At 35.5% G+C, this 137,971-nt stretch overlaps 6 protein-coding genes across 10 annotated transcripts; 3 read left to right on the top strand and 3 right to left on the bottom strand.

The window, feature by feature from the left end:
- Nucleotides 1-7,082: 7,082 nt before the first annotated feature.
- On the bottom strand, nucleotides 7,083-8,678 carry LOC140060985 (uncharacterized). Its single transcript, XM_072107362.1, has one exon. It carries the CDS (start codon nucleotides 8,676-8,678, stop codon nucleotides 7,083-7,085), a length of 1,596 nt encoding a protein of 531 aa, XP_071963463.1.
- Nucleotides 8,679-9,548: 870 nt separating this feature from the next.
- On the bottom strand, nucleotides 9,549-10,976 carry LOC140060984 (uncharacterized). The gene has a single exon (XM_072107361.1). It carries the CDS (start codon nucleotides 10,974-10,976, stop codon nucleotides 9,549-9,551), a length of 1,428 nt encoding a protein of 475 aa, XP_071963462.1.
- Nucleotides 10,977-28,350: 17,374 nt separating this feature from the next.
- Nucleotides 28,351-38,389, top strand: LOC140059773 (serine/arginine-rich splicing factor 6-like). Of its 2 annotated transcripts, none has more exons than XM_072105671.1 (8): nucleotides 28,351-28,492; nucleotides 33,982-34,115; nucleotides 34,285-34,355; nucleotides 34,464-34,613; nucleotides 34,710-34,779; nucleotides 36,353-36,426; nucleotides 36,858-36,974; nucleotides 37,747-38,388. In XM_072105671.1, exons 2-8 carry the CDS (start codon nucleotides 33,993-33,995, stop codon nucleotides 37,976-37,978), a joined length of 837 nt encoding a protein of 278 aa, XP_071961772.1. In that variant the 5' UTR covers nucleotides 28,351-28,492; nucleotides 33,982-33,992; the 3' UTR covers nucleotides 37,979-38,388. The 2 variants fall into 2 exon arrangements, with proteins under 2 accessions (XP_071961772.1, XP_071961773.1); XM_072105672.1 differs by having other exon boundaries at nucleotides 28,369-28,492; nucleotides 33,985-34,115; nucleotides 37,747-38,389.
- Nucleotides 38,390-45,739: 7,350 nt separating this feature from the next.
- Nucleotides 45,740-69,435, top strand: LOC140059975 (uncharacterized). 4 transcript variants are annotated; one of them, XM_072105985.1, is made up of 8 exons: nucleotides 45,740-45,879; nucleotides 46,007-46,929; nucleotides 49,126-49,250; nucleotides 61,364-63,998; nucleotides 64,552-64,815; nucleotides 65,455-65,545; nucleotides 65,933-66,051; nucleotides 66,785-69,435. In XM_072105985.1, exons 2-8 carry the CDS (start codon nucleotides 46,201-46,203, stop codon nucleotides 68,063-68,065), a joined length of 5,244 nt encoding a protein of 1,747 aa, XP_071962086.1. In that variant the 5' UTR covers nucleotides 45,740-45,879; nucleotides 46,007-46,200; the 3' UTR covers nucleotides 68,066-69,435. The 4 variants fall into 4 exon arrangements, with proteins under 4 accessions (XP_071962086.1, XP_071962087.1, XP_071962085.1 ...); XM_072105986.1 differs by having other exon boundaries at nucleotides 45,740-45,895; XM_072105984.1 differs by having other exon boundaries at nucleotides 45,740-45,900.
- A 1,927-nt stretch (nucleotides 69,436-71,362) lies between these two features.
- Nucleotides 71,363-75,143, bottom strand: LOC140060983 (uncharacterized). Its single transcript, XM_072107360.1, has 2 exons — nucleotides 74,577-75,143; nucleotides 71,363-71,419 (listed from the first exon to the last, which is right to left on the bottom strand). Exons 1-2 carry the CDS (start codon nucleotides 75,141-75,143, stop codon nucleotides 71,363-71,365), a joined length of 624 nt encoding a protein of 207 aa, XP_071963461.1.
- A 10,519-nt stretch (nucleotides 75,144-85,662) lies between these two features.
- LOC140060359 (sprouty-related, EVH1 domain-containing protein 2-like) lies at nucleotides 85,663-135,302 on the top strand. Its single transcript, XM_072106532.1, has 5 exons — nucleotides 85,663-85,874; nucleotides 106,264-106,435; nucleotides 117,238-117,403; nucleotides 129,253-129,320; nucleotides 130,269-135,302. The coding sequence occupies exons 1-5, from the start codon at nucleotides 85,852-85,854 to the stop codon at nucleotides 131,052-131,054; spliced, it is 1,215 nt and encodes a 404-aa protein (XP_071962633.1). The 5' UTR covers nucleotides 85,663-85,851; the 3' UTR covers nucleotides 131,055-135,302.
- Nucleotides 135,303-137,971: the final 2,669 nt, after the last annotated feature.

Here is a 137,971-nt window from a genome sequence, read left to right as displayed (position 1 = left end):
ACACATATCAACAAAAATACGTAATATATTAGGGAACATTTTTTCCTGGTCGCTTATCGTATGACGTTAAGGGAAAATCTCGGGCTGCGCTCAATTTTTACATTCCAAAAAAAAAGAAATCAAATAAAATAAATTCAAGAATCAACTGATATGGGAGCGTCATTACCGGAGGTGCCATTTATCATGAATTTTACGTGAGAGCAAAGTACCCATTTCCGGCCATCTAGGAGTGTCATTGAAGTAAATTCGCTACAGGCCCCACCATGGTTCCAATACTTTTTATCATTTTATCCGAGTTAAAGAGCCCGCTGATGTCTGTCAGGCATTACAAATCTATTTAAGTCTTAGTAGGCCTACTTCTAGCTGTTATATGGCCACCGCAAAACAAAGTTTAATAAATACTGTAATAGACTATTGAATTAATTTCGAGTGGAGGATTTGGTGTAAACTATAAAATAAAAATACCCCTTTGACGGTTTAGCTTTTTTTCGGCTTCTCAATTTGAAATGGACATGTCATAGCGGGAAACTTGACCTTTGCTCCCCGAAACCAACTCCACCCACCCTTATTTCAAAATCCTGGATCCGCCCCTAATTTTGGTGTACTCGTCAGATCCTGACAACCCAACCAAGGCTCACTTGTAATGATAATAATTTATTTGGAATTTACACTTTTACAACAGTGGCACTCTACTATACACACAAAAATTATAATATAGTAAACAACAATTATAATAAAAAAAATCAATGTAGGTCAACATGTCAAAACAATTCGACTACAGCATGGAGGAAATTTCCCCAATGAATACAGTAACTACAATATTGATAATTATCACTAAATCTGTAGGAAACCCACTGACACCTAAAAATACAAAACAACAAGAAATAAACATATAGGAAAAGTTAGGAACTGTACAATATAAAATTGGGCAACAACAATGTAGACCTAACCCTATAATGAGATAGATATATCAATCATTTGGTTTAATTGATATGAACATTACTTGCTCAGAACAACACATCTGTGTACCCATGCTCTTTTAACATAGTGCCTACAGTAACGATCAAAGACATTTGTGGAATCGACGTCAGTCATATAGTATATTTATCAGTTCCACCTAATACAAGATTTAATTTGGTGTTCAGGTCACCAGAGATAAAATCTTCCCATACACATCTAAATGATTGACATCGATTAACATATTCTAATTTGGTATATTCTTCAATCCTTATGCCATTGAGTTGGTTACATGTGAATAGAAAATGTTGAATGTCTTCTAAACCATTCTTACACATTTTACAGATACCATCATAATCAGGAAGCCACTTACAACTCCTGTAAACTAAAGGATGGGTGTTAGGAACGTAGCTTGAATTTGAGGCTAGCACCTAGAAAGTCTGTACAATCCAATAGATATTTTTCAAGGCATGGATTAGACTTAATTTATGTCTAAAGTGACGACTTCCTTAGCATTTCACTTTTCCAAAATGCAATGTTGTGTCATGCATCCCGCATGCATCACCTTTTTAAATCTCTTAGCCCAATGATTATTATGGTAATTCAGGCCCGTATGCAGCATTTATAATGGGGGTGCGAGCGAAGCGAGCAACAATGGCTGGGGGCCAGGGGCCCGCCAAAGGCCCCGTTAGGGTCCCGGCAAAATTTGCGTTATTTGACGTCGCACATTCCCCTAATTCGCCGGTTGTTTGTATTTCCAGCAAACACTTTACCGCGTACCGCGTACATGAAGCGCTAAGCTATTGCTTGTCGTCACATGGTCACAAGTCACAAATCAGTTATTTGATCCAAAAGAAAAAAATAAAAAATAAATAAAAAAATACAAAGCAAAAAATATACAAAAGGACCAGGGAGACTTCAGGCCCGTTTACGAACAGCAAGTATCCGGATAACTTGTCATCTTTTGGGGTCATTAATCATGCCTTAACGACCCTTAATGGCTTTTTTGAGTACTACCACCTGGGTTATCCGGACCAACCTCAGCCCGGCAAATTTGGAGGGTTGGCTTGTCCTCAGGGGAGTTGAAGGCGACCTTGCTGGATTAAACAATGTATTTTATGAGATAATCACGCAAATCAGGCTGAAAATAAGGCCATGAGTAGCCGGATAACTAGAAGTCTGTAAACGGTAGGGAGAATTTTGATTTAGCCTTGTCAGGAGAGACCTCTGGCATATCCAGATACTTTAAATGTTCATAAACACAACCTTCCATTAAGGCCAAAAGCCGCATGCATGGAAGCCACCCGAACATTTTAAATAATATATAATTCTCATGTATATAATATAATTTAAAAATTAACAAATCATAACATTAACAAAATCATATCAGAACAGCTACAACCCATCTCAATTACATATACTAGATGGTACGCTCGCTTCGCTCGCGTACCATCTAGGTCGTGCCCACAGATGGTTCTCGAATACATAATAATTTCAGCGTTAAAAAACTGGCGATTTCAAATATACGTACCGACCGCAGGACAATAATACGTACCGCAGGACAATGATACATGTCGTTTACAGGAACGAATAAATAGACACTGTGATTTATGTACTCAACTAAAATTAGCACCCTGGGAATTACTTCCGAAAAAGAAACTTGTCACAAAATGAGATAAATTGTTTAAGTCAAATTTAAACAAACTTAATTTGTGTTTTGTATGTAAAATTAGGGTTGAGGGATGGGGAAGAGGATGGGTGCAAAGAGGACGGGAAAGAGGAACAATTTTTAAATATATTCTTTATCCATTTAGTAACGAAATATTAATTGAACTTATTCAACCTTATGTTCCTAAGCGGTCTCTGAGATCTAGATCTGAGTCTCTTCTTGCCCATATATTTCATCCTTCCACTAAGTTTTATGGAAATCGTTCATTTTCTTCGGCATCCGTTTCTCTATGGAATGCGTTGCCTATTGAAATCCGTCAGGCTACTTCCACCAGTGTCTTCAAATCTCTCCTCAAAACCCATCTTTTTAATTTGTAATTTTCTAAATTTTTCTGTCTTTGTAAAGCGCATTGAGGCTTTCAGCATAATGCGCTATATCAAGTACCAGTTATTATTATTATTATTGTTTTCATGTTTTACAAATAATATACCACTAAACACAGTAAAACATTGCGATGTAATACTTTGTTGAAACTATCACCGTCCTAGTCGATTGAAATAGTACAGTACATGTAACGATACATCACTACGACGTGTATATGTTTATATAATGTAAAACAATTTGTGAAAACCACCTCTATTCGGGGAAAATCATAAATTCGATTTAATCGTCAATAAATATTAAATTATCCAACTCAACTTAATTAGTTAGGCCTAATGGTTTTCAATTGTTTCTTGAGCCAATTCATTAAGTTGGTTCCTACCGGGGTTCCTACCCTACCCACCAAAGTTGTTCTGCGTTTAGGGCATGTGATGTACCTTAGGCCTATCCTCTACTGGTTTTACAACGCTACTCATGCCAGTGAGGGAAGGGTGATGATGTGGGTGGTTTAACTGCAATAATAACGATTTGTACATAATATACGGCGATTGAAAACGCTAGCTCATTATCCGTTTAAACAAAATTTATATCCAACCTCTGCAGCACAGATTGAAAAAAAAAATGGATCGAATTTCTGTTATGAGAATACAGTACTTGCCTTTACGACGCCTGAGGGAATAGACACTTGTGGAACAGAGATTGGAATGTATCGCAAATCAATACATTTGTATAAACGTATATTAAATCTATCAAAATAGTATTTTTTAAAGAAGATCGGCCTGTCTTCCACATTATGATGCTGTACTCGAGCTGTTCAACCGGTTTTCAGCCATTAAAAACAATTATCGTAAGAGGAGATAGGAAAATGCGAAGCCTCCTCGTATTATCGTCTGCGGGTATTTTTCAAGACGGACATCCATTAGACAGTGTATACCACGATCGAAAAACACCCCTATTTGGGGCAAATCGTTGAACCTAAATTCGTTTTAATCGTCAATAACTAATTATCGAACTAAATTTAATTAGTAAACAGGGTTACATCAGGTGGTTAAAATCAGTACCGAAAGTACGAACCAACTTTATATACCATCGAGTAAACATTCTAGAAATAACGCGCGATTTACCGAATTTTGCCCTTACGTAAATTTATATATTGATAACAATTTTGGATATAACATACATCATTATATTCTGAAATAAAATTATTTTTTAAATATGTAGAAAAACCTTTCAAAGAATGTGTATTTACCTTTTCAGTAATCAAATTTACAGTATTGTTAATTAATAAAGGTAGGCTATACATAATACACTTCTTTGCAAACTCATGATTGACCCTCACAACATGAAAGTTGTCTTTAATACGTGTGTTATACGAATGTAAAGCTGAATTTAGTTCTAAAAAAAACCTTTGAAAATAATCAGGTAACATATTATTTGAATATTTATAGTAACATTTTAATTGGCATAGTTTATGAATATCACATAAATTTAGAAATCTGAATTTTTTTAAAAGAGGTTCTGAATGGGCATTGTATTTACTTTGAGTAATAATAAGTAAAGCTTTTTTCTGCAATATTGTTACTCTTTTACAAACATAACCCCAAAGCAGTATACCATAATTTATGTGTGAAACAACTAAAGAGTTATATAAAATATTCATAACATTTGCTGGGATAAAGCGCTTGAGTTTATTTAAAATGCCAATAGTTTTGGAAATCTTATTTGAAATATAATCACCATGGCTATTCCAATTTAGATGTTCATTAATTATTATACCAAGGAAGTTGAAATTATGAACCCGCTGAATCTTAACATTGTCAATTTCTATATCCAACGTATCAACACGACGTTTACTCATATGAAATATCATATACTTCGACTTCAACACATTTAAAGATAATTTGTTTAATTTAAGCCATTCACTAACTTTATCAAGTTCAATGTTGAGAATGTTGTTAATTGGATTACATGTCCTGAGGGTGCTTATAAGTGTTGTATCGTCTGCATATATTATAGTTTTAAAAATAGTGCTAACGTTTGCGATATCGTTTATGTATATGATAAACAAAAGCGGACCCAGTATTGATCCTTGTGGAACACCGATCGACTGCGCATGTTTCACATCGAGTTTGTAGTCAGTTCAGATTCCGTAATTTAATAAGGTTTATTGCAAATAGCTTCTACAATGCATGATGGGAAGGGTTTGGGAGCAAACGTCACGACGCGTACGTACAAACAACAAATCACGTACGTACGCGTACCCGTACCCTTCCCATCATGCATTGTAGAAGCTATTTGCGATAAACCTTATTACCGGTATTTTTTCATTTTATATTAACATATTTTTGTTTGTATACCATTGATAATGTAAATTTTGTATATATATAATGATATTGTCTTTAGTTAAACAAAACAAGAAAAAATACCAACCGAGGAAATAGTGGACTTTTGGGACTTGGGGGGGGGGGGGGTGCGTCGAATCGATGTCCATATTAATAGACGCACACGTCTAGCAAAAATGGGGATCAGTTTATAGCGTACGTGGTTCTACATTTGTAGTAGAGCATAACAAAATATTAAGCATAAAATTAGGCCAACGGTGTTTATCCGCCGTGTTCATTACGTAATTAATAAATTTGGCTATATATCTTGAATAACTTTTATTGGAACCCACCCTAAATCCCCATACAAGGCCTCTTTAGGTGTATTCTATTAGCTTTTAAGATGTACCGAGCCATTTGTAATTGACATGACTCAAATTTTATAAATATCTTTCCTGCTTTGGCTGACCCACACTGAACAAGCATAATTTATTGTAGGAAGAGCAATTGTTTTCCATAAAATGTCACCATAGAAAATTCTACTAAAATTATCAAATCGGTCTATAATTGACTTAATATAAGCAATGACTCTAGGCCTATTACCTTTATTGATGATTTGGTCGATGTAAAAATGATCTGATATGTTTCTTGATATGTAAGTACCAAGATATTTATAGGTTTCAACAAACGAGCAGCGTTTTTTTGTAAGAATTTCTAGTTTGTTTTCGGTTCGGTTGTTTTCGGTAACTATACAGACCCCCCTCAAATCAAGGCAAATGCATATGCGACGACGTGCTGCAACAGCAAACTGCCTATCGTTTTTTTTAGATAAAATATCGGTGACCTAAATACCGTAATTTATCTTCTAATTGTAACCCTGGGTTATTTTAGGGTGGGTTACTATCAGAAGGGGTTTGTAACTGCTCTTGGGCTCGGAGCAAGTTTGGAATGTAGAGGGCGTCGTTTAGTCAAATCACACAAACGCGAACAAGGCAACACTATGACCATCAGTTAAACAATCTTCAATTTATTATGTTCCAACCGTGTCTGTCTGACTACCTTTTGTTAGTTCGTTCGGTGACTAAATACAAAGTATAAATACAAGTTACCATAAAATAAAACTGAAGTAAAAGGAATCATACAAATCGTCACAAAGCACATGTTATAATCGTCTAACATAAATTCCTTCATTATCGTCGTCATTCAATGCTTACGCTCAATTATTATATTAAATTCCGTATTACTTAACTTCTTCAGTTACCGTACTAATCATAGTAATACATTAAAATATGGCAAACAATGTGAACAGTATCATCACCTGAATTACAGCAAATACAAACAATTAATTAATTAACATGTCAAATCAATAATATGCATAGAACAATCCTTACGTGAATATGACCGCTCCCCGGACCGCTCTAAGCCTCAAATCTTATGTCAATATTCTCCTTTCAAACATTATCTCAATTTAGTAATCATCTGCAACTGAACACAATGTGTAATTTGGCATTTACGCTCGCAAATCTGGCATTTTCTACCATCAATAAACCCACGTAACGTGCATCGCCGACTGATGCTAGTTGCGCTCTTCCGACGCGAAGTCAAAGTTCGTTCTACCTCACAAATACAATTTCAAACGCTGGGGGCGCGCTGCATGGGAAAGATCTAACACTCCCCACGCTGAAATCAAACACACAACACAGGATTTCAGAACTTTATTCCACAAACAATCTTAACTAATTAACAATGTATAATTAACAATGGTTCACATCTTTTGCGATGGATCCTCTGTATATTATGCAAAGCTTTGCGATAGGACGTTTCAAAACTCCACCTGCAATCTTGACATCAACGCTACGTACCTTTCCATCTTTGCCTTTGTAGACGGAGATAACTTTGCCCATAGGCCATCTACCTCTCGGCATGGTTTCATCTACTAAAAGTACAATGTCACATACCTCCACATTCTGTCTAGGCGTCGTCCATTTGTGTCTCTTTTGGAGAAGAGGGAGGTACTCCTTCTTCCAACGGGTCCAAAAAATATTAGCTAAATATTGAACCTGACGCCAACGTCTTTTACCATAGGCTTCATCTTTGTACAGAAAGTCAGGACCTGTCAACCACTTACCCAATTCATAAGTACCCCGTGAACCTTCGTCAGCGGGATTCTCCTTGGTTGGCACGTGTCTCCATTGGTGTTTGCTGGATTCGCTAAGTATCTTAGATACTCTATTAGCTACAAAGGTTTTGTAGCGACGGTTTTCATTTCTGATGTAACTGAGGACAATCATAGAATCGCTCCAGTAGACGGTCTCGTTAATGGAATAAGAAAGCTCTCTTCGAATGGTACTGTCGAGGGTTGCGGCTAGTACTGCGGCCATCAGTTCTAATCTGGGAATAGTTACAAGTTTCAACGGTGTAACTCTAGCTCTACCAATGATGAATTCAACTGTAGGCTTCTTACCGTCTGGTTCGATACGAAAATAGGCCACTGCAGCATACCCCTTTTCGGACGCGTCACAGAAGATATGCATTTGCACAGCAGTAGTTATATCAAGTTTTACCCACCGAGGAACGCTGACCTGTGATAGAATAGATGTACGGTCGAGCCATTGAGTCCATGTCTTCTTCTCGTCTTCAGTTAAAGGTTGATCCCAATCAGCACCTCTCCTACAAACTTCTTGAAGAAGAGACCTTGCTAATAAAACAAATGGGGCAGCTATACCTAAGGGGTCAAATACAGAACTGGTAACTGACAGCAGTCCTCTTCTGGTCATCGGTTTGTCTTTGGGAGTAAGCTGAAAAGTAAAACTGTCGCTTCCGGCATCCCAACAGACACCAAGGGTCCGTTCCGTAGGTAACTCATCGAGAAAGAGCGACACTGATGGAGCTCGTTCAGATTCGTCTATGCTATCGAGCACGTCTCTGTTATTGCTTAACCATTTTGTCAGTCTGAAGCCACCTTCACTAAGAATACCAGAGAGCCTCTGAACCAAGTGCTTCGCAACATCTATACTTTCAACAGAGCTGAGACAATCGTCAACATAAAATCCAGTACGTATGGTCTCTATGGCCATCTTACCAACTTCATTCTGCTTCTCGTTGTCATCTGCTGTCTGCTTCAAGGCTTTACTAGAGCAGCATGGCGATGAGGTTGCACCAAACAAGTGCACGCACATCCGGTACTCTTTAGGCTGAGCATCTAGGTTGCCGTTCTCCCACCACAGGAATCTTAACACATCTCTGTCGGAGTCGATCATCCTTACTTGATGGAACATGGCTTCGATATCGGCAACTATGGCTACTTTCCTCTGTCGGAATCGAATAAGCACGCCTAACAGATCGTTCATAAACCCTGGCCCTTTAAGTAGATGATCATTCAAGGATGTCCCAGCGAACTTGGCAGCGCAGTCATATACGACTCAAACTTTCCTTTTATGAGGATGCACAACCGGATGATGGGGCAGAAACCAGACATTACTGGCATTTCCTTCGTTGAGCACTGGCTCCGCGTATCCCTTCTTGATGTAACCCTCAATAACTTCGGTATATTTAGAGTGCATGGTCTCGTCAGATACTAGTCTTCTCTTTAGCGAGCTAAGTCTTGACAACGCCATCGATTTGTTGTTGGGTAGATTGTGGTCTTCTCTTCTCCAAAGCAGACCCATCTCATAATGATTATCTTCCATCTTCTTTATAGTTGAGCGGATAATTTCATGCGCTCTGATGTCTTCCTTTGAGTCTTGCTCGTCTGACAGTCCACTATTTTTGATGGCCCATGAACGTTGAATCTCATCGAGAAGCCGCTGGTTACTGACGTGGATTCGGTTAAAATAACTCTTCTTGGTACCGTGTCCTCCTGGCCCCATAATCGACCATCCAAGAGGTGTCTTTACGCCATAAGGGTCTTTAGGTCTTCCCTTTCTTTCATCCAACACAGGGAAAAATTTCATTTTAAAATTTTGTTTAGCAATAATGCTAATCAAACTGATTTTGGATTCAAGAAACATAGTTTTGTATTGTATTTTTTGATACACAATTTTAGAAATGTGTAGCAATAAGGTTGTTTTGTATAGCTTTTTGCTATGCTACACTGGCGAAATTATTCCCTGCAACACCCAAAACGCTTGAGGTGAGTCTGCTCCGATTAAGAGGTCGACTTTAGCGGACTTCGGATTCTCCCATGGAAAAGACCTTAAATGTTCCCACTTACCTAGTTCCTAGACAGTAGGGAAACTCTCCATTGGTGCTGGTATTTTAGCTACAGTCAGAAATTCGACATTCATTTCTTGGCATTCAAACTTACCTTTGACTCCTAAATCAAACTTCCAACCTTCGTTCTCCAAGTCTCCATTGATGGTGGATGACGTGTACTTTAGTCTCTCGCCTCTAGCACCTAATGCACATCTGAGGTCTTCAGAACACAGGCTTGTGTCTGATCCGTGATCTAACAAAGCCAAAGTGCTTACCTGATTTCCATTTTTCGCTGTCACGATCACTGGCAGGATTCTCATGAATACCTTGTTTCCACTGGAAACAACTCCAGAATTCACCTTAGCTTCGTCCGTTACCTCAACGACTGGGGGAGAAGGCGGATGCAGCATGTTATGGTGTTTCTCAGATCCGCACTTGCAGGTCCATTTTCTTGTGCATCTAGAACCTATATGACCGGATACTAAACACCTAAAACACAGTCTCTTGGATTTAGCAATTTCCACTCTCTTTTCGTAATTACCTTCAACAAGTTCTTTGCACTTGTAAACCTGGTGATTACCATCACAAACAAAACACCTTACTGGCTTGCTACTTATGTGATTAGACTGAACGTTAACTGACTCGTGACTCCTTCTGTCACTCGCAGAATGTCTGGATTTCGATAGATTCTTACCGAACATCGTTGACGATATTTCTGCGTTCTTTACTAGCAAACTAAGCAAATCTTTAAACCCAGGCTCCCTATTTTCACTAGTTAGGATGTCATGCGCCTTTTTAATCCATGTTGTTTGCAAGTGGTTGGGCAAAAGATCCTGCACCTTTAAGATGTTTGTAGTGCTATTTAGATCATTTGTGTAGCCGAGCTTAGTTAATGTAACAAAGCATTTTTTCATTGAGGCGATAAGATCCCAAAGGGAATCGGCATCATTAGCCCTAACAGGATTTCTGTTGGTAAGCTCATGCATTAGCGCGCCTAGTATCATGTGAGGTTGACCGAACTGGCTCTTTAAAATGCATTTGGCTTCATCATAGCCTCCGTCGCCTAACAAGTCACAGCACTCGATATAGCTACGCGCTTTGCCTTTACACATAGTCTTCAAATGTTGCAGACGAGTAGCATTACAACTTAGTTTTGATTCGATATTAACTTCAAAGTTAGTTATGAAAGAAAAATATTCAATAGGATCGCCAGAAAACTTGAGATATTCTGCCTTAGGCAGTTCTAGTGCTAACTTAATTTCTTTGAAATCACTTAAACGATTTGATGACACACTTATGTTACTAACATTATCACCATCAATATTATCATGGTTACCTGAAGTAGTGGTAGGTACAACTACCGCACTCCCATCACTGGATGGACTAACCTTATCCTTCAGAAAGCTCTCGGTTGCAAGTCTTACTTCCAGGAAAGTACCCTGGACTTCTTCCATCCATTTCTCCTCTTGCGCGTAGGCCTCGTCGTCTTCGATTTCGTCGGACAAGCTTCGATGCGCGGACTCCACACGGCTTCAAATGTAGTTGTCACTTTCTGGAAGAGATCCTCAACGGTTTTGATGTTTACTCCCTCTTTGTCAAGGGCAGACTTCCACAAGTTCACTGCTCGCGTCATCGCGCCTTTACAGTTTCTCCGCTGTCTACTATATTGAGTAGCCATGTTGTGCTCAGATGTTCTTCCAGTCGTTGAAGAACCAGTACTTTTCCACAGTAGCTTTACACGATGTCGTCGACGTCGTCACTCACTGCTAGTTGTCATTCACTCACTGTAACTGCTCTTGGGCTCGGAGCAAGTTTGGAATGTAGAGGGCGTCGTTTAGTCAAATCACACAAACGCGAACAAGGCAACACTATGACCATCAGTTAAACAATCTTCAATTTATTATGTTCCAACCGTGTCTGTCTGACTACCTTTTGTTAGTTCGTTCGGTGACTAAATACAAAGTATAAATACAAGTTACCATAAAATAAAACTGAAGTAAATCAGTCACAATCGTCACAAAGCACATGTTATAATCGTCTAACATAAATTCCTTCATTATCGTCGTCATTCAATGCTTACGCTCAATTATTAAAATTCCGTATTACTTAACTTCTTCAGTTACCGTACTAATCATAGTAATACATTAAAATATGGCAAACAATGTGAACAGTATCATCATCTGAATTACAGCAAATACAAACAATTAATTAACATGTCAAATCAATAATATGCATAGAACAATCCTTACGTGAATATGACCGCTCTAAGCCTCAAATCTTATGTCAATATTCTCCTTTCAAACATTATCTCAATTTAGTAATCATCTGCAACTGAACACAATGTGTAATTTGGCATTTACGCTCGCAAATCTGGCATTTTCTACCATCAATAAACCCACGTGCATCGCCGACTGATGCTAGTTGCGCTCTTCCGACGCGAAGTCAAAGTTCGTTCTACCTCACAAATACAATTTCAAACGCTGGGGGCGCGCTGCATGGGAAAGATCTAACAGGGTTACTACTAGAGTAGTGGGTTACTATTACTCTTAAATTAGGCACGTGAAAATAGTAACCCACCCCAACTTTTCCAGTCAGCAACTCATAGAAAAATAATAAAACAGTACGAATAAAATTTGTTTAAACTCTAACTTTATTTTGTAAACTCACAAAAACACTCAATCCTCCCCCCACTCCCCGAGATCCACATGCATTATCTCCTTATTTTTAAAATACGGTTGTATCATAAACGGACCAGTCTTCATAAATTTTGTCAATAGTTTTTGTGACCCTAAAATAGTAACCCCCATGGGTTACCGTTATTAGTAGTGGGTTGTTATACTGTAAGTGGGTTACTATTAGAAGGGTAGCGGGCCCCGGGTAGCGGGACGATTCGGCCCTGAGACGATTCGGCCCAGGGACTATTCGGCCTGGAGCCTAGCTTGGACCTCTGGTGAATCACGGTCCTAGTTTTTTCATTCGTAAAATGTTTCATTAAAGTAAATATAAATATATACATTTTGAATAGATCAGTGAAAAAATCAACTCTCTCGGACTAGTAGTTTTTTAGATATGGTAATTAACCCTGTAATCAAACATTTGATCTCAAAATATTAAGTTGTAATTGTTTATATTGTTTATTCAATGCAGCTTATTTTTAATTGGTGTATCTCATTATAACTTTGTTTTGTTTTATTTTGACTTAATTTGTGCTACTTAGTTTTGTTATTTTTGTATTTTATAAGTAATGATGGAGTAAGAGCAGTTTTCTGTTTGGGCTTGTAACGCCAAATGAAGTGACATTGCCAAATGAGGTTCGCGTGGCCTGTATCGCACAAGGCTAGGTCACTTAATTTGGCAGCACGTTTCTGGCGAGCTAATCGTGTTATAAATATTGATATTACTTATTTCCAAATAAACACAAACTGAAAATTATTAACCGGAGTATTTCTAACCTAATAACCTTTACTCATTGTATGAAATTAAACCATTATAACTGAAACATACGACGAAAATTTACTATTTTAGTGTAAAAAACGAAAGGCACTGTTCATCGAAAATTCTAGAAAACTCGAAATGCATGATGGGAAGCCTCCGACCCCTTTCTAAGCAGCTGGAAAAGAAGACTACTCGTTTTAGCGCCAAAGGAAAGTGTCTGAAGTCACGTCTGCATGTTATGCGGACATGGTCTGGGACAATTTGCCTTTGGCGCTAAAGCGTTTAGTGTTTGAGTTATGGGACGCTATTGCTGCATTATTTTCTAGTAATATTTTGATTTGACCTTCCTTTCGTCGGTACATTATTCCCGTTATTATTTTGTTCGGTTTTATGAATTTCTATGTTTATGTTTTCAAATTAAAATGATTATTCGTTGAATATGAATGTATCCTGTTATTCTACTGATTATTATTATATACATTTTTTTGTTTAACATTGCTTCTATTTAATCAATTCCGTTTTTTTAAATGTATATGACCAATGTTATTTAGGCCTATGTTTTTTATTTATAAGTTCTTTAAAAATATTAGTTACATGATCACATTTTTGTCACTTATTATACCTACAGTATAACACTATATTTACTTTGATGTCTGAAACATTAAAACATAAATTCGCAATACTATGGCGAACCTAAGTCGCAAATTGTTAGTTGGATATTCGTTATAATTTCATCATCTCATTTATTACACATGTATGTTTGACCTATAATAAATAAATAAGAGATGGTAGGCCTAAAGGTAGTCGAGGGGAAATTCATCAAATTGTTTCATCAAAACAATAACTCATAAGGTCGGAAACATTATAATGGAACCAAATTTTACAATAAAGATGAGATATTGCCTTGTTCTCTTTTGTTATCAATCTTTTCATGTCACGTACCGTAATAGAATGTAACAGTTGAACATGCATATCACAATAAATAAATAATGGTACCTAATTAGTTCAGCATTTTCATAAAGTTTTAACAATATTTGATGTCGGAAACATTCCCAATAATAGAGACTAATTTTGCAATATGTTAGATATTTTATTCAGCTGGTACTTTTTACCTTGATGTCGGAAACATTTGAACATAAATGCGCAATAATGGATCATAATTGTGCAATGAAGTTGTCATCTCATTTGTTCATATCGATGTGAGAAACAGTTTGGATGGGAATGTGGTGAGCGAAATTCTAAGCAAGCTAAATACATGATACAGTTATTTTAAGGTTGGGAACACAACGTAAATTCGCAAATAATTGAACGTAATTTTGCAATAAAGTCGTCATCTCGTTTGTTCATATTACGATGTGGGAAACAAGTTTGGATGGGAATGGGGGTGGTGAGCGAAATTCTAAGTAAGTATTACTTCGAAGTCGGAAACAACCTTAAATTCGCAATAATGCAATGGAACCTAATTTTGCAATGAAGTCGGTCACCTTGTTTGTTCATACGATGTTGAAAACATGTTCGGAGGGGTGGACGAAATTCTAGGAAGCTAAATACAGTTACCGTAGTTATAACACTAATTATTTTGAGGTCGGGAATATTAGAATTTATACTTAAATGGAACCTAATTTTGCAATGGAGATTGCATGCGTTATTTTCATCTCGATTGTTCGTTCCATCAATTCATACGTCGTAAATAAATTAATATGGAACATGCATGCACTTTTATACTTTGTGGGGTGATGAGAGTGGGATGCTACTGTAAGTTAATATACAAATAATGAATGTTTATGAGTGTAATGGTACAAATAATGGCACGAGGTGAATGATGAAAGGTTATATTTCAACGAGGCGATGAGCCGAGTTGAAATATATACCTTTCATCATTCACCAAGTGCCATTATTTGTACCATTACACGAATACAAAACATTCATTATTTGTTTTATATAACATCTAAATAAATTCTAGTTATTTGAATCAAATAAAAGGTAGCCCTAGCCAAAGTTTACTACATTTCATTCACACACATTGATTAAAAACAGTAACATTTCGTTTTAAATAATTTTATATTAAATGTTATATTTATATGGATTTCGTAAACACACCTACTTTTGTGTTAATTATGTCAACAAACGACCAAACAATCCTAGGCCTAGCAAGGCTAAAACGCCTAGGCTAGGCCTAGCCTAATACTAGCATGGCCTAGGCTAGACCTAGTAGCCTAGTACTAGCTTGGCTGAAAGGCAAAACTTCGACAGACAATTGGAACTTATCTAAGCTAATTATGGTTTTTCCAACAATTCCACGTCCTGTAGGGATGTCCCCATTAATTAATCAAAATCCTAAAAACGATCTAAAGCTAATTTAAATGCCTTTTTGAATGAAATTAGTACATAATGTCCAAATCGTACACAAATATCTGCTGCTGTTGCATATCTCGCGGTGGTGTTTACAAATGAAACTCAGACCAGACGACAGGTGGCGCTGTTGTATTTCACAGTACATAGCCATATCATAGGATAATTTGTGTACTAGATTTTTTTTCATCCGCGAGACGTTTTTTTTTTCGTACACAAAAATGTTTCAAAAAGTACTATTTAACGATCGTTGAATAGTGCGTACTATTGCACGCCATGTGACCCACATTCGTTCCAATCAAATGACAGGAATTTATTTAGGTGTTATATAATATTTTTTATTTATTGACATACAGTAATTTAATTAGCTATATCGATGGAATAGTAGATTAGGCCTATATTTACACATTTGCAGCCTTCACTATTTATAGAATAAATCAGCATTAAATAAGCCAGTGGGTAAATCTTTATGGAATTCATTCAAAATAGTCCAGTCCCTAAGGGGAGAAAAAGGGGTGGGATGTTACCAAACTGGATACAAATTTTTCAGTATAGCAGTTTGGTAGAGTATAGTGTGGAGATGCCAAAACAAAGTTACTGGAAATCTGATTTGACCTCTGTGACCTCTGACCTCAATTTTTATATTTTTCTATTATATAACTAAAAATCGCCATATCTTGGAAACGCAGGGACATTTTACATTTATTTATTTTTTTAAATGCTTGGAAGATATATATTTATATTCGCTATAATGAAAATAATTGTACAAAAATGGCCGCAAAGGCTTTATTTTTCAGTTTGACCTTTGACCTTGATTGCCTAATATCTCAATAACACGCAATCTCAGAGATTTGAGAATGGGCTCAAAATGTTAAGAAAATAAATCTAATATTTAGTCTAATAGAAACTTTTTTCAAAAAATTACCATAAATTAAGCTTTTTTGACCCTTGACCTTTAATGTTTGAATATGTCAATATCTCGGTAACTATTTGTCCTAAAAAGTTCAGTTTGGTGTCAAATTTTTTTTTAGAATATACACATTTATATTTGCTCTAACAAAATATTTTGTCAGAATTCAATTGGAAATGTCATTTTGAGCTATGACCCATCGTTTTGCATATATTTAGCAACTAATAATCTAAAAAAAGAGATCGAGAGAGGAGAGGGGGTTGGGGTGGATGGAGAGACACATATTTTTGTTACATGTTACACAAATATTAAACTCTGTCTACACTATAACATTTTTATGCGACAAAAAAATGTGATGTGCCCATATATGGACACGATGAATGACATATCACTACCATATTTGGGCACATCACACCTTTTTTGTTAAACTAGTTTATAGTGTAGACAAACATGTAAAAAATATGTGTCTCTCCATCACCCCAACCACCTCCCCCTCTCTCGCCTTTCCAATGCTACTGCATGCATCTATACATATCAAAATGACCGGAATTGTACTGGAAAGTTTTTAGCTACATTTGAAAATAAGTCCCAGAGGATGGGTGTATTGTAATGTTATCAGAATTATGGCAATTGTTTGTAATGGGAAAGTTTTAAAACTACATTTGAAATATTTGCTAATAATATCACATGCTATTAAAGATATACTTATTTTCCCCCTGACAAAAGTAATTTTGACAAATATTTTTGTTGAATATGCAATTTTAATGTCACACATAATAGTTTCACCAAAAATTGGATTGAAAAAAAAATGATATAGTGCATACCCAAAAAAACTGTAATTTAAAGCAAAAAATAGGCTGGAAGTCAATTGTGATTTTGGTTAAATTAACTGTTTATTTTGTCTTTAAAGTGATATTTACTCTATTTTTTAGATTAGCTCTTTGATTAAACACCTCTTCCAATGCAGTGAAGATCTTAAGTGTCGCCTTGTCTTACTAATCTTCCTTAACTTCTCTTTGAACAATCGTAATCAATATTTGTTGAGGTATAATATTTCCCTCTAATATGGTAATGCCTGTTTTATTGAGTCAAATGCTTTCTGATAATCTCTAAATCAAAGATTTGGTGATATTCATTTCCTTTTTATTTTAGTTGATTGACCAACTGTATAAGATGGTCCTACTGTATAAAGCCTTATATATTGGTTTATTTACTTCTAGTCGGTCTCTGATTTTGTTTTTTGATTACTTTTGTAAATTATTTGTGTACATGTGATAATGTTCGTTTGGTCGGTAATGGTTGATGTCAGTTTTGTCATGTTTTTGTGGATTAAAGTATAATTATCATTGCTTCTCTTAATTTCTTCTGGTTTCAAAGATTTTGTTGTATAGTGTTATGAGCTGGATGTGTTATTGCCTCATCAAGCCAAGATGGTAATTTTGACTGCTCACTGGTTTGTTTTCCTTTTATATTCCACTACAGTATGTTCTTGAAAAGAAATCAGCTTTGTAATTAATTTGTCTTTGATCCTTTTCAGATTTCTAATATTTTAAACATATGTTTTTCTTTTCTTCGCTTTTTCCTCACTGTTTCAAGCATTTTATTTTGTCAGCATACTTCAAGCAATTAATTGATAATTAGGTCATATGTTTTATGAGTATCAAATCGCATTGGTTAATTCTTCTTTTCTTTCTTTAAGATCCTGATTTTCTTTTTTTTTTTTTAATGTTATTTAACTTTTAAGTTTATTTAATTTTTTGTTGATATTAAGTGTTGCTCTTACGGTGTAGGCCTACCATGCGATGGAATTATATATTGAAATTAAATTAAACATTAAGTTTTAAAAAAGTTGTAAAAGGCTAGATAGGATATTGAATGTAGTTCTGGTCCATTAAATCTATATTTTAGGTATATTATTATAAGTATGACACACGCACGCTTAACAGTATATCCTGGTCATACCTCAAACTGGCATTTCCAGTAAAAATATGATAACATCTTCTATTAGGGCTAATATAAATGTTTACATTTTGAACATTTTGACACCAAGTTGAACTTTTTATGACATTTGGTTACAGAGATACAGACATATTTAAACATTAAAGGTCAAAGGTCAGTAAATGACATTTCCTGTGGATTTGGAAGAACATGTTTAATTAGAGTATATATAAATATGTATGCTCTTAACAATTTGAAACAAATTTCAAGAAATTTTGACCAGTAGTTATTGAGATATAGTAAGCCGAGGTCAAAGGTCAAAACATTGAGAAATTACATTTCCGGTCGTTTTTTGGAAAAAAGTTCTATTAGAGCGAATATAAATATGTACCCTCTGATCTATTTGACACCAATATCATTTCAATTGTCAAACCCGTTGCGGAGATATGGCTGTTTAAGATAGAAATATAAAAATTGAGGTCAGAGGTCACAGAGGTCAAATCAGATTTCCAGTAACTTTGTTTTGGTATCTCCATATCATGTTCTATCAACATGCCAAAGGGCACACTTGTATCCACTATGGTAACATCATTTCCCCTTAGGGACTGGACTAAAAGGAAAGCAATATGCTTAACATTGAATGTGAAAGATATAACAATAAAGAAACAAGTATAGAAAAATGGGTAGCTTTAAGAAATACTATTATGTTAATATAAATTCTAATTTGCTCGATTATCAGAAAAGGAATTCACTGTGATACGAGTTACGGGTGGTGCTGATCTGATTTAATTCGTTTTATCTTTATATCTTTTATGGTATATCTGGTAACTTACTTACCTGGTTTCGTAATTATATAACAAACCGAACACAGAAAGTTGTAATTGAAGGTCAGTCTTCAGAGTGGTTCCCAGTATCATCAGGTGTCCCACAGGGATCGATTCTAGGGCCATTAATGTTTATCCTATATATTAATGATCTGCCTGATAATTTAAGTTGTGACACAAATATTGCTCTTTATGCTGATGATGCCAAATGTTACAGAGAAATTCACAGTGTCCAGGATTGCCATTCACTTCAGATTGATATTGATACTCTGAGCACCTGGTCTAAAAAATGGGATTTGAATTTTAATACTTCTAAATGTAAAATTATTTCTATTAATATCTCAATATTTATTTTTAAAATAATTTTGATATTGAAAATATGTGTAGTTGGTCGCTTTCTTGTCGATGCTTTTATTGTAGAACGTAATTTATTTTTCTCTGTTCTGGGTTGACCAACTAGCATAGGTTTTAACACCTGTTTGGTCTTTCCGTGCCTCCTTTTATAATTGTTTTGTCTTTGTTTATTTATTTACCAGATTTCTTAGCGCCCTTTTCATGAAAACTCATGCTCAAAGGTGCTTCACATCATAAAGACAAACATCATAAGCAATAATTACAAATTGTAATTGTTATGTTTATGGCAGAAATTGAATAAATAAAAATAAAATAAATAAATACATTAATCCGGGTTGTAAAATTAAAACAAACAATTGAAAATCTCACAAATTCTTTATGTGTAAAATATTTTAAAACGAAGAACATTAATGAAAATAGGAGCCAATACGGAATTCATAAATGTAAAAATGTTACTGATAAATTGTAACGACATTGGGAATTAACAAATCTGTTAAATAATATGATTTTATGTAATGACATGAGATAATATATGAATGTGGATAAAAGTGGTGTTTGCGCCACAAAAGAGAAAAAAAAAGCTATCGATGGAATGGTGGGTACGAAATCCATGATAATTTAGTTACTTATCTAAAATAAATTCGACGGGAACCTGATTTTACAAGAGGACCTCTTATATGAGTTTGTGAGGACTCCGTTTATAGAGGACATCTTAATATCTGTTCTAAAGACTTACTCCTTAATATCAGTTCTAGAATTAACCTTAATTCAATTCAAATTGATCAGTTCTTTTCTAATGAAGAATCTGGGCAATTTACAATCAAGCAACAACACCACATAATTCTACGTGAATTCTGCTGTACGTGAGCTAGCCTTAATAATCCGCCTGATTACCAGGGCCGTAGCCAGGATCTGTCAAGGGGGGGTTCGCACACTAAGTATTTGGGTCACCCCCACCCCCATACCTACCCCCCTCCACTCCCACCTGGGGTGGGGCCTGAGGCGAAGCAAATTTTGTTAAATGACACCCCTAGATGGCCGGAAAAGACACTCTCATGCAGCATGCTACCCATGAGCAAAACGATCGTACTTGGACTCGTTGACTATTTCAACGATAACATTTGTTGCCGTATGTTAGATGCGCGTGCTCTGTGCGGAACCGCCGATTGTTTGATCATTTACTCGATATTTTGTTTTGCGTTCAAGTTCAATGCGAACGTACGTCTAGGAGAAGCCCCGAAAAAAGCACACTGGGTGAAGGCAAATGCAATTCTTATTATAGCTCTATCTATAATATTTATTTACAGCAATGTGTTGAGGAAATTAAATATGCCAATGTAAATAGGTGATATTGATACATTTGAGTAGGCCTACGTATCGGCTGGTGGTCTAGAAAAAAATAATCGGATGCCATAATGTGAACTACAGTACATGATACCATAGATATTATAGTGTAAAATATTAATATTCACTATAATCCTCTATGATACATTATACTTCATAGCCACACATAAATACTGATGTATGTCGGAAGGCTATATACTTTATGCATGCTGCCTGACTGCCAGTGATCTAAACAATTGGTACGCAGTTGTCTGGCGGTGTCCTTTGTGCGAATCGTACGTCCCCCAGCTCGCTGTGAGACGCGTCAATATCATGTTACATGCAGGAGGGACCAAACATTTATTTTTCAGGTTAAAATCCGCAATTCATTTGCAACTCTTTACAGACTATATCGCTCGAAGTACGCTCATACAGGGAAGAAGGTACTGTATGAGTTATTCCGAACGAGTTTACGAATTTTTTAATTTACGAACAACTTTTTGTACTGTGGGGCACGTATTTGGACGATTTTCGGAGATGAGGGTGAGGTATTGGGCATGTCGGGGATGGGGGTTCGCAGTCGGTTAAGGGGGGTTCGCTGTAAAGAGTGGGGGGGGGGGGGGGGTTCGCCCGAACCATAAAACCCCCCCTGGCTACGGGCCTGATTACGGTATATAGGCCTACAGTATTAGCTTCAGAATAAATGACGACGCATTCTACAGATATTAAAACAAAATGAAAATATTAAATTTGCTTCGTCGAAATGTTGTACCTTGATAGACAGACCCCCAAGCAGACAGCCCACATTACTGTACAGACAATCTGCACTGCCAGGCCCGTAGCCAGAATGCATCAGAGGGGGGTTTTCTTGACACCAAGTATTTTGCGAGCGCAGCGAGCAACTGTAGGCTGGGGGCCAGGGTCGGGGTCCAGGGGGCGAAGGCCCCTGGAAGCTTTGGCTCTCAGAGCAATTTCGGTTGTTTTAATAAGCTTACAGAGACATTTTTTACCTACTAAAATCTGAGTTATGCAGAGAAATTATATAGTACAGTATTATGGAGGTTAGTAGTACTTGTTATGTGCGATTTGAATGATTTGCGCAATTTGAAATTGCGCAAAAAAATCCTTGCGCAATTTGAAATTGCGCAAAGAATTCTTGCGCAATTTGTAAATTGCGCAAGATAGTTCTTGCGCAATATGACACCTTTGCGCAATTTGAAAACGAACTGTAAATTTTCCCATACATGGCTAGGCTAGGCCTAGGCAGAGGAGTTTAAAATTTAGTATTTTATTATATAAATAAGACTATTTCAATGAAGATAATGTTTAATACTCACTTTTTAAGTTTTTAATATTAGTTTAAGCTAGGCCATGTAACCTAGTCAGTATCAGTAGTCCGGACCCTATAGCTAGGCTAGAGTAGTATAGCCGGCCGCCCGCGCCGCGCCCGCCTGGTGGAACACCACCGCTTCGTTTTCCTTCGTCGGTTCTTCGACGGTATGCTAACTTATAACAATATTTGCACTACTAAAATAAGGAAATGCGATATTTATCTTTAATTTTGAATCATTCTTAGAAATTACTATAAAAATATGGGTGTGCATGATTTCACAATCTGTCGGAAAACCTTGCGCAATTTGCAGATTACTTGCGCAATTTAATACGTTGCTTGCGCAATTTGAGACACATATGTTTCAATTCAAATTGCGCAAGGATTTTTTTGGCGCAATTTCAAATTGCGCAAATCGTTCAAATCGCGCATGACAGTACTGATCATGAAATACAGCTTTATTGTTGCAAAAAAGTATATTATATTAGGCCCTTAATAATTTCTTATCCTATAAACATAAAAAACAAATAGTACCGTATATTTCGGTGTACAAGTCGCACCTGTGTATTATAAGACGCACCCATAACGGAACCTGAAATATTAGTATTTTTTATGTAGTCGATGCATAAGACGCACTTATTTCTAGGCCGAAATTTAAACATTTTACAATCAAAATAATGGTATTTTAATAATAAAACAACGATATTTGAGACATATTTATTAGAATCAAATGATATAATTTTGTTTGATTGCCTTTATTACATCGTTCTCTACTTCAACTGAACGTTCAATGAAAAGGGAAATCCCCATATTGTTTCAGTTACGATGCACTGTGTGGGTAGGGCTAGCCTATGTCTATTTAAGTAACTTTACCTTCTTATTGTGTATATGACCATTATAAAATCAATCCAAATGATGTTCAGTTTTTTGGGCTGATAATGAACCAGGAATATCATGGTGGGTAGGCCTATATGAAAATCTTTCCTATTTCCATGCATGCATTACAGCAATATGAGGAGAGGAGAGCACTAACCATGTGCTCCTTGCCTGGTGGCCAGCACTGTTGGCCATATACACTATGAGATTAGGGGAAGCTACTTAACACAATAACAACACACTCTTTTAGATATCGCTTGACATACGAACTATTGCCTACATGATTATAAAATTGTTGACATAGAGATGTAATAAAAATAAACCACCGTGATCAAGGGAAATAGTTATTGTGTAATTAAAATGTGACACCACCGTAATTAATGGACTCTTCCATAAATGTGTTGCGCTGATGATGCTGCATGCTGCTGCTAGAATACACACCCGCGAGTTCAGAGAGAATTACTGGCCTGGGTAGAATATCTAATGCGTACTGTAATATTAATTAATACAGTCGAGGATGACAATTTACCTTAACTAAAAATTCAATAAACTTGTTACCCGCTGTGGTTAGACAGGAGTGAGTAACTAGCTAGGCTTACATTGCAGAGTAGTACACTATTTTTAATTAATTTAAGTATTAGTAGGTAATTAAATTAATTAGGGTAACATTTAGAGGTCAAATTTGCGTGTCAAAAGTGCGTCTTATACACCGAAATATACGGTAGGCCTACGTACACGTACCAATTTAACTCAGCACCATTTTTATTCAAGTTTACACAGTGAAATTTTTTGGTTTAATGAAAAATATTTCCAGGAAAAAAATAAAAATCCCCAACAAGATTGAACTGAACTGAACGTGATCTTGTGCGTTCCGAAAAGCCCGGCCGAAGCACGCGATTGGTCAGACCATTTTTCTGTCATATTTATAACCATCATCTCTCAACAATCTGTCGATCTCACGCTCAGCAGTGACTTTGACATCGGACAATCTGTATATTCGATCGATTTAAACATAGTCAATATAGTCAGGTGGCTTAACAACAAAAAATGAGGAAATCGTTACACAGTGGACAAAAGCGCCAAATTTGGCATGGAGCTTCGTTGGGACCTACCAATTGATTTTTGCCTAGGAGCCACTCTGGTCGTAATTTATTTTTCAAGATGGCGGCCAAAATCCAAAATGGCCGCCAATAAATTGGAAAATCACATTTCATTTGTTGCAGAAGTTGCATATAGGCAAATGAACTATCAAAACATAAGTATTCATGGTCATTGAATCATATTTTAGACATGTTGCATGACATGGGTCATTCGTTGTTAAGATAGTGGCCAAAATCCAACATGGCTGCCAGTAGCCTAAACTGGAATATCATTCTGGTTGCAGAAATCGCATATAGGTATCAAACGAAGTTGGAAAACATGGAGTAGGCCTAATCATGGTCATTGAAACATATTTTAGACATGGTACATAATATAGGTCACTCGTTGCAAAGATGGTGGGAAAAATCCAAAATGGCTGCCAGTAAACTAGGAAATCACATACAATATCTGTGGACGGCAGAAGTAAATGTAAATGAAGTAACTGTAGTAAATGGTAGAGGTGGTATGTAAATTACAAGTAACTGTAAAAAAAATCGATAAAAAAAAGTTATAACCAGTTCAGATTCTGAAACCACATAAAATGTGGTATTTTGGGGAAAATAAAGATTGAGGGCGCTGTTCACATAAGTAAAAGTACACTTTTTTACCTGTAACTAACTAAGTTTTTGTCAGAATAGTTTTTAAATGGTCTTATTTGATAGATTACATTTTCTTTATATTAAAAAAAAAAAATTACATTAAATATCCATAGTTCAGATAAATTTACGTTAAGTGCCTAAAATCAGCAAATATAACACATTTTAATACATAACAAATACTATTGGATATTAAGAAATTACAAATTTAGTTATCATAATTAGGATTCTTTTACATTTTTATAGAAACTGTTTTATTATAAAACATATAAATATATATTTTTCTAACAATTTCTCATAAAAAAACTTTTACGACCACTAGTTTTCGAAATATAGAAATGTGTACTACCAGTACAGGTCAAAGGTCAATAACAAGAATCTGGGTCATTTTCTTGGAAAAGTTTGTATTAGACTGAATAGAAACATACATCTTCTGATTAATTTGAGACCTATTTAAAGTTTGTCCAACTGTTAGTTACCAAGTTATATGACATGTAGGTCAAAGGTCAAAAATACCAAAAATCATACTTCCGGCCATTTTTTGACAAATGTTTCCATTAGGACGAATATTAATATGCATCTTCCAAAGAATTTGACACTAAAATTATTTAATTTAATGCAAGCGTTGCGGAGATATGGTTATTTTGTTTTCAATTGGATTAAAATATTCAAATTGAGGTCAAAGGTCAAGGAAAAACTTTAGAAATTTGATAACATGGGTTTTTATAACTAGCATGGTAAAAAAAATCATAAAATGCAATGCTTGCACTTTCCTTCTGATTTGCAGACTAAATTATATTAGGAAATGGACTATTTGTGACTTTGTATACAATTATATGTATTTCAATTTCAATGGCTACCATTTTTATTTTTGGGCGCCATTTTGGAACTCACTTTATATAATATTTCCTGAATCGGTTTTACTGACCTCAGAAATTCTTTATTCAGTACATTATTTGTCTATTTGTAACTTTTACAGCCAGAGATATATGATATACCAATTTACTGGCAGCCATTTTGGATTTTGGCCGCCATCTTGGAAAATCGGAAGCTAATCGGGTGGCTCCTAGGCAAAAATCAATTAGTACGTCTAAAAGAAGCCTCATGCCAAATTTGGTGCTTTTGTCCACCGTGTAACGTTTTAGTCGCTAAGCCACCTGACTAATAGAAGTAAAATGACCAAAAAATCTGCTATAATTGATAATTAATTGCACGATTTTGGAAGTGGGGCCTTTGTTTTTCAAGGGGGGTTCGCTGGTAAAAGGGGGGTTCGCGCAAAAGGGGGGTTCGAGTTCGAGCTAGAGCAACTGTTTCCATTACATTTAATAACAATGTCACATAATAATGTAAATTTAAATAAATCTTTCCTAAATACTCTAATACGGATCTTTTTCGACGAACTAATAATAAACTTTGATCCGAAAATGCCTCGATAGTGCATGTGTTTAGTGTACGACTGTGCTTTGGTGGTTGATCTGGTTAACCTCAGATATATACCCTATAGCCGGGTGAATAACTCAATGTAATTTAGTACCGTATACAATGATGATTGCCGTAATCGCCGTGTCTATAACACAAATCAATAAAATGCCGTTTTTTCGGCCGTGTACATAGAACAAGACGTTTCATGTTTATGTTATGCCTATGAAATAATAATAAAAGAACATCATGTTTATCGTTTTTTTTTATCGTTTATACTGTATACCATTATATAAAAAACCTTCATACGCGAGAAAAAAGTTCACGATATTACACTCTACTCTGTACAGGGGTGTAAATATACAGGTCCACGCTAACGCTTGCACACGGACCAGGGCGGAAAATGGTGTATTTTTTGGAGAGTGATGACGTCAGCATTCACACGAGGAGCGAGCTAAGAAAACGTGATGCTGGTAGTGGGAGTGCATGTGTTTTGAAAATAACTCAGTTGTGGGTATTTTCCGAAGATTTTAAATTGCGTTTTCTTTTTAGACTCTTGAATTCATAAATAGTTATTTCACTATGTAGGCCTATTTACACAACTATAGCTCTAGCCTACTCTTCTTAAAAAGAGTCAAGTGCGTCGAATCCGCGTCTAGCGACGGTCATGGGTTTGGTGCATCTTTTTTTTCCCTTTAGAATTAAGGGAGGTGGCTAGCCACCCTATTCACCCACCTACCCTAGATCGAGATTTATGCGCGAAAAGAAACGTGACCAGACCCTGTTTTATGGTTCGGGCCAACCAACCGACAGCGGACATATACGCGGTACACCAAGGGTTATTGGTAAATTGAAACAATTCGTAAACTGAACCGTGAGAACATAACTCGTACCTTTATCCCTGTATGAACGTACGTCGATGCGTAGTTGCAAATGAATTTTCGATTTTCGTCTGGAATCTGAAAAATACACATTTTGGTCCCTGGATGTATGTCGACGCGTATACCGCAGTGAGCCATGAAAGATTCGTCGTACAAAGAGACACCGCCAGACAAATGCGTACCACATCATACCGTTTACTTCGCTGTCAGTATATCGTACGTACGTCAAAAATGGAATGCCGCAGTTACTTAAAATATATAGTAGTACACTTAATATGGTTTTATTTTTTACCAGAAAAGAAATGATCATATTTTTCTCCCCGACAAATATGACCAATACTCCCCGACGGGGGGGCCAGCTTTCCCCGACGGGGGGGCCCTGGCGACCCCGGCCCCCCCGCTGGCGCCACCACTGGTTTCGCCCGAACCCCAAAAAACCCCCCTGGCTACGGGCCTGACTGCAGCACAATCTATTGGTTTTAACTGTACACGCGGTGATTCAACTAAAAGCAGTAAAAACATTTTGGCACACAAGGCGTATCATATAATTTGCGGACCATGACCGAAGCACTTCCGCTTCGATCTATTCGACGAAAATCAAAAAAGGATAACTATTTTCTGCTTTATATTTAATTTAATGTAATAGCTTGATCTAATAACAGGCGTAACAACACAGAATACATATTGTAGTTTAATACTGGCTTAAATATGTTTGTTTTATATAAACTGTAATAAAAAAAATTACAATAGAACTTCATTTTGCAATAGTACCTAATTTGGCGCCTTAGACGCCAAATTAAGTGCGGTACCTCATTTGGCAGTGGTACCTCATTTGGCGTGACAGGGCTCATGCCTATTACTTGCTCCTGGCAAGATGAATTGTAAAATGTACTTTATGAACTTTTGCCGAATAAATATTATTATTATTATTATTATTATTATTATTATTATTAATTTCACCCTAATTTGCATATTTAAGCTAATTTGCATATCATCGGGATGAGTGACAGAGGTGTGATGCTAAAATTTTGACCTCCTCATCATATATGACAATTTAAAAAAGAAAAATCTCTGTTTGCAATTTGTTTCACTTTGGGCTGTTTTTTTTTGCTAGATTGACCATGGAGTAATTACTCCATGGATTGACTAGCCTAATAGGCCTACAGTATAAATACTATACAACATACTTTAACAATAGTAAAATATCTATTAGGATAGTGCTAACTTCAATGTTTACAATATTAAAGAACGGTGCTTGGTGAAGATAGTCTACTATATTACTAGAGTGATGGGTTCAAATCCTAATATCCTCTAGGGGTTACTATTAATTATTACTGTTAGTGAATTATAAATTAGAAGATTTACGGTATTGATTTTGAGAAACCCGTCTACAATATTTACGCATGCGTAGAGTACCGATCACCACTTTAAACTCCCGGATGTATGTGTGCTGCGCTTTTGGCTTGGGTTGTTGTGTTGGTGTAGTGTGTCTACGTCTAGTGTCGTGTCTCCGACGGTGGTAACGTACAAAAAGTATCCTAAAAGATCGCATAAATTACGCGTTTAATTCATATTAACAAAATTCAAAGTAGGTAAGTGGAGGTTCAAATGTTTTAAATTATTAATTATTTTATAAGTATTTAATGTTTAACAGTTAGTATTTCAAATACTATTTGGGGTATCTCCTAAGTATTAGTATTTGCAATTTGGCTAGGCCTAGTCTAGGCTAGTAGCCTACTGTATACTATACTAATAGGTGATTCCTAAAAAAAGAAGAACCATGCAAATAATTCATCGGTGTCTAAATAATAAGCTTAGACTAAGTAATACTAATAGTAGGGCGCTACTGCAGTTTCGCACCACACTGTTAAATCTTCGATTTATCGCTTAATTTTTTTCTCACACCCACATCATACAATTTTGGGCCATTATGTAACATGTTTCCATGATTTAGCCACCGTTATATTTACCTTTATCACACTAAAAAATGCCTTTCAAAACAGCTCTATTTCCGCGAATACCTCGATCGAACTGTGGCCATTTTAGAATCAGAAAACTGCCAGAAATCAATGCATGTTTTATTTTCTGTTTTTATTTTTAAACTGCAAAGAGTGGTTTTTATAAAGAACCGGCTAGCTAGCCTAGCTGTACATATCAAAACGGCGACGATATGATATGAGTCTGTACATAAAACATTGATAGGACCTATTAATATGAATAATAATACTAATATTAATAATGAAATATTAATTAAACCTCTCTTTCGCCAGCTGAAAATATTTCTTGCCTTTCAAAACTAAATAGGCCTAGGCCTATATGTGTAATCGGATTTTATTACACTGGCCTCTATAGTTTCTACATTTTTTGGGGAAAATGAAGCATACATTCTGGCAATTAAGTGATAAATATAAGATGGCGAACATTTCGCAGTGTGTTGACATCGAGTTCAGTATTGTTTAAAATGTTTTGAAAAGTATTGTTATTTAAAAAAAATTACTTCGTAAGTGGTCGAATCGTATAAACATGTTACATAATATTATGTTGTGAGTGTGAAAAAGAAAAATTTAGGTGAGAAATCGAAGATATAACGGTGTGGTGCGAAACTGCAGTAGCGCCAATAGTAGTAGTAGCTACAGTACAGAAAGAAATTACTGCTTCGTATCTACGCGTAGGCTTTCGTAGGTAGATCGTAGGTAGAACGTAGGTCATTGTTCTCTACTACGATGTATTGTTTGTAGCCTACGATGTATTGTTCTCTCCTACGATGTATTGTTCGTAGCCTACGATGTATTGTTCTCTCCTACCTACGATGTATTGTTCGTAGCCTACGATGTATTGTTATGAAATCTAGGCTACGCCTCGATCGTAGGGTGGTTCGTAGAAGCATGGACAATGCAAACAAACAATGTATTGTTTGCTAATTAAAATCCTACCTAAAGATAGGTCAATTTTTGTAGCCGCCCTACGCATCGGTTATCCTAATTTGGACGGAAATCCGCCGACGAAACGACATCGGACCCGGCCGGTGGACCTCAGCTCACGTAGAGAGAGTCGAGGCTAGGCCTAGCCGGTTTCGGCGGCCTACACTATAAATTATTTATTCCTACCTTGTTGGGTTAGCGAATTATAAAAACAACGACACCTACGCTAGGACACCAACAAAATATATGCAAAATAAATATATATTCCATATTAAGATTTAACATACATAAATAGGCCTTTTTTAAAATGATTACGATATGTATAAAGAAAAAGGCCCGACCAGAATTTGGAGGGGAAAAAACATGTGAGCTAGCTGAGCAGCACAGTAGAGAGAGTATTATGTTTCATGTCATGTGACACAAAATCCAGGTACACGATCTTAATTACTGTTTTATCGTCATCAGACGGTAGCCACCCTCTCGTCGAGCTCGTACTGAGTAAAAAAAAACATGTGAGAGATTGCGGTAAGCAGAGAGTATCGCGTTTCATGCCATGTGACCAAAAAAAAACTAGGTCTGTATTAATTACGGTCTTCTGTCGGCAGTCTTTTTGAGCGACCGATTGAACGTCCTGATGCTATATTTAGAATGAATTGTTTACGATCTTTTTTTCTCGGCATCGTTTCTGGATGGGACGTTCGCTATATTATGTTTATTATATTAGTTGGCCTGTTCGTTGCGGTTCACCTGTGTTGGATCGTGTCTCTCTCTACGTTATACATCGTGGGAAATTTATATTTATATTCGCCGTTGAGTAGGTAAACATGCACGAAGGAAAATATTACGATTAAAAAATATTTTTTATTTTTTATTAATTTACAACTTTGTCCTCCGCCAATTAAATTTAACACATTAATTTCACACCTTACTTCACTAAGAACATCGTAGGGTTGTTTATTTAGGTTACGAACTCCCTACGAAGTTCAGAAAGTAGCTCATTGAAAGTTGTTTATTGAGGTTACGAAGCCAAACAATGGAACCTACGAAGCCAACAACGTAGCCTACTACGAAGCTACTTCGTAGGTAAAGTTGCAGTATTTTCTTTCTGTACTGTATGTTAAAAACGGTGTGTACTGTTTCCTTTCTTTTACACTAATTTTCGGTAAGTATAATTATTAGAATATTTTAATATACTTTATATTTATAATTTCAATCATAAATACTATTATATATAACTTTTGAATACGTAAAACAAGATTTTAGGCCCGTATGATTATGACACCAAATCTAAGCCGGGCTGCTAAGTAATGCTCTTTTAAGGCAAACGCACAATATGGGTCAAAATAAACTCATTTAAAATAATCAATGTTAATTAAAACAATTAATTGTTTACCTGAATAGTATATATAACATTATAAAAATTGTTTTCTTTTCGTATTATTACGTTATTAAATTGAAATACGGAGCTAAAGTTTAGTCGCTCCCGTTAAAGTATTTCGGTCGCAGTTAATGACTTTCGACCGCCGTATACAGAGTCAAATGTAACGTTGGTAAATTAGCTTAATAATACATTTCTTCGGTACATTTTAACCTAACGCATTTGCATTGTATACTTGCATAATAAATCTTCCGCACATTACATCAATTTTAAGTTGTTAAATTAATGTGTAAAACCAGATATTCTACGACGGAATAGGACATGTCAATCTCCGACATCGCTGCTGTCACACATCTCGCGTCGAGCCGGCCGAAGTCGAGCGAGGAAAACTAAAACAACGTGTTCAAAATATGGAACGTACCATTCGCTGATAGGGTGCATTGATGTATTAAACGGAAAACGTCACAACAAACTAGCGCGTACTTTACAGTACAATATTTTACTCACTACAATATTCACCGGATTATAATGGTTCGAAATTCTGAACGGGATTTACGCCTCATGCACCATTTTAAAATGTAGTTTGCACAATTACCATGCACAATACGTTTGTAATCTATGTTTTATCGATTTCAATGTAGATTTAGCTATAATTTAATACCAAAATCCATAAAAAAAATTTCCATAAACGGTGATTCAAAATTGTTTTTTGGTCACCAAAATTGATCTTTCGTTACGAAAAACCTGTTTATAGAAGACGATTTTCACATCAAATTAAAGCTCATTTAAAGCCTGATAACATACAACAAAAATTAATCCGCTAGCTTCAATGGTAATCGTGTTTTGAAAACTGATGGGGATTTTCCGATGAGCTTTTCAACGCGCGGAAATCGGCTCGACGGGATTTTAGAACCGTTTTAAAATCGCATTTTCTCGGCAACTACTTCATTAATTTTAATTGTAAACACACTTATACATAGATTAAAACAAGTACTTTCAAACAATATAAATTTTTAAAGTATTAATTAAGAGTGAACACGATTTATTTACCATCAAAGTCATACTACTTATTCGAATTTTTTTAATATTTCAAAAGTGATACCCCTCTGTACGCTTTCATTGGGATACCTATTTACATACGCTTAAAATAACCCATAACAAACAAAGCCATGGCTGTGCGAGAGACATGCATTCCCCCTACAGCAGCAGCGACTGTTTTTATTGATAGAAATTACAAGAACATTGATATTTTATTTATAACACTTTATTTAAATGCAAAGACTGTATATACTGTACTTTTCTAGTTAGGCCTCGCATCTTGCTAGCCTGACGTGAATAGTCTAGGCAAGGCCTAGCTAGTGACCACCTGTATGCTGTACAGTAAAGTATGCAAACGTGGTAGCCTTTATAGCTACGATCTCTACGTATTTAGGGTCAATTTAAGGTCAATCCAGATTTTACGAATCCAATGTTTTACGTATGCCTTTCGGTCCTGTACCGTACGATGAAGGTTCTAATTTATCACAGTTTTTAGTTTATTAAAATTAAAGAAATTATGAAAATCTGACTTGTAGTTTCCGAAATATACGGTCTAGTAAATCGCTGAAAATTATTGTTTTTAGCCACGAACGATGTAAACAAGTTGCTCCCTATATAAATGAAGTACAGAAAGAAAATACTGCAACTTTACCTACGAAGACTTGGTAGATAGAACGTAGGCTATGTTGTTGGCTTTGTAGGTTACATTGTTGGCTTTGTAGGTTACATTGTTTGGCTTAGTAACCTCAATAAACAACTTTCCATCAGCTGCGTTCTGAACTTCGTAGGGAGTTCGTAACCTAAAATAAACACCCCTACGATGTTTTTAGTGAAATAAGGTGTGAAATTAATGCGTTAAATTTAACTGGTGGAAGACCAAGTTGTAAATTACTAAAAAATATATGTTTTTTAATTGTAATCGTTCCTTTGTGCGTGTTTATCTACTCAACGGCAAATAGAAGTTTCCCACGATGTAAACAATCCAACACAGGTGAACCTCAATGAACAAGCCAACTACAGTAATAAACATAATATAGCGAACGTCCAGTCGATTTAGAAACGATGTAAAGAAAAAGGATTGTAACAAATTCATTCTAAATATAGTATATCGGAACATTCAATCGGTTGCCCAAAAAGACTGCCGACAGAAGGCCGTAATTAATACAGACCTAGTTTTTTTGGTCGCATGGCATGAAACGCAATAATCTCTGCTTTACCGCAATCTCTCTTTTCTTTTTTTTCTTAACACAGTACGAGCGGGTGGCTGCCGTCTGACGATAAAACATTAATTAAGGTTGTGTACCTGGATTTTGTGTCACATGACATGAAATATAATAAATAATACTCTATCTTAACTGTTGTTCCTATGACTCGCATGTTTTTCCCTCCAAATTCTGGTCGGGCCTTTTTCTTTACACATGTCGTAATCATTTTAAAAAAGGCCTATGTTAAATCTATTCTGCATAGATACAGTATGTACTAATTAATAAATAATATACCCACCAGGCCTACTGTACATTACTGATGTTTATAATCAACACAATTTAATAGCTACTCCATTATAAACTAAACTCCACCCCAACTCCGGTGGGAGAGGGGGTGGTGGAGAGAAAAATCTAGCTTCTTGAAAACTTAAGGGGAGCTGTTGAGTGCTCCTGTTTCTTCAAATGAAGGTCTGTATTCCATTAGATTCGACTTAGGCATTGTGGATTTTGTTTATTTATGGTATCTAACTTTCCTACAGTAGGTGTGAAAATGGGAAGTAGAATTTATATTGGGAGGCTGAGTTATCAGGCACGTGAAAAGGATGTTGAAAGATTTTTCAGAGGATATGGAAGAATACGAGAAATCAACTTAAAAAATGGATTTGGATTTGTAGTAAGTTGATTTGTTCAATTAAAGAGCTTAATATAATTTTACATGTCAGCAGTGTGAATTTGTGTATTTTTATTAAAATTTTTTTGATTTTGTTTTTGTAAATTATGAACAAATTTGTCATTCGAAATAAATGTTGAACAAACATTTAACAAGGAAATACTTTTTTTAGGAGTTTGATGACTATCGTGATGCTGATGATGCAGTTTATGAATTAAATGGCAGGGAACTGTGTGGTGATAAGTAAGACTATATTTATTACAAGAATTGTAACTCTGAAAATATTCTAAACTATGTTAATGTTCAATGATGAGAATTCAGTGACATTCTGTAATAATGTTTTCATTGTAGAGTTATTATTGAACATGCTCGTGGTCCTGGAAGACGAGATGATCATCGTGGTGGTGGAGGAGGAGGAGGAGGAGGTGGTGGTGGCGGCGGCGGCGGCGGTGGTGGTTACAGCTATGGACCACCAAGGCGTAGTAGAGGAGGATTAGACAAGTAGGTTTAGCATCATTTATTTTTTACCAATGAGAATTATTCTTAAAAATGTGGTGTATTTCACAGTATGTGATAAATGTTTTCACTACTTTGCAGGTATGGTCCTCCAGTGCGAACTGAATTTAGAGTTATTGTTAAAAATCTTTCAAGTCGTGTTAGTTGGCAGGTAAATACTACTTTTCATTACTATTGTTGATATTCAGGTTTTTAAATTATTTTTATATTTTAATTGATTACTATACAGTTTTTCCCCTTTATTTTAGGAACTGGTTGTGAGGGTTTGCATTAATTACATGTAAATACCTTGATTATTGTTGAATTTAATATCCATTAATAACTATAATGGTAGGTGTGCAAGTCAGATCCTGCATTAAGAGAGTGTGCATGAGACCAATTATAAAATTAAATTATTGACTAAAAATATGTTGTGCTTCCTTAAATACTAGCTTGCCACCGGCTGATGCCGTTTTTGTCTGAGGGTCATGCTAACTAGAGGCTCTCTAAGAGGTTGATGATGATGTTGAGAGGCACTCGCTCCCTGGGCACAGACTTGACAAGGGCCGCTTAGTAAACTACTTGCCAGTCTACCTCTAGGATGCCTAGATGCGTGTCTTCAAAATTGGCTACTGCATCATCATTCTAAAGAGAAAAATCGTTCTGGAGCCTATCTGGCTATTAGTTAATGCCTATGGCAAATTAAAAGATAAAAGAATTGGCGACATCAGCACCATGGACAGATTGAAAACCTGGTTCAATCTAAAAGTTTCTAAATTTCAACTGCGGTCATGTCCTAAAGACGTGTCAAGTCCTTTAGGTTGACTGATCCTGAGAGTAGTAGGCCGCTACTCCAAAGATGTCGGTGGTTCTGTTGACTCGCCATCTGATCTGTGTGACTGATTGCATTCTATTGACTACCTGGTGTAATTTCTATAGGAGTGTTCTAATCGGCATTCCAGTGCAGGTATAGTAATGAGAAAATCCCGGGTAAACAAATTTATGAGAAAGAAATAATAAAATTTGGAAAAATTGATTTTAAATTTAAATATACAATAGGAGTATATTTGGTAAGTTTTAATTTTTTTAGATTTATTTGTTTCTCATCCGTTAATGACATGACTTGAATTACACAATTATTATAAATTGCATGAAATACATACTAATTGTAATGTATAAATTTTTTTGGCCGACTTGAATGTGAAATTTCACTTTAATTTCTGTTTGGAAGCACATTCATTTAATTGGAAAGGAAAACACTTTGATGTTTGTAAATTAGAAATTGTTTGCATGAAAACATAATGTTCATAATTGTTTTTTTTTAATTGTTTAAATCCAGCTTTAGAAAAAAAGATTGCAATTTTTAAAAAAAACTTTAATTCAAGATTTTGTTATTATAGTGACATACTATTCCTTTGACGTCTATACAGTTAAACTACAGTAGTATAAAGCTTGATTTAACCTTCAAACACCTCGTGCACTAACCAGCAATACCTTACACACAGGTGCCGTACCACATGATGGCATACATTGATGTTTCCAGACCAACTGAGAAGACTCTGCAGTGAATGTCAATTCAAGTTTCCCTATTCCATTCACAGAGTTTTCTATTGCAGCAATATATTTATCTTCATTTGCATTGACTTTTTTGAAAATATTTGTTTTAATCTGATTTGTCTTACAGATACTGCTTTTAACTTTTCTTGTATTTTAATATATTGCATTTTGTATGTGTATTTAAACAGGACTTGAAAGATTACATGAGGCAGGCTGGAGAAGTGACGTTTGCCGATGCTCACAAACAACACAAGAATGAAGGGTAACTTGATTGTATATTCTAATTATTTAAAGACAATGTAGCTTTGTATGGTGCAATGGGTTTTTGTGCAATTTACAGTACCTTAAAGTAAAATTGATTAAATAAAGTTGACTTTCTTGTAACCAATCTACCTCTGTGTGCACTAAGCTAGAACATTTTTTTTCCAAATTTTTAAAAAGTTCACCATTTTTTAAGGAAAATTTACAAAATAAAATGTAGGCCGGTGCTTTCACAGTCTGGGGAAATTCCTTGATATCAATATCAAAAAATTGTGCTGCAACTTGTGGATTTTGATCACTAATTGGTGGAATTTCTTAAAGTGGATTTTATTTGGAGAAAAAACTACATTTTATGATACCTTGGTAAATTAGCGAAAAATATTCTCATCATTACAACATGATATAATTGATAACACTTTATAATTGCTTCAGGATTGTTGAATTTGCTACCCTTCCTGACATGCGCAATGCTATTACAAAATTGGATGACTCTGAGATTAATGGACGTCGTATCAGAATTGAAGAAGATCGGCCACGCAAGAGCCATCGGTAAGTAACTTTGTATAGTTGGACTCTCATTTATATGCAAGAATTATTAACTTCAATTTTATGTGCAAACTAGGCTGCATATTCATTATTATTAACATGTTGCCCTTTGTAATGGACCGTTCTTTTAGGCCTAGACCTACTGTTTTCAGTTACTGTAAAGCCGATTTTACATTTTTAACTATTTTGCGGCCTTTTATTTTCGTGATTTGAGTTTCTTGACACTATATATTTCATAACAAATTACCTAAGAAATGTCATAAGCTTTTTTATTCCAATTCAAACATTATTTTAGCGATCAATCCTCCCATGGCACCACGCGTGTCGATCGCGGTGAGGAGGAATTTCATCATTGTTTTGAGCAATTTATTTAAATGTTTTAATTACACCTGAACAAACAACATAACATCTGGGTTCGTAAATGTTTAAAAGAAAACACAATTAGACTAACCATGCCTAGGCTAGGCCTGATCGATATTTTGGGCTTTACATTAGTTCAATTGTTGAATTTAGCTACTTCATTAAACCAAAGTGTATTTAGTATGTTGCGTAAAGTTGACGGATTAAATTTCCATGATGACTGCAAACAGTTCAAAGCCATAGAGCTTATTTTTTTTGGTTTATTATCAAAGCCGCCAATTTTGGTTATGTCTTGTTTGCTCATCAGTTGGTCGAATCATTCCTTACATCTGTGCTCGTGTATCTCAACAGTCTGTAAGCTGTAGTACTGATTTGATTTATTTACTTTCATGTATTTTATATTATGCCTCAATAGAAGCAGCAGAAGCCCATCTCGTAGCCAGTCTCGATCAAGATCTCGCAGCCGCTCCAGACATTCACGTTCCAAGAGTCGTTCTATGAGCAGAAGTCGATCAAGAAGTAAGAGTAGAAGTCGTAGCCGTAGCAAATCTGGTGGTGGAAGCAAATCGCCTCGTCAAACTAAAGACAGGAGTAAATCAAGATCTCGCTCCAAGTCCAGATCAATTAGTCCTAAAAAAGATGACTAAACTTAAATTTACAGGTAGCATCTAAAAAGTACAATCTTGATACTATCTAGAAATATGCATGACTACAGAGTAATTGATTGCTATTGAGCAAATAATCCAATACAAATAATGATTACTCAAACTGCACTGTACATATTGATATATCACTTTTTTTTTTATTTGTATTGCATATCAATTTGAAAGTTTTAGTAATGTATTTACGCTACAGACTACATGAATATGAAGTAGTTAATATGTGTATGTAAATGAATACAAATAAGTTAAATCCCTTCAGATTTCTATAAATTTCCTGGTATAAATTGACCTTTTTATTTGTAATTTTAAGTTAGTTAGTATTCTTAAATAGCGACTGTTATTTGGTTTCTGTAGTTTTTTTTTTTTTGATAAGTGGAATAAAAGTTTTTGTATAACCTAATGTAATGTTTGTGTACAGTGTAGCATTATTAGTTTGGTTTGCTAGTGTAGCTGAAAATACAGTTGTGTTGACCAAAACCATTGTCCTCTGTTACCGTGTGACAATTGGCCACCGATGTGATAAAAGGCAATAGATGTTTTTAATAGCGTTTTTGTGAGAAAAAAAACCATATATTTTTCTTAACCGTTTAATAGATAATTGAACTAGGCATCAAACAGTGTCAAAAACAATCGTAAATGCTGCCCTCTATTCTGTTGGTTTTACGTCGCGGCGATCATTAAAATCATTTAAATTGAAATTTTATGGTTTAAAAATCGTTTTCAAGTCATTAATATGTTATATTATTTTTATAGACCGGCTATATATTTTGTGTCAAAACTCCGGAGTTTGATCTTTGATGTGAATGTTATTTTGTAGTTTTAATAAAGTTAATCACTTCCATAGAAAACAAGGCCAACAGCCATAAGTCGCGTGCTCTCAGAAAAAATGAACTTTCAAAAAGTAATGTACTTTAAAACTTTTCTGTCCATCAAAACAGTTCAAAAAGTACAGAAAAGCGAAAAAACGCATAGTGATACCGGACCGACTGACATAGTGAACTATTGAGTCGCGTCCACCCACGCGACTAATTGTCTGTACATCAAAACAGTTCAAAAAGTACAGAAAAGCAAAAAAACCTAAAAATGACAAAATAAATGGAGAGAATTTATTCATGTAAAAAGCCACAAAAAGTTTGATGGGCTGATTATGTAGATATATGGCTAAGATTTAATAATCAATATTGCTGCTGGGTCATATCCTGTAAATTTTTCCTGGGGACACCAAATAGTGGGGGTGGGGTCAAACATGGAAATACCACACAGATAAAAGTTGTTGGGACATTCTCCGCATATGTGTATAGAATGTTAAAACAGCAATGACAGCAACTTTATCCTGTAAGTTTCCCCAGACAGTAGCCCCAAGTGACCACTAAAAATTGGTGTTATTCATGTCAAGAGCCACACAGCTAATTCCTTTTGCATTGTAACTGTTGGGATGCAAAAAAAATACCACTGACAGCAACTTTATCCGGTAAGTTGCCCCAGACAGTAGCCCAAAAATGCCTGTTGGACCATACAAGATTTAATCATGCGAAGAGCCACACGGCTAATTTCATTTGCATTATAAATAAAAGTTACACATTGGGATGTACAAAAATACCACTGACGGCAACTTTATCCTGCAAGTTTCCCCAGACAGTAGCCCAAAAATGCCCGTTTGGTCATACAAGGTTTAATCATGCGAAGAGCAACACGGCTAATTTCTTTTGCATTGTAACTGTTACACATTGGGATATACGGAAATACCAATGATAGTAACTTTATCATGTAAGAATCTTACATGATAAAGTTGCTGCCAATGGTATATCTGTTATGAAGAGGAAGGGTATTAGCAATGGTGAAGTGAAAAGATTGTTTTACTAAAAATTGTTACTATACTCACTATAACTGATTTTCCAACCTATACTAAAGCACTGCTGCCAATCAAACAAATACGCTCATTGAACTCTGTGTCTCTATAGAACGCTGCCAATCAACTGTTAATTTTTTGAGAACAAAACGTAGCCATGTAGAAATCGTATGCGCAGTGCTATTGACATGTCTGCGTCGATGATTGACAATAACCATATATTGCTGAACAATACTGTTTTAATTTCATCACAATCGGACTACGAAAAGTTCACTTTCTTACGTCCGGAAATTTTAAGTAGTTGGTAATATTAATAAAATATACAATTTTTATATTTGAATTATCATATTGGTCTGCCACTTCCTGTCATTAAAAATTGCTTTAATCTATAAAAAATTAAAATATACGTTTGAGGTTTCAAGTATACAACAAACGTGTTTTTAATATATGGCTAATCAGTGGTTTCTTCATAAATCTCCTTAATTATCGTTTAAGTGATTATATTTAAATTCTAGTGCCTGGCGATTGGCTAGTGGTTATGTCATCCATATCACATCCAATCGCCGGGCCTAATCGAATGAAAACTGCGATCCCTGATCTCCGGGGATTGGCTGGCTATGTATAGTTGCGATACGTCACCACTGACTCTACTACTACTAGCGCTCGTTTTGAAAAGTAGACGCAAGGTAAACTTAGCCATGAACAAACGAATAACGATGCATGAAAGTACCTTGTCTATTATACTGTATTATTATTCCCACACGAAGTAGACAACGGTGAGTATATAGATCATGATTACACGTTGTAGCTACTACACTTAAGATTAGCCTACCAATAGACCTAAAGGTCTGGGCCAAGTATCCTTGCTGATTTTGTAATTTTACATGTAGGCTGAGACAACAACTAGTTGTTGTCTCAGATTTAGGGCTACTACAGGTCATAAAATACTACTTTAAAGTCATAAAAACATTAGCGTAAACTGTGTTTATTTTGTAAAATTGCGGGCGGTCTTGCGGGCGGTCCGCGCTCTGTCGGTTAGAGTCATGGAAGCTTTGATCTCAAACTGATGCCTATCTTTCTATTTCTTAATCCATGCTTGGTGCAAACATTTCTAGAAATCTCAAAGACAATTTCCACAACGGGTAATACTGAGGATCATTGCATACATTAATATATTCTAGAGACTCAACAATTCGTCGTGTTGTATAATATGGAGATATCATTTAAAGAAATATCGGCCTTCCGACTACTGTGCTGTATGTCTTACTTCAAATACTAAAGACATACAAAGGATCGAGTCTCTCCAATTACAAATGGCGCGAACAATACTTAAGCGCGCGAGTAAGCACTGCAAAACAGGCACTTTATGGTAATCTAGTTATTAGACTTAAGAACTATAATTCAAAGTACCAATTTATTAATGAATTTGAAAAAAACTTTATATATTAAGTTCGATTTCAATGCCATTCTTAATGATATATTATGTGCAGGTACTGAGTTTGATATAATAAATAATGGGTCAAGCCATTTTAAAATACAATTAAACAATCATTTTGGAAACAAGAAGTAGTAAGAAAATCATCTTTGCTTGATTATTCTTTTATAAAAGAGTCTCCTATTGGATAAAACAGATTTTTATGGCTCAAGTTTAAAATTTAAACTTGGAAAAATTACAAATAAATGAAAAATGATAATCTAAATGATAAGTGTAAGGTTTGTGGGTCAGGTGAAGAAGATGTTAAACATTGTATTAGAATTAAAGAATTGCACACACTTCAACGTAATCTTATTGCAATGTGTGTAGATACTTGGTGTTAGACCTATATATTGAGGTTCAGTATGTCCTAGAGTGGAACGGTAGCCGTGTCGAGGGCAAAGACAATGATGGCACAAAATTATTCAATGTAAAAAATATAATATTTATTCAATCATAATTAAGATTATAAAACAATGTGAAAATGTAGTGATTCTGACTGATGTTATAGGATCGAGTTCAAATCGGCGATATGTGTAAATAGTAAATATCTTCGCTTGATGCAAAAATCTAAACCACAATGAAATTAAAAAAGTAGAAAAAGATACCGAACCTCACGCAAAAAAATTGCAAAATATAAAAACCATTAAGATTTTAAAAAATGTCAACGAAAAAAAAAACCCCAAAATGATTGACTCTAAAGTCGTGTTTCCACAAAATATCAGATATAAAAGTTTGTGTGGAGCGCATCATCTAAATTCAAGTTAGTGAGTGCACATTTTGTTTTAATATCACATCCTAATTCTATAGCTTAATTCATATTTATATTTTAAGTAAATTTTCTTTTGGATGATCCAAAGTCGAATAAAATTCGTAAACTTACGTTTTTTACTCTAGCTTTCGCTGGTCAACGACGCAGCTTAATCATGAGTGAGTCTCTGTGACTTGGACTTGTTACCATTAGATCTCGTATATGGTATAGCGCCATCTATAGATCGTTCAGGTTTTCCCAAATGGGATTGTCGGGGCCTCCTCTTTTGGGAGTTCCAAACCGCCGTCGTCTCTGTTCATAGTGTTACCATGTTTTCTTATTTTTATTGATTCTTTTATTTTCCTGTCTTTCCATGATGATTCTGTGCCTAGTATTTTTACGTTCCAATTTGGTAAATGAGTGTGAGTGGTCATGTGATCGGTGATGGCTGAGTTATGAACAATTTCTGAAGCTGAATTTCTGGCTGAACGTGTTAGGATCCCTGTACAATGTGAAGTGACATCTGCTTTGTGTTCTTTTATCCTTGTGGATAAAGTTCTGGCTGTTTCTCCTATATATGCTTTTTCGCAGTTGTTGCAATTTACTTGGTATATTACACCAGATTTGTCATCATTTTTTATTTTGTCTTTTGGGTGAACTGAAAGGCTTCTTAATTTGTTTTGTGGAGTAAAATAAGTGTTGACATTGTAACTAGATAGGCAGCGTCTAATTCCTTCTGATATTCTTGGTATGTAAGGTATCCCTATGTTACCTTTGTTTTTTTTTTGGTTGTATCTTTTGTTTTTTGTTTGACATTTTGTTTTCCTTTCTCCGATCTTTTTTGGATTATCTTGTCCATGGACCAATTAGGGTACTCGCACCCAACGAGCGCATGTTTAATCTTTTTCATTTCTGTTAGTTTCTCGTCTTTTTTGGTGACAACTTTTACTATTTACTTTTACTTTTACTATACAGTGATCCAGATGAACCTTTTTACTAATGTTCATATTTATATTTTGTATTAAAATGTTAACATTAATATGTTAACATATTCACACAGCATAAAGTCCAATATCCAGTATTGCGCTGTTATAATACTTAATCATTACATGCGAATTATTAAGGCAGACAAGACCGTGCTGAGCACGGGTTACTGCTACACCACACTTATTACAAAAGTAGCAAATAGGTAACAAATCTCTGTATTGTCCCTTGAAACACAAAAAATGAAAAAAAAATTATTTTAAATTTAAATTGGCCATATCAAAGTAATATTAAAGTTACTCACTTTAGGTCGAAAATTTGAGGAAAAAACAACAAGTTTACGTAATTAACATGTAAATTAATTTGATTAAATTTCGTCTGGTAAATCGTCATGAGCGAAAGTAAACAAAGATTTCAAACCATGAGTATGCATTATGCATGATGCTAATTAGGATTGTTTACAACTTGTCGCGGTTGAGAAGGTGTTTTCACACAGATCGCGAGAAGTTTTATGATTATGCATACAGAGTAGCCAAATAAGCGCGTTGCATTATGAGAAATGTTTTTATCGAAAACTTTGACTGGAAGTCAAAGTTATTTTTTGAACAAAAAAACGTCTGTATTTTGGTTAAATTTTTTTTTCTCAACTATTTTTGGTGAAAGTTAATAACTACCTGTATTATGATACTTCAAAATGACCCACTTTTTGTCAAAATATTTAAAAATGTTTTTTTACCGTACTGATGCTTTTAAATACTCAAGGATAGTACGGCTTCCTAAAATGTTTTCAGGTGCTACGATTAGAAACAATCTTATTGAAGAGTCGTTTTTTAAGTTTAAACACAGTTTAAAGCAACATCTTATAGATTTTTAACTTTTCATATTTTTTATAAACCAAAAGTTTTGTAAATGTACATTTAGATTGTACCTACTCTGAATTTTTAAATTTTTAACTTTTATACAATCAGAATTTTTAACTTTTAGGCCTATACAATCCGATTTTTTTAACTTTTATACAACCAGAATGTTCAGATAGCAATTTGTATTTTTAGAACACTTTTATTAATTTTATTTTAGCATATTTTTCTATGTTTTTTTCTAAATCTCGGTTTTATTTTATCGTCCTAGTTGACAGGGGCTTGTCAAGCACATCACAAGATCCGCTACTCCCCTGTTATACATGTTACATGTTTTTTTTTGTTATGTAGAAAGATTGAAAATAAAATAAATAAAATAATTCACACAGCAACATTTTTGTTTAGCGTTTTTATTTTCGTAAAGTTTGAACATGGAGGTATAAAAATAGAAGGAGAGAGCTCGGAAGACAAGCCTTTGTACTACGTAGTCCGCCGCCTCAGCATGTTTCACACCTGTTCCGGCACGGTTCCAGTCCGGCGCCGGAAAATCCAATCGAACGTCAATGTTTCGTTTTTACGCGGCTACGCGCATATCGATTGGCGCATAGCCGCGTGAAAACGAAACATTAATGTTCGATTCGCCGGACCGAAACCGTGCCGGAACAGGTGTGAAAGACCCTTTACACAATGTTACGCGCAGTGTGCCTCTCCGCGTTGTCGCTTCCTAGTCGCGTTCCGAGTCACTGCGCATGCCTCCTGATATCAGCGACGTGACGTCACATGCTTGTTTACTCTGCATGCAGAGGAGATAAAATGGCTGCTACAGCAATGATTATATTTTTAGTCTAGACTATAATAATTATGCAAGGACTACTCCGGTCCTAGCCTAAAACTATAGACCTAGCCACAGTTTCGTAATCGAATACCTCCCCCATCCATTGTCAACAAACCCGCGAAATATGCCTAATGTATTTCGTCAATATCTTTGGCCGGCAATCATCGGCAGCCCAACGACTAACGTAAGAATGTAAAGTAATAACCATGTGTTCTTCACACAAAACTACAGCTGTCTGACGACGTCTATTAATATTTTATCGAAATACATATAATTGCATAAACAGCAAGTAAATTACAATAACAACTATAATGGGAGCCTGATAAAATTTGCTTAAAATGTCATATGTAAACGTGTTTGGTATCAATATCATTATTAAATTTTTGATTGCGCACCGTAAAAACATAACCACATCGATTCCTGGCCACCATAAGAAATATGCTATAAAACTGATATCAAAGACAAGGCCATATACACGTCAAGTTAGTGTTTACCGACCGACCAACTGACCGACATAGTGGGATGTAGAGTCGCGATTAAAAAACGTCTGTGATTTTGTTTTTCGACTAATTTTTGGTGAAAGTTAATAACTATTATGATACTTCAGAATGACCAACTTTTTTTCGAATTTTTATTTTTTTATTTTTTTGGAATTAGTCCAAGGGACAATACATATATATTTAGAAAAACTTCACTGTGCTTTGACAAGAATATGTATTGTAATTTATGTGGTCTTAATGTATTATATTAGATTATTATTTTGAACACATTTACAGCCGCCATCTTGTTAGTTCCCCCTCTGTTGGAATCACTTTTCAGTCTGGAGTACGCCCTCTAGCATTCGGATTATAACACCTCTCTCAGCTCTCTCTCTCTGCTCTGCTGATGACCCGATTGACCTTTTAAATATGGCGCCCTCTGGAGTTATTGAAGTCGCTTGGTGGCCCCGTCGTCTCTTTCATCGCCGTCACCATCATTCTTTCTCGGTGTGGTCTCTCTCTCTAGCAGCAGCTCTCTCTCCTCTCGAGATCAGGCCTCCCCGCGCGACGCGGATCGTGGTGTTTGTTGACCTGTTTGTGAAATGCTGGAGATAACTGGACAAATTTAGAGATAACAATTTCGTTTTTGCTTGAATTGTAGGAAACTCATTAAGTGAGGTTATTAAAATATGATTGAAGGTCACACTATTTTGTTAATGTTTATATTTTTACATTTACCACTTTTTTTTATAATTAACATGTTATATTGTTGTCTATCCTCTAGGTAGCCTGGCTTTTTGTTTGGGCAATCCGCTTTTTGTAGGGCGCCTACCTCCTAGGCCTAGCCTACATTATTTATATACACACGTCGTACGTAGTGCTACTACCACTCCACCACTCCACCAGTTTAGGCCTAGCCTAGTACTACTACTAGATCTAACGAAGGCGAAGAAATACGAAAGGGAAGTTTAAATCAGAATGGGTCCTCCGGCAAAAGCACGAGGTGGCTTTTTTGGGGGCAGAGCTTCGCATAGGCCTAGAGGGAGAGGTGGTTGGCGAGGACGTGGTAGAGGGAATAATGATCCACGATTTAATAAATCAAGGTCTCGTAGCCCACCAAGTCCAAAAAGACGATCTAATGAACGATCAAGCAGAATGCTTGATACACGGTCACATGCTCATGATAACACTGTGGCTAGGCCTAGAGATAATTCTCCTACCACTACTACTAGGCTTAGACATCAGCCTAGAAGTCCAGAGAAAAGTTATGAACACAATGATAAATGGTTAAGTGGCAGTGGAAAAAGGCACAGAGATGAATATTCAAGTTTTGCTGTGAGTGATCATGATTGGAAGAATTCTAATAATACTATGAGGCCTGGTCCTATGACTGCTTTTCCTATAAAATCTTCTAGTAGGCCTAGGTCCGTCACACCACCATTACCCCCTAATGCATCAAGGCATCAAATTCATGAAACAAACTTAGACCTGTATTATGGTAGGTCAACAGAACCAGTATTCAGCCATGATGAGAATATGTCATCTGCTTCAGTTACTGATGCCCAGCAGCAATGTTTAGCACAACCTAGTACTGGAATGCCACCTCACACTAATACATCTAGTGGGAGTAGGTATGCACCACCACTACCAATGGTAACACAATTGAATGAAGATCCAACAAGAAAGATGAAGAAATCTTTTCAACAGGTAAAGGTGTACTACATTTTATATACACATTAGTATAATTTAGACAGCATATGACCAATTGAACTGCCTTTGATCTGTAAAACACCCAGTGCATCTTTTACGACATTTTGTGTAGTGAGTACATTACTACGTAGTACATGCATGTTTTTTGGGGGTCTGGGCGAACCGCCTTTTACCAGCGAAAAAAACAATGGCCCCACTTCCAAAATCGTGCAATTAATTATCAATTATAGAATACTGTAGTGTACTAAATACTTTCTCGCATAACTCAGATTTTAGTAGATAAAAAGTCTCTGTAAGCGGATTAACACTTGACCGAAATTGCTCTGAGAGCCAAAGCTTCCAGGGCCCTCGCCCCCTGGACCCCGACCGGGGGCCCTTGGTGGCCCCCAGCCTACAGTTGCTTGTTGTGCACGCAAAATAATTGGTGTCAAGAAAACCCCCCTCTGATGCATTCTAGCTACGGGCCTGACATAGTATTAAAGCAGTAGTAGTAGTAAATTAAGCACTAATGGTATTTCTTGGGTGGCACTAACATTTTGTTTTGGCAAAAGTCAAAATATTTTTCAGTTTGTCTATACCCAAAATGGCTAAAGGCCAATTTTTTTTATTTAGCCAAATAAATCTGTCTTTAGCCAAAATAAAAAATGGATAGTTATTTACACTTTTGAACATGATGATGTCATCAAAATTAAAATGTTTGTAACTCCTACAAAAGATAAAACTTTATCAAAACTCAGATATCAATATCTGAGTTTTCTAGTTCCAAAATGGAACGAGAAAACTCAGATCATCAAATGGATCGTTCCATTATTATTAGAGGGTAGCATATTTAAAATACTACATTTTCTTACTAATAATAATTATTGTAACTTGTAGTAACAGTCTACGACTTAAATCATAAAGAAATACAGTATACACCTATATAGCAACTCTATTTTTCGAAATTGTTTTAGCTCAGCTGATTATGTAGACTTGCAATTTCGTTTCATATATCAATTATTATATAAGTGCAATTTGCAGGGACCTTAACAGCTCCATTTTTCAAAATGGTGGACTGGGCTCAGCCCAAACCATGGTAGGGCTGGTCTTGGAGACTTATATATTTTGTTTTATTCAGAAGCATAATCCAATTTCCAGGGTGGATCAACTTGGCGGCGGGATTTGCATCTAGAGGCCTACTACTAGCCCGGCCTAGATAGTCTAGGCCTAGTAAGTGACCACCTCTTGCATGCTGTATTAAGTAAAGTATGCAAACACAGCAGTCTTTTTAGCTATGATCTACATATTTTGGGGGTTAATTTAAGGTCAAGCCGGATTTTACGAATCCCATGTTTTATGTATGCCTTTCGGTCCCGTACCATACGTAAAATGAAGGTTCTACTGTACTACACAAGTTAGAAATCTTAGTGTAATTCTTGATGCTAATCTCAAGATGATGACTCATATTTCTTAAGTTACGTCATTCATTTTCAATTAAGAAATATCCATAAATACTTAAATAGTGCAACTTGTACAGTACATGCATTTGTTAGTTCTTGTCTGGATATTTGTAAGTCCTTGTTATGTAGGCTTCCACATAACAACTGCATCAGCTCCAGCTTATACTAAATATGGTTACTAAAATGCCTACATTTTTACTGGCACCTTAACAGATTTACATTGGCTGCCTATTAAATATAGAATTGATATTGATTGATATAAAGTTTGCGGTACACCATGTATGTAGTTCTGAAAAGAACTGTCGAGTTTCTTTCCGTTGTGATAGTCCTCAAGCGTGACGATTTTGTGGGGGTTTGCCTAATATGGTTACATTTAAAAAAATTTACGTCACAGGCACGGCGGGTGATATACTGAAATTTAATAAATTCATTTGAAACGATAAAGATGATGAAATCTGTGAGAATGAGAAAAAGTCGCCCCAACCGAGATTCTGCTTGATATGCAGATGTCCTAACCAGTAGACCACTGGGGCTTTCATGGTATTGTTCAAATTCAATTGGTTAGCTACTCTTTAACACTCGACATGGTATGGCAGAAGAGCACTAGTCCCTCAATTGTATGCAAGCGCACCAGAGATCAAATTGATATGCCGTCATCTTTCAGTATTTTATTCACGAAGCGAGAGCTCTGAGGAGATGCTTTATTTTCTATACTGATATTTCCAATCATGAAATTGTTTTATTGATTTTGTAGAAGGAGTTTAAAGACACTGAATCTCTGAGGATAACTGTTGACAATGACCATTATAAGACCGAGAAGCCATCAGCATTGGAAAGGTTAGGACCACCTGTTGAAATCAACCAGCACCAACAGAGAAGGTACAATAGTTGTAGTTGTAATTTTTAATGTGTTAAATACATTTTTAACCATTCTATTTTATACTGTCTTATCTTATTGATGACAAATATTACAAAACCAAAAATCACTGGGTTCGACAATACAGTACAGAAAGAAATTACTGCTTCGTATCTATGCGTAACCTTTCGTAGCTTACACTTAGATACAAAGCAGTAATTTATTTATTTACTGTATTGTCAGCCACCCCTTGTACCGAGTTAAAAAACATGAGAGGTTGCGGTAAAACAGAGTATCACTTTTCATGTCATGTGATAAAAAAAATAGGTCTGTATAAATCACGGTCTTCTGTGGGCAGTCTTTTTGAGCGACCGACTGAATAAAAACTAAAAAGTTCTGATAATTTTTTATGATCTTTTTGTCGGCATCGTTTCTGAATCGACTGGACGTTCGGTATATTATTTTTATTAGTTGGCATAGTTCATTGTGTTGGATCGTGTCTCTACGTTTACATCGTGGGAAATTTACATTTATATTCGCCGTTGAGTAGGCCTAAATACACAAGATATATGATATGATATATATGAATCTACACTAATACGAACTTTGACATTAATTAATAAATACTAGGCCTACTTAGTAATTACATTAAGAACCCAATAGCATTTTAAAGATATTTAGGTCTAGGTCTACGACCCAATAGTAGCACCGTTAGGTATTGTCTAACGTGTGCCACTGTTACACAAGTGATTCCATTAAATTGTATTGTAGTAGGCCGTATCAGATATTATTTTTTGAAGTTGAACGACTCTTTTCTTATGGTATTGTAGCTAGCCAAGCTTGTGTAGGCCTATGCCATGTATTACTTTTGAATTTAAAATGATTATGTACAGTAGGAATTCCTATGCACAGTGTATGTTTTTTATACTTTTTAAAATAATATTATTCAAATAATATTTATATTGAAATGGAAATTTTACATTAAAGCTGAGGTACAGGCTTGAATTTTAAATATTACATTTGGTGAATTGTACATAAATTAAATATTTGTAAGAGAAATCAAGACGAAAAACATGAATTTCCCTTAAAGCTCAGGTACAGGCATGAATTTTAAATATAATATCTGATTAATTGTACATAAATCAAATATTTGTAACAGAAATCAAGACGAAAAAACATGAATTTCGCTTAATATGGTCAAATACAAAATTTTGCCATAAAAACCAGGAAGACTTTTTTTCGGTAGTTAGGTGGTTTAACCTAATGTAATAACATGTCTGGTGACTCCCTAGAAGGTGAAAAAAGATGGTGGATATACGGTGGATAATTTTTGCTATAGCATGAAAATAAAAATCTGAAGTTGAATAAAAATACCAGAAATGTAAAATTCAAGTTATATTACCTATATTTAGTCATCTGATAACATTTTTTACCACACCGTTTATTTTTCATAGCTTTTTAAAATGCCTCTCTATTTAAAAAAATTGTGTACAAAACAATAGAGATTTTACTGTGTAACTTGAACTAATAATAAAATAAGAAAGTGATAAGATAAGAAAGTGATAAGAAAGTGCTTATTTTCAACAACCTCGTGTAACACAAATAAAACCCAAAAAATTATGAAACATAGGGGAAACTATAGATCGATAATTATTGGAATGTATGATCAATAGAAATTTTTTGCCCGCACCTGGCCTTTAATACAAATACAAAATTTGGCAAAATTCTTCTATAAAAACCAGGAAGACTTTTTTTCAGTAATTACTGTAGGTAGTTAACCTAATGTAATAAAATGTCTGGTGACTCCCTAGACGGTCAAAAAAAATATACGGTGGATAATTTTTGCTATAGCATGTAAATAAAAGTCTGAAGTTGAATAAAAATATCAGAAATGTAATATTCAAGTTATATTACCTATATTTAGTCATCTGATAACATTTTTTACCACACCGTTTATTTTTCATAGCTTTTTAAAATGCCTCTCTATTTAAAAAATTTGTGTACAAAAGAATAGAGATTTTACTGTGTAATTTGAACTATAAGAAAGTGCTTATTTTCAACAAGCTCCTGTAACACAAATAAAATCTAAAAAATGATGAAACATAGGGGAAACTATAGATCGATAATTATCAATAGAATTTTTTGCCCACAGCTGGCCTTTAAAGATGTATTATCCTCAATCATGAAAAATAAAGATTTCAGACTTTTAATAATAGGCCATTTTGGAGTTTCAATTAAGTTACTCAATTCAATAGAAAAAAAAATGATTTCAATTATTAAAAAAATAAAATAAACAGTTAAATCTAACCAAAAACCCATTGCCTGACAGACAATTTGACTATTTGTTACTTTAAATTATATTTTTTCCGGTAAATAGTTTTTGTGCCAATCCAATTTTTGGTCAAAGTGAATAACTATTATGTGACCTTAAAATAACATATTCAACAATGTTTACAAAAATTGTTTTTTTTTTCAGGGGATAATATATCATTAAAATTTAAAACTTATATTTTCCAAGAGTCTAGATCCAAGAAATTGTATTAGTCCACATTAATAAATCAAATTATGAATATCATTAAAATAAATTAGGTCAATTAAAATCCTAAAAATACATTACAAAAATAACTACTATTACTAATGTACTACATTTTGAAGCACACGTACGTAGGGCTAGGCCTTGCTTGTTGTGACGACTAACATTAACAAAATAAATGCTGCTGCATGCTGTGTGTGTGACGTGTTTACTGTTTGTGAATCTGATGGTACATTGGTTTGTGGCTGCCTATACAGTATTATATATATAAATTTACGTAAGGGCAAAATTCGGTAAATCGCGCGTTATTTCTAGAATGTTTACTCGATGGAATATACAATTGGTTAGAATCTCGGTACTGATTTAAACCACCAGATGTAAGCATGTTTACTAATTAAATTGAGTTAGATAATTAGTTATTGACAATTAAAACGAATTTAGGTTGAACAATTTGCCCCAAATAGGGGTGTTTTCCGACCGTAGTATACACTGTCTAATGGATGTCCTCTTAAAAAATACCTGCACACAATAATACGAGGATGCTTCGCATTTTCCTATCTCCTCCTACGATAATTGTTTTTAATAGCTGAAAACCGGTTGAACAGCTCGAGTACAGTATCATAATGTTGAAGACAGGCCGATTTTCTGTAAAAAATACTATTTTGATAGATTTAATATACGTTTATCCCGGGGGGTCACTTGTATATAAACCAAACGGGGAGGTGCAGCAGCCACTTAGAGACATGAGGCACTTGCGCTACCTGTTTTACTGAAAAATATACGGACTTGAACTACCACTTACCAAAATCCAGTGTTCTATAAAAAGACGGCAGAAACAAGGCCACGCCAGAGAGGGCGCAAAATTTTTACTGGTTCCCAGCATGATCTGCGCATGGCCAAAGAGACCGTTCATGGAAAAATCACGAACGTGTTTTGAAAGTTTCGCGCATCGCATGACGACGATCATCAAGAGTGGTCACAGTTGAATGATTTTGTCCTAGGCTGGATGTTTTGTGTTCTTCTGCTGATGATGCGAAAACTCTAGGCTATTCAAAGGTATTTAGCGATAGGCCCCGCGATGGGCTTATAGCATCCAGTATGCTAAAATACCTGCAAAATTGGCGATAATTCGTGACATTTTGACACGGGTGGGCGGGCTAGGGACTTAAACTACTAATTTCACCCTGTCATTTCCCACACTTGTGCTACCAACTCTTCATATTTTCCCACACTTGTGCTACCAGGCCCTCGAAAATATACCCGTAAATGCGGCACCTCCCCGTATGGAAATATTTAAGAGTGACCCCCCCGGGACGTTTATACAAATGTATTGATTTGCGATGAATGGAACATTCCAATCTCTAAGGGCCTGTTTCTATTGAAAAATAAAAAAAGAACGGTTTTTTGGATACCGGTTTCGGCTGTTGTTTATAAATAAAGATCGCGTTGCAGCTCAATTTTTACTCCAATAAAACCGGTTCCGTCCATGTGCGTTCGTTATAAATGACGTCATTATATACGCCACAATGCAGTTCGTTGAAGCGCGATTGGATCGATCGAGGTCATGTTTACTTTTTTTCGCATAGTGCGATCCCCAAGAAATAGCATCCATTTCATCATAGAAGGGGGAATTATTACCTGAAACGTTATTGTGGTCCTTGGTTAAAGTATAGGTACGTCGCACCCTCTGATATTGTCAAGTTGAACTCGTCTAGCTTTCACACGCTTTACAATATTCTTAAAAACATGTAGGCCTAGGCCTACGTGAGTCTTTCTTCCGACTCCCGACAAGTCCCCTCATCTTCTTCCCTTCACATATTTTTTACGAACCTCGTAATGGCATCGGTCAACATTTTTTAGTTAAATAAAATACTCACTATCTAGAGAAATAAAAATGACTTAGGCCTAGGTCCTATCGCGCGGGTTTGACTGCGAGTTGACCGCAATCGTCCCAGTGCAGCAGACTGCAGAGTTCAGTTTTTGGGGTCAAATTGAGACCGCGATTGTGTTGCAGCTAAAAATTGCTCCACGGAAACCGGTTTCAGAACGGTTCTTTGCGATCGAGACCGCAATCAATTGGGGTTTTTGAAACCGTTTTTAAGATCGGTTCTTTTTTGTGGGAACCCATTTCTGCTGGCAAGAAAAAACGGTTCTTGAAAAGAACGGTATTTAAAACCGTATTCTCTGCTCTATAGAAACAGGCCCTCAGACTCCCAGTTTGTAGGTAAATTTATGAGCCCTCCATGGTTTAACACAAGTATGTAAATTTATGGGCCCTTTGAGAATAAACTTAAAACTAAGATAGCATTGCAATACTTTAACAATATTGTAAATACTGTACGAACCATTTTTGGTCGCCATTTGAATCAAAATTTTCTTACTGTGAATGTGGTTACTGTTTATTGTATAAATTAGTAATTATAAAAAATATAAACGTTGTAGTGGTGTATCGTTACATGTACTTTACTATTTTAATCGACTATACAGGCACAGTTTAGTTTTTTGGACTCATTTTAAGACAAGTTTCTCCTTCGGAAGTAGGCCTAATTCCCAGTGTGCTAATTTTAGTTGACTACATTAATCATCGTGTCTATTTATTCGTTTCTGAAACGACAATGTATTTATAGTCCTGCAGTACGTACTACATTTGAAATCGCCAGTTTTTTTACGCTGAAATTACTGTGTATTCGAGAACCATCTGTGGACACGATCTAGATGGTACGCGAGCGTACCAATCTAGTTATTAAAATTCTACATTGTCCGTTCAATACTTAAAAATATATCTAAGCTTCATATATATTTTATTTATATTAAAATATCTGGTAGTGACTGCCGATAGGTATTTTGCCTGTTGTTGTTACTGATCGTTCAGGCGTGCAATCGGCCAGTCTAGTGCTGCAGCAGCTAGCGTTGAAATAACTCATTGTTTACTTGACATGCTGATAATGACTTTCGTTGAATAAACAACTAAACGTTGAAAGCCGTTCAACGCAACGCAAACACAACGCAACGACAACGTGTTGAATGCGTTGGGATTTTTGCAATAATTCTGTCCTGTACTGTAGGCCTATTATTATTATTACAATAATAATAATGCTCTTACCGTTACTACAACTATGAGATTCAGTACTACTATTAATATTTATTATCATATTTACAGTGAGTATAGTATAGTAATGTATAAATCTGTCACTCGTGCAAAAAAGCTGCTCATGTTTTGTCTTGTGCTTGTTGTCACGCATCAGTGAACATCGGTGGCTTACCGAAGAGTCGATTGAGTCCGAAACGAACCGACGGAGGAACTTTCGTACGGAAAAAAAAATCGCGTCCCAACCAAATTGTTCCTTTTATGCTTACTCTATGTTTTTATGGAACGAGTTTATAAAATATATTAATTTTGAAGAGAAACATTAATAGGAGGCCTATACTAAATATAATGCTCAATATTTAAAAAGCTTAGTTGCTTTAATTATGTCATTTTAAAGATGGATTATTTCTTCAGAAAAATAAACAGTCATAAAATAATCAATAAAAAAACACAATTGGCCGTATATAGTGTAACACTTGGATCTTTACATATTTTTTGTTGGCAACTTTGTTCTTATTTTTTAAAGATTTTGTTGTGTTTGCTTATAACATTTTCAGCAAGATCAAACCTTTGACCAAAATTTGGTAACATTGATACCATTGATTGTATCGACACTTCAGCATGTATTGCTTTAAAATAAAGGCACTAACGACACTAAAGCATTTTTTCTTTATAATTTCTCAATCTCCTTCAACCCTTCAAATATTTTTTGCGTCCCATATTTCACCATCTTGATAATGCCATTACTGCATCACAATCATAATTTCAGCCATTACACGTGCACAAATTAAATATGTCTTGTGTTATTGGTTTCTGCATTCTTCTATACTACATAAATGAATATGGCATTACATATTTAAATCATATGCATAACAAGCGGTGTGCAATACTGTATAATACCATCAGCGAATAATACAGGGGATCGATGCACTACTGCTGCACGACTCGCAGTGATTCGGGAACTGTGAGACTTGAGTACTGGTGTTACAGTATTTTGCACGCCTTGCTGTGTTTTAAATTTGTTGTTGTTGGTTTGAACTTTGCATTTACATCAGCAGAGCGTACAATTCGTCGTAATAAATACAACAAACACAAGTCAAATGAATACCCTTTATATAATAACATAGACAATTTCTAAATATTGCGTGAGTTAGGCTAGACTGCATTTTTTTTCTCTTATGGTTCATGTCTGTTATAAAACTACTCTCGCCGGAAGCTACAGTAGCCTAGGCTAGGCTGTGTAGGTAGGCAGAAAGTAGCCGGCGAAAATGCCAAAGTAGACGGTCAAATGCGGCAATTGCTGGCTACCAACAAAACCCCTGGGCTAACTTGGTTATAATAAAAGGTAGGTGGTGCGGTTTATGTTCACAAAATTAAACTCGCCCTTACCAGTTAAAGATCGCCTTGAGCGCGAAAAGGCAGTATCTCTTTCCCTTCCCTGTCTCGCGTCGAGTGGCTGAATTGCTTGGCTCTGGTAATACAGCAAAGCCTAACCTTCTTAGCTAGGGGCCTCAAATTCAAACACCGCGCAAAATTTATTGCTTTTAACATTTGCATTTTGACCCTATTAAATTTCGTTAAATAAATATTTATAGTTTTCAAAATTCCACATTTAAGTGTAATTTGAACTGTATATTTAAGATTATATGTACATTATTTCTAGTCGTCTGTAAACTGGAAAATGGCAACTTTATCGTCCTCGATAGAATTTCATGCTAAAGGCTACGCCCACTTGTTGAATCTCATGTATAAATTATTCATGAGCAGCAATATTTTATATTTAACTATTGATTTTTTAAAGGTTTTCAATTTAGTGTGTGATTGAAAATAAGAATTAAAAATACTTTAAGTTTCAGATTTATTTCCTTTTATCTATTATTTAAACACTGTCAAACTGCTATGAAATTAATGAGGGCGCTTCATGGTGGTTGGACGTGTTTCTGAAGTTGTAAAAGTTTTGAATCTTGTTTGCTGGTTTTGTATAGTTTATCCACGATTTTTACTTACATAAAGTCTCCATTACTCTTCTTATTGCTACAAATGTAGCTTAACCCTTGTATTATTCGATTTATCTTTTGATTGGAGAGATTTTTTTAGATTGTCTTTGCTAGGCCTGGGTTTGTGGTTGGACGAATATCTGTAATCGGAAAGTCTTTGAATCTTGTTTGCTAGTTTTTTATAGATTTGGTATTTCTTAAATAATATAAAACTCCCTTTGCTCATCTTTGATTGAATTGTTGCTTGTGCTCTTATTTTACTTGCCTTAGCTGTTCATTATACCAGGCCTCTAGCCTAGGCACCATACGCTAAGGAATAGGCTAGGCCTAGGCCCCCTAGTTTGTTGTGCGCGCTTTATGGTGGGACTTGTTTCTGAAGTCGGAAATTTCTTAATTATTGCTGGCGGGGTTTGTAAAGTTTTTTTTTACGATCTTTTACTTTCATATCCTTATCATTCCTATTCTTATTGCTTCAAATTTCTGCTTGAGCTCTTAGTGTATTTAATCTAAGGACTAGATTGTCTTTCACTAGGCCTAGGGTTGTGTAAGTAGGGCATGGCTTCCAAAAGCAAAGATCAAGGTGCCAGGCCTAAGCCTAGATCACGTAATGCAGGAGGCACAGTTGATAAAACGGTAGTAGATATCGAGGGTGAAGACGAATGTGGTTCATGTGGTTGCCATTTTATGTCTGGTGGCAAATCGGTTTTATGCGGTCTTTGTAAGCTATGGTTCCACATAGATTGTCAGAAAATTAATGAAGCCAAATATAAGTGGCTATCCAAAGATGACTCATCTTTTTTTTGGTACTGTAGGAGCTGCTCAGTCTCAGTAGGCAATTTCATGGGTCTTATTAATAATGTTAATGAGACACAAAAAAACATGATTAAAACAATTGAAGCAATTAAATCTGAGGTAGAGATCAATAAAGAGGATATTAAAAAGTTATCACGGTCATCTAGTAGTGTTAATAATGAGGAGGTTAAGACAATAATTGAAAATGGACTTAAGGATGAAAATGAGAGATTGAAAAGAAAATCTAATTTGATGCTATATAGAATAGATGAGTCCAAGAGTAATGACTCAGATACAAGAAAAAATGATGACCTCAGTAAATTGACAGGTATTTTCAAGGATATTGACCTAGAGGTCGAAATGAGAACATTTTTGCGGGTGGGTAAACGCAGAGAAGAAGGGTGCCGCCCTATAAAGGTAGTTTTCAAGGAGGAATGTATCAAAAGAGATGCCTTTGAAATTGCTATACAAAAAAAGTGCGCAGTAAGTAATGATAGAACAATAAAGGAACGTGATGAGTATAATAAACTTAGGGACATATTGAGGGATAGGCAATTAGAAGGGGGAAAATAACTCGGTTTCGTTCCCAAAGCACTACCCAATCGGAAGAGAACACTGCCTAACAATGTAAGTTCTACGCAGTCAGAAGATGTTAATGATTTTTTTAATGTGTTTTATACAAATTATGATTCCCTTCTAAATAAGAAGAATGAGCTTCTGTTGCGTTTATCTTCAGAGAAAGTAGATATCATTGCTTTGACTGAGATTCTACCAAAAAAGTACTTTTTTGAATTGAGTTTCATATCCCTGGTTTTCAGATGTTTTTGCCAAATGAAAAGCTTTCTTCTGGTAGAGGAGTTGTTATTTATGTTCGAAATGGGATGTCTGCCACTCCTGTTTTGTTTAAAGATATTTTGTTTGAGGAATCCATGTTTGTTGAGATTAGAGTCAAAGATCGCACCTTTTTAATTGGATGTGTGTATAGAAGTGACGCCGGATCTAGTGTCAATAATTCTGCTTTGTGTTCTCTGTTTAGAAAAGTGGCATCCTTTTCTTGTTCTGATTTTATTATAGTTGGAGATTTCAATTATAGGAGTACTGTATTAATTGGGAGCTAGGATATGTGACTGGTGAAGATGGTAAAAACAGTCATAATTTTTTCGACACCATTAATGACTTATTTTTAGCTCAGCATGTACGAGACCCAACCCGTTACAGAGTCTTTTACTTCTTTTTTTAGCAGTGTCTTTTGTAAGGAGAACCTATCGAATGTTCCGAATCTTGATGAAAAGATTGAGGCTTCTTTGTCAGATATTTAGTTTAATGTAGAAGATATTCATAAGCTGTTGTCTAACTTAGTTATAGATAAGTCAGCTGGCCCTGATGGCTTTCACCCACGGGTTTTGATTGAATTAAAGGATCAAATTGCTTACCCTCTCAGTCTATTCAATGATCAGAAGGTCCCTCTATCGTGGAAGGAGGCAATTGTAATACCTATAATTAAAAAAGGCAAAAAGGAGGACCCGGCTAACTACAGACCGGTTAGTTTAACGTCTGTCATAGGGAAAATGATGGAAAGGATTATTAGGGATCTTGTAATGTATCTTGAGAGTAATGGTCTTTTGTGCAATGAGCAATTTGGATTCAGACAAGGTAGATCATGTGCATTACAACTACTTGATGTCCTGGAGAGTTGGACTACTAACCTGGATAACCATGATAGCTTTGATTGTGTCTATTTAGACTATAAAAAGGCTTTTGATAGTGTGCCACACCAAAGGCTTCTAGTCAAATTGAAAGGTTTTGGTATTACGGGAAATCTACTAGGTTGGTTCTCTAATTATTTGTCAAATAGAACACAACGAGTTAGTGTCAATGGTCAATTATCATCACAGGCTCCAGTATTAAGTGGAATTCCACAGGGTAGCGTTGTGGGCCCAATCTTATTTTCAATCTTCATTAACGATTTACCGGATGTTGTCGAATCTAGTATACGTTTATTTGCAGACGACACCAAGTTGTATAGAGTGGTCAATAACATTGATGATGCGGATTTATTTCAGAGAGACATTGACAGTGCTTCCCATTGGTCTAATGTTTGGCAATTGCCATTTAATGACACTAAGTGTAAGGTATTTCATTATGGTCGTGATAATCCCAATTTCTTGTATTCAATGGTTGGTAATTTACTACATGAGGTAAAGCAGGAGAAAGATCTAGGTGTTACCTTTGATCCTAGTTTAATCTTTAATTTGCATGTAGCGGATATTTGTAAAAGAGCTAATAAGAAACTAGGAATGATTTATAGATCTTTTAAATTCTTGAATAAAGATGGATTTTTGAAGCTGTATAAGTCTATTGTCAGGCCAACGCTTGAATATTGTAACACTGTTTATAATCCTATTAGAAAACGAGATCAAGATGAAATAGAGAAGGTCCAGCAAAGAGCAACAAGATTGATTCCTAGGTACCGTAATATTCCTTATGAATTCTTGGTCTTCCTACCATGAGATACCGAAGGCAGAGAGCGGATATTATCCAAGTTTTTAGGATTGTTAAAGGTTTCGATCGTATTTCGATCAACACATTTTTTGAATTTGATCTAGAATCTCGGACCCGTGGACACCCATATAAACTCAAGTTTAAAAGCTCTCGTCTTAATATTAGGAGGGACACGTTCTCCAGGAGAGTTATTCTCTTATGGAATGCTCTGCCTACGGATGTAGTTTCATGTGCTACTGTGAACTTGTTCAAATCAAAACTTAACGTCGCATGGTCTAACCACCCGCTGAAGTTTTCACCCTATATAGAATATGATTTTATTGCTAAGAGGGGCTTTTAAGCACTGAGTGCTTTGCCTCGATCCCGTAGACGAAAGTGTACGGGGAAACAAGTAAACAAGTAAGTAAGTAAATGAAAACCCCCAAAATGTCGGCCTGTTTTCATAGAACCTACAAATGTCTTATAAATCACATTCTCTCCGCTGCTCTAGCTTTCTGTTGTTGGGCCTTGGCTTGATCGAAGAATGTTAAACTGTAAATTACACAATGATATATAGTGCCTTTATTTATGGATCCTAAATACATGTAAATTTGTAATAAATGAAGTACAAAAAGATATATGTTCGATGAATGAAAATACAATATGATCACTAGAATCTATTTATTCACTCTGATCATGAAGTGTTTCTAAAGATATTAATTTCTCTATCTCTGTTCAATGATAAACAATTAATTGTAAAATAAATAATAAAAATGGTAGATAGTCCGGTGTACCAAAACAATTTCAGATAATTGAAACACAAATTTTTCATTCCAAAGCACAAAAATATGATTAATTTTTACTTTCTATAAAAGTAACATTACATTTTATGTTAATTGGTATCAATAACTTTATGTTTCTCTACTTGACGTGCGAGGCACCCTTGAAATTGAATAAATGGCAACGCCCATAGTGTCTCGCGTTCATTTGCATTGAACGAATAGTGGGATATCTATATATTAGAAATACATATTTTGGTGCTTTCTTTTTCCCCTGTTTCTTGTTTTTAAATGTATTTTAAACTGTATATTAATTTTTAATTTTATGTAATTAGGTTCTTCTGGGACCCCAGACATTTCATTTTCTATGGTGACTGTTGCTTTTGGGGTCCCAGGACATAATAAATAAATGAAATAATAGAAATAATCCTGCAATAATTAACATAATATATATTGTTTTTTACAGTTCAAAATATGAGTTTCAAACTGGGAACCAAATTGATAATTCAAGTGGACCCATGCACGATGAAAAGCAGAGGAAAATATATGATGAATATCATCGTAAGAGTAAAACAAGTGTTGTAAAGAATAGTAGCAGTAGAAGCAGCAGTAGTAGTTCCAGAAGAAGCAGCAGGTCGCCTTCTCCTGATAAAGGCGGTAAAATAAAGAAGCACCAAGCATCAGTATCACAACATAGTTTTAAAGCTGAAGAATCTATGAAGTATACACAATCAAGAAATAATGACCCTAGACTGAGGGTTTCCACCCATGAGCTTGTTGAAGATCCTCCAAGCAAGATTGATAACAAATATCCCCATGCTTCTAAATTACAACAAGCCGTGTCAGACGATGGCCAAAATTCAGTTCAAAAACTTTTAAATGACCTTTCACACATAACACATTCAAGTTTTGATGCAAATAAAATGAAAGAAAAATCTAAATCATTGACTGAGACACTAAAGGAAGCAGCAGGTTTGTCTGGACCCACTATTAAGCCTGCTAAATCTATCTTAAAACGGACAAAAAATCCTGCTCCAATAGTAAGCCAACCAGAACCTGACAAACCAATAAAGTCTATATTAAAGAATGTACCAACAACAGCAGAACCCGAGTTGTCTGTATACTCTAGTATATTCTCTAGAAATATAGAAGGGTCTTTGCCTGGTCTTGATTTATTGGATGAACCATCTGAAGAAAATTTAAAATCTAATCGGTTTGGATTTCCATCAATTGATGATGAAGAAGAGTTTTTGTATGGAGATGATGAAACAGAAAATGAGCAACATAGGGATCATAATGATCAGTACAATACAAAAAATAGCACTGAAGTAAATTATCAATCACCTTTAAAGGAAAGTGAAGAAAAGTATGTACCACAGTTTAATTCTTCTGAGATAGCAGAAGAGTTGCAAGTAACCAACCAGCCTGACTTTCAGAATACTCAGGTCCAAAAAATATTATCTGCCATAGGCTTTGATTTTGACCTTGCTAAAAAGATTCAACAGCAAAAAAAAAGTGAAGAAACTTCATCAACTGAACAAAAATCTAAAAACTCCACGTACATTGAAGTAGGTGATGTTAAACCAGATAGTAAACAAGCGCAAAACTCTAAAGATGTGCCATTTGGAACGTTTGACCAGTCAGCATCTTTCTTGAGTTCAGGGTTTGATGGAGGGTTAGACACATTAATAAAAGAGGAAGCAACTGACAATATGCGAAAATCAATGGAGCCAAAAACAGCAGTCCATGAAAGTCAAAGTAAGCCAGGTCCTAATGAAGCATTTAATTATAATGATTCGCATATATATCCACCATCGTCTATTCAGTATGCTAATTACCCTACCTTTCCTCCAAGAAATCCACCAGTTGGTATTGTTCATCCTCCTATTCATGGATTTCCACCAATTGAAATGCAACATATGATGTATTCATCCCACCAGAGCCCTTTTAATCCTACTCATGGTCAATTTAATGCGAATCCATATATGCAGCAATTTCCATATTATGAGTATTCCTCAACTTATGGATATCAACAGCAACAACAACAGCAACATCCAGAAGATGGGAAAATCAATTTTGAGTCGCATAGTAGATCACTTGAGAAGTCAAAGAAGCATAAACGAAAGTCAAGACGTGAAATCAGTAGTGATAACGATGATGATGATATAGATCGCAGAAAACGACCAAAATATGCCAGTGATGATTCAGAATCTGATGGTAGAAAGAAACAATCAAAAACAACTAGAGATAGGCCAGTTCGTGACATAGAAAAAGAAACAAATCGCAGACTGGGACTTGTAAATATGCCAACTGTTGTAAGCACAGAATACCTTTCCTCGGAGGACGAACTGGAACAATTGAATGAAAGGCAAGGAACTGTTAATACGGATTCTGATGATGAACGGGATGCCAAAAAACAAGCAGTTTTAGAAGTAAAGGAGAAATTTGAAAAAATAGCAAGGCAGCGTCCTGTGACAAGAAAAGAACTTGAAGATGATATAAAAGAGAAGACTCTTGAGATTCTGAAAAAGAAAAAAGAATCTGTTGCTAAAAATAAAGAGTTGACAGAAAAAAAAAAACAATTACAAGATGAAAAAGCGATATATCTTCGTCGAATGGAGATGTTGGAAGAAGAACTTTGTAGGCTACGTAAGCAGCAATCTGAATTAATAAGGAAACGGAACTATCGCAGAGATTCAAAAGATCCCGTACTGATGGAAAATACTATGCTTCAAGATGCAATTGCAAATCAGATTCATCAACTTAGAAGGGATTACACTGAGAAAAAGAGAAATGAAAGTGCAAAGAAAGAAAAGAGTGCTAGAGAAAATAGAAGCATTTCAGTATCACCAGAAAAAGAATCTTCAAAATCGAGTAGATTGTCTAGTTCAGAGCCAAATGAGTTTGTTCGTAAACGTTCCTCTTTTCCGCGGAATGGAAACAGAATGTCACCACAGAGACAAGATACATTAGACAAAGAGGATAGAAGCAAAGAGTGTAAAGATATTCGCCGTTCAAGCAGAGACTCTTCGAGATATGATAAACGAAAGTATTCCCCGAAACGTAGTGATAGTAGAGAAGACGGACGAAAAAACAAAGCTGTAAGTATTGTCCCTTTATAATTAGGTTGTAATGGATTGCTCATATCTTTTGATCCTTTCATTTTGTTTATGCACCATGCATTTCCAAAATACAGTAGTTAAATTGTAAGGTTATGCAAAATCAACAGCATCACATAACTGTTAAAGGTTTTCACTATTATAATATTAAACGAACCAACCAAGTAGTTCAAGAGTAGGATCTAAACTATGTAGTACTTGACTTGACTTGTAGCATTTGATATCAAGTCATTTTTGTCAGCTAATATGAACATGTAAACATAAAATATGTTTTCCAAGATAATTTTCGATATTAGCAAGTACACATACAGGAAATTATATAATGTCTAAACATCACACAACATTACGGGAGTGGTTGCCTATTTACTCAGCTATCAAGAGTTGCACTTAGCAATACCATATTCTATAGATGCATGCTATTAATACCTTAGCTTGCATTTAATTTAATATTGCAGTATTATTGTCTGTTACCACTTTAACAAAACAACAAAGTTTCTAATTTGTAAATCAGATGAACATACTGCATTTTGATTAGGTTGATGACCGAGATGTAGGTGAAAGGCGACATGATAGCAAAAGAAGCAATCAAGAAGAAAAAAGAAAACATTTAGAAGAAAATATCAAGCAAGAAGAAAGAAAACAATTGGAAAAAGAAAGTGTCAAAAACAAACCAAAAGAAAAGTTTCAGTTTGAATTTTCTTACTTTGACCCTGGCTCTCACTTTTGCAAGATGTGCAAAATGTCGCTAGCGAGATTGAATGAGGTTTTTATTCATCTTCATTCAAAGAAACACCTACAGGTAAGAACATGTTTGTAGTAGAATTTTAGGTGGTTTGTTACATAATAACAGCTTTAAAATACAACATAGGCATTTTAAGTATGGCATATATTTTTCTTATAGAATATTTTAATTTGTTGGGTATTAATTTGGAGTAGTGTTTCCTTGAAATATTTACAGTATTACTATTTCCACACCATGAAACCTATTGTGACTAAATTATTGTTGTTATTTATTCTGTATAGTTTTATAATAGAAAATTACAATTTTCAGTTCATTTTCTACACATTGAGATAAACTACCGTAACTGATCAAATGATTGCTGCAGTTGTATAATTGCTGCATCAGACCATGTAGCTAGACACAATGATTCACAGTTGGATCTTGCCCATATGCTTTGATCATATTTGCCATTGTCAAAATTAGCCACATAGTGACATCAGTGATCATAATACGGTAATGACTAGTATCGTAATTAGTGCAAGAATCATCTTCTATCAGTTTGTGTTGGTTTTCAGTTTTTTGAAACACAGTAGACATGCAAATGCTGTGTACTCAAGGCTGTATATATATTTCATTTTAAATGTTTTGTTTTACTTTCAAAATCTAACAAAAAAACTGATTTTACTTTTGACTGATTCAGTAAAGTTTCTTTCCTAGAAATGTGATCCATTTGATAGGCCTTGGATGTCGGATATGAAAGCAAATCCACACCCATCATCATCAAAAACTGTTGCTGCTCCTTTAAAAGGTATGTTTATTATTACTATAAGTTATTTTCTATGACGCGAGTTTCCACTGTTTCTATTTTTTTGTTTGTTTTATAACCCATGTATTTCAAACTACTAATTATGACTGAAAAGCATAAAGTTAAAAACATCTAATTTACAATAGAGTTTGTAGCTACAATATGTTTTCAGCTGATGTGTTTCTTCGTGTGTTCACAGACTTTGGTTTAAATTATGTTTGAATATTTTTTAATTAAAACTAAATAATATTAGATAAAGAATCTTGAAGCTCTGAAGTTATAGGATTACTTAAAATATATGAACACTTTAATAAAAGCATACAATCTAATCAATTGATGCACTATAATATCTTGAAATAGTTGATAATGTATTAAGAACTCTTCCACCAGGTGTTGATTTCATGATGCCAGTTAATGGATTTTACTGTAAACTCTGCAAGAATTTTTTTGGTGATGCAGCTTGTTCTGCTGAACATTTAAAAAGTGTAGAACATAACATGGCTTATCAGGTAAAGAAAGCAGACAATCGTGTTCCAAAGAGACAAGTTTTAAAAAATAAGGTTGAATTAAACAACCTCCTCTTCTAAACCCATTGTGGACATGCAATGTTTTAGTAGTTTCTTACGTTGGTTCTAAAAATAAAACCAATACATTTCACACGTAGACCAAATGTACTAAGTTGTAAAAAGTTATAAACATCAATAATTTCTGAGTTATTTGTACTGTGTTAGTACATGCATTATTGACCTTTTGTAACAACTCGTAAAAAAACAGTTAAAATTACAAAAACAACAGATTTTCTATCTTAAGTTTTCTTTTTGTATATTAAATCATGCTCAATCTATTCACTTGGCCTGACATAGCATAGGCCTATGATGTTTTACAAGCCTTTGTAACAAGATTCACACGCATGAATCTTTGTAACAACTTGCTACATTTGAAAAAGATTGTACGTGTGAAATGGGTACTAGTCAAAACCTAAAAATGCCTAATGAACGAGGAAGATTTAAAAAAAGCATCTGTATAAAGATTCATAGTACTGTACACACATAGGCATATGTATACATATTTTAAAAATTAAGAACTTAGTCCTGTGTATTCACTGTGCTGCTGATCTGTTCAATGTTAAACAGTGATGTGTATGCATGGCTTATGCACCTGCAAAATTGAATGCTCCTTAACATACCTAGATCCAGATGTTCCAGTTTTTTATTAGTTACCCATTGTGTTTACCATTTCTAGAAATACATTGATGAGAATCCACTTTATGAGAAGGAACTGGAGTTGATAAGGGCTGCTGCTTTAGGTAAGCAAGACGATGATAAACCAGACCCAGGTAGTATTAAAGTCACCAAGAAAGAAGGTGGATTTGGCAAGTTTGCATTCAAGAATGAAGATTGTATGAAAGATGTAAAACAAGAGATTAGTGAGACTGCTAATATTAGACAGCCTTCTTCAAATCTACTTATATATGAAGGACCTAAACTTCCCCCAGAATTACAGGTTCGTAAGTCTGTTGATATATTTCAACCAAAGCCATCTCAAAAGAATCCATCATCTGGAAAGAAGATGGACAAATATGGTGATGAAAATAAAGAAGTCTATTTACCTGGGGAAGGAGACATAGCAGCAGCTTTCAGTGGTAAGGAGGTGAGTCAACCTGATAATATGAACAAAAAGCATGACGTCAGTAAATCTGTTTCTTCTAAAATGTCTGGTGCAGCCAGTTTGATTGTCACAACAACTGCAACTGCACCTTCAGCAAACATTCCAAAGCCTGCTTTTATTGGAAGAATGCCTGGTCGTAAAACTGTAAGTAGAGGTCGTGGGAAACCTAAATTAGATTCAAAAATTGAAAAACCTGCCACTAAAAATGAAAAAAGTAAGGAAGCTCAGCAGATGGCTCATATTGCGAAGGAAATGCAAGCTCATATGGCCAGAGCACAATTAGCAGCTAAACAACAACTAGAGAAGGTACAGAAAGATGAAGCTCTTGCTAAGTCAATGAAGGAAGCTAGGGAAAATGCGATGCTAGAAGCGGCAATTGTAATTCAAAGATCACACAATATTAACCAAGAAATGAAAACCAGACCTGCACCTTCAAATATCATTCAATTATCTGGTGATGGTCCTCCACCTCCATGTATTTTAAAACCGACACCACAATGTGTTGCTGCTGTTCAGTCAAAAGAATTGCCAGCTGAAAGTTTTACTCATAAGAAACTAACAGAAAAAGATAGTATCCAATCACCATTGAGTATTGCTCCTCCAGGAATGTCGCCTCATAATAGTCCAGTTTCAAATATTCCTCCTGAAGAGGATCTGTATTCTATCGATGATATGTTTATGGAGGATGGTACTGAAATTCCTGGAATGGATTCTTTCATGTCAACATCCTCCATGGGTGTGAAGGTTAAACCACCTCCACCAGTTAGCAAGAACAAAGTAAACACTGGTCCCAAAGAAACATTAACAACATCATCGAAGGAGAGTATCTATGGACTGTTTTTTAGTGGAAAGTGATTGAAAACTAGGAAGGCTTGTATTGGCAATTTTCTTTTTATTTGGTAAATATATATATTATATATACAAGGTTCAGGCGTATTCTTTAAAATCAATCAATTTTCAAGGACTGTATTTCCTTATATTATAGTACATTATTTGTGGAAAGACAAAAATGATGATGGTGTTTCATCAATATTTGGTTGTAAATATGTATGTCAAAATTCTTTCCAGATGAAAAGTATAATTATGATTATTCTCATTTCAGTAATTGTCGACATTGAATACTTTTTAGGTGTACTGTAATGCACATAAATAAAATGTTTGGTTTTTTTTCTGTATGTTATTGCAGTTTTTATGTAGGCTTATTGCAAATATATACTAGCTTTACACAGTAGCTTATAAAAAATAAGTATATATAACACTATTATTATATGTGTTAAACTATACAGTATAAATAGTTTGAATGCAAAGAAACTGCTTTGCAATAATTCTGATTTTACAAATGTCCAATAGAATTTTTATTGTAGGCCTATGTGAAATTATTGTATCTATGGAGGCAGAAGTACAGTGGAAACTGTAAAATAAATTGATTTGTCTATAACTTAGCCTTAGCTAGATAATGTTTTTTACCTTTAATAAAAGTGGTGACAATTTGTCTGTGATTATTTTACTTGACTGATTTCCACACATAAAATTACTGACTTGGGAAGATGTCATGGTGCCTTTCATTGACTCTGGCTAATACATTACAGAAATACTATTATTAGAAATACCATATTAATCATACAGTTTTTATAGCAAGTAATTCAAAGGAATGTGTTGTATCAGAGTGATGAAGGTGCCTGTGTTCTTTCTTTTGTTATGTGGTTAAATGATGGAATAAGTCATAGTAGGAAACATGGCAAATTTGTCAGCCAGTTGTTTACCATAGATGAATGATTATATTACTATTATAATAGTAGAAACTAAGCGGTCAATTCAAATTTTAGAATGGATTTTATTGTGATAATGTAAAATAATTTGTTTACAAAACATGTTTTTATCCTTTGTTGCTTTTTTTTCTATTTGTAAATATTTTGCATTCAGTTTAGTAATTTAGTAGTACTTTGTTTAAAAGAATTAGAGTATTAGTACAATATTTGTGGTACAGTTTGCTATATAATTTATCACTAATTGCATTTTATATTAAAAGTGTTTACTTGTTTTAGATAAAGGACTACACAAGCAGATGCCAGATCATAACAACATATGGTAAATGTGTTTAAACACTACCATGTGTTACATATTTCGGTTTGTAACACTTATTATATTATACAATATAGTGGATCTAAAGCATCTGCTCTAAAGCATATTTGTTTTAATGCGAATAAAGGTTACATTTATTGCAATTGTCGTTTTGGTAAGTTGTATTTATTCAGCATAAAATACAGCATTATGTCAGTATTTAGTCCAGTAAAAATTTGGTTGATTCTAGAACAAATCACAACATAATTTTGTTTGTTTGGTTTAAACTACAGGTTCAACTGGAAAGGTCATTCTTAACTAGGGACTAACTATGCGCGCAATATCCCTTACTTCAACAACTTAATTTAATTTGTGACATTTACATACTAAACTTTATAATGCTATAAAAATAAAATCATAGTAATATACACGACTATCGGTCACTACTGATAGCTTAACCTTAATTAATAATCACTAGAGGGTGTAGACGATGGTTATCGGAATGATAATGTTCTCCTTGTACGTTTTCTGTCGGTTACCATTATTGAAAATGCTTGACATTCGTAAAACTAAACTGCTCTGTTTCACAGTGTTTTAGATGATTAATAACATTTTAAAGTATAGTGTTTATTGTTTGGTAGGGCCCTTTGGGGAGGCGGAGTTCATTTGAGGGAGGTGCATATTCGAGGGATATATGTTAATTTTTTTAGTTTTCGTTTTAATAATATGGTAACATTTATAATCAAATATGAAAAGTGGTAAAAAAGAATAACAAATGCTTGGTAAATTGTAGATAACAGTGCAATGAATTCTACTACAAATAGTATAATTGTGTTATTATAAATGTGGATGGACGTTTATTAGATAGTTGGGTTGGAGGGGGGGATTATTATTCAAAGTGATGTTTTATTGGAGAGGCTTTTATTCAAATAAATACCATCCTAATCATTATTAATACATTATTTAATTTAAACATCTTTTGAAACTAACTGCCGTGACAGAGTGGGCTCAAGAAAGAAGACATTACGGCTTGCAACATGGGCAGACATCTCGGTAGTAGTAGTAATTAAGAACATGTATAATACTGTAGTATTTCAAACAATCTACCCTCTGATTAATAATGGGACGATCCAATTGATAAAACTCAGATATATCTGAGTTTTCTAGACACCCAACTTTGCATTAAAAGAATTTTAAATTAACATACCTCATCACTATATATGACTTTTTTACACCTTAAAATCATTAAACCTCTTGGGTTTATTGTTCGCTCTTAATGGTCTGCTTTGAACTATCATATTTTAATTTCAAGTCGTTATTTTGCCTCTTTGGTCAGTAGTATATCAATTGGCAACGTTAATCTATCTTACTTTGACCAGTAACTCAGTTCAGGTGGAGACGTAAAAACACTTTCGATATACACCAAAATATAGTCTTCTATGAAGTACTGTCTACCGACATAAGATATTCTTCGATCAAACAATTTCGTGTATACAGTATTAATCAATATATGTGGAATATAAATAGTGTTCTAACCGATAACGATTACATTACGCTTTAAACAAAATAATAGAAAATACAAACAAAATTATCATAACCTTAGCCAATGGGAGTAAGCCTACCTTAACATAAAAATAAAGTCATTTACAAATGGGCCATTCCTTTATTGCTTATCAAGCAGTAATGCACTTTCTGAAACATATTTTAAATATTCAATGTTAATTTAATTAGGCCTACAATCTGCTAAAAAGTAAATTAACTGAAAACTATGCGTATGAAGCAGACAAATATCTGTTTTTTTGCTGATACTGTACAAGTAAGTATATTTTATTATAATTTTGGACGGTCACAGTCGTGTATGAGTTTGCTATCATTAGCAATCTTTTGACGAATTCTTATTCTTCTTTATAGTTTTCATTGGTGACATAAAAATATATTAATCGGGTTTTATTAATCAATAAGCACACAGTCAAAAAGTCGCTAGGTCATGAAAAAATGACCCAACTGTGTTAACTCTTATTTTATATTTGAAAACAATTAAGCCTATATTTTCTCAGACCACCATTATTTAAAAACTTCATTCTTTAGCATCTAAGACGGAACGTGGTTCTTTAGATTCTTCAGAGATGTACCAAGAAAACTAAGCGACTGAAAGACAAACAGCAGGTTTAATAATATAGAGAATGTTCCTGTATACGGCAATTGTTTTTCTATTGCATACAAGATCAGTTACGTATATTAGTTTTAAATTTAATGTTATAACGTTGATTATGACATTGATATATTATACAGTTATCTTTATTTGAACTTCTTGTATGTTGTTATACCTAAAATAATAAAGTTTATGGGTGCGTGTTCGATTAACTTTCTTTTGACCATGAACTTTTTTTACTTCAAACACATTAGCTTGACTTTTTCACGTAGAATGTATGGTATTGATATGCTCATAAATTAAACCGAATAATACATTTATTATTACTCAACATAAATCGTGGAAAAAGACAAAATTGTGTGCGAAAATCGACGCTTTTTATGTGAAGGGTTCATCGTTTAATATGATCGATTAAATTGTCAGTATTCAACCTGATTTCAACGTTGTATCAACGTTAAATAGTGACGTCGTTTCGACAGCTTGTTCAACCTGATTATTATCGAAAAAGGTAGATCGGTCTTAAATTGTCAGGCTTCAACCTAATTTTCAACGTTGTATCAACGTTAATATAGTGACGTTGTATCAACAATGGCAGACCGACACTACCTTGTAAGACTTTTGACCTGACTTCATCAATGTTAAATAGTGACGTTTCGACGATATCGTAGATCGATCTTAAATGGTCAGGCTTCAATCTGATTTCAATTGTATTGACGTTAAATAGTGACGTTGTATCGACGAAGGCAGATCGACCTTGAATTGTCAGACATCAACCTGATTTCAACGTTGATACAACGTTGTACCATAGAGATAGATACTTTGCATGGGCAAGTATAATAAAAGCGCACTCTGATAAAAGTACTTAAAAAAATTATTAAAATAAAAACAAATTGCATCAAGAATAAAATTGGGAACTATTGTATTTACGGCCATTGATTTGTCATACACTTTGAAATATATGTAGACTAAAAAGTGAAAGCAATACTGGATATGGAACTAATTATACTTTACTTTTTAATGTTCAGACTTTGCGAAAATAGAAGACGCTAATGAAAATGGTGCTGTGTGTATTAGATGATGCACGCAAACACCAACGAAAGTATAAAATGCCAAACTATTTATTTTGGGTGTTTTTCGTGGTGCATTATTTTTGATACATTATATAGATAAAATAAAAAAGTTTAACATAAATAGATTAAAAATACATTGCTGCGGAAACACAAATTGTTAAGTTGTTTTCATGTTCAACAATACATACAAATTGTTTTGTCTGTGTGTGTTCACAAATTCGCAAATCTGTCGGCCTTAGATACTAAAGCTACCGCTATGAAACAGCTTATTAATGAATATGTCCTTATGGGACATAGCTGGCTAGAGCAGCGGCGCGAAAAATGCTAGATTACCAAGAAAATATTCATTTCATTGCGATTAACAATATGTTTAATTTATAAAAACTACACTGTGCTTTGACAAGAATATGTGTTGAAATGTATGTGTTCTTAATGTATTATATTAGATTTTTATTTTTATATATTAAATAATGTTTTTGAACACATTTACGGCCGCCATCTAGTTGGTTTCCCCCTCGTCCTGTTTGAATCACTTTTCAGTCTGGGGTACGCCCTCTAACCTTCGGCTTTACCTCACTGATATACTTTTAAATAGAGATATCTTAGTTTTAAATAGATCCAAAGGCAAATTAATGAAATGACAATACTGTGGGTATCAGTGACGTGGCTGGATCTCAATGGAGATACAAAAAAGAGCGAAAAGCTAAATCAAGACTATAAAGTAAAACTGCCAGAAAAGTTAGCAGAGCATTCGGGCAACACTAGCCCTTCATCAGGTGTTATTTTTAAATAGAGATATCCTTTTTTACTCTCTTTCGTGGGTTTATTCCACTTTTATTCATTAGTCTATTCCATGATAAAGATATACAAAGAATAAATATTTAAAAAATGTGTTTATAACATGTATGTACAATAATATGGTTATAAGAGATATCTTTTTACTTTATCTTTTAAACCATAACATAATTGGTTATCTTTTAAAACATAACATAATTGGTTATCTTTTCAAACATAACATAATTGGTTATCTTTTCAAACATAACATAATTGGTTATATTGGCACATACCCTCTTATAAAATTTGGTCAACGTATTGAAGCGTTGTTTTTCAATCTATATTTCTTTCCTTCTTTTTCATCTTTCTGTTTTATAGTAAAATACAATAAGTGTATTAAAAGTTACTTCTGTATTCCTTTTTAATTTTAGGTTAGCTAATAAATTGTGTTTCGAGTTCTACTCGGAAAAAGCTCCAAATCATTGTTGATCTTTTTGTATATTTTTCTGACGATTTGATATATTTAGATTTGTAAATACAAAAGGTTAACAATGAGATTAATTCATTTACATTTTTACTTTTTGTTCCAGTAACTATTTCTATCCAGTAATTAACTGTTTTGTTAAGTGTATAGCAGTCTTGAATCATGGAATTAAAATTATTCCATGCAAGTTGAACACTTTTACACTTTAATAGTATGTGTTTGTCTGTTTCTGGTTCAGCTCGACAGTAGTCGCATAACTCTGTAGAATAGAGATATCTTTAGTAACTAAGATATCGCTATTTAAAACAAAGATATCTCTATTTATAACTGAGATATCTATCTCTCTAATCTATCTTCATGACACCGCAGGGCCGTAACCAGGATCTTATTGGGCATATGTCGGGGATGGAGGGTGTTCGCTGTAAAAGTGGGGGTTCCAAATCTTCAAAGGGGTAAAACAACTAGCAGCTCGCGTACGAAGTCTGCAGTGCAATTTCTGGAGCGCGTGAAAGCTGCATTATATTTAATAATAGGATAAAATTTATATGGTAGATTAGGCCGTTATAAATTAGCTAGATTTACAAACGGCGCACAGTGGTGAATCAATCAATCAATCGTTCGATTTATATAGCGCCATTCCAACATTCATTGCTCATGGCGCTGTAGAAAAAATCAGAAAAGGTGAGTTTTGAGTAGTGACTTAAAGTGACTCAATAATGATGTGTGTTTAATGTTCAAGGGTAGGTGGTTCCAGAGCCTAGGTCCAGCAACACTGAAAGTCCGATCTCCCCAACTATGTTTGCTCCTTGGAATGTCCAGTAGCACCTGATGACTAGATCTTAGTTCTCGCTTGACTGTCAACAATTCTGAGAGATATTTTGGAGCGCAACTATTTAGGCATCGGAACACCAGCAGCAGGATCTTAAATTTAACACGTGACTCCATGGGTAGCCAATTTAACTCTTTGAACAATGGTGTGACGTGATCATACTTCTTGGCACACATCACCAAGCGAGCTGCCCAATTTTGCACCTTCTGGAGAGTCCGCAACTGCTTCTTTGGCAGACCATACAGCAGGGAATTTCCCATATCAAGCCGACTGGTAACAAAAGCATGTACAATCTGCTCTGTTGCACAATGGTTCAAGTAACGTCTGATCTTGGCGATGTTACATAAATGGAAAATAGCAGATCGGCAGATTTTGTTGATATGTGATTCCATGGTCATTTTACAATCAAGTTGTACACCAAGGTTACGAACTTCAGTTGATGGATTGACTAGCACGCCACCAATATGTAGGTCATCAAACCGGATCTTTTTTCTCTGCTGAACAGAACCAAATAGGATCACCTCGGTCTTTTTATCATTTAGCTTGAGGAAGTTGGAGCCCATCCATTTTCTAATCTCAGCAGTGCATGCTTCTGACCGTTTTACGGCGGGCAGAAACTTTGTCTGGCAAGGTAGATTTGTATATCATCTGCAAAGAAATGATGACATAATCCGTGTCTTCGTATTATTTCAGCAACTGGTGCAACATAGATGGAAAACAGCTGTGGTCCAAGCACCGAACCTTGTGGGACGCCACATAATAGAGGAAGGTCATCTGTTGAAACATCACCATGCAGACGGCCTGGGTTCTGTTCCTTTAGATATGATGTAAACCAAGACAATGCTTGATCTCTTACCCCAATATCATGTGACAATCTATGAAAAGGCAGTGAGTAATCTACTGTGTCAAAGGCAGCCGATAAGTCTAGTCAAACTAGAATAACAAGTTCTTGATTATCTATTGATGTCAAAACGTCATTCGGAACACGTAGAAGCGCTGTCTCCACACTGTGGTTAGCTTTGTATGCTGATTGGTAAGTTTCATTGAGGTTGTGATTTGACATATGCTTAGAGAGTCTAACTGCAACAACACGCTCAATAAGCTTCGAAACAAAGAATAAATTTGAAACCGGTCTATAATTTTTAAGAACTTCTGGGTTGAAGCCAGTCTTCCTCAGCAAAGGCCGTACATGTGCTTTCTTTAAATTCTGCGGTACTGTGGATGTGATAAGTGAAAGATTAACTAATTTCATTAGCACTGGAACTATTACAGGAGCGCAATCCCTTAAAAGCCAAGTTGGAATAGGATCTAGCTCACAAGACTTTATCGGGGATGCCTTGATCAATTTCTCGATCTCCTCATCTGTGGTTGGTTCAAGAATAGACAGTTGACAGCTTAAAAAAGCCCTTGTACTAAATGTATGCGCATCCTGGAGAACAGATTGAGGAAATCCTGATCGAATTTTAGTGATCTTTTCATTAAAAAACTCTGAGAAACGTTCAGCAAGAATACTGGTTGATTTACAGGTAGATAAGGGTGTCTTATTTCCTCTATGCAGTAACGTGTTTACAATTTTGAATAATTGCTTCTGGTCGCCTACAGCATTATTTACTAGCGCTGAGTGATATTCCAACTTTGCAGTATGAATATGTGATGATACACATTGGCGTTGATGTGTGTAAGCATGCCAATCAGTTTCGAGACCTGTCTTACGCCATTTCCTCTCCAGCTGCCTTCTTACTTTTTTCTGTTTTCGTATCTCATCAGTATACCATGGAGTTTGCGGTCGAATAGTCACCAGACGTGACTTAGTTGGAGCAAGTTTATCAATGATTGAACGCAATGTAGAGTTGTACATACATATAGCATCATCAATGTCACATGGAAGAGATACAGTCAGTGTTAGTGGTAGTAACTCGCTGACAACAGAGTCAGCACAGAGATTCTTGTAGTTACGACTAGAAACTATTTTCTGAGTTGGCGCGGTTTATTTAACTGTAACTTACAATGTACAGCTGAGTGGTCAGATATATGTGGGATGCCCACATTGACATTTAGAAAGGTGTCAGTTGATTTGGAAATAAGCAGGTCAAGAGTATGACCTGCCTCATGGGTTGGTTGCTTAACATGTTGATTAAGATCATAAACTTTAAGAAGGCTCATAAATTGCATAACCTCCCTATTCTCGGATTTGTCAAGGTGAAAGTTGAAATCCCCGGCAATGAGCAAGTCGGAATGTACTAATGCAATGGTATCAAGCATGTTAGAGAACTCATTGAAGAAATGTGAAATGGTGAAACTATTTTTCTTGCTAGGAGGAGGACGATAGATAACTATGATTCGCAGTGTTCGAATTCCGTTACTAAATTGAATTCCCAACGATTCAAAAGTAGGGCCTACTACAGTCAGGTAAGTCCAGAGAGCGTGTTTTTAGACCAGCTTTGTACATGAGGGCGACTCCCCCATGACGACCATATGTTCTAGGAACATGGTTAAACATGTAACCATCTGGAGTTATGCAGCCAGCAGAAATTGAGTCATCATCACGCAACCATGTCTCAGTTAGCGCAAAAATGTCCAAATCGTTATCTATAATGTGCTCAAATATTGAAGTGGATTTTCCGGTTTGATTCGGATCACAAATTGATCTTGCATTAAGTAAACAAAAAGAAATTCTAGAAATTCTAGTTTGTGCACTGCTTGGATTTGGGATGGATTCTTGAAAAAATGATATATTTTGCTTTCTCCGCTTTGATGCGCCGCCACGGCATCCCCGTCTCGTTCGTTTTTAGTCGCGTGGAAGCGACTCTATAGTTCACTATGTCGGTCGGTCTGTCTGTCTGTCGGTCTGTCTGTCGGTCTGTCTGTCTGTCTGTCTGTCGGTCCGGTATCACTATGCGTTTTATCGCTTTCTGACCTTATCTTGATATCAGTTTAATCTAGCTAGGTCAATTTTTCACAGTATATGGCCAGGAATCAATGTGGTTATGTTTTCACGGTGCGCAATAAAAAATTACGCGGTCTACGCACGATTTAACGAAATCACGTTTGTAATCATATCTTCACAACCATGAATCACAATTAAATAAAATTTGGTACTCATAAATTTCAGGGCATAAATCATCATATGGCAATACAATTACGTGCGTAGCGCATGTAACGCATGCGCACGCGCGCTTAACATTTTCAAAATTTATTTTCGATGAAATAAGAGTACATTTCAGGCAATTTTAAGCGTTTACAAAATTGCCATGAGCGCGCATATTTTTGCGCGCGCACTGCGCGTTAAATGTTATTGCGCACTCTTTTTGCCCGATTTCTGTTTTCTTGACTTACTTTTCAACTCGAAATTACGTTATACGAGCACGTCGAAAGTGACAGGCTACGCACGTGTAAATTAAAAAAAAATAAATGTTTTTAAACATTTCAACATTTTTAAACATGTTCAGTAATTTCGGTCAGTATAGTTCACTATGTCGGTCGGTCGGTCTCTCTGTCTGTCGGTCTGTCTGTCGGTCCGGTATCACTATGCATTGTAGCACGCGACTTAATGGCTGTTGGCCTTGTTTATTGTTAAGTCGAAGCCTACATATGTAACTCCAAGTAGATGAATCCAATCGGATAGATTTCAAACAGCAGCTAGATATGCTGTATAATACTTTTGATGTGTAGTTGTACATTGAACCAAATAAATAAATAAATGGTGAAGAGTACACATTCCTAGCTAGGCTAAAGAATGTCAGCATAGCAGCACAAACAACAACAAAGCAGATAGGCACACAACAGCCTACACAGCCTATGCTACAGAACAATAACAGCTAAGACAATGGTAGCTTAGGTAAGCTTTTAAAACAGCCTAACACACAGTTCAGGTACAAAATCTCTGATTAATATACTGTTCATGTAAGTCACTAAGATGATACAATGTATAAATAACTTTATATACTGGTGAAATAAGTGTAATAAGCGTATAAATGCGATCAACACTGTGGTCCAGAATCATTTGTGCCAAAATCGAGCAAAACAACAGTTTTGATAAATTTGCTGTTTTTAGTCGCGTGGACGCGACTCTATAGTTCACTATGTCGGTCGGTCGGTCGGTCGGTCTGTCGGTCTGTCTGTCGGTCCGGTATCACTATGCGTTTTAGCACGCGACTTATGGCTGTTGGCCTTGTTTTTATTTAGAAGAAAGCGATGGATTTGATACTGCTTGAAATATTTATCTAATATTTACCATATTAGGCAGTGTAAAAATAAAATGACCATTTATTTTATAAAACGGTGTATTTATGTTGTGAATACTATTAGCATTTTGCAAAGCACGCCCGTTGAGCTTGTGCACTCTTTGTGTTCATGATCAGTGTACCATGTCCTGCATAACTGGCTCAGCCTATATTGTGCCAGTTCTGCGGTACATTCATTTCGAAACCTGAGCTGCACTGCAGATTGGATATAAATATATATATATATATCTATTTGTGTGTGTCTTAATGTTGTTTGTGATTTAGGCTAATTTCACTACAAGCATGTGTATGCGAGTTTGGAGTAATGGTTATGTAACAAGCCTTTCAATTAATATCAATAGCTTCGGTTGACTAACAATAGAACAGCAACGCGAAAATCAAACGAATGAATTTGAAAAGAAATAGGTTTTTTAAACTATATGCATCAAAAAACCTGTATATTAAATCAAATTATGTTTTAAAATTACAAATCACAAATTATAACTCTTGCCTCTTGTACAAAAATGAAGTTTTTTGGACTGCTCACCGGCTTTTGAAAATTCTGTCCTATCTTTTAACACTAGCAGGTCTGAAAATAATTTTTAAAAGTGGTCCAGAATTGGGACCGTGGTCCGGATTTTAACCAAAATTAAGCAGTGTCGTCCTTGCACCAGGTGACATGTATGGTAGTAATTTGGAGTTATTCAAATCAAAATTGTGAGCGCTAGAGTGATGACAAACAAACACAAACACACACCAATTCTGAGTCACTGTGCGGCGTTTGTAATCACTGACTTATATTTAATTTTCTATTTTGCATCTCCCCTCTTACGACCGAGAAGTTGAATAATTACAGTTGCGACGAACGTAAAGCAGAAAACGGTGTAGAATCGTCTACATACGGCACCGTGGATACGTCGTCGGTTCCTTCCCACAGTGTGATGACACGCAATGAATATTGCGTCGATCTGGAAACCACTTTCAGCTCTTAAATATTGCTTGGGCCAAATTTGACAGTTCGTCCCAATAACTTACCGTTACGAACCTTTACTTTATATCTTTTTATTGTCAAAATCTAAAATAAAAAAAAAATATTACAAATTCAAATGTTTTGTTAAAAGGCCAGATAAACGCTGCGAATAGGCATCAGGGTATTATGCAAATACTTATAAATAGATCGTTACAACCCTCAGATTTCTTGCGATACATTATCTGATTTTTAATGATAAAATTACATTTTGTGAAGTTTTTTTTACTGTATTTTTACTTCTTTTACATTTTGTAGGTATGAATTATTAATCTTATTGAAGAACACTATTAATTTTAATATTTCTTGATAAATTTCCTCTCGTTTGTCCGTCGCCGTGCGAATAGCGTGATGTCACATTATGTCAATTATTGTTCAAAGCTTAGGTGATATACTGAAATTTATTTAATTTGAAACGATAAAGATGAGGAAAAAGTGAGAATCAGAAAAAGTCGCCCCAACTGAAATACTCATTTTGAGTAAATTTGATCTGCTTCTTTATGTTGGCAAATATAATTTTGGTTTTTATTTGTCTAGGTACTCAGATAACTGAGAATACTTCGTTATATACTATAGCCAGTCTGTGCACCTTAAAACAAAACACACCAATTATGTGGTTTTGTAAAGTTTACGGATTAGTTTCCATTGGTTGGCCTTGAGCACTTTAGTGAATAAGCGTCTAACAAATCTTACTAAAATTATTGGTTATCACTTTTTTCATCCCCATTGCAATCAGAATATAATTCATAGTTAACTTACGTCCAGAATATGTACATACCAACCCCAGTGAAGATAAATCTGGAACCCCTGTCCATAAATTATTTTCTGGACTATCCAAACACTAGTCAGGGCATATTCTTGCATTGCTATCATTAAAATGATTCTAACAGAGATAATTAACTCTGACTTTTGTTGTAGAGCGCACATTCACAACTTCCAGTCAATATTGGTGAAGATTTGGGTCATTTGGTCTAGTTCTGCAACAAAGTTTTGAATATCTCTATATACGTGACCACCAGGATTGATTTCTCTTTCGAAAAAAGGAAGAGACATAATCATTTACAGTGGACACAATCATTCCAAGCATTGCTTTTTTATATATATTAGTTGACATTGACTTGATTTTATTAGTCTCCGACCCTTTTTATTATTTTATCCTAATAGTCTATTGTTTTCCAATACTATGTAATCTTTTATTATGAATAAGCTTAATTGAAATGAAAATATCTTATGTTCGTTAGAAAGACGCATAAAGAATTGAAAAGAATCAGATGAGTTTATTTTCTCCTGACATCATACTGCTAACTTTGAACAGTATATATACAAGCTTTTCTTTCTCTTCAGAACACAACATTTGTACTACATTATGCACAGTAAAACTATCTGTGGCTACCAACCATATCGAGACTGATATAAAAACTGTGGTCTGTCTGTGTAGTGAGTTGTGGATTCCAGTTTTTAGTAGCGAACAAAAGTAAAAATCTAAAGCATTTCATCTCTTACGAAAGGTATTCATTGAAACATAGTATTTGCAGAACTTGACAATGAAAAGACAAACACATAATGACGACGAGTCCAAGATCATTATATAGAAAGAGATGGGATCAGCGAATGGCCAGAGTTCTAGAAATTGTGAATTGAAATGGTGAAGTTAAACTACTTTTGCATTGTCGAAATTAAAGGTAGGGGATTGGGTGGGCTGGGCCACCTGCCTAGCCAGATCCTTTGGATGAATTGGTATTCTCTGATTCTAAGGAATAGTAATTTTTTGTCCAAAAACGAATATTGTACCCCTAATAAATGCAAATGTGTCCTAGTGGCAAATCATTGAAGGTCATCGTAACATTTTAACATCATAACATTTTAATAGCCATATAATATTAATTTTATTATTTATTTTACAGTATTATAATACATTAACAAATAATGCGTACTAGAAAGAATATCAAAAATATCATAACAATTGGAAACTTAGTAACTCTTGACATAACAATTAAAGAGACACGTATTACTTTAATTAATTTATATGGCCCAAATAGAGATAACCCACAATTTTATACTGATATTGAGGATATCATACATAATTTTGAAAACCCTTATAGGCCTACTATAATTTGTGGCGACTGGAACTTGGTTTTAAATCCTAATGTCGATTACCTAAACTATGCAAACACCAATAATCAGAATGCACGTAACCAAGTTATAGAACTAATTCAAAATGACAATCTAATTGATATTTTGCGAGAAAAAAACAGGAATACTAAATCCTATACATGGAAACAACAAAATCCATTCAAACAAGCGAGACTAGATTTCTTTTTAAACTCTAGAGACCTTACGCATTTAGTTACAAATTGTATTATTAAGCCGGGGTATAGGACCGACCATTCAATTGTTATACTTTCAATACAATTTAACGATATTAAAAAAGGTACTGGGCTTTGGAAGTTTAACAACTCATTACTTAAACTTAAACAATTTTATTTTTTATATTTCGAAAAAAAGTGGGTCATTTTAAAGTATCATAATAGTTATTAACTTTCACCAAAAATTAGTTGAAAAAAAAATAATTTAACCGAAATATGGACGTTTTTTTGTTAAAAAAATAACTTTGACTTCCAGTCAAAGTTTTCGATAAAAACATATCTCATAATGCAACGCGGTTGTTTGGCTACTCTGTATGCATAATCATAAAACTTTCTTGCGATCTGTGTGAAAACACCTTCTCAACCGCAACGAGTTGTAAACAATCCTAATTAGCATCATGCATAATGCATACTCGTGGTTTGAAATCTTTGTTTACTTTCGCTCGTGACGATTTTCCAGACAAAATGTAATCAAATTAATTTACCTGTTAATTACGTAAAATTGTTGTTTTTGCCTCGAATTTTCGACTTAAAGTGAATAACTTTAATATTACTTTGATATGGCCAATTTAAATTTAGAATATTTTTTTTTTCATTTTTTGTGTTTCAAGGGACAATACATCTTTAAGGATATGGATTATTGCACTATTGTAGAAGAAAAAAAAAATTATTGATCAATATTCAAAGAAAGAAAATCACGAGGATGTCCGAGAGTTTAGTATAAATAATCAACTTTTTTTAGATGTACTTTTGATGGAAATCAGAAGCGTAACACTAAACTACTCTAGCCAAAAAAACAAAAAAAATCATGAAATCGAAAAGAAACTAGTAAAGGAAATTGAAATTCTGGAAAATATTTTTAATCTAAATCCAAAAGAAAAATCTGTATTAGAAGATTTGACGGTTAAAAAAGAAGAGTTAGAGAAAATACGTAAGATCAGGATAGCAGGAATTATAATTAGATCAAGGGCACAGTGGTGTAAAGACGGCAAAAAATCTAGCAAATATTTTCTTAATCTCGAAAAAAGAAACGCTAATCAATCTACAATTACCTGCATAAAAGAAAACGATTCTACTTTAGTTAATAGCCAGATAGAAATCAAAGAAAGCATATATACTTTCTATAAACATTTATACAGTGAACACCCTATTGATACAGCCAAGGCTGAGGAGGTTTTAAGGGGTGCTAAACAACTTAAGCTGAAAGTGATAAATTAAAAATAGAAGGGAAACTCACATTTGAAGAAGTTAGTAAAGTCCTCAAACAAATGAAACATAACAAAAGTCCTGGCACAGATGGTTTTTCAGTAGAGTTTTTTAAAACTCATTAAATTATGCATTCGATACAGGTCATCTCTCAATAAGTCAAACACAGGGCTGAATAACACTATTACCTAAATCTGATAAACCACGTGAATTGATTCAAAACTGGAGACCTATTTCACTTTTAAATGTTGTATATAAGATTGCCTCATCATGTATAGCGGAAGAATAAAATGTGTTTTAAATCTTCTAATTAATGAGGACCAACAAGGTTTCATGAAGGGTAGATATATAGGTGAGTGTACTAGAACAATGTACGACATCCTAGTTTACACCAAATTACGTAATATTCCTAGTCTTGTGTTAATGATTGATTTTGAAAAGGCTTTTGACACGGTTTCCCACACTTTTATGAAAAAAGTCCTTTTAAACTATAATTTTGGTGATGATATTTTAAGGTGGATTGACATTTTTTATAACGAATGTAAATCAAGTGTTCTTGTAAATGGTTACCCAACACATTTTTTTAATATACAAAGAGGATGTCGTCAAGGCGACCCTCTTTCACCATATTTATTTATTTTATGTATTGAGTTGTTAGCAAAAATTTAACTTCTGAAAGGAATGCTTTTTGGAATGATGTTGTAACAGCCTGGAATAATCTGAATCAAAGTAATTACCCAGAAACAAATATAGATATCCCAAGAATATTTTTGTGGGGAAATAACGAAATAATAGAATAATTGCAACAAATGTTTTTTTGACAAGAATTGGTATTCGACAAAATGAAGCATGTACTTTCTGTGACAATGTACCTGAAACAATTCCTCATCTGTTTGTAAGCTGCAAATATGAATAGATACCTATGACCATACAAATGTATTAAAAGACCAATTTGAACTTCAATAAATTGGTTATAATAGTAATACAGACATATTCTATATATATCGAGGAATTATGTCTTTAACGCCAATTGTTTGACTTACCGGAGCGGAATTGTTCGTACGGCAACGTTTGTCTAGTTTGGTCCTAATGGCCGCCCATAATATACTGGAGAGTGATGGTAATGATAATACTATGGTGTAATGATAATATCGGACTAGCATGTGATAGGCATGGATTCGAGGTTATCTATACCATACTAATTGCACCATTAGGCCAGATGCTTACTCTGGATGGATCACCCTCATTAAATATGGTGTAAAAAAAACAAAAAACATAAAGCTCAAGCTTTCCTCGAAATGTTAATGTCAAAATTAGCGCGTGAATCGCCGTGAATTTTAGTGGTTTTATTTTAAAATTATTTTCGACCTGTATTTCCTTCAATCCAAAATAAAGCAATAATTGACATTTTATTTTGAGTGCCTAATATGGTTAATAACAGATACCAATTTCATGCAGTATCAAAACCGTTGCTTTTTTTCTAGAAAACATAAAAGCGAATTTATAACTGTTTTTGCTCATTTTCCAGTTTCTCCCAGTTTCCATGGTTACAATTAAGATAATAATAATAATAATAAAATTTACCAAAAATATAAAATTATTAGTGGATTTATATAATTTAAGATGTCTTCTTCCTTATAAAATATTAAAAAGTTTGGATTGTCACATTTACCATTTTGGACTTTTTTTTGACACACTTTGAATTGATTCTAGCTTCTCACTGTACTGTGCGTCGTATGAAATAGTAAAAGAGCCACATGAAATGGAAAAAGTGCCGAACGTAATGATAAAAGTGCCGAACGTAATGGTAAAAAGACTGAGCCGTATATAAAAATAAAATGGTGAAACAGCCAAAATGGTAAAGTGTCGAATGGTAAAAGAGCCGAAGAAGGCAGTAATGGCGTTCCATAATATCCGTCCAAACACTTGTACTCTAGTAGTAGCTACTTAAAAAGCGGAAGTACGATTTCCACGTGAATAATTAGCAATAACGGCATTGATTGAATGAACAACAGTGTACTGACCCCGTCGTCGTACTTACTGTCTATAAATGGACATTCATGTTGATTAAATTATCTAGAAACAATATGTACTTATTAAAACATTTGTAATTTTTGTGAAATTAAAGAGTACTGACTTTACTGATTTCAAACTAATTACTAGTTTGAATTTTAACAGATAGTATTTTGTTTTAGTGTATTTCTATGGAACTACTTTTTATTTCCAGTGAATTTTCCCGGTAAAACTGTGTGACGAGGCATTTGATTGCTTCCGCTCTGTGCATGATAAGTATACATCGAAAATGTCTGACTGCTGCTAAATAAGTAAGAGAGTGCGAGAAAGACCAAGATTGACTTTAAAAAAATTGACATTTGTTAGAAGATGGACAAACCCGAAGAATATGGATAGATATTAACTAAGGAACTATACTAAAGCAACATTCTTAATAATGGAGGATAGGTTAACAGACGAGTAAGTAGGGCCTACTACTCTTGGCCTAGCCTAGGCCCTAGCTAGGTGTAACTTTCTTTTTCTCTGGTCTAAAAAAAAACTTTTCATGCATTTAATATTAATAGGCCTAATAAATAGGCCTAGCCTATACTAGGCAATGCCCAGCCCCAAGCTAGGCCTAGCCTCCTACCTAGTCTAGCCCTACTACTGCTATAGCCTACTTTGAATACTACTTACCTAGGCCTAGCCTAGGAATTTATCTTTCAGCATTTGAATAGTGTTCAGTTTGAAAGAGTATAGCCTACTAGAAGGCCTAGCCTAGAGACTAGAAGGCCTAGGGCCTATAATCTTTTTAAACTTTAAATCAATAAAATAAGGTGTAAAATGTGGAACCGTCACTAGGGCACGGGGTGCGGTACTCGGACACTAAAACTATAAATGTACACAATTGCTAAAATAGTACATTTTGACAAACTTTTAGAATTTTAATAGTTGTTTATAAGCCTGTCGATCGTTAAGTGGCGTTGATTTGCGTAAAGTTACATTGAATGGCCAGATTCAACGATTTTACAGGAAAAGGGGGTAAAAAATCAACGTTACATATCGTTAACATCTCAAATCGTTAAAGTTGAAACCAGTTCAACTTTAACGTTACGATCGTTAAAACTGACCAATCAAATGGTCCACAATTTACGTCATTGCAGTTTGTAAAAAATAGTTACGCGCTGACAGTACACTTTTAAGGTCTGATATTTAAAAAAAAACAAGTGTAAAGCTCTGTCTACACTATCAAACTAGTTTGACAAAAAAAGTGTGATGTTCCCAAATATGGTGGTGATATGCCCAAATACAGTTAGTGATATAACATCATCATATCCATATATGGGCACATCACATTTTTTGTCACATAAAGTTTGATATTGTAGACAGAGCTTTAGTCGAATAAAATTATAATATTAAACCTTGAATTAAATTCAATGTTTGTCTTTAGTGTAAGCCTAGATTAAGATATCAACAAAAGCATGTCCTAGGCTGGGTTAAAGCATCAAAACCCGTAACTTTTTGGTTAACTTTTACACATTTTAAATATTTTTTAGACCGAGGAATGACCATAAGATGTTCTTTAAAAACCCCAAATCATGTGTGACCTTGAATTTGACCTCACATAAATTACTGGTTTCAGGACTGATGTTCATGGAAATTTTGTAATTTGTTTTTTTTTTTTTTTTTTCTGAATAGTCCATCAGTACAGTACAAACAATGCGCTAGACTATTAAAACGCAGAATAGATGTATTACGATTTACTGTATACTGAATAGATATTTATCTCAAACTAGGCTGTGGTAAAACTGTAACTGTAAATGAACAAAATCATTTTATTTCTACAGTAGGCCTAGTCTGACTGACACCGTTCGCCCAACAAATTTATTGAATTTCACATCAATCAAATAAGGAAGGAATATTCCTGCATATTAATTTAGTGTAACAATTCAGTACTACTACAAAACAATAATAATATACTGTATTATATTCTTTATTCTTCAACTTTACTTTTATTTCGTTCGCATTAACGTTAAATGAACAAAAAACAACTTTCAATATTAAAATTAATAAGTAGAGTATCTGTTTAATAAGAAGTAGAGTATCTGTAAACTGTTTTATAAAATCAATGTGCGATTTTTGTGATACAGTACAGTTACGTCGTCGAGAGGACTATTGATGATGATGATGAACTCAGCCGCCGACTGTTGTTCGCACATGGTCGGTCGAGTCATGAAATCAACTGGTGCCTACGGGCTGTTGTTTTGACGTTCCTCCTGTGTCTATACCCACGATCGTACCAGGCCGACTTTGCTGACCAGAAAATGAAAGAATTTAAATTGTGACCTTGGGAATAAACAACCATAGTTCGAAGTTCACATGCTGATTTATTTTTTACTTAGAGAAAATCAAAGAACTCTAATCCACGACACATGTGTTTACCTCACGACACAGCAAAACTATCTTTTTAGGCCTACAGTAGCCAGTACTGTAGGGCTAGGCCTAACTATACCGATTATGTTATTAGTTGGCCGTCGGACGCATTCACGCTCCTCGTTATTCTTTACAAATATTCGATCGTATCGATTTAAACAATCTATTCATCGTCTCAAGCACAATAAAGACGTCATGAAAGCCCATTGTATTGGATGAAAACTTTACTTATTTTGGAATACAGCCTCCCTTCCCAACACCCAATCGCATAAAATATTAACTGTCATTGGAACTAGGCTATTTTGGCAGTGGCGGACTCCTTTTAGCCACAAATTTAGAGCCAATACTGCTCCAGCCGGACCGATTTGGGCCTCGAACCATATTTGTCACGACAGGCCCTCAAATACTATGATTTAGACAGCTAGCCCCAGGGCTGAGTCACAGAAATCAGTGCACACACTTGCCGCCGATGGGCTTTTTTATTCACAAACAAACTCATAGAATGAGGCTAGCTTACTGTATATTATGTAGTAGACCTCTTTTGAAACGGTTTTCTGTATTCTATCTAGAATTAAAATTGAAATGTTTTGCCTTGGCTTTTCAATAACAGACATAGCCTACATCTTAGCTTTTGTCACACACAACGGCAAAAATAACAATGAATCATGAACAAAATGTTAAGCGATTGTTGATACACAATAAAGACGTCATGAAAGCCCATTGTATTGGATGAAAACTTTACTTATTTTGGAATACAGTCTCCCTTCCCAACACCCAATCGCATAAAATATTAAAATTCCGACGGCCAACTAATAACATAATCGGTATAGTTAGGCCTAGCCCTACAGTACTGCTACTGCTACTATGATTTTGTTCATTACCAAACATCGTCAAGTTTTACCACAGCCTAGTTCGAGATAAATATCTATTTTTATCAGTATACAGTAAATCGTAATACATCTATTCTGCGTTTTAATAGTCTAGCGCATTGTTTGTACTGATGGACTATTCAGAAAAAAAAACAGTAGCCAGTAGGTAAATGCGAAGCATCCTCTTTTTTTGTGTGCTGGTATTTTTCAGCATAGACATCCATTAGACAATGTATACCGCGATCGGAAAACACTCCTATTTGGAGCAAATTGTTGAAGCTAAATTCGTTTTAAATTTGTCAATAACTAGAATTATCTAACTCAACTTAATTACCGATTTTCCGAATTTTGCCCTTACATAAATTTATATAGATTCACCATTGAAAACATGTACATGACTCCATACATGTAGCTATTTATTCAAACAAAGGAAGTGACTACACACAGATTTAAATCTGACTAATTGAATCCTTCCAATTCATGAATACACAAAACACCACAGTATGCATTTACTTACAATACTGCATCATATACAGTACACTAATACTATACTGTATGATAAATTATCTAGATGTCATTCATAATGATCATAAAATTCATTGTGATCACCTTAGAAACATTAATTTTGACACCGCGAAACAGTTTTTGAGTGGCTTGAGAATTTAATGTTTTAGCATTGTAAATGATGTACAATTAAAATGTCTATGTGACAGACATGTGTCATGTGCATTATATCTAAAGGAGAAACCTTGGGCTGTGCTGAATTTTGTCTTGATAAGTGCAATTTTGACCCTCCAAAAAAAAAAATTACAATGCAATTTCCTGGGTACTTAAGTCTAGATAGTGGTCTATACTTCGAAACAATTTTTATCTACGCTCCAAACGACTTCATGCCCGTGGGCCTCAGCTCACACATGAGTGATGTCGTTTTAAATGCACGTGCATCGTTAATTTACAAAATCAAAATAAATGAAATCTACTATAAAAAGAATGGGGAAAAAAATAAATTGCAACATTTTCTACTCTTTGTACGCGTTGTACTCGCATAATTTTTTTGTAACACACCATTTTTATCATGTCAAAAGTTGCTCCATATTATGAAATACACTTTCGTTAAAAGTTTCATTGAAAAATTACATTTTTTAAAGAATTTATGAGCACCCATAAAATGTCATAAAATCTGTGCTGTGCGACTCTACCGTCATATAAACAAGAATATTTCTTACAAAAAACGCTGCTTGCTTATTGTTATTGCTAAGGTCAAGTCTGGGGGTCACTTCATCAAGCCTATACTTCAAGTATCCTATTACAAACAAAAACTTCAATGGACTGTTTTGATAATAATTCAATGATTATCTGACAGTGAATTATAGTAATATCATGGGATTCATAAATACCAGAAATGCTTGGGATTTGTCATTAGACTCTTTTCCCAGCCGTTTTTTGGATTCAACAGGTGGTACCTATAAATTATAGTCGAGTTTCCATTTTAACAAAAATGTCAAAGTGTAGTACTATACTGCTGCTTGATTTCATCTAATGAATGAGTCATCTCGTGTGACGTAGCGGGCTAGAGCAGCAGCGTGAAAAGTTTCTTGCACATCTACAGTTTAAGGTCAATCTTTATGTTGACAAGATTAACATGCTTTTGTATCGGTTTAACTGTAAATTTCAGTACCTCATTCACAGCATTCATTAACACAGTTGACTGATTATTATGGTTTATATCTTAATTGTATTTCAGAAGTATTCGATGTATTCATTCACAATTATGGAATGGAATCATTAAGCAAGGACTAGGAAGGTAGATCTTGGGCTAAATTAAAGTTACCCATTCTGTCCATTTTTGTTTGCATGATGTATGTATACTGTAGATTAGTCTAGGCACACTTTCTTTACTCACCATTTAATTTGTATTCTGTAAAGTTTTCTTAATTTGTTATAGTTTGTATTGGTTTGGTGTAAGTATGTGTATATTATTAAATTTATTATTATTGTGTAGTCATCTCAAAATTATACAGTAAACCTGGGTGGATGCAGGATTTTGTGATACTGTACTTTAGAGGATGCGAGATAGACTCCACAACCTCAGCCCTACCATGCTTGCGGATGAGGTACAGTAAGAACAGTTTTAGAGTTTATGAACCTCTAGTTGCCCTCAAATTGCACTCTTAGGCTATGTTCAGACCCATGGCGTTAGACCGTTTAGCGTACAACGTTACTAGCAAGGTCATGTTACAAACCACAGAAAAAAAAAACGAGGTGTTCAGACCCATAGCGTACGATGTCGTTACAACGGAAGTGCGTCATTCAGGTTGTTTCTAGTTGCATATTCATGTGCTCTTACCCACGTGTTTTCATCATTATTTCCACTGTATATAGGCCAAGATCTCAGCCCTACAATTATGACAAAATTTGCCGTAAATAAAACATACCTCAGCATTTATTTAAGAAAAATATAGTCTAAAGCCAAATTTCTGTTTCTATTGTTTTTATTTTGTAGTAAAAAACATTTTCCCCAGGCTCTTGTGTTACGAAAATAAAGTAGGCCTCCTAATGATGAAGAAAAAATTGATTGTGATTAGTCTATCCAGTCCAGTCAAAGATATATTCTTTGGTCCAGTCGGTTGAAAATAACCCTTAACTTGCTAATAAAAGGGACACAGCTCCCCTTGTTTGTTTACTGAATTTTTTAAGAGTTAGGGGGTTTTCAGCATTAAACTTGTCCAGTCTAGTCTGCCTTGTATGAATGAGTGACTTGATGTCCCACGCTAGTTTTTAGCTTGAATGAAATGTGTGAATGGCTCTAGGCCTAGCTAGGCCTAAAAGCGGATGGGATCGTATTTCCTATGTTTAAATACAAGGTGCATGTATTTATGTCATTTGTTAGAAAATATAATGGTAATCAGTTGATAGTAGTTTGTAGCCTTTGTACTGTAACAGTTGTATTTGTAGTGTAGTTAGGCCTTATTTATTCTGGCCTTTTTGTTATTGAAATCCATCTCACACATTGACGATACAAGATGTCAGCCTAGGTAAAACCTTGTTTCGCGTCATAACAGGAAACGTTCTGATTGGATACAACGTTGACTTACAGTAGCGTCGTACGCTAAAACGGTACTAATAACCGTTTTCCACTACAACGCTACAACCGTTGTACGACGCGTTGTACGCTAATTCCTAACTGTTCAGACACACATTCTTTTAGCGTCGTACGCTAAAACGGTCTAACAGGGCCTTAATATCACTTAAAATCTCAGTACAGGTACCAGTGATCCACTGGCCAATTACAGTTAAAATTGCAGTGTCTAAGGCCTGTTTTTCACTAGACGAATATTTTGTATTCACTATTCACGCAAATCAAACATTCCAAAGTTCTCATTTATGGCACATTTTGTCATAAAAATAGATGAAAATATAAATTAGTCAACACTTTTCAAATAAATTTGACCTACAGAGTAGCTATAATTACTGAATGTTCCCATGCATAATCCTTTGTGTGGTTCATTCATTGGTTTTTTATTGCATAGTACTGTATGTAATTTTAGAGGCCTTGTCTTGCTATGCCTCTGATATAAAAAAAATTAACACCATTTTTTACCAGCTACTATTTATTGTTAATAGCATTGATACCAGAACAATGCTAGTATATTAACTCACCTTGGAACTTCTGCCCCTACAGTTACACCCAATGTAGCCAAGCGATTGATATTAAATTCATTTAGGGCCTGTTTCTGCTGCAACTGCTCAAAATACGGTATAAAATACGGTATTTTTTATACCGTATTTTTTAGTACCCCGTTTCTGCTAACAATACTTCTTGGGTGGTCGTGTTAAATTTCATCTTTTTTACCCAAATTGCCATTCATTTATTTGATCGATAATTAAAAGTTGCAATAAAGGAAGTTTTACGTCTCACTTTCAACAGCCTAGCCCTAGTGATAGAGATGTTGTGAGAGCACAGACACATCGTAATGGGGACAATTAATTCGTTCCCTCCCCGAGTTATTGTATTTTGCAATGTTGTACTGCTTTCGCAGGCTCTTCAGCTTTGAGTTTACTTGCTTTGGAGACAAGTCTATTCCATACTCCTGCTTTTTTATTTTAGAAATGTCTTTATAAATGTGGTTGTCCCTTTTATTACCTTTTAGTTGGCCAGACATTTTAGCTTCCCCACACAAATTTATTTAGTAAAGCTGTGACGCCTTCGCTCCACATTTTCGCCGAATATATATATATATACACGTGTGTAAAACAGCTGACAGCGACAGAAAATAAAAACACGAATGTTGACCTTTTGTCATGTAAAAAAAAAAACGGTATTTTTTATTGGCAGCAGAAATGGGTACAAAAAATACGGTATAAATTTGTAAATACCGTATTTTCCGGAGTATAGGTCGAGACTTTGTGGGAAAATTTTAATTGCAAAATCGGGGTGTCGACTTATACTCCGACCATGCGATTTTTGAAAAAAATCAAGCCGAAAAAATTCGTTCAAAAGCCGTCAGCTGTCAAGGCCTAGCAAGGTCAGTGGCCTATCATCAATCACTCACAGGAGTTTTCAATTTAATAATACCTACATTGTACAAAATAATACAACTCCAACAAGTACTGGTACAAGTACTATTAATATATAACAAAGATTAATTTTGATGTTTATATTTAATACGCTTTTATTAAAATAATTAAGAATAAATAGTTTTCGTTTGTGTTTCATATGCTTCGTATTCACTCGCGAAAACATCGTAACACACACCACAAACGAACTACACGATGTTGGAATGTCCATGCAGCATGTTTGTTATTGCGCGATATTTTCATCTATACACATGCGCAGTTTGTTTGTTTGTTCGTAATTACAATTACTGCGCATGTCTATTCATAAAATAAATTCTCCTCAGTCCGGCGCGTGTACTTACAGATAACGCGATTTACAACTACTCGCCTGTACAATTTAATAAGCCTCCTAACGAAAAACTCGTTTTAATTTATTCGAGTGACGCGAAAAAACATCGCTGATGGTGGCAAGTACTGTAACGCTACATCGCTGTCATTTATTATAGGCTGGCGAAGACGGCGACGAAGACGGCGGCGAAGCCGGCGGCGAAGCCGTTGTGAGTTATTACGTCCGTCCGATATTGATTAGGCCTACACTTTAATAATTGTAATAAACAAACAACCACATTTCATACAGTTCTAGCCTTCTTTGAACTTTAAAGTAAGTTGTGTTATTAGCCGATTTTGGGGGTCGACTTATATTCAGGTCATACCAAAATCAACGATATTCTAGGTCAAAGTTGGGGGTCGACTTATACTTGGGGTCGACCTATACTCCGGAAAATACGGTACCGTATTTTATCCACAAATTTTGTGGGGAAAATACGGTATACAAAATATGGTATAATATATATAATATACGGTATTTAGTTGGCAGCAGAAACAGGGCCTTATTCCTTCCATGTTAAAATATTACAATATAATAATAATATTGCGTAAAAAGTGAATTTTTAAATATGGCCCTATAGTACAGTATACGAACGACAATCGGCCAACTCTGCTAATCGAAATACTGTACATTCATTGAATATATGTCCAATAACCCATGATCAACTGCGTAAAGTTAGTACATTGAATAGTAGTGAGTGAGTGGTCGAGCTGTTAAGACAGTGGAAGTGAGTGAGTGGCCGACAGTGGAACCGTAATTATGTAGCCATAACATCGGCAGGGGTTCGAGGCTCACTCACTCCATGGTTCTGGTGGTAGAACGCGTCTTTTCGGATAAGGACTATAAACCGTATAGGTAGGTAGGTCCAGTGAACTTTAAAGAACCTAGTACATCTTTCGAGACGTGTAGGGGGTTACCCCGGTGTATTAGTACATCACAGCCACTGATCATAACTGGGCCTTCTAGGAGACCAGTCTTTGACTGAAGAGGGTACCCAGTATAAATATATTTCAATCAATCTATTGACTGGAGCATGTGGAATTTGGCGGTCAACAGGATTGTGACGTGATTAAAAAACTAAATCAAATCAATCTAATCAAAAATGTTGATACCTTGTCTGCAGTTGGCTGAAAAGTTAGCCCAATTCAGTGTGATTCACCGCCCGCACATGTGATTTAGTTATAGTACAGAAAGAAAATACTGCAACTATTCCTATGAGCTGGCTTTGTAGATAGAACGTAGGCTATGTTGTTAGCTTCGTAGGTTACAATGTTTGGCTTCGTAACCTCAGTAAACAACTTTCAATGGGCCAGATATGGGTCATATTGATCGGCAAAATGTTGACGCTATAGGCGGCTAAGAACGACCGCACACGGCTACCTATGATGTCGTGAGGTAACGCGAAATTTAAAATGCTATTTTACGAACATTGCGATTATAAACTGAAAGTGAACATACGATATATTATCAGCAAAATATTCAACAGTAGTACGTAGTAAAATAAAGCAAGATGAACAACTCTAAATTATGTAAAAACGAAATTTATCTGGATGTACGAAATAGCGGTGTTAAATCAGTCGGTTGGCCGATCAAAAGGACTGCAGACAAAAGAATGAATACAGACCAAGATTTTTTGGCCACATGGCATAAAAAGTGATAATCTCTATTTTAACTTCAAATACTCGCATGTTTTTTTTAAAGTCAGTACGGCCGACACATGTTGTAGTAATAACTGAATATAGGCCATGTATATTTATTGGTGTTATTAATTTATAGTGCGTGAGCTGAGGCCTAATGCGGGCATGATGTTGTCTCGTCAACAGATGTCCGGCAAAATTAGAATAACTGATGAATAGGGTGGCTACAAAAATGACATCTTCTAGCCTTAGATAAGATTTTAATTAGTATACAAATTACAATACATTATTTGTTTGCAATATCCATGATTCTAAAGTTGATTATTAACTCTACGAACCACCCTACGATTGACGAGTACATTAGGTAATTATAACAATGCATCGTAGGTTATTTTGATCTACCTACGCTTAGGCTACAAAAGGTTACGCGTAGATACATAGCAGTAATTTATTTTTGTACTGTAGGTGACTGTATAATATTGTCTATATCGTGCCTAGCTTACCTGTATAAACCGACAATGGCCCGTGCTCTCCAGAGGGAGGGCTTAGATACGAAAGTGAAAAGCTCCTGGAACACCCCTGTATTATAATGGACCCATCCGCAACCACGCCCTCATGTGGGAACGTGCCAACGTACCACCGTCATCATTTTCTTTCGTAACGTGAGAACGTTACGACGTGTGAGAAAAGATACATGAGTGTTAGCCTTGTGTACGTTGTACATGCTATACTAGCCTACTTACAAACACCTTATAGAACGCCGGTTGCGGTACAGCTTGTGATAGTTTGATACTGTATATCGTTTTTTGCTTTGGATCCGTTTCAAATCGGGGTCTTCCTTATTTCGGGTAGAAATAAGAAAGATTAAAACAAGGAAAATACCAGTTTTCATTGGATTTTAGGCCGCTCAACGGCCACGCTACTAAACACAAAGGAAAGGAATTTTGCTTTGTCACCTGGACTGAGGCGTGGACGCACTGTTGCGTGAGGCAACAACAAAGGTTGTATTGTTCCTTATCTTGCTAGGTTGCGTGCTGTGTCCGCCGATATGCCTAAGTCTGAATGTGTGCAATGCAGGGGCCAGCGTGCGACAGTCAAGTGGGACCGCCACTTGCTGTGCATTCACTGCCGCACCTGTAGCCAGGAGTCGCCGTGCGACATTTGTGTACATTGGACGGCTTCGCGGTTCTGGACGTTGCCTCGTCCGTCTGGGCGTGCGCGGGTGGTAGACCCCGCACCCGCGGAGGTTCAGGTGGAGCCCCCGGCCCCGCTAGTTGAAGAGATCGAAGCGCCGGAAGTTTTGCCGGACGCGCCTGCAACGGCCGCTGCGCCTCCACCGCAGAGTGGTACGCAGGACGAGGGTTTGTCCCCAGCCGTTCTGGAGGCCATCGCAGCAGCGGTGCGAGCTCTACCGAGGGAGGCTGTGCCTTCGGCATCCTCGCTTAATTATCCCCCTGTGCCAGTACTGCCTCCGCAGTACTTTCAAGGTCAAGGGACGCACCCATCGCCGGATGCCGGTGGGTACGACAGTGATAGGACCATGACCTCGCTGCCTAGTGAGGAGCGCTCCGAGGTTGCACAGGGTGGAGACGGTTTGCAGGCTCTGGTCAATCGTGTGGTTCCTGCTGTACTTTCGTACATTGGAGTGGAGTACGCTTTTGACGCGCCGACGCCCGCGCCGGCTTCGAAGAGGTACTCTACCTTTGGAGTGCGTGCTCCATTGAAGCGGGTCACGACCTGTCCAGTTGCGCCGCTGGATCCCGAACTGGTCGCTAGGGTTGAGGCTATAGCGAAGGAGCCTAAGACCCGTAGAGCTGCTCCTCAAGATCTAGCAGCAGCCTTCCCGCTTCCGCAGGATCAGTTTCTACGATATATATCGGCACCACCGATCCCGGATGCAGCGAAAGAACGCGCGCGCGAGGATCAGGGTCTCGACGCCAATGGCAGATTTCTGTCTCCTTCGGCCGCTAAGACTGAGGAGGCGCTAATCGCGGTCGACCGTGGCGCACGCGAGACGTTACGAACGGTCTCGATGTCGGGCTACCTTTTGTCATTCCTCGCGGATCCGGACCATCCACAGCACCTTGACGCGGACGTGATCTGCTTGCTTCAGCAGATTACGGGCCTGGTCGCGGACCAACAAGCGACTATTGCAATCACCTCGGCCGCCGCGCGGAGGGTCAATTGCCTCCAGGCCACGGACATCGCGCCCGCGCACTACCGCCGCTTCACAACTAGCGAGTCGTTCGGTGCTGTGGATCTCTTCTACGGTAATTTCGCCGAGAAGGAAGATAAGTGGGCTCGTGAGCGAGAGGCACGTCGCGAGACAAGATCGCGGTTTCCGAAACGCCAGGCGAGCCGTTCGCACTCGCGTCCAAAGCCTCCAGCCCCACTGCCGGTGGTGCCATCGCGTATTGTCTCACAACCGCCGCCGTCGGTCCATATTCAGTCTGAGGTTGGGCAGACTCCTGGGCCGTCGCGACCCCGTAATTCCCGCCCCGCGCGTGGCGGTAAGCCGGGTAGGGGAGCATGTCGGGACCGCGGTTCGCGACGAGGTGACCGTAGGTACCGGTGACGTGCAGGCGAGGTCCGTGCCGTCGGGGGCCGGACCAGTGGGAGGTCGTCTCCTACGGTTCGTCCGAGAGTGGGAGAAGCTGATGGTAGACAGCTGGATTCTCTCCACACTAAGCTACGGCTACCGCATAGAATTCACGAGCCCTCCAGTGTGTGGAGGTCCTCGTCCGACCACAATCCCCAAAGATCCAATAAAGCAACGAGCGCTTATGGACGGGATTGCCGCGCTGCTCCAAAAAGGAGCCGTAGTAAGGGTCGAAGAACATCATGCGGGCTCGGGCCACGAATCAACCGTATTCTTAACCGAGAAGTCCTCGGGGGACTGGCGACCAATTTTAAATCTAAAACGTCTGAACAAACGATTTATTCGGCCCCGCAGGTTTCGGATGGAGACAGTCTCATCGATCCTGTTAGGGCTAAGACGAGGAGACTGGGCCGCATCGATAGATTTAAAAGATGCGTACTTTCACGTACCAATCGCAAAAGAAGACCAACGTTGGTTGCGGTTTCGAATCAACAATTGTCTTTACCAGTTCGTCGCGATGCCGTTCGGCCTATCAACGGCCCCGCGCGTGTTCACGCGCATAGTTCGGGCGCTCGGTGCGTTCTTTCACAAGCACGGCATTCGCATATTCATGTATCTAGACGACTGGTTAATCGTGGCTCAGTCCAAGGACCGGCTGGTGAGCAGTCTCAATTTCGTCCTTCTCGTAACGGAACGCGTAGGGTTCATTGTGAACCGGGAGAAGTCGTGCCTGGTGCCGACTCAGCATCCCATTTATCTCGGAGCGCAAATAGATCTCGTGTCGGGCAGAGTGTGCCCCTCACAGAAACGAGTAACCAAAGCCCTTGCTGCTATACAAGGCCTGATTACCGCTTCCGCTCCGACAGCATACGACTGGCTGAGAACGCTAGGTTTCCTAGCCAGCTTTGTAGATCTAGTTCCGTTTTGTCGGCTACGGATGCGGCCGCTGCAGCTTCATCTGTTAGCCTTCTACCGGCCAGGTTCAGACTCATTAGACAAAGTGGTCCCGATGTCGGCGTTCATTGTAACGCACCTCCAATGGTGGCTAACGGACGGCCGATTGTTAGTGGGCAGATCAATTCAGAGATCAATTCCGGACACCCGAATAGAAACGGACGCGTCCGAAGCGGGTTGGGGCGGTTGCTCCAACCAAAGTCACGTCTCCGGCGTTTGGAGTGCCGAGGAGGCGTTAGCCCACATCAATCTCTTAGAACTGTGGGCAGTAGACCGAACGTTGAAAGCGCTACTTCCAAACATAGAAAATTCACACGTCCATGTCTGCTCGGACAACACAACCGTGGTCGCGTACATCAACCGACAAGGAGGCACAAAGTCTCCGACTCTTTGCTACCACACATGGACGCTCATACACTGGTGCATCGCGCACAGAATAACGCTGACTGCATCGCATATTCCGGGCAGCCACAACGTAGTCGCGGACACGCTGTCCCGGCTCGCTTTACGCCCGACCGAATGGCGTCTGTTGCCGAGCATAGCCACCCAAATATTCGACCACTTCGGACGGCCGCACATAGACCTGTTTGCGACGTCAGAGAACACGCAGCTCCCGACGTTCTGCAGTCGATTCCGGGATGCACGTGCGTGGGCGGTGGATGCCCTGTCCATGTCATGGGACGGTTTATGGGCGTACGCGTTCCCGCCAATATCGGTCATACCAATAGTTCTGACTCACATTCAGCGCTTCCGATGCCGAGTTCTGTTGATCGCACCGTTCTGGCCTCGACAAGCGTGGTATCCGCTTCTTGCCAGTCTTCTTTACGATCACCCGCTGCGTCTTCCGGTCCGCGCGGATCTACTGACGCAAAATCGTGCGAGGTTCTCGACGATCAATCTACAATCCCTGAACCTGACTGTTTGGCCATTGTCAGGGATCAGCTCAGAGACTCGGGCATTCCGGACGGCCCAGCCGCCCTGGCGGCCAAATCTAGAAGTGAGTCGACTCTCACTGTTTACAACAGCCGTCTACGACACTTCTTTCGCTGGTGCAGACAAGATAACATAGACCCTAAGGCGATATCCTTGGGTCAGATCTGCGCGTTTCTGCATTACCTGTACGAGTCAGGCTTGCAAGTGCGCACGGTGTCAGGCTACCGGTCCGCGATTGCGGCCATTACGCTGCCATTCAAGGATGGCTCAACGGTTTCAACTTCCGCAGTAATCACGCAGTTGTTACGCGGTATGTTTAGAGAGCGACCTCCGTCTAAGGTCTTAGTTCCACGTTGGGACGTTAACGTCGTTCTATCCGCACTCACTCGCCCGCCATTTGAGCCAATGAGCAAGGCTTCATTATACAATCTTTCGCTTAAGACAGCGTTTCTGGTGGCGTTGTCCTCATGTAAACGCCGAGGCGAGCTACATGCGCTCACGCTAGAGCCAGGCCATATAAGATTCGAGCGTGGCGGAGTTCGGTTAATATTCAGGAAGGACTTTCTGGCCAAGTCCCAGACGTTAAATTTTTCGCCGCCGGCTGTGTTCGTTCCATCAATGTCCGCATTCTCGGGGGTAGTAGAGGACAAATTCTGGTGCCCGGTAAGAGCACTCAAATTCTACATCCACCGCACAGAGATGTTGCGAGAGGGTATATCTCACTTATTCGTCACATCGGTGCCCCCGTATCGGCCGGCCGCAAAATCCACGATTGCTAACTGGGTCGTGGCAGCGATTCGGGCCGCTTATGAGTCATCCAGCACTTTGCCGCCGGCACATATGCATGAGGTGCGGGGTGTTGCTACATCCTGGGCGTTGTACGCTGGCGTTGCTGTATCAGACATTATGACAGCGGCTTGGTGGCGGACACAGTCTACGTTTACTGCGCATTATTTAAGGGACATTTTTGCAACCAGCAGCAGTGCTAAAGCCTAGGTTATAGGTATGTACACTTCACTTGCTCTGCTTTTTGTTAACTTACTCCCACCGCCGACTAGTTCTAGTCCGGTGCTAATCTGGCTATTGTCGGTTTATACAGGTAAGCTAGGCACGATATAGACTACACAAACCAGTAGTGGTGTTAGTAGTCTATGAGTGCTAGCTTACCTGTATAAACTCCCTCCCGCCGTCCCCGCAGTCAAGTACGCGGAAAATGATGACGGTGGTACGTTGGCACGTTCCCACATAAGGGCGTGGTTGCGGACGGGTCCATTATAATACAGGGGTGTTCCAGGAGCTTTTCACTTTCGTATCTAAGCCCTCCCTCTGGAGAGCACGGGCCATTGTCGGTTTATACAGGTAAGCTAGCACTCATAGACTACTAACACCACTACTGGTTTGTGTATTTATTGCAATGCGTTAAAAGCAACATTTTGACATCTTTCATACGATAGGCCGAGACTCTGTTGTTTTGGCTACTGCATTGTTATGTTACGAAGTCAATGGCGTAGAGTGTGTTTTTAACGATGATTGCTTGACTTTTGGCGTAGGCTAAATGTATATCTGACGTAACTGCTGTATTTGTCAATCATTGTTAGCTGGTAACAATGGTGTTTATAACACATTGCAAAGACGCGTGGTGAAACAATGCCTCTTGTAGGATCGCATTTCGTAGGATCACAATAAAAAAACAATATATCTTGTAGCCATGAAGCTGGAATGTGGGGAAAGTAATTTTTAGCTGTACAGTATTGTCATGAAAAACCGGCTTTAGTGTTAACTGGATTTGAAGCATTGATTTTACTAATCAAATTAGGAAATATGGACACTATCTTTCTTTGAGGCTCTACAGTAGCAGTGATTCAATGGCAAGCAATGTCAGGGTATTGCTAAACCCTGCAAACCTAAAAAAAAACATAGCAAACCTTATTTATCTGACATAAAAGTCATTGAATCATGCAGTGTATGACTTGGTGTGTTGAAATATTTTCCATCTTTCATTAAAAATAATTGATAAAGCTTGCAAACCCCATTGAACCAACATAACAGTGATTGAATCATATAGTCTACAACTAAGTACTTGGTATGTCAATTTAAAAAGTATAAATTGTTGTTGTTTTGAGTGTAAAATAAATAAAATTGTTAAATTAGTTAACAATTTAAAAACTGATATTGACACTACACGATTCAATCACTTTTGTGTTAGTTCAATGGGGTTTTCTATGTTTTTTGGACGTTTATCAATTTTTTTTAACCAAAAAATAATGTTTTACCTGAAAGTATAATTAACTTTTTTACTCCGGATACCCGAGTCTAGGACTTACTCATTTTCTCCTCCTCTTCTTCCTCCATCTGTACACTATTGAGTAAAAAGTGCGATTTTTAAAGTACTACTCCTCCCTTATTCGTTGTAGTATTGAGCTGGGATTTGGCATGAATATACTACAGGCACATGTCCTCAAAGCTATAGAGCCGGATTTTTTATTTTCAAACCGGATGCAGCAATATGACGTCTCGAAGATGGTACCATATAGCCGTATTTGGTAGCGAGGTTATTGATGTGTATGTGACGTCACATCCCGTCTTATGACGTAATTACAGCTTCATTTGCAGTACCCAGAGTATCGCAAATTCGTGCTTTTTTGTTTGTTAATTAATTTGTTTAATTAAGAACCCACAATGTGTGACACACACCACAGCGTCATGTAGTTATTTGCGGAATCTTGGCGTAGTGGTTTTCACTTTTGCTTAACACGCAGAAGGTACCCGGTTCGAGCCCGGGTGAAACCTTTTTTTTTTAAACTTTATGGTGAAAAGTACTGTATACGCAATATGATATACACAGTATATCTTATTTTTATTATTTTTTTACATACTTATTTTGTGTAATCGGTAATTATAACTTTTACACATGTCTATTTTGCTTTGTGCTTATTACCATATTTATTTGTAATGTAAATGGATTAAAAAACTTTGTGTAACCAACATTTTTGGTGTACCGTATTTTCCCAAGTATAAGTCGACCCCCAACTTTGGCCTAGAATATCGTTGATTTTGGTATGACCTGAATATAAGTCGACCCCCAAAATCGGCTAATAACACAACTTACTTTAAAGTTCAAAGAGGGCTAGAAATGTATGAAATGTGGTTGTTTGTTTATATTATTAAAGTGTAGGCCTAATCAATATCGGACGGACGTAATGACAACGACTTCGCCGCCGTCTTCACCAGCCTATAATAAAGGACAGCGATGTAGCGTTACTTGCCATCAGCGATGTTTATCGCGTCACTCGAATAAATTAAAACGAGTTTTCCGTTAGGAGGCTTATTAATTGTACAGGCGAGTAGTTGTAAATCGCGTTATCTGTAAATGTACACGCGCCCGACTAAGGAGAATTTATTTTATGAATAGACATGCGCAGTAATTGTAATTACGAACAAACAAACAAACTGCGCATGTGTATAGATGAAAATATCGTGCAATAACAAACATGCTGCATGGACATTCCGACGTCTGTGGTGTGTTACGATGTTTTTGCGTGAGTGAATAAGAAGCATAAAGAAAACTATTTATTCTTAATTATCTTAAAAGCGTAATATTAACATCAAAATGAGTCATTGTGATTAATATTTTATTGACCAGTACTTGTTGGAGTTGTATTATTTTGTACAATGTAGGTATTAAATTGAAAACTTTTGTGAGTGATTGATGATAGGCCACTGACCTTGCTGGGCCTTGACAGCTGACGGCTTTTGAACATATTTTTTCGGCATGATTTTTTTTAAAAATCGCATGGTCGGAGTATAAGTCGACCCCCCGATTTTGCAATTAAAATTTTCCCACAAAGTCTCGACCTATACTCCGGAAAATACGGTAAGAGGTTTCGTAGTGTGGTGGTTATCAAGCCTGTTTAACACGCAGAAGGTTCCTGGTATGAGCCCTGGGCAAACCTATTTTTCTTAAACTTTATGGTAAAATATACTGTATACGTAATATGATATAGAGTATATCTCGTTTTATTACTCGGGGTACCTGAGTCTAGGACTCTCTTATCTTTTCCTCTTCTTCTTCCATCCGGACACTATTGAGTAAAAAGTGCGATTTATAAAGTACTACTCCTCCCATTCGTTGTAGTATTGAGCTGGGATTTGGCATGAATATAGGCCTACTACAGGGACATGTCCTCAAAGCTATAGAGACGGATTTTAAAATTTCAAACCGGATGCAGCTATTTTTACGTCTCGAAGATGGTACCGTATAGCCGTATTTGGTAGCGAGGTTATTGATGTGTATGTGACGTTACATCCGGTCTTATGACGTCATTACAGCTTCTTTTTCTGTACCCCGAGTATCGCACATTCGTGCTTGTTTGTTAATTAATTTGTTTAATTAAAAAGCCACAATGTGTTACACACACCACAGCGTTGTGTTGTTATATGTGGATTCTTGGCGTAGTGGTTATCACTTCTGCTTAACACGCAGAGGGTCCCCGGTTTGAGACCGGGCGAAACCTTTTTTTTTAAACTTTATGGTGAAAAGTACTGTATATGCAATATGATATACAGTATATCTTTTTTAAATACTTATTTTGTGTAATCGGTAATTATCACTTTTACACATGTTTATTTTGCTTTGTGCTTAATTACCATATTTATTTGTAATTTAAATGGCTTAAAAAACTTTTTGTAACCCACATTTTTGGTGCAAGAGGTTTCGTAAGAAGGTACCTGGTTCGAGCCCTGGCGAAACCTATTTTTCTTAAACTTATGGTGAAATATACTGTATACGTAATATGATATACCGGTAGAGTATATCTCGTTTTATTACTTGGGGTACCTGAGACTAGGACTCTCTCATCTTTTCCTCTTCTTCTTCCATCCGGACACTATTGAGTATAAGTACGACTTATAAAGTACTACTCCTCCCTTATTCGATGTAGTATTGAGCTGGGATTTGGCATGAATACTACAGGGACATGTCCTCAAAGCCATAGAGCCGGATTTTTTATTTTCAAACCGGATGCAGCCATATGATGTCTCGAAGATGGTATTTGGTAGCGAGGTTATTGATGTGTATGTGTGACGTTACATCCGGTCTTATGACGTCATTACAGCTTCTTTTGCTGTACCCCGAGTATCGCACATTCGTGCTTGTTTTAGCAATACCCCAATTTCATGCAAAATTGTAGCACAGTCTGGGGTTTACTGTACCTTTATGTAATGCACAGCATCATTCATGTTAATTGTTATTATTACTAGTTTACAATTTGTTACAGTACTACTACTACTATCTAATGTTTTATTGTTGTTCGTTAAAAATAATTGAATGATTTATAATACAGTTGCTCTCTTTGTGAAGTATTACGTTAAAAAAAAGGATGGATAAAGGAAACAATAAAAGTATTTAGGGGCCGTGTCAAAATTATATTACTTTGTGTAACGCAGTAAACACAAAGTTTACAGCGGTTAACGCACTAACGCTCCCTACGGATGTTCATTTATGCATAATCTTGTGGATTTGCGAAAAAGTCGCCGATGTGGGCCCTAGGCCTAAGCAGGATCAATGTAAAGAATTTCAGACGTAAACAGTAGATTTTGAAATGAAGTATTATTTATTAAAATGTTTTTGCATGATTTTGTGAGTAAAATGGGTAAAAAAAATTTCAATCATTGTAATATGTTCAATGTTGTTGATTCCTATTCTACTTAGACTGCAGTGACAGTTTTATCTTTTGAGCATGATCGATGGCCAGGCGAACGCGAGGAGGCCAGAAGCATATATTGAACATTGATCGATACTTACCATATGAATATTTATTATATTCAATACAATGAAACATAACACAAGAAACACTAAAATTAACCTTTAGATTTAGAAGAAACTAAAAACATCAATTTTTTCATGCCTCCTTTTTGTTCAAAATTTTAGGGGCTGTGAGTGTGAGGTTTATTTTAAATAAAAATACATTTAAGTATAAACCCTTTTTAGGACCATGCAGTAAAGCTGGGACCGTGGAAAAATGTGCAAGACCGTGGGAACATTTTTTATTTTAAATATTTAGATCAGACATGATTATACCATATTTTTTTTATAATAAAAGTATTTTAATTAAAAAAAAAAAAAAGACAAAATCATTACTGCACCGCGTACTCTACTGTACTACATTATACCGTGTGTTGTCGCTGAAAAAAAAATTCATTCGGGCTCCCCTGAATTGAAAACAACAGAAACACAAATAACATATAATGTATTACAAAATGTTCAAACCGTTTACCGAATGTACTATTTGTTTCTTATTCAGTAAACGATGCAAACGAATTCGTAATTGTCATAGCATAAAATTCTACGATTACTGTACAGTGGTCATCTTTTAACATAGTATGCTCCATGAAGCATTTTCTCCAGTATGCTTTAGGAACAACATAGTAATGGAAGGAATCTACCTGAATGAAATGTTCTGTGTATCTGTAGAAAATAAGTATGTGGTTTTTTTTTCAGAGAGTCAATGGTTCGAGTGAAAGCCCAGGTAATGATACCAACTGATGGTATGTGGATACCACTTGAAGGAGGACTTAGCACTGTTGGCATTTATAAACATGTATTTGATGACGTCTCAAAAAAATGTGAATATTGGGTTCGAGCAACGCAAAATACAGATGTATGTGCCCCAGTAAGTATAACCATATTTTTAAAATCAATATTTTAAGTTATTTTTCCCTATACACCATTGTTTTCTATAAATAATTACAATGTATTTATGGCAAGCAGATGAATGCTGTGACTAATACAAAATTCTCAAGGTGCAACATTACAACATTTTTTAGGTGTGTTGTATATATCTTTATCTTCTATTTATTAGCATTTTTGTGTATTTGATCAAAACGAGGACTTCAAACGGAAACTGTCCTTGCTGGTTTTTAATACAAACATCCTTCCTGGTAAATGAGTCTAACTTCCTATTGAGTCTATGTGGGGACAATACTAGAAGTCATACACTACAGTAGAAAGAAGTCTGAAAAATCAGAATTAACTAAACTAAATGAAAAAAAAGGAGTTCAAACATTTTTATATTATTTTGTGCATAACATTAACAAATAAACTAGAATTTAATTCGTCACTTTGACGAATTATAGGTGATCATTTTATCATTTTAATGAAATTAACATTTTTTAAACATGCATGTACGTTAACATACGATCGTAAAAAGTTGATGTACGCCATCCTATGACATGCTGCATACACTTATAGCGCTGAGTTGTACCTATGTGTCATATACAATATAATATGTATATCTATATACAGTGTAGCATAGGTGAAATTACGGGACCCACATCATGTTCTAATTTTTTGGTATGATGGAATTATCAAAATAAACTCGAAGATGACAATTTCGAAAGATAATGAATTGAGCAAATAAATATAAGGATTGGAAGAGAATTTGACACGTAGAAGCGCGCAATGCGTGCTCTTTGAAATTTGTATAACTTTGACTAAAGAAATTTAAAAACTACTTTTTAACTTCAACTGGCCATATAGTCAGGTTCCTCGTGTATGAAAATAGGGGTTCCGTAGGATTTTAATGCCCAAAGTGAGATTTCACTTGATTTTACTTTATTATGGTGCTAGGATACCAAAAATGCTAGGTAACAAATTTTCACGATCCCGTAACCATGGTAACAGCCCCAAATTCAAAAGGGCGACCAAATGACCATATCTCCATTACCATTTGGTCTATTGACAAGATATTGGTATCAAAATACTCGGAATATTTATATTCGTTGTAATAGAACATTTTTACTAAATGCAACCGGAAATGCTTTTTTTCTGTACTATTGACCATGACTCGTACTGTATCTTAAAAATGGCTGGTCATAGAAATTAAAAAATGGTCTCAAATTGCTCAGACCTTATATATTTATATTTATTGTAATGCAATATTTTGTTAAAAAATGTTCGGAAGCAAAGTTATTGACCTTTGACATAGAGAATAGCTACAGTCAACTCTCCAAATACCGGACTCTCCCAAAACCGGAATTCACGAAAAACCGGACTTTTTTGGAGGGCCCAATTTGTCCCTATTCTAAATGTACTGTAATTTATTATGAAAACCGGAATACCCAATTCCGGAATCCGGACAAATTATGAAGTACAAAACACGAAAATTAGCGTCTGAAAACCGGACTGACAGTTAAAAAACAACAAATATTTACGAAAACAACGTAACATCGTCGTATCTGACTCGGATTCAATACATTCACAATGTACAAAAGCTTTTAACCATACTCTGACCATGCATGAAGTGCGCGACGTTTCGCGGTACGATCAAATAATGTTGCCATGGAGCGCTACACTGTGATTGACAGGTCAGTTCATTGTTAACTCACGAGGTGGCAATTGCTTTGTTGCGTATCGAACTGCGGTGGGCTTTTTCACATCGAAGCGCTATGTCTTAATGTCTATTGTTTTTAGCATATGAATTGTTTTTTAATAAAGTTCAATTTACATTCCACTTTGTGTCTTCGTTTTGTTTAAATTATTGTTAAATTCACAATTGTGCATCATTATAAATTTGGAAATCATTATGGCAAAACGTAAACGGAATGAACTTGACTTAACTAGTGTTAATAAACTTTGAAATGTTACCAATTAATTATTGTGTCATTATTGCTTGGCTCGTTTACCTAATCAATTTTCATCATTGTTATCAAATTACGTCAAAATAAAGGAGCTTAAAAAACATGTGGTCTAGGTGTGGGCGTTTTTATTTGATTATGACACCTCTGCACATGCGCATCAATCAAATCCCCGCTATCACCCTTTGGTCTATTGACATTAAATATTATTTTTCGTAAGTATACATTTTTTTTATAATTCTAGTATTTAAATTTATATTTATAATCTTATATTATTTTAATTGATTTTCGAACCGCCAAAAATAAGAATTAAGCCCGTGCTTATTATGTGTTCTAATCCATTTCGAGCGCCGGGCCGAACGTAGACTCGGTCGTGCCTACAACTTAAGTTATATAGGCCTAGGTCTAAAAGCCTGACGCTAAATTCTGCCTAAGAAATATCGGAAAGAAATTTTAAATTTAAAATGGACCTGAAATGGACTTTCGATTTTCAAGAAATTCACACATGTTATTTAAATGTATCAAATTAACACAAACCCATACAAATAAAAACAAAATGTATAGTATTTTGAGTAAAAACGAAATTTTAAGATACCATGGTAAATTAGCGAAAATTACTCACGCCATTGCAATATTCCATTTCAACGGCCGTCGGAAGCCTCTATATTCACGATGTCACATACACACGATGATATCCAGAGCGTGTATGCCGCCCGATAGTCAGTGAATGATCGACGGCCTGGAAAGATACGCGAAGCGTTGACACTAATACTAATTTATTCAATATCTAATGTTGTTGAAATATAGGTCCCTAAAATGTACTTCGTTTGTTCTAAAACCCAAATTTAGAAGGCCTACCTCCCAAACCTTTACTAGGCCCCCAATCCAGCGCGCGGAGTCGATCCACCACCCACATCATGCGGCGAGGCTCCGTTTCATGTGCATCCAAGGACCAAAGCGATATCAACAACTTGCTGCGCTCATTGTCAAGCCAAAGTAAAATATGAATAAAATTCGTTTTTGAACTGCCTGATTCGTGACAAATAAATTAACATCTCATATTACTAATTTAATTCTGCTAAACTAAAAACTAAAGAATCTAACACATTTTAGCAGTATAAATTACGAACGATATACAAAATACACAAACGGAAAATATGGATACGCATCATTGCGCACGGAGCTGTATCCCGGACAACGTTGCCAGGCCAACTTCGGTATTGCCAGAAAAAAAAACGTTGATTTTAAGATTTTAAATCGTCATTTACTCGATGAATAACCGTTTATTCGGTAATAATTTTATCTAAAAAAATTCTAAATACGTTTCTGCAAATGCACAAGCATTTTTTAGAAAATACTCCATAGATTTCAAGAGTTATAGCCAAAAAACTGCAAATTTTCCATTGGAGGGATAGGAAATATATTCGCAAAGTGACGTCACCCGCGAATTTTTTTGATTTTCAAATGGGGCTTTCCCCAAAAGGGCCAATTTATATTTTGTAACAATATACATTCTAGCAACACCTAATAGCCCCCAAAACATCATTCTAAAATGAAAAAAATCGAAAATCCATTTCAGGTCCATTTTAACAAATAATTACCTCAATGGTATAATGGTAACATGTTTAATTTTATTTCCCTTTCGATTATTCTAACCGAAAGTTGCACTTTGAATTGAAATATATGGAATAAAATTTAGGCCTAGAAACAGCGTATACATACAACGGCAACCCTGGCCAAAGCGCGTTTCGGCCGCCTACATAGAATGGCTTACGGCCGCTGCATAGCAAATTCAAAGCTTCTTAAATTTCTTCGGTACATTTCTTCCTAACGTACTTGCTTTATATAGTAGATTTATAAATATTCCACTTATTAAATAATTTAATAAATCGGTAAAATTGACGTTTCGAAGCAAATATTCCATGAGAGGCGACATTTTTCGACATGCCTCGTGTGCGGCGAAGACTAGTTCAGAAAATGGAACAGTCCACTGCGGGGGTTATCCAATCATTAATTAACGCGCTAATACATGCATACCATGCACATTGTCTGGGCGACGGTAATTTAGTAATAAGCGGAGAACTGAATCCCCCCCGTAAGGAAAATGGTAAACACTGATATTTATGATAGGGATTATTTTTTTGCAGTGGTTGGTCTTGTTGGCCTCTTCGCACGAGGTCCACGCAAAGTCAAATAAAACGATGTGGTTTATCAAACAGAAATATAAATTGACTTTAATTCAATACTAAATTAGCCAGATTTTGACAAAGACTAAAAAATTGTTATCGTTAAAATTGACATTTGAGGCGGATGTACATAAAAATAATAACCGATTTACCTATCAAAATAAAGAGTATTTAAAGCCTGATAACATGCAACAAAAATTACTCCACCACCTAGTATTATGGACCTCGTGCGATCGTGTTTTGAAAATGGGTAGGTGTTTTCCAAAGTTATTTTTAGCGCACGGATTTCGGCTCGCTGGCTTTTGTACCTCATTTTTAACTCGAGTTTTCTATTAAAATATTTAATAAACATAGATTAAAAATATATGAAAATAATCCCTTAAACAAGATCTTTCCAGACATATAATTTTTATTCACATGGGTATATAAGAAATAGTATATTTTTAACTTCAAAGACACGTCACTTTTTGAAATTTCACGAACGTGTTAAAATCGCGGTAACGAAAATCCGCTTCATTGGGATACCTACTGTCAGTAGGTAACCCATTTGACACAAACAGACAACGACCGCCGTCGTTAACGTACGTTGGCCGATACTGTAGATGTACACTAATATTAATACATTTATTATTACTTCACAGTGAGTAAGTAATTCGCATTTTAAATTTGATGAAAACTAGTATTCAAATTTGTTAACTAATTCCGTGTGTGGTGTATGCAGCACAGTACACAATAATCTGAACATTGGGATTTCCCCTCCTAGCTATCGCTTCGTAGACTACGCGTAGCATGTTAGCTTGCGTAGATTACGCCACGCAAAACCTACAAAGTTGCCACGCGTACGAAACATAGTCTACGCGCCCAAATGTTGCAGTATTTGTTATCTGTACTGCATGTCCCCAGACAATGCACTGACTGTATTATACTTATATGAAACTAAATGTATAAGTATCCATGACTAGCTCTATAGTTGGGGCTGAGCTAAGAAATGGGAAAGTAATCAATATATTAAGCATACTTCGGTAGATAGCTGATTGAGATTATCAAAATACTTTATTAAATTAGTTTCTGAAGTGCTTGGGTCTGTGACTGAAACAGCCTGAAAAAGAATGGTGACTAAAAGATTTTTACCACAAAGAACAAAGATCTTCTGTTAGTGAGGTCAGACCACAATCTCTTGTGTTTGATCTTTTTGTATGCAAGCAAATGCCTGTGCTTTAAGCATAAACTTTGTACTAATCTATTTCTATTTACTTTTTCCTTACTATAAATTAATCACTGCCCTTACCCAATACCCACTGTATATAGCTAACATAACAATCTGAAATTGACTGTGGGCCTGTTTCTGCTGCATAAAAATAACTGGTTAAAAAACGCTGTGAATAAATTAACTCCATTTTCTTTTTTGTGGTAACCGGTTAAAAGGCAACACAAAATAACCGGTTAAAAAACACCCATTCAATTTGGTGTTAGAATGCCATTTAACCGGTTATCACTGAGCAATTTTTAGCTGCAACACGAAATAACGTTTATTTATTGACAGCTGCTGACTTTCAATCAACTTCACTACAGTAGGATCCTTTTTAAGTTTTTCGTACACACCCCATCTTTCATCATGGTGTTCATGATAACCGTAGCTCTGTCTTTATCCTTCGGTAAGATCATGATGTTTATGTCACTACAGTAACGTTTGAATTAACCACCAGGACCAATTGCAATTTTAGGTAAATCTCTTTTTCTTTTTGTCGACCACGACCACCCACTGATTTAAAAGGTTATTTTGGAACAAAAATTGAGCAGAAATGCAGTCAATATAAGAATTGCATTTTTTAAATAATCAGTTTATTGGTGCTCTGCAGCAGACACAGACCATATGGTAGTTTTTTAAGCCTCATTCGCACTGGACTTAATCCGGTCAAACTAACAGAGAGTCAAACGATTTGACCGGAAAAAATCCAAGTGCGAACAGCCCAGGAAGCCTCACTCCGTAAAACTTACCGTCGCGGCCGGTCAATCCTCCGGAGTGAGATTGTCTCAGGAAGACTGACAGAGTGAGAGTTACCGGCCTAGAAAGTCCAGCTTGATCGCAATTGGGTGTCCTTTATCGCTCTGCTGGGCAATGACGCATGCGTATAATCAATGTGACCTAACAATTCGCGCGTTTTCTCTTTGTTGTTCTTTCTGGGTTTTGGCATTTGATTGTTTATACTACTTTTATTCTGCTCATCATTACACAATTTTGTTTGCTTTCATCGTGTCTACTGTAGGTTGCCTGCATTTGTGCAGCATGGCTGATTTGTATGACATTTTGAACAACTTGTTGATGCCTAACAACAATTGAATCCAACATCCTTCTCGTCAACATCAAAGGGCTAGAGCTAGGCCCGATGATGAAGACATTTCACGGTTCCCGTTTTTCTTTTTTTTGTCTCGGCCATTATATGTTATGTGTTCGCGGAAGGAGCTGCTTGGTGAAAATGTCAACTTCGCGCTTTTTATTTTCGGTTTCTGCATGCTGTGGATGCGCGCTTGCTTAAAGCGGAAGTAGAGGGTCACTATTTAGCGCCCTCAACAATTACTTTCTATGGCTCAGTAAGTTTGACGCTAGCTGACGGGGAGACTTACCGAGTGTAATTAGTCCAAGTGCGAACGACGGTAAGAGTTACCGAAAAAGTTATCCGTGACCTCGGTAAGATCTCACTCTAAAATTTGACCGGATTAAGTCCAGTGCGAATGAGGCTTTAAACTAATTTACACTTTAAAAAGGTGACAAAACCATACTAACAGCTATATTCTGTAACCAAATTTTAGTCCTACAATAGTTCGAGCTATAACTTGAAGTTGTAGTTAAAACCACAACTTCAAATTTGATTAATAAAAGAAGTAATCAGTAAGTTTGCAGGAATTATTTTAGTTGAGTTTCACATCTAATAATATAAAGACAACAGTATAAATTAGCCAATGACAGGACAGTATTTAGGAGGGCAGACAAGATTGTTTGCTTTAATATTGCCTTCCAATCCATTTTATTTAACAGAACTTTTTACGTACAGTATACTGTATATTATACAGATATTGACTGCTTAGAGGATAAATATAAGATTTGACATCCCCAAGAAAATGATATTATGTTCGAGGAAATATATATTTCCCCGAGAACATAATATCATACCCGAGTGGATGTCAATAGTTTAGTTGATTAATTTCTTCAAGCAAGTTGCGTGGAGCATCGGATGAAGCGTTGTCTTGTTATGGAGTGACAATTCATCGCGAGTTCAAGTCCCAGTAGATGACTTTTGTTTATTTATCGCCAAACGCGAGTGTTGCCACATGAAAATTACACAGTCAATATCATCGTACTCAAGATTTTTTTGGATTTTATATGTTTAATGACAGGGACACGATAATTACGCGAAAATTACTCGGCCAATATCATCGTACTCAAGGATTTACGATCCTCGCAGCTGTAGTCATGTGATGCAGTTTCAACCAGTAGTTCACGTATTTACATAGGCTATGTAATATATAAACTTTATTTATTCACGAGACTGATGCACAGTACGACTTGTTGATTGTTTTTACACAAGTTTGTGATATATTATAATAATCAAACACCATATAAATACGAAAAAAAGAATGAAAAAGAAAAAAATGTGAAAAGAAAATTATAGCTTTTTCTCTTCCATCTGACATCCCTATTTAGGGGACACCACACTGGTACTTCCAGGCATCGAATTTGGGGATTTTAGGGGCAATTTACTTAGTAATGTTAAAATGTGTCACCGTCTTGCTATTTATGACCTGCATAATGATATTGTTGCTTGCCTTAAAAACGTGCTTCTAGTGAATGTATTGTGACGGGCTGGAATGATTATGTTTCTGACATGCATTATGTTGCTCGTGATGCATTTTTATTATGGAGAACGGCAAACACAGAAATGGGCCTTTGTTTCATTATGTTAAAAATTGTCTCGTTCTCGTTGTAAGTTGGCGTTACGCACGTGTAAACAGAATGATCAACAACTGAGAGCTGATAAATTAACTCAGTTTAATTCAGTGATAGGGACTACCAAGGTTTTTGGGATGGTGTGGTTAATTTTGCGGATAAAGTCTGTAGAGTCTAAGTAAATCATTCAAGGATAGCCCATAAAGTCAAAAGAAAAATTACCTTAATTTAATTTAATTTAAAGAACAGCGTAGACAATGACAACAAACAGCATAAACATACAAATCAAACAATTGCATAACAATAAAATATGGCAGAAGATATACAATTTTAAAATTTTAAAATATGAGACAATAGTTTGGATGACTTACAAAGGATTTTGATAAAGTCTTGTTTGTTGTATTCAGTTCAGTGACCATACTTTTTGTGAACACAAAGCCAATCAAGTATGATTAAAAAATAAGACCATGGGACCCAGATGAATGTGTTGATTTAATTAACAAGTTTGCTTATTGCCTCTCTGCTTCCCATGAATCAATATTGAATTGGCTTACAGGTTCGAAGAAAAATTACTTTACTAACCACCTCAATATGGAATCTTAGAATGATTCTCTGTGTTATAATTCCTTAAGTGATATTGATACTGTAACCTTGTCTTGGATACTGAATTATAGAATTTCCTCACTTTCTGTCACTAAACTGTACACCAAATTAAAATAATTTTAACTTATTCAATTACCTTGCCTAATGTAAACTCATTTACAGTTATTCTGGTAAGCATGAGAATCTATAATATATTATAATACTAACGCCCGTATTCTTAAACCGAACTTTAGTCTGAAAAAATCCTAGTTCGAGCTATTACTTCAAATTCGATTGATAAAAGAAGTAGTCAAGTCGAGTCGCATCAAGTTTCACACGTCTGTGTAACAAAGGCTATACATTGGCCAATGACAAGAGAGTATTTGAGGAGCAGACAAAATTTTGCCCATTGATATCACTTTCCATTTTCTTACAAAACTTTTTACGCATCAGAACTAATACATGAAAAATAATTTTAATTGTTGATTATTATAGAACAAGATCAGTATTAATTTAACAGTTAATTACTTTTGATTAACAACAAACAAAATCTTCCAAATATATTTAGGAACCATGGCGGTACGGTAACTTTCATATTTTCTAGGCCTCCAGCATGATCGCGACGAGCCACATATTACATAGCGTGACGAGAAAGCGCTAGGCCCATTAAACATTCCAGTTTCCGCATCTTGACGTTCCAGTCGAACTTGCGCGAAGAAAATATTGTAATTTGTATATGGTTGTAAATAAACATGATTTGCATTATTATATACCAATATATATTTAATTAAGCTAATATTAAAATAGATATTTCATTCTTCAATATCTGGCCAATATAACAACTCAATGACTGTTAGTGTTACATTTTGTATAAACCTCGTTTAAATACCATTTAGTCGGCGATTTAGCCTGCCCCCTCGAGGACTAAAAACATTGATCAAAATCTGTCTCGATTTAGTCGAGGTTGGCCTGATTTAGTCGCCGGTTTATTTGAAGTTTGGTTTATGAATTAAAATGACGTAATTTTTAAAGTTTTAGCTCGAACTAAGTCCGGTTTAAGAATACGGGCCAGCCTGATCGTTCTCGATTAGAACAAAAATTGTCCTTCACCAAATTGGTAATGTATTTCTCCCCAGCTTGAAAAAAAAAGACCTCCGATAAACTGTAATATACTTTAGCTAGCACATGGTAGAATCAGTCTCGCTGTGAATCAGTAACATGATTAGATTAACACGCTATTTTCAATGTAGCGCAAGCGTAGCCATAACAAAAAAATGTTTGAATTTGTTGGGTAGCCATTGTTTGTAAATTTTGTTGACAACAAGGCCATTACATGGCTGCAGTCGCGTGCTCAAGTTATTGTTTATTGACCGACCAACCGACTGACATAGTGAGCTGTAGAGTCGTTAAACCATTGAGCCAAATGAACTCAAAATAACAACTACCAGAGACGGATTATGTGACGAATTTAGAATTAAGTTAAAAAAAATGTGGTGTATATTTGCAAGAGAGGTACATTAGTTGATTTTCTAGAGAATGGAAGCTATGTCAAACAGTTGACGGTATTGGCATTGTAAACGGTTTAAATGACGGGTTATTTTTTTATTTTACACCACTTACATTTATTTAATTATTTGAGTATGATGGCCTTTTCAAATTAAAAATAAAGTTCATATGTCTGAAGTTCATATGTCATAAAACTATAAAAACAATAATCAAGCGCAAAAACGGGCTTTCTAGGCTGGGTACAGGCTAAGTGCGCAAAAGCTCGCGCAACGCAATTTAAAAAAAAAAATGTGAAATGCTTAAAATGTCCTGGAACGTGTAGAGAGTTGATTAGAAATTGATTTTTAGCATTTTTAACTTTCAAAGCAAGCGTACACGCGAAAATATCAATATTCAAAATTTTGCTGATGATACAGGAAGATGACCCTTAACATGAAGCAACCTGTGACCCCTCAAAAACACTTTTACACCTATTCTAACCAATTAATTAATTACATTCTGGTCTGGAAAAGTGGGATACTTTATGATGCCGATGGATGATTAATTTTCTGTTATTTATTGAATTAGTTTTTGTTGGAGTGATATTTGTCTGACTAATATCTGAATTTCTTTTTTACAGGTAGTTGACTGTCAAATAAAGAAAGATTTACGCTTATGTAAGCCATCACCTATATTCCATCACTGGCTGTCAGAAAATAAGAAATTCGGGTTAGTGTACAATAACACCTACGATGCAAAAGCATTTGATAGAGGAATCAAAAGAGCAGTCGAGGAACTTACAGATGGTAAGTTTTATTGAAAATGTTATATTTTACACAGTCATAAGTTGTATTTGATACAAATAAGCCAGATAAAAAAAAAATGGAAAATAATGGGGTTTGGGCATGCCCAGTCTGTATTTCCAAATACCCATTTTTTCAGCTGTAGTACTGTGATCTTCCGTATGACACAGTTTCCTAATACTTCCGTTCTCTTGAATATAACTGCCTAAAGGCGGGGCACGAAAATGCAAAACACAGTACAATTGATGGAAAAGTTAAAATCCATGATGACATTTTATATCATTGAAAACTCTAGCTATTTTGATAAATTGATTAAAACCAGTTTATAGGAGATAGACATTTGAATTTTCACACGTACAACGTAAGCATAAGCGTGTACTAAGTCATATAGGCTAACTCATGAAACTTCATATTCCTAGTCGCAGGGCTTGATTTAGTACTAATCTATACTGTTCTAGGCTCTCCAAAATCCTATAACTTACGGCCAGGTGGCTATAGGTTGTCCTGTAATTCTCACTAAGGTAAAATAAGGTTGGCGATTTTTATTTTTTTCGCAACATTGTACATTTTTTTGAACGATGAAAATAGCCAAATTGTTTTGTAATATTATATGTGTAGCATTTTTTTTTTTTTATTCATTCAAAATGTGGGATTACAATATTAATAATACCCCTTTCACACCAAAACTCCTGAGTGATCTCCGGAGACACCATTCAAAACATTTCACACCAACCTAGCAACACCGGGGTTTATAAAATAAAATTGTAAATGTTGCCCTCTACTTTGTTTGTTTACATAGCGACGATCATTAGAATCATTTTAATTGACAATTATTTTAATTTAATACTTATTTTCAAAAGTCTCAGAAGTCATATAATTAGGCATTTTAGGTCATAATTATTATCTAAACACATGCTTTTAAAAGTTTGAAAATCAGAAAAAGCAACTTTTCTCATTTTCAAAACACTTTAAATCATTTAAAATGGCCAAACGGTTGCCGAGATATTCATTATTTTACACCGCTAATTTAGGAACTTTTTAGACTTGGGGTCAAAGGTTATTCTTTTGTATTTCTTTGTTTTGAGAATGGTACATAAAATAACACTAACAGTTAATATACATTTGTCATTTATTGCATAATCTGTAGAAGTACAGCTTTCATATTTGGTACAATGCATAATGAAAACTTAAACTTCAATAATATAGTAATTTAATAATTAATAAATTAATAATTAATTAAAAATATGCATATAATTAGCATATTTTTTACAATTTTGGCTAAAAACTAGTGTATTTTCAAAGACAATCTATCCAAACTACTATATAATTGTTGAAAACTAATAACAATAAACTAATTAATGTTAAACCTCTAATATGGGACCATTGTTGGACCAAAAACAAATGACTGTACCGCTATACCACCTACTCTCCTTGTCCACTTTAAATAAATAAGTGATCAATTCTTTTTTAGTTTACCAACAATTAAATTAGGATTTTGTATAAATAAAGTCATTTCAGTTTTCTTTGAACTTTCCGCTGCCCGCTTTTGTCTATCATGGTTTATTCTTTCTCCAAGTTCTCTCTTAAATCCCATAAAAGTGGGTTTGCTTTTGCTACAAGAAGGAACAGAATCTTCAGTTGGATCAGCCATTATTTGATACCTACGGAAATATATTAATCATCATTAATTAATAAATCATAATTTATTTAAAATCAAATAAATAGCACTATATATTGCAATAATAATTAAGAATTAAAAACAAAATAGACACCAATTACAATTAACATAACATTACGATAGTATTGGTAATGCTTTACCCTAGTTAGGTTAGGCCCTGCTACTTGGCTGGGCCTTCCTAATTCACAGAACTACGACGCAACAAAACGTCATATAGTCGCCGGGAGTAATATAGATGGACTTCGTAAAAAACTATTAAAAAAAAATTATGTACGTGAGTCTAACAAACATAGATCAGTACTGCCTAGTAGTGCTGGATATATATGTCAAAGTAATTATAAAAATAACTATTATTACTTCCAAATATCGCTAAAAATAAGAATTTACGAAGTCTAGTAGGCTCAGCGAAAAAGGTAAACAAGGCCAATACCATTTTCATCGTGGGTAGTCTAACGGAAGAAAACGGAAACATGTTTTTGTTTCCACCGTATCTTTTGTCCATTATTAATATATTGGAATTCGGAATTATACAAAAGTATTATATTATATATTTCATGAAAAAAAAAATCAAATGAATTATCAATAATTCGTCGAACGTAAAAGGTTGCCCCTATACAGAAATGGACTATCCCAACGTCATTTTCGCAAACACGAGGCTGAAATATGGTCTCGCCGCAAAATAACATCATCCTATAAAATTCGCTCTAGCATTTCTATTTATTAATATAAAATTATAAAAACAAAACAGTAAGAATCTAAAATAATCAATAAATGTACTTACATGTGAAATATGCGTGCTTTATAATAAAATCTATCTGAAAACATGACGTAAACTTTTGACTTTAACTTTTCACTGTCGACTATCGCTTGGATTTCAATATTTCAGTTCGGAAACGATTCTCCGAGCATACAACATAATCTTCGGAAGCTTTCGAAAGAGATTTAACCAATCACAACACTGCTAGCGGCGACGAAAAATACCGAGTAAAACAAGACGAAAATAACGAATTCGGAAAATACGTCCCACATGGGGAACGCTGCGGTTTACCATTGCGAAGATAGGTCACGCTGTGTAATGTAATATGATCGCGATTCAGAGGACATCGCTGCGAAGGAATTTGTCACGTAACTGAAAGCCCTAATATAATGTTTTATTGATACTACTTTTTATTTTCTTGACCCGCAATGAGTGATTGGTGAGGATGACCTTTTGACCTAAAAACTCTGGAGTTTGATGTTGGTACCTTTCACACCAAAACACCAGGGTGTCCCTGCTATTCGCTCTCCGGAGAATGTTCAGCTGTTCAACCCCGCAGTTTTAAACTCCAAAGTTGCTTGATTTTACCTTTCACGCCAAAACACCGGGGCGTCAACTCCAGAGTGTCTCTGGAGTTTTGCTTTTGGTGTGAAAGGGGTATAAAACATGACAGCAAAAGAATCCAGGCCCAGTTTTGCGAATAATATCAAATTTTTTGGCAATTGACAACTCCAATCGGCATTTGTGTATTCGCAAAAGTAAAAACGGAACGATAAAACAATTTCATTGTAAAGTTTGGTCTTTTTCACAAGTGGTAGGCATAAGCATCCCTGCACAGTCGTATCTTCCCCTGACTTCTGTTTTGTCTGTTCTTCGATGTTTTGTGTAATCGATTTTTGTTGTCGATGGATATGATATATTTTCATTTAAGTATAATTTTATATTTTTGTATAATTCAACCCAAAAGTTGCAATAAATATATTTAATCGTTAATTTATTATCGCAAATGGCTAACGTTAGCATAGCATCATAATTATTGATGGCATATGTTACATCTTTTATAGTCTTTGTAATGAAAAAAAAAATTTAACTGTAAATTAAGAAATAATGCAAATAATGTGAAATCCATACAATTACAATCAATAAGCATTTATATGCCTGTTTTATTGATTAAAGTGTTCATACAAACAATACCAAATACACCCCAGTCAAAAGAATGTGTTTTTATTTAATTAATACTAGTTTGAAAATAAAAATACATTCAGTGTTGTTTTATCTTCGCCCTTATTATTTAAAATACAGGGTTTATACTATACTGTATAATTTGGCATGTTCTATTTTTAATTTGTGAACCAAAAACTCTGACTGCATGTTTTTGGAGACCTTGATGAATATTATAGCAATGCTAGCCTATTGATCCAATCAACTGAATTTCAATGGATCTGTATAGGTTATTGTAAATGCCGGATGTTAGTATTCCTCTCTGAGAAAACCTTATTTGTCTATCTCTTCTCATGCAGATCAAGTTGTTTAGGCTTCATTAATTCAACATAGTAAAACACGGACAATGCTTCAATTCCACTAGTTAGTCTACCATTGATTTAGCAATACCTATTATAAGAGAATGCCTACTAAACATTGGTTGGTAAAACACAAACGATTCATAGTTTCATACACATTTACATTTTGCGGCTGAAATGACACAGGTCTATAAGTGTCAACAATGTTCTTTTCAGCACCCTACAGTATGTAAGGCTATAGAGAGCTGTCACTCTCCAAACTGGTTTATGTACATGTATGAACTGGTATTAAAACATGTATTTTTTTACTTGCCAAACTTCATGAAAAATAACGGTGGTTGTTAGTGTGTGACTACTACAGTACTACTAATAGACCTTCTTTATATTATTGAACAACATATTGGATTATAACATTGTTAAAAATTGTTGTTTATTGTTCAGTTAAGAAATGGTTTTTCATTAAAAAATAGGAAGTAGAAATTGTGTTTGGATGTAAGGTAACAGGAAATTCCAACCATACCACTGTCAGATCAATTTGATGAAGAATGCCTGCCTGTTGTGTCAAAGCAGTAATTAAATTGGTCTTCAGAGTTTAGCATGTCTATAATAGAGGAATGCCCCAGGCTTCCCAACATGCTGTGCCGAAATAATTATTCTATTGCCATCTGTTAGGGGCCCTGTTCTAGGGAACTGACTGTTCAACTACTGTAAAGCCCAAAATGTATTCTTTATTTTCGCGATTGAACAACGATCATGAAAATAAATGGCTCGCAAAATTTGATCGGTCGATTAGGGAGCGTGCCCAAATGTTTTTACTCCGTTAATAGACTTTTAAATGCGTTAATAATATGCAAAACGTTAATGAGTTGGGCGGTCTGTACTCAGCAGAGCGTATCATGGTTAATACTGTACAATGAAATTGAATTTACTATCTAACGCGTACAACGGAAGAACAACGTCCGTTGTTTTCGTCCGTTAAACGCCGACCTAACAGATCGTTTTTATATTCGTTAAACGCTCATTTAACGGACCCTTGTACTGACAATATCACACCACACATTACAGAGTTCAATACAATAATATCTAATAATAATATGAAGATCGACGGCAATTGCTGTAGAAAGGGCCTTGAAACTGCAGATGATGCTGTGGTAAACCGTCATTTCGACGGCAAAAAAAAAAAATGCTGTTAAAACAACCTTACCCAACATTAAATTATCAGCATCTACAATTCCACAATTTTTGTTGAACATTTTCAACTTATAGAAGATTCCTATAATATACTAATTTTTTGTTTAGCATGTTTGACGTTAATTCCTTTTTTATTTTTTACCCCGTACACTTGACCGAAGAAAAAAAATGGCAAAATTGTAAACACGGATAAAACCCAGACTGTCGTATCGATAGTATCAGCATGTATAGCCTTTATGGACGATGGTATGGACCAAACAATATAGAAACCGGTCGCCGTCTATCTAGAGCTAAAACATTTACTGACTGTAGCTGCCGCGCGAGTTAAGTGTGTCCAAAAACAGAGGAGGAAACTTTGGGCGATATGACGTCACGTTATTAGCAAGCACATGGTTTTTTATCACCGCGAAGCGATGTACAACACGCACCACAGTGTTTTTGGCCAGCCTCCGTGATGCTGCTGCAAGGGTGTCATGTTTATTACAAAATACTAAAAAAACTGTGTACATTAACAATTATTGTATTACGTAAATAAATTATTACTTTAACTATCGCTGACCTCGAGTGTGTCCAAAAACAGAGGATGAAACTTTGGGCGATATGACGTCACGTTATTAGCAAGCACATGGTTTTTTATCACTGCGATGCGATGTACACACGCACCACAGTGTTTTTGGCAGCCTCCGTGATGCTGCTGCAAGGGTGTCATGTTTATTACAAAATACAAAAAAAAAACTGTGTACATTAACAATTATTGTATCTATTTACAGTAGGCCTAAATGGTGTAATCGGCAAAACACTTATACAGTATATATAAAATAAATATATAAAAACAATGTGCAATTGCCTTCTTGCAGTAGGGAGGCGTCGCAAAAAAGGGAATTCCCCTACTTGCTCTCAACCAAGCGCGAATTTACTATTCAGTGCGTTGTTCCGTTAAACGCCGAGTTAACGGACGATAGATGACAGTTATGCATCATTCGAATACGCATCATTCCCGGAGCTAACCGAGTTTTTGTGTCCGTTAAACGCCGAGCTAACGGACGATAGTATTAAAATGACAGCATAATATAGAGTATAGCATCATTCCACAGGTTATATTACTGAGTTTTTGTGTCCGTTAAACGCCGAGCTAACGGACGATAGTAATAAATGACAGATAGAGTATAGCATCATTCCACAATTTACTGAGTTTTTGTGTCCGTTAAACGCCGAGTTTACGGACGATAGTGTTGATTGACAGCTGCATATAGAGTATACCATCATTCCACAGTATACTGGGTTTTTGAGTCCGTTAAACGCCGAGCTAACGGACGATAGTATTGAATGACAGTATTATATAGCATCATATTCCACAGTTTTACTGAGTTTTTGAGTCCGTTAAATGCCGAGTTTACGGACGATAGTATTAAATGACAGTAGGCCTATTATATAGAGTGTAGTATCATTCTACAGTTTACTGAGTTTTTGTGTCCGTTAAACGCCGACAGCATATAGAGTATAGCATCATTCCACAGTATACTTATGGAGCTATACAATTTTATAGCTCCATGGTATACTGTATTGAGTTTTTGTGTCCGTTAAACGCCGAGCTAACGGCGGACGATAGTATTGAATTACAATAGAGTAGCATCATTCCACAATTTACTGAGTTTTTGTGTCCGTTAAACGCCTAGCTAACGGACGATAGTATTGAATGACAGCATATAGAGTATAGCATCATTCCACAGGTTACTGAGTTTTTGTGTCCGTTAAACGCCCGATCTAACGGACGATAGTATTGAATTACAGTAGAGTAGCATCATTCCACAATCTACTGAGTTTTTGTGTCCGTTAAACGCCGATCTAACGGACGATAGTATTGAATGACAGCATACAGAGTATAGCATTATTCCACAGGTTACTGAGTGTTTGTGTCCGTTAAACGCCGAGCTAACGGACGATAGTATTGAATGACAGTAGGCCTTTATAGAGTAGCATTATTCCACAGTACTGAGGTTTTATGTCATATACAAATAACAATAAATCTGGGGAAAAGGCAGAATCCCAGAAAGATACAGGATCTTTGGTTGCTTATGCAGATTGCAATCAGCACATTTCCGTGAGAAGAATTCCTGGCGTTAAATAAAGTGTACCTTTCGAAATCCATGTTCTTCACAGTCTGAACTGATACAGTAAATTATTTAAAAAAATATTGTCTAAAGTGTAAATCTATTTGATTGTTTAATTAATGAAATGTTATGGATAAGAGTTGAAACCGTCACAAAATGGCTCAGTCAAAGCAAAATTATTTAACAAGAGGAGCTTATCTTTCTAGGCTTTCTTTGTTATTAATTGTTTATAGTATGTAATCTAAACAATAGCTACGCGATTGTCTGGCGGTGTACTTTTAACGAATCGTTCATGGCCTAGCTCTTTGTAGTGCGGTATTCGCGTCAATATCATGTTACATCCAGGGATCAAAAATACGTATTTTTTTTCAGGTGAAAGTCGGCTATTAGAAATTTAGACACGTGTCGCCCGACGTACCAGGCTAAATAATACCATGAATCGGATCGTAAATAGTATGCTTAGACCTATATATTTTTATTTTACCGTGTAGGCCTAGGCCTATACATATTTTTATTTTACGGTAGGCCTAGGATATAGTATTATACATGATTATTTAATAAATATAATTATATACGTTGTTACAACGCGTTGTAACAACAATGACCGGACTGCTAATAACCCGTTATTTTGAGTCATCATAGGATTTCACACAACATACCATAACAAGGACTGTTAATAACGCGTTGGAATCATCGTTACGCAACACTGAACAGCATGTCCGGTCTCCCGTTAATTACGCGTTAAACAATGGAGTGACAACAACAGCATAGTAGCTAGTAAAGGGAGGGCTTGATATGCCTCACTGAACACGCCTAACCCCATTTAAATTAGCTTGCATATAACGGTAAAAGTTGCGTTACAACAAGTTTAACGGAGTAAAAACATTTGGGCACGCTCCCTGAGGCCTTTGGCTTAGTATGGAAAAAGTGAATACAGTATAAAATAATTACGATAAACATCTACGATCCCCAAATATTATTTATATTGTTTGTTCAGGTGTAATTTAAAAATCTATATATTAATGCCACTAAATTTTTCGCGTATTTTACGTACAGTATCTCCTCCAAAAACCACTGAACGGTATGTGCTTACATTTGGCACACTGATGTTTATTGATAGGCTGCACACGATAGGCTGTCACTTTCTTGAATTTTAAGAATAAACACTCAAAAAAGGCAAAACATAGCAGAAATTTGACGAATCAAATGTTATGTCACTGAATAAACTATGCAACCTCCTCTGTTGTGTACCGCCGAGTGGTACCGCCATGGTTGGATATAAAATACCATGCCGGGCTGCTATAAAAACAGTCTTTAGTCAACCGTATCGAAATGATCGCGTCATTGAAGTTTTAATTAATTACAACTATTCTTTGAACAGAATGACAGTAATTCACGGTTTGGCTCAGTGAGTAAAACGCTGTGGCCATTGATATAAATTTTTAGTACATTCAAGTTCAATCCGCGACATATATAATTATCAACGGTTAAAGCTAAAAATCAAAACTAGACCACAATATAATTACAAAACCAGCAAAAAAGATACGAAACCTCACACAAAAAAAATTGCAAAATATAAAAAAACCATGGAAAAAAATGTAAATGAACTAAAAAAAAAAACACACACACACAAATAAAACTTATTCAAATGGGTGTCGTGTTTTCACAAAATATCTACACCAAAAAGAAATCTGAGTGCAACATTTAATTTTATTTTTAGACACTTTTTGTGTCCGTAAGCAGCTGTAGTTTTACTATTCTATCTTATTTCATATTCATATTTTATCATTAACATATTTTAATCTGCCGACTGATTGACATACTTCAAACTTGCACCTCTCATGCACGTTGTCACTTTCATATCCCATATCCAGTATTGTGCTTTTATACTTAATCATCCAATGCAAAATAATATTAAGTACAACTACATTAATTATGGGGGTGTTCACTATCTAAGTAAGAGCCTATTAAACATGTGCCTCACCCACTGTGTAGCCAAAACATTTATTTACATCCCTAAATTTACAATGGCATATTTAATTCTGTAATTTTACTGACGCTATTTAATTGTTGTTTGATCTTCATCGTGGAGGCGAAATACATTCGCCAATTTGGTTCAACAAATTACACAAAAAAACTCAAATCGCGAAAATAAAAGGTTGCAAAATAGTTTAAAATGTAAAATCACAAAAATTTAGGGCCACGAAAATTTTCGCCGTCACGGATAAGGTTTAAAGCGTTACGGTTAACTGTAAAGCGTCGCGGTAGAGAACCAAAGCATCATGTCACCATGACGCTTCAAATGCCTGGGGAGAACACTTTTCGTGGGAGGACTAAGTATAATAAAAGCACGTCCACTCTGATAAAAGTACAAATAAAAATTTTTTTTATCAAGAATAAAAACGGTTTACAGACATTGATTTTGTTAAGCACAATCCCTTCACATTGAAATATCTGTAAGCTAAAAAATGAAAGCAATACTGGATATGGAACTTACGTTTTGACTGTGTGTAATTTTCCTGTGTGAATGTTATTCTAGGGTGCGCATCAAAAAGTCACAACATGCACATGAAAGGGTAGTGCACGTTGAACTCTGTCAGTGGGTAGTTTAAACATTTCAATGGGCCTGTTTCTGGTGAGCAGAAATAATCGATTATTAACCGTTTATTTTTTTAATCGATTATTTTTGGGCAGCAGAAACAGCGCAAAATAAAATAACCGATTAAAAATAACCGATTAAAAATACTTAATCCATTGCGTGTTTTAATCGATTATTTCTTGTTTTAACCGATTATTGTGGAGCAGTTTTGAGCTGCAACACAAATAGCGATTATTGACCGCACTTTGACCTCTAGAGTATTGCAACCCTCATTCACAAAGCATGCTGTTTATTTCGACGATGACGATCATCGATGTGAACCAAATTACAATTAAATGTTAAACATTTGATTTTTATTATTTTGTGGGCGCGAATTATACCCAGAAACTCCAAGATTCTGCATTGAAAGTACACCGTTACATCCCACCGGTCCAGTCTAAACGATGTTTTGCACATCCTTTTTTAGGCCTGTTGTTTCGGTAGAAATATATAGCCTAGCTGGGCCCTAGAGTAGCACCAACGCTGAACGGCGAAACGAACTTTTCTCGCCGACGTACCTTTAAAAATGTAACATCATTATTCTGTTGTATGTGGTACGGTAGTAGGCCTAGTCTACTAGATGTTTATTTTACAAATAATATAGCTTTACGAGTTCAATTTTTAATCCTACATGTGAGAGTTTTAGGCAGCGATACGATGTAAACAAACCAACTCTCATCGGCCTTCCATAACTTAAACTGCGCTGTGGGTATGGATGACGTGATTTTTAAAAAGCGATAACCGATTAACGTCGGAGAACATTTTCAGTTGCAACGCGATCATTTCTGTGGTTTGTGGTACTTAGAAAAAATTGATTATTTTTATTTTTTCAGCAGAAACAGACCCAATGATAACATTTGAATTGGTAATTTTTAGAATTAAGTGTATTCAATAATAAAACTACAGTTATGGACTTTAAATCAACACAAAAAAGTACACATGGTGGTAGTAGTCGATTAGCAGACACTAACAAATGTAAAATACCAAATTATATTTAATATTTTGGGTGTATTATTTGATAAAACAAAAAACTGGACATAAATCAATGAAAAATACATTGTTGTGGAAACACGACATTAACACATTGTTAATTGTTTTCCATAATTGTTGTTTTTATGTTGGATTCATTTTTGTTTGTGTGTTTTATTTTTATTCATTTTTTTTTATTTCAAGGGTTTTTATATTTTACTATTTTTTTGTGTGGCATTTTTTGTTACCTATTTTCCTACATTTTTAGTTAAATTGTGGTCTAGTTCTGATTGTTTTGCTTTAAGAGTTTATACTTATTATTTACACATTTTGCAGATTCAAACTCGATTGTACTAAGGTTTGATACTAATGGCCATGGAGTTTTACTCACTGTGCTAAACGTGATTTACAAAATCTATTCTATTCTAGATCGGTGGAATTAATTAAAACTTCAACGATTCGATCAGTTGATACGGTTGGCCGGCTGCTGAGACTAAACACACTGTTTTTATTTGCCGGCCTGGCATGGTATTTGTATATCCAGCCATGGCGGTAAACAACAGAGAAGGTTGCGTAGTTGATACGCGACGCAACAACTCACGAAACATGGTCGCTGAAACGTCAAATTACTGTTATTTTTTGCGTTTGTTTAGTTTTTATCCTAAAAATTTAGGAAAGTGATATAACCTATTATGTGTGGCCTATGAAGAAACATCACTGTGCCTACAGTAATTATGCGAATAATTTAGTAGCAATAATATATACATTATGTGGTAGCCGACAAACAAATATGGGCCGAAGTGTCTCCAAGTGGCCGACACGGAAAGGAATGTCTTTTTGAAATCTCTGAGGTTTTCTAATAAAACAACTACAGTATTGTTCAGTATCAATCTTTTAGCAATGACAAAATTAAATCAATTTTTTTTTGCTATGTTTTATGGTATCTATAATATTTTTATATCAATATCTTGTTCAATTTGTTTTACAGGTTCTTCAACGGAGTCATCAACAAATCAGGTTACAGATACTGAACTTGGTGATGATGATGTTTTTGTTGTAAGTTTCTATGAATTGAATTTTATTTCACACACAGAATGCTGTACTTATAGTATCCAGAGGCATTTTTTCATGTCTCTGGATATACAGATATTTAAACAAGTTAATGGCACAATCTCAGGCACAGTCACCATGTAAGGTGCTTTTCTTGATGAAGCAAAGTAAATTAACACGTTTCTTCATATTGTTTGTTTCATATTGAAATCAATAGTCCTAAAAGTCCTTTTCAAACTACACAAACAAATTGTATAACTTGTCTGCTTTCAATCCCAAGTTTCAGTACATCTCTGTTTGCATTGTATACATGCTAAATTACAATTTTACCACTTAAAGATGTATTGATTTTGAATATGCTATTCTGTAGTTTTAGAAAAGTTAATCACTTCCATAGGAAAAAAATTATGTTTTCACTAATAAAATGACAAAATAAATGGTTAAATTCAAGCAAAAACCCATTGGCTGGCAGCCAGTTTGACAATCTTTTTTTGCTTAAAATTACATTTTTTTCAGGTAAATACATTTTCTTTCGATCCAATTTTTGGTCAAAGTGGATAACTATTATGTTACATTAAAATGACATATTTAACAAAAGATGTGTTATTATTTTTTCAGGGGGACAATATCTTAATGAGTCGTTAAATTGACGTTTAAAGCAGATCTTAAGAAATTAGACCAAATTTAATTTTCACTTTGAGGATTAGAAAAAAAAGGTTAAAAAATTGTGCAGTCCTCTGTGATGATGTTTGAAATCAATTTTTACACTCAAGACGAGGGCTTGAAACTGTAGAAATTTAAAAAGGCCTTTTAGACTTGGGAAAACATTGTGGATCTGCAAACTAAACTTTAAGGTTGTCAGTAGACCTCTTTATACTATAACTGATGACACATTCTGTGTATTCGTCTTTCAATATTTATCATTACTAACTTAATTTTTTTTTTCCTCTACAGGCAGTTGAACCCTTATTATCACCAAGTCATGTTCATGACTACCAAAACACACCAACCTTGTTCACTTCACGTTCATCAGATAATTATACAAGTACGCTAAAAAGCGTTATTACAAAACCTCCAAGGCGTAGTGACAATAATCAGTATGAATATCTGCATAGAGTTCATTACTTATCGAGACATAGGATGGAGAAAAATAAATGTTGGGTCAAAAGTCACCAAGAATGGCAGTCGATGCATGAACAACAACCATGTAAAGTGTCTAGTGGACCAAAGGATTCTTATGTACAATTTGTAAAAAATTGTCCCAGTCGACATGACTACAGTTACCCAACGTTAAATACTACAAAGTTTACCGATAGACACTCTATTTCAACTCAGCCAAAAAGTCTACTACAGGTGCCACCATTACCCAATAAAAACTTTAAAATAGACCCTAAAGTGCGACAAGAACACTGTGTCCATTGTACAAATGTGTTTGATCCAAGTCAGAACAAAAGAGGGCAATGCCAATATGCGCCTGATAGTGCTTTACACTGTATTGAAAAAGTAACTTGCTATTGCTTGGCAGAGGGTTTGCAATATCATTGTTGTTCAGATGGTGAAAATGACTATGCTGAAGGCTGTTCATGTGACCCACGACAAGAGGGATGTTGTAAGAAATGGACTGCTCTTTCTGCAATATCCCTGTGCATACCTTGTCTTTTATGCTACCTACCACTGAGAGTTTGCCATAAAGTTGGTGTCAAGTGTGGGATATGTGGAAGCAAACATGTAGCTCATTGACAGTGCCAATGAAATCCAGCGTAATATGCAAACAGATATCAATAATGTCTGACATTGGTGTTTTACAGATGTACAGAGGTCCATTTAAATGTCGACTCAATCGCACGAGATACTAAACCAAAAAATAGTATAGGTTATGATGGTGGTTATGGTGGTAGAAGGGAAGAGGGTTGATTGTGCATCTGTTTGTATCTACAGTACAGTATACTTGATTCTACAGTAACTGATAAAAAATATCCAACTGTACCTTATTACATAAATTTAATGCAACATTTTTATTAGGCATTATTTATCTCTAAGTTAAGTTACATTTAGTTAGGGACTGAAATATGATTGTTATGGTTTTTCTTTTGAGTGAACTTTTTCCTGACTGAGTATTTCTAATAATGTAATATGAAATTCATTGTTTTAAATATTTGTATAATTTGTCCAGATGTAAGGGTTTAAGTACTGAATTTAAAAGAAACCATTTATGTTGCTTACCTCCTTGTGTTGGTCTTCCAGGTTTTAATTATTTCTGACAGCTACATCAATGTTTATTATTAAGTCACTAAAAGAGTGCAAAATCTACAATGAAATTTGTAAAGTAATACAATTTAATCTGTAAAACTATTTGCCTATTCACAAATGGCTTAATGTCTCTTGATTTCATAAAGCTTAAATTCAGTACCTGAATGCACTCACTGATTTTGTATGAGTTAGCTTTTTAAAACTGTGGCATGACAATTGACATAAAGATGTGATATTATTTGCTTCAAAATTAACCACCTGATATAAAATAAATCAGTTTGAATAATTTGGCATTACTCATTCATAACAATTGGAAATATTTACCTCGTTTCGGGAATTTAGTTCAGTATGCTCTGGATGTTGGTCATGATACTTTGTCTATAGAAAGCAACTCATTTTTATGTTTGTTAACGTATTAAAAATATATCATTGCCATCAGGTGTAAATTTATAGTTTGAATACTGTTGTATTTTAAATACATCAATACTTAATATCATACACACTGTGTAAACTACATTGATCACAACCTATGCAATTGAAGTTGAGAAATACTGTAGATACATTTTATGATTTGAGTATACGATATATACTGTTTGTATATTGCATTTATTATGTGTGTAGATATGCTGCTAAAAACTGCCATGTATGTACCGTATTCAGTATCCAGTTTTCCTATTAACTTTCTGTATGGCTAGTTAGTATTGTTGAGCTTTACTCTATTCATGCCAAAGAGTGATAAACATACACTGTGGTTATCAGCAATTTTTCTGAAATATGTTTCCAAGGCAAACAGTTTTAATGCGTAATAACATTTGTTGTACTTGTAATATATGATGATGAAACATCTGCGGGTTTATTAACTATCATTAATCATTACCATATCTAGTTTTTAATGACTGGATTTAAGGGGAGGCTTCGGAGCCAGAGTTGACCTGGCAAATTTGCAGGGTACACACCAGTCCTGTGTAGTGACCTTTCAGATATAAAGGTAATTTTATGAGAATTCTATGCAAATCGTGCCACTTTCACACTAACATTTTATCTGATGTTGTTTGGTTTTTATGACCAACTGGCTAACTAGATTCAAAATTTCTAGTGCCAGCAGCATGTTCCGGGAGATTAACAATTTTGTAAACATAGCCTTTGACAACTCAATACCTTTTCTTATTTGTATTCATTTTTTACATGTTTTCAAAAATGTTTGTCTTCAAGGATGATCCTCAGTCTTTCTCAGATTAAAAAAAAATGTCTTTATGTTTCTATTTAAACTAATTATCTTTTTTACTATGTAAATGTTCCAATAAACAGTAATTTTAAAACACAATATAGGCCTATGGCTTTAAAAAAAATGTAAATAAATATTTGACCATTTCAAGACATCTTGAATAGTTGTTTACATTTATTTCAAGCATCATCCAAGCGTCACTGTTTTATATGGTGCTCTTGTAGGTCCAGTTGACTAATGGATGTGCATAGCCCCTGGCAGATTTAATCATATGTAAAGTTGTAGGCCTAATGCTATATTTTTTTATATGAAAGTGATATATGTTTAGTTACACGTGGCTCTTGAATTTATTTTTAATAGTAAATCAAGAGATTTGCGTGGTACATAGTAATAATGTGAGTAGATTTAAAATTTAAAATATACCACCATGGAGCTATAATATAGCTCCATGATGCAACTAAAAGTTTATTGTTTATCGTACAAAGCTTATATACTTTTATGACTTTTATATATTTTTTATTTGATAAGAAGTACAGTAAAACAGCAGGGCTTGAACTTATTTTTATGCAATTAAACATCTAATATTTGATTCATTTTGTAAAGATTGGTTAAATTCTTTGTTGTAATTACATTTTATAAATGATGTGGACATATATTATATCAATATTATAGTACAGTATTGCCTTTTTACTAGTAGTAGGAGTAGTGGTAGGAGAAAAATAGTAGTAGTAGTAGTAGTAGTAGTCTTAATAGAAGATTAAAACAATTCTTCCAAATATATTTAGTTATCTACTGATTTAAAGTGATATCAATTTATTTATTTTTCTCATTATTGAACAGCCTGGAATACAAAATCACTGTATCAGCTGAGAAAGATTTTAGTACTAATATTAATTTTGTATTAAAAGACATCATTATACTACTCTAATATTATTTATTGCTTTTGCATTAATATTTACAATACAATGGTTGTCTTTCGTTTTGGCTTTTTTGAACTGATGTATTTTACCAGCTTTACCTATCTTGTATCTTAATATTAATCATTGTTATTTATTATTTATAATTCATTATCTGATAATATTTGGAGGACTTTACCATGTTTACAATCCACATATTTTATATTGGTTTAACTTCTGTTAAGGCATGCCAATATAATATATTCTATAATCAAAAAATCACAATCATTTTTTTAAACAAAGTCATTGCATAGTGTTATTTTTATTGTCATATTTACATATTAAGAGCTTAATATGATCAAAATATTTAGAATGTATTGTATAATATTGTTTCATATACCTTTTTGTTATTTAACATTGCTTGGGAAACATTATAAAATATACAGTGTGTTTGTTTAATATCTATGGTTTGTTTTGCATTTACTGCATACAATATGTAAATACTATGTAAATTATGTCCATATGTACAGACATTTAATTTTTTAGTAAAATTAATACAAAGAAATTCGACAGGGTTTTTAGATGGTGAGTGGATGTTGTTAAGGTGTTGCATAGAGTTTTGAGGAGGAGATCAACTGTGCCTTGATTGTTGTCTGTTTTCAAGTTGTGCATACAATTATATTTATAGTTTATTATTCTACTGTAGTTAATTTGTGTCATTAAAAAAATGTATTCACATTGTATTCAATATGTAAGAAATATTTCAACGGTGCCTTTGTTGTTATTGATCATTTTCATTTTATTGGCTAGTTTATGTGACCCCAGTGATAACAATGAATTACAACCCGTTCAACTGAAATCTTAATAAACCTAATCAGATTTTAATAAACCTAATCAGATTTTATATTAGCATTCTTGTGCATGCTTGCACTATTTTTATTTAGGTTATAGAATTTTATTATATTTGGATTGATATGATGATTAGCAATTTTACAAATCATATTTTTGTTTACAGGCTATAATGAAATCACGAGTAATAATCCAATTTATCAATGTATTTACCTAATGTATATTAATCTATGTTTAAATGCTTAATATATTAAAACATTTCATGAAATACATTGAAAATGTATACAGTAATATTGTGGAGTAAAGGAAGTGGTCACACTACACTTTATTAATACTTTATACAGTAATTATCTCCAATGAGTTGTGTTACAGTAGATGTATTATTGTAACTACAGTATTTAAGTGTTCAGTATGAATGAAGTTGCGTGCTGTACAGACTTAATTGTTGAGGAGAGTGAAATGCAAGATATGTTAACGTGTTACCATACTAATTAAGTTTTTCATCTTATTTAACTTATAGTTTTCATTATCATACATTTTTTTAAATAAAATAATTTGTTATGATGATCATAATAGTATTATACATTAATAATATATTATTCTGGATGAATATGATTATTGTTTTATTGTCAATAGTTATTCATATGATTTTACTCTTATAAACATACAATCTACTTGAGTTTCAATATGTTATCATCTTGTTATTTTACGATGATATAGCCCATCGTTGGTTGTGAGACTATTTAAATAAGTTATTGATAAAACTACGCATGGAAATTATGATTTGTGTTTGTGTATTATTGTGTTTTATTCATTCTATTATTCAATTTAATTTTAAATAATTATTTTAAAAGATTTATATAATACAGTATAACATGAAACTCGGTACGGTAAACATGGAGGTCTAACTTGAATATAGTATATCTGTATGATTATTTAACTGTTACTTCATTTCTTTCCAACACATCATTTCCTCTTAAAGATCAGGATAAACAAACCGCAATAAACAATTACGTTTTTATTTCCGATTATTTAACTCATTGTTCCAATTGATAGATTTGACCTTTAAAAAACAATACAGACACTTTGTTTATTTCTTCTGTGGTCATCGAGTTCTTCTAAGCCTCTTGACAATTTTGTCGCATAATGATGAATATATGAACATGGAGGTATAAACCTCCATATGACCATCTACACGTACAAATATTCTTGTATTGTATGCTCGTCATTGGTTATTAACGGAAGTGCTAAAACCGTACGACGTCAGCCATCAAAGGCTTTCCTTCTTCCTGTGGTTAGTTTCGTTAATAACTTTTTATAGGCCGTTTATATCGCAATAACTTTACTGTATAATATTTTTTTTAATACACCGGTGTACGTTGATACAATTTACTAAAAATTCTAAGTTAACAACCTTAATTAATAGTACTATTTTTGTGAAGGTAAAATAACATAGATTCTCAAGAAAAATCATCTGGTTTCAAATGGATATTTAAAAATAAATGGTAACTTCTGAAAATAGCCAAAACGTAGCAAGTAAGTACTTGACAACTGGTTTAAAAAATAACATAGCAAAGAAATAATCAACAAAGCACGATAGACTACATGTTTATGTTATGCTCAAAATCCTTGACAAATTATGTTTATTGATGAGCATGATAGACATAGTTTTGTGAGTGACCATTGTGTGTTATGGTTAAGAAAATAATCTTAACAAGTAGTAATCAACCGGTAAGTAATCTAAATAAACCAATTTGGGATATTAAACATAATCAAGATTATTCTTTGTATCAACAAAAATAAAAATGTAATGAATGTTGAATGAAACCACCATTATCGATACTACATGAGACTTGTGGAACAAAAACAAATATTAAGACAGCCACTGAAGGTATTTACAGTTTTAATAAGGATCAACAACAAAACAAACCCATATAGAAATCGTATGCGCAATCTAATTGCTCCACTATCCAAGAGCACTACAACCAGTTTACAATCAGTCACACTAAACTTGCAAAGTTACAAATCATAAAATCGACGCAATTCGTAAAATATTGTTGTTTTAACGAATATGTTTTTCAACAAGCAGTCTGGTTGACGTTTTTGATTGTATACATGTCGCATATCTATTTTTAAAACCTAAACTGGACATTTGTCATCATTGGCCACCTTAATGTTTAAAATAGGATTTTTGTCTTTTTCGTTATAGATTATCAGTTCAACAGAGCGTATTTCGCTTTATAGGCTGTGTCAGATTTTCTCAATCTTGCTCATACAGCCTTCTTATGGGCTACCACCATTTTCATTTTAATGACGTCATCATATCTAACAATTTGTTAACATGGGTCGTATAATTTCACGACCTATCTGTACTGTATATTTGAACCATTTACAGCTATTCAGAATTGAAGGTGACATTCATGTTTATATAACATATTAATTTAAGGTATTCCGGTGCGGTTGTGATGGCCTTTAAATGTGCAAATAACCTCAAATGTGCTAATCTGTATGTGCAAACGTCACGCCGGTAAATGTGGAAACGATTAGTTTTGACGTTGAACGTGCAAATGAAATTCTACAAATGTGCAAATCATTTTTGTTCAAAAAGTTTATATTTTTCTATTCACTTGATTCGTCACTGTATGGTTTATAAACCCAGAGCCCAAAAGCAATGTCCAAGCTTGTAGAAACGTTATCTACGAATGTGTCTTTTTATTGTCAAGTTACTGTACTGCAAATACTGTATGTATGTTTTATGTATGCTTTCATAAGGGACCACCATCAGGATTTCTTTCCCTTTTGAAAATATTCCCGGTTTCCCTAGTTGACGACACATTGACTCAATCTTTGTCCATAATGCTTTAAATTTTTACTTTCATTGGCTAGTAAAAACTGGATCTTCACAGACAGATCATAATTGTTATCAAGGGCATATCGTTAGTATGAGTCTCGATATGGTTGCTAGCCAGAGATAGTTTTTGTTTTATTTTCATAAAAACATTTTCCCGTGCATACTGTAGTACCAACATTTTGTTTTCTGAAGAGAAAGGAAACCTGTTCTATAATATAAGGTCCATCTTCCACAAGGTTGCATATATACTGTTCAAAGTCAGGAGAAATAAACTCATTTGACACGCTTCTTGTGTCTATCTAACGAACGTAAACACCTAAATATTTTTCATTTCAATTCAAGCTTATTCATAACAAAACATTGCATAGGCCTAGTATTGCAAAACAATTGACTAAAGGATACAATGAATGGGACATCAACAATCATTATTGACCGTGGCAAGGGTCGCAGACTAATAGAACCAAGTCAATGTCAACTAATATTTATAAATAGCAATGCTCGGATGATGGTGCTCACTGTAAATGATTATGTCTCTTCCTTTTTTTCGAAAGAGAAATAAGGAATCAATCCTGGTGGTCATGTATAT

This window comes from Antedon mediterranea, chromosome 10, assembly GCF_964355755.1.
Source record: "Antedon mediterranea chromosome 10, ecAntMedi1.1, whole genome shotgun sequence".
In the NCBI taxonomy this organism is placed as follows: Eukaryota; Metazoa; Echinodermata; class Crinoidea; order Comatulida; family Antedonidae; genus Antedon; species Antedon mediterranea.
The sequence above is the reverse complement of the archived record's forward strand: the minus strand, read 5'-3'. Positions and strand labels throughout refer to the sequence as shown.

What these genes read in the sequence shown, in the direction of transcription:
- LOC140060985 (XM_072107362.1), bottom strand. Translation starts at nt 8,678, where the DNA reads ATGAACGATCTGTTAGGCGTGCTTATTCGATTCCGACAGAGGAAAGTA.
- LOC140060984 (XM_072107361.1), bottom strand. Translation starts at nt 10,976, where the DNA reads ATGGAAGAAGTCCAGGGTACTTTCCTGGAAGTAAGACTTGCAACCGAG.
- LOC140059773 (XM_072105672.1), top strand. Translation starts at nt 33,993, where the DNA reads ATGGGAAGTAGAATTTATATTGGGAGGCTGAGTTATCAGGCACGTGAA. An exon ending in AAAATGGATTTGGATTTGTA is followed by an intron (nt 34,116 to 34,284) that starts GTAAGTTGATTT and finishes TACTTTTTTTAG; the next exon opens with GAGTTTGATGACTATCGTGA. An exon ending in CAAGTCGTGTTAGTTGGCAG is followed by an intron (nt 34,780 to 36,352) that starts GTAAATACTACT and finishes GTATTTAAACAG; the next exon opens with GACTTGAAAGATTACATGAG.
- LOC140059975 (XM_072105985.1), top strand. Translation starts at nt 46,201, where the DNA reads ATGGGTCCTCCGGCAAAAGCACGAGGTGGCTTTTTTGGGGGCAGAGCT. An exon ending in ATTCAAAGAAACACCTACAG is followed by an intron (nt 64,816 to 65,454) that starts GTAAGAACATGT and finishes TTTCTTTCCTAG; the next exon opens with AAATGTGATCCATTTGATAG. An exon ending in AACATAACATGGCTTATCAG is followed by an intron (nt 66,052 to 66,784) that starts GTAAAGAAAGCA and finishes TACCATTTCTAG; the next exon opens with AAATACATTGATGAGAATCC.
- LOC140060983 (XM_072107360.1), bottom strand. Translation starts at nt 75,143, where the DNA reads ATGGGCTCCAACTTCCTCAAGCTAAATGATAAAAAGACCGAGGTGATC. An exon ending in AACTAAGATCTAGTCATCAG is followed by an intron (nt 71,420 to 74,576) that starts GTGCTACTGGAC and finishes TTTGTCTTTCAG; the next exon opens with TCGCTTAGTTTTCTTGGTAC.
- LOC140060359 (XM_072106532.1), top strand. Translation starts at nt 85,852, where the DNA reads ATGGAGGATAGGTTAACAGACGA. An exon ending in GAGGATAGGTTAACAGACGA is followed by an intron (nt 85,875 to 106,263) that starts GTAAGTAGGGCC and finishes TTTTTTTTTCAG; the next exon opens with AGAGTCAATGGTTCGAGTGA. An exon ending in ATACAGATGTATGTGCCCCA is followed by an intron (nt 106,436 to 117,237) that starts GTAAGTATAACC and finishes TCTTTTTTACAG; the next exon opens with GTAGTTGACTGTCAAATAAA.